Below are 144,179 nucleotides of genomic sequence, written 5' to 3'. Positions count from 1 at the left end.
AAGAACCAGGAGGTATAGGGTGAGTTCAGATCCCAGATCTTCAGGCTAGTGCTGGGATGTGAACTCAGATGTGAAGAATCCCATCCATGCTTCTTATGACCACCCTCCCCCCTAGGGAAGGGATGCAGATTTGACAAAGGTGGGAGGGCTCTAATATGTTCAGTAACAAAGGTACACACAGTGCAAATCAGCCGTCAGATCTTGAATAAGTTCTCATTTAAAGGCAAACAATCTAAATTTGTGACTAATAGCCTTAATGCTTGAGTTCTGCTCACCTTTCACTTTATCCGCATGAGACAAGTACTATTCAGTGGAGTGCAATTAAGCCCTGTACTAGATTTAAATGTTGAGGAAATCTCATAAATGAATTACTCCAATCAATGTAAATCAAACACTGTGGTTGGATTTTTTTCATGTCTCTGTTTTTGGTAACTTTGATTTATTATATCTGTACTTTTCTATCACTGCAGTGATGTGGCGAAGTCACAGAAGTATTCTGTGAAAACATGTCTGCAGACAATTATAATAATTTGTTTACAATTGTACACACACACACACACACACACACACACACACACACACACACACACACACAGACTGAGCTGCCCACACAACCACAGTAAGTTGTTGTGTTTTTAACATACCTATGTGAGAAAACATCCATAAAAGCTGTTAAAATTATTGCTCAAATTGATTTTCTTATCCAATTTGCTGGAGGCAACAATAGTCGCAATTAGGGGAAAAAATTGTTAAGTGCAAACAATTTGCCCGGAGAGAATATCAAACACATTTTTATGGTTTTGACATATTTGCACTTGCAGAATTGATGTGCAAGTGTTAGTACTGCATGTTTTCCATCCTCATCCTCAAGTCCTTTCTGTCTATTCTCTGTGTTATTTGACCACTGGTAAAACATTGTTTTGACTTGAACAACAGAGCATGCAGTTTGACTGTCAACTCATTCCTGTCACTGCTTTTAACAGCATGAGTATATTTCCTGTGACCCTGTCGTCCAGTCTCAGAGTATTTTGCATTGCCATTTTGCCCTGCTGAAGGTTACCTGACTATTCATTGCTTCCCTGCCCTGTCTCTGTTTGTCTCAGTGTGCGAATGAAAAGCATGGCAATCGATTGACTCAAATAGCCAGCCAGAAAGATGGGGACAACAGGCGTCTTTTCTTCACCAAAACATCTGGCAGCAAGTCTAAATTCGGTACTAGTGCTCCATTTTCTTTTGTAAGTCTGGGCTTAGGCATGACTGATCCTCTTCACGGTAGACCTCACACAAAAGGACGCATTGAAAGCACCAGGCATGGCTGAATACATTGAAGGATTCTCAGCAATGTGTCAAAGGTGCATGAAGAAGTTTTCTTTTCCAATTGCATTTTTAATATACTTTTTCCCGTAAAGCATCTGAACTAGCAGGCTGCATTACAGGCCAATCTGGCAGATTAACCTACAGAGAAATACCACTTTCAAATTAATTTATTTTAAAGGTCAGTTGTGATAGTGAATAAAAACTGCTGTCTCTCATAGCCACAATCTCCAGTCTGTACTTTAATACAACTTGTTACATCTAGAAACACCTAGGGATTACATACATGCACATATATTATAGTAAGAACCCAATTTCCTCTTCTGTGTCAGTTTTTGGATGATTTCTTGTTCAAAAATATTTATTTGCATTCGTGTCGCATTTGTACCTACCCACTCATGTTATCCATTGTTTTTATTATACATGATTTCATGCAAGTTTCTGTCTGAATGGATTTGAAGTAGCTCCTCTACAGCATCTACTCTGGTATCTGTACCAACTGAGCTTTTTCAGCAATTAAGAATGAGTCCACTTTTATTTCTGCCTGCTCAAGCTCTGCTGCATTCTGGTTGCAGTTCCTCCCATCTTATCAGTGACGTTAAAGGAGGAGAAAACAATGGCATTTATCAGGACTCCTGCTTGTAACTTCCACTTTCATTTTAGCATATCATGCAACAACCACCCACATTGACCTGAGAGACAAATTATGTGAAAGACATTGTTGGAAAAAAGTAGATAAAGTTTTTATGTGCCACAGTGGAAACGCTGTTGAATCCACTTTTCAGGCTCACAGCTTCACTTCAGGATTAGCTAGTGCTACAATCAAGTCTATAACTGCGAAAAATAAGGTTCTCCCCAGGGTTTATCCCTAAAGCTTTATTGTTTCGTTGTGAAAATGTATCATATTACGTTATATCTAAATTGATTATCTAAATGGATCTGTTCTCATTGTAAAATGCACAATTAGATTCATATGTTTTGTTTTGGTTAAGATTGGATTTGGGGGGTTTTTTTGGTCAATGATAATGAAAAAAAATCTATCAGTTAAGATTTGGTTTTTCATACTTGGATAAAAAATCATTTACAGTCTGTGACTGCAAAAATGTTGCATTTCCTCCCTTGAGATGTTCTGCCTGGCCTTTGCTGCTTGTTCTTGGTTCTTTCTCCCTCCAGGTTTGTCTTCAGTAACTGAAAGGCATGCTCTATTAGGTTGGGATCAGGTGACAGGCTTTGTCGTTGAAGAATACCCCATTTCTTTGAGAAAGCTCCTAGGCTGCCTGTGGAGGATGTTTTAGGTCAAAAGCCAAATGCTGCTAAAAATGTTCTATTTGTTTTGTAGCATTTGGCTGAATCTGAGCAGAAAGTAAAGCCCTGTTAACTTCAAGATTCATCCTACTATCAGTACTTCTATCAGCAGTCACATCATCAATAAACAGTAGTGGCCCAGTTCTGGTGGCAGCCATAGATGTGCATACGATGCTATAACTTTACTTCTACCAGATAAAGTGGTATGGTACTGCTGTTTCTCATCCTTGTGCATACTTTTCTATTCCTATCATTCCGGTAAAAGTTAATCTTGACTTCATCCAGAGACCTTTTTTTTGTCAGAAATGTGAAGGCTCTGTCAGAAGTGTCCAAGACACAGACGAATCTGGCCTTCATGTTCTTTACACCACATTGTAAACCTAGAATATTTATGTGTCTCTTGAAGTTTTAGACAACGATGCACCTACCTGCCTGATAGTGTTCTTGCTTGGCCAAATGTTGTAAAGGATTTTTCCTTAACAAAAAAAAGTGGACTTCGGTGCTGTTGAGCTGGTCAGTGCATTCCTTCATTTTAAGAATTTCAGAGCATGGCCACATCTAAAGATTTTGATCTGTCTAATAAGTAGAGGTCGGTGGATTGATGCAATATCAATAGTATTGGTATTGAATTGATGTTTGTTTCTAAACTCTAAGCTCAGCAGATTTTTTTTTTTTTTTTGGAAATGAAAAATATGCCTCAAACATGCACTATGAAAAATGCCTGAACATTTTTGTGTTGACTGTCACATCTATTTCATTTATAGCCTGTGGCACATTTAAACAACAGAAGATGACCTAAAGTGCTTTAGAGAATATCACATTTAAATTCCAGCTCTCTGAAAAAACCCAGTTTAAAAACACTTGAAATACTGAAAAGTTGGGATTTTTTTGTTGTTGTTGTTGTATTAACTAATTATTGTGGCAAGTAATCCCAATCATAGTAATCACAAATTTGTACAGAATATGCAAATTATTGATGATTCATTTTATAAATCATGATACACTGCTCTCCTCTACATAAGGCGCCTTTGCAGGTCAAAAGCATCAGTATTAGTATTCTTAGCTGCAATACTAGCCCAATTTACTTGGTATCAGATCAATACCAAAATTTGCAGTATCGCACAACACTACTAATGGCTTATTTTGGTTTTTCAGTCTAATGATGACCTTTACTTCTATTGGCATCTCTTTGCATGTCATATTGAGAATTCCAGTGGATAGATGCAAGTTTAACACTCAGAACAAACTCTTTAATCGGTTTAACTTGTCATGGAATAACGAGGGAACAGGCTTCACCTGGACTTGAAACTGCTTGTCCATCAACTGATTCAATCCTTTTGCACCTGGGGGACTACAGTGGGGGAAATATGTTTTGATGCTGTGCTGAATTTGTAAATTCCCTCACTTACAAAGAAAGGAACAGCCTATTTTACACAGTAGTTTCATTTTAATGGAGAGACAGAATATTGTCTAGAAAAAAACATAAATTATGTTATGAACTGATTTGCATGTCATTACTTGAAAGTACTTGAAGTAATTGATCCCCTAAACCCAGCCAGAATTTTGGCTCACAGATTGCCTGTGATCCCATAGATTACAGTCAATCAGGCAGTTTATCAGTTACAGATACTACCGATCTCAATACTTTATGTGTATAAAGCACATTGCAAGTTGTCCACAGAATCACTTAATTTTCTATCCACACAACAAATTTCTTTCAATCTAACATCTCCACCACTGTGAGCAAGACCAAAGAGCTGCCAAAGGATCTCAGGGACAAAACTGCAGACCAGAACAAGGCTAGCATGAAATACAAAACCATCTGCAAGAAGCTTGATGAGAAGGTGACAACTGCTGGTGCAGTTATTTGGAAATGGAAGAAATGTAAAATGGCCAACATCTGGAGCTTGTGCAAGATCTCGGCTCCTGGGGTGAAGATAATCATGAGAAAGATGATGGATCAGGCCAACACAGTAGGAGCTTCTTCATGATTTGAAGGCAGTTAGGACCACAGTAGCCAAGAACTCCATTGGTAACACACTGGTCCCATTGCTCAAGAAGGCACTTTTTTGTGTTTGCCAGTGAACATTTAAATGATTAAGAGAAGGCTTGGGAGAAAGTGCTGTGGTCAGATAAAACCAAAATCTAGCTATCTGGCATCAACTCGATCCACCGTGTTTGGAGGAAGAGAAATGCTGAGTATAAAGAAAAGAAGACCATCCCCATACAGACATTATGGGCCTTTGGGCCTGTTTTTCTGCTAAGGATACAGGATGACTTAAACATATTGAGGGACTAATGGACAGAATCATGGACCATGACTCAAAACATACAAGGCACACAAGGCTACAAAAGAGTGTCTAAGGAAGAAGTGCATCAGATTCATGGAGTCTCCAGACCTCAATCCTATTTAAAATCTGTGGTGAGTGAACCTGGTGACCAAGTACAAGAGATGTCTTACCCCTGTGCTTGCAGGGAAGGTTTATCCATCAAGTACTAAGTCATGTATTGTTTGGAGATTAAGCACTAATTTCACTCAATGACCTGGAAATCATTTTATAACCTCTTTTGTTTTTTTTCTGCATTATTGGTTAATATTCTGTCTCTCCATTAAAATGAAATCACCATAAACTCATTGAATTAAAGTAAGAAAATCTGCGCTTCAGTTGCATCCAGATATAAAATCCGCACTAGTGCTTTACAGAGGCAAAGTTAGAATAATGGTGTCGGTGTCCAAATAAATATGAACACAACTGCATACTGTACGCAAAGCAAGTAATTTACATAATTAATGACTTCAATGAGTGCGGTCAGATTAAGAGCATTCTTTTGTATGGCACTTAAATTGAGTTACAAAATCACTAAAACATGATAATGTCATAGTTTTCATTTTAGTAACCAAAATATTTATTTGAGCAAGAGAGAATTTTACTTCCTCTTATAATGTATATCATCATATTTTACTTTTTGTTTGTTTGTTTCTTTTCACTGGAATTCTACTCAAACAATTTTTATCCTGCGTGTTGTCTCTGGGTACTTGGAGACACAGTTCTGCATGTTAATTAGTGATTCTAAATATACTGTAGCTGTGGATGTGAACATAAATGGTTGTCTGCATCTCTTTGTTAGCTTTGTAATGGACTGTTTATTGTGCTCCTCACCCAGTGTCAGCTGGCAAAGGCTCGAGTCATCAGCAGCCCTAGTTAGATAAACAGTTTAAAACAAAGGATGGATAGATATCATGTCAGCTGGATTCTGTAGGCCTCATTAAATTTCAGTATGCGATGGTGCAAAGCTATATATTCACACAGGACAGCACAATGCCATGATGTATAAATAGATGCAAAACACTATAATATGGTGATCTTTTTTTCAAGATCTAAACACTTTTGGCAGTACACTATAGCTGAGTACATCTGCAGAAGCGCTGCCATGTTCCTGTTTTTATATTGACTCTGTATTTTGAATGTGGTTATCTGTGCCCACAAACTTGAGCATCAGTTTGGTTTTATATGCCAGATATGTCAGAAGTTTAGATCTTTGCTTGATGTCTTGGGACTTTCTTTCAAAAGCATCCCATCATTTATTTTTAGTCTGATCATTTGAGCTAGTTTGATAAGTTTATTCAAGGGGTTTTAACATTTTCTGGGCCATGTTTATGCGCCACATCCACGCATAATATTCATTTGGAATATTCTCTTCTAAACATTGTAATAAACCCATGGAATGTAGTTCATTATTGCAAACGAATCTCACTTTAATATCCCCAATGAAACATATTACCCAATATAATCTTGATTTAACCTAAGCTTCTTCTGTTGCCAGTGTTTTTGCATTTTTATTCAAGTCGTAAATGTGATGGACTACAGAGCTACATCGGCGTTAAATATTTAATCAGTCTTCTCATAGTAATATGTTAGAGATAAAGACTTTGTTATTTGTCATGATTTACAGCTTTATTCTTATATTGCAAATGCATATAAGAAATTAGTGATGATTTTCATCTACATTCATCAGAATTACAGCATATGTAATGCAAAGTTATCAGATGTTCTATCGTGAGGAGAGAAAGTTTAATAAGAGGAAGTAACATTTTAGATTTATTTATTTTGCATTGATTCAGAGAACTTTTTCTACATGGTCTTGGGAATACCTACAATCAGTAACTGGATTGTATTTATTTTGCACAGTTTCCCCTATATCTCTTAATGTGCATGCTGACTCCCATAAACTTCAATAAAAACAAAAGGAGTTTTGACACTTTGATTATGTGTCACTTAATGCGATCTGCCCAGAAGAGATGGTAAAAGTAACACATATACATCTTGAAATACCTTAGCCCTTTCACCTGTCTCTGCACAAAAACAAACTGTGGAGCCGCTGTTGTCGTGGCTATAAATCCATATATTTTGGGAACAAATGCAGCTCAGTTATTTGATGACACAGTTCCAAAGTACTACATTAATCATTTAAAGAAATCAGAAAAAAATGAATGACTTAAGCGCAGGCATGAACTGGTTAGCTTAGCATACTATAAAAAATGGAAAAAGTCCTTCCAAAGAAAATAAAACGTACCTATTATATTAACCTACACTGTAAATTTTCCATTGTATAGAGACATCCCATTAAGCAAACCCACACCAGTGGGAAAAACGATGTATAAATAGACAGCTGTGGATCTCCTTTTTTTAATGAATTAAAGTTAATTATATTTGCTGGAAAAAAGAAAAAAAATATTGCAAGTTGGAATGCAACACTTGACCAACAGGGTAAAGACCCATGAACTAATCGTTTAAAAGCTGCCACCACAGAGTTCACAGGAAATTCTGTGGTAGCATTTGTTATGAATTAAAATTATTGACTGCTGCAATAAGTGAAATTTTATCCTTCAAATGAATAAATCATGAAGATTAGAATCATAATGTGAAGCTTACTGTTTATGTTGCACTGGCTGCTGTCCACATAGATCAGCTTTCCCACCAAAAAAGTTAAGACCGCAAAAGGGGTTATCAAATATGAAATATTATTACTGTCTAAGCCCGACACCAAACTGCTGATACAGCAGTGCAGAGACACACTCAAAGGCTGTTTACTATGATGAGCAAAAAGAAAATATAATATGATGAACAGCTGACCTTTTGTGATTTGGAAACAGTTTGTATTTTTCCACTCCATGAAATTGCATTACAGTTCATTTTCCGGTCAAGAGACTTTGTAAAGATAGAGTCAAGTATGAGGCAGCTGCACAGGAAGCTGCATAGTAGCTACTGATTTACATGTTGCAGAGGTGGTGAGATAAGTCTCTGAACTGTTTCCTGAGGCAGGCCACAGCAGAATGCAGCAAACATTAAATATCATGAACATTACCTTATAGACTCCCTTAGTTATTTCTAGAGATTTTGTTGTAAGCCAGCAGTAGTATAGGCTGTTTTTGTTAAGGCAAAAGTACCCTAATAAAACTGGGGATGTGAATAATTTATTAACCTGTGTCTTTGTTTATCACAACACTTTTTTTTCACGCATCTGAAACTATTAAGAATGTGCATATGAGAAAAACACAAGCATGCATGGACATGCACACACACATACACACAAGGTGAAAGCTACTGAGTCATCTAACCCAGATTCCCTGTCTCTTTCCTCCTCTGCCCACAGCCGTCACCCTGTGAGTGGTGCCGCTGCGAACCAAATAATGAAGTGCATTGTGTGGTGTCCGATTGCGCCGTCCCAGAGTGTGTCAACCCTGTGTACGAGCCAGAGCAATGCTGCCCCATCTGTAAAAACGGTAAACACTCATCTCCTCTGGAGGTCAATTCAGATTCCTTAGAAGTCATTAAATTTTCATTAAACCAATGACAGCAAGTTTATCGGTGGTATCACCATTTGATGGCCGTGCCTTTAGATCAGGATGAGGATGTAATTGATGTTTTATGAATTAAAATTATTACCTTGGGCCCGTTGGACACTAATGAGCAGTACTAGTTTTAATTATAAATGACACACTAAGCAGAGTAAACATTAGCCCATTGATTAAAGGGATGGTAGGAGGGACTAATGGGTCCTCAGAGAGCCTTTTATTTCCCAGTGCCCTGGAGCCCTTGTCACACACAACCAATCCCTAAATTAGAATTATAGGATTCCAATGGTTCATTGACTATTTACAAGGCGAGGTGAGAGATTTCCCTTTGCCAGCACCAGTCCCGAGGGACAGATGGAGCTTTATGAGTAAAGTACAGTAAGTGCACTTTTGCAGTGTGAACCTGGCGTAATATCAAATTCAAAGTCTAAACTTGACGTTGCATTCACTAAACAAAATGTTTTTGCATTCTTGTTGAACTTAAATGACTAACTAATGAAAAAAGAAAGTGTATATGTAGATATGTATATATTTAACTGCTGCTTACCTACAGGTTAAAAGTAAAGGGAATAACTTAGTTGGAGGCAGTTGCTAAATGCCCGCAGTGGCACAACTACAAACATTTTCTTCCTTGTATTTTTTATTTCTCACCATTGCTTGTTTTCTTCTGTTTCAACACATAAACACACACACACACACACACACACACACACACACACACACACACACACACACACACAATAACAAGGCTACAGAAGCTGCTAGGAGAGAACTAATCCAGGCTGACAGGGCACAGTGACACCCTTGGCATTTCAGTGGTAGGCCTGCTGTTTCTAGGTTACCCAAGGGTTCCTCGTCAGGCTCTGGTACCAGATAAATCTTTACGGGAGTGGATAGCTGAGGGCTGCGAAGAGAGGACAATGAACGAACGCTATTTAGCTCTCATTTTTGGCCAAGGGACAATGAAAAGCAGACACCCAAATGTCCTCAGTTCAGTTACATATAGTCAGAGAGACAGATATTTGTGTTTTTCTTTACCCATTACAGGTTTTAGTTTTAAATAAAAATACAGTTATAGAAATCATTGCACTTCAAACAGGGGCAAAAATTGTGCAACTAGAATGTGCAGTTAGGTTCATCACAGTGGAATTTATTGAAGTGAAGTGCAAACTTTCAGCCTTAATTCAAGGGATTTTACATAAGTATTGCAATAACTGGTTAGGAATTACAGCCATTTTAATACATAATCAACCCCCCATTTTTAATTGGACAATTCACTAACCAGCAGTTTCATGGCCAGGTGAGTCCTGCCCCCTTGTTACTTCATGGCAGTTAAAGAATACTTATTATCTGAAGCTGATTTAAAGCATTTGATTTTAATTTTATAGCTTTTCCCCACTATATTTAAATACCAGCCCCAAATAAATATCAGTACAATTAAAGGAGGCTAACATTAGACTGAAAAACCAAAATAAACCTATCAGAGAAAGACAGAGATAGAAAGAGCAAAACCGTTAGGAGGGTCCAAATCACCAATCTGATAAATTATTAGACATAAATGAACTCACTGGCCAGCTCAGCAACACCAAAAGGCCTGAAAGACCACACAGAAGACATTTGTAGTGTATGATCACACAATTATTTATGTGGTTAAGAAAGAACAACACAACACAAGATCACAAGATCATTGTCAAGGTGTACAAGTTTAACTTATACTAAAATTATCGCAAGAGAAAAGCATGGAGAGAAACAGCTAATGATCTGAAGCCGACCACATCATCTGTCAAACGTGGTGGGGGGCAATGTTATGGCATGAACCCATATGGCTGCCATTAGAACCAGGAGACAAGCATTTATTGATAATGTCACTGCTGATTGAAGCACAATTAATTCTGAAGTGTACAGGACTATACTCTGCTCAGATAATAAATAATAATTGGACAAATAATAATTGGACAACACTTTATAGTACAAATGGATAATTATCCAAAGCAAACTGCAAAAGCAATCCAATCGTTTTCTCAAAGCAAAGGAGTCTGGTATTTTATCAGTAACGTGATCACATCCAATCAGTCACAATCCAATAGCCCATGTTATTCAGTTGTTAAATGCATAACTGAAAGAGACCTATAAACAAGTAGCATCTAAAAGCATTTGAGGTAAAAGTCCACAGCACAAAAAAACCCCACAGCACAAAACATCAAACGCACAGACTCTGTATCTTTATGTGGTTGGCATTTAAATCTAGCATTAAGCAGGGAGGTCTACAGGTCATCATAGTTCAACTGTAATCTGGTTTACCAAAGGTCGTATGTGATCATCATCTCTTTTACTTTGTAGCGCTGCTTGCTGACTTAGAATGCAAATTATATTTAAAGGATGCGTGAAGTAAATATCAGTGAGACTAAACTGTGATGATATGAGCCCATTCACAGCAACAGTTTGAACTCTCAGTTAGACATACTTTGAAGCAGCAGTAAGCAGAAAGCAGCATATTTAATAAGATGTTGACATCATCAGAATATATAATGTGCTGGGTCATAGAAGCAGGTCCTGACCTCATCTGATAGACATGTTATCCCAGCTGAAGCCACTTAGCTGTAACACTTTTAAGTTTAGATCAACAAGCCAGCTTTGTTTTAATTGAGTAGTTATTATAATTAGATAGTTGCTATGCTTATGGCTGTATGAAGTTCTAGGTATAATGTTTATCTATACAAGTTAGACTGGATGACAACCGGTCGTTGTGTAAACAAATGCTAATTACCACTAAAGACAAAGTACATCTGAGAACAATAGGTCATATGAACAGGACTAAAGCATGACTGCTGTGCCTGGAAGGCATTATTGTCTTCCAGCAAGCCATATAATTGTAAGCTGACTAATGGCTCTAGGATTTTGGACAGACAGGTCATGTTGACTGTAGGCAGGGCTGAATCTGATTACCTTGAAAGTTCCTTGGTTACTAAATACAGATCCCGTGGAATTGTAATAATATTAAATTGATCCACTGGAATATCACAAAAACATGATGTGACTCCAAAATGAAAAACTGGAAACACTGCATCTTTTTCTCTTTAAACATAAAGAATCAGTGTTAATAAAATGCATTTTGCAAGTTCAGCATTTGCTGTCAAATTACATTCCCTTTAGAAACATGTCTACAATATCCAGCTTTTTGTTGTGTTATTTATTTATTTATCTTTATTGCTGCTCTCTTTTTTCTTTAATCCAAACATTATGTAGAGGGCTTTGGTCTTATAATACAAAAAGGATTTTATCTTTTTTTATATAGGTTTACTTTATTGTGGCATAAATGATTAGGAGAGGCATAATTATAATATTTTATGAATGCAATCAATACTAAATAATACTCTTCTTAATAATCTGACAGTGTGAGATTTATATGGGAACCGCTTTAATCTCTATAAAAACAATCTTCTTACTGAACAAGCAAAACTCTCCAGGTAAATGCTTGTGTAAGTATACTACAGTAGCTTGTCATGGTAAAGCTTTGGGTTAACTTTGTGTATATAACCTGCACATCCTGCTAAAATACTTTAAAGGGAAGAAAGTCACAGAAAGCGCAGTGAGAACATTTTCTTTAAACTGTACTCAAATGCTTGAAAGTACTTGAAAACAATTCTCTCTGTTATCTATCAACATGTTTACATTCACCACTTTTTACCTCCCTCAGAGATTTAGAAGGTAAATGGAAATTAATACTGAACAGATATACATTTGAAAGGTTTATTTAAATTAATAATGTAATTACAATGTAACACTAAGGTTACATAAAAAACAAACCATCTCAACAGTCTCTGAAAATGAGTAATGCTTATTTCACAGATTACAAGACAACTGAATTTAATTAAAGGGCTTTATACAATTCCTAATACAATTTTGTGCCTAAAATGAGATGCCTAAATTACTAGTTTGAGTTCTGACTGTATCTCCATACACCACATTTACAATTCCAGCTCAGGTAAAAGGTCCAGATTAACTTATTCTAGTGAAAGAAAGCTTTTAGGGTTGCTTTGTAAACAGAATTGTGCAGCGATGACCTAATTGCCAGTGGCTAAAATGTTACTGAGGAATATTTGACTCATTTAGTCCAATTAGTCACTGACTCAGTGTCTTAACTATATTTCAGACTTTAAAAAAAGCAACTTTGAACTAAACTGATATGACCTTGATAACTGGATGTCTTTCAGCTCACAAATCAGCAAATCAGTGCTTATGGTTGCCAAACTTTTGTCAGAGCTTTCTATTATTAGGCTGTAGCTTTTCAGCTTGGCATCTTTTTGGTGTTCCTTCCTGAAAACACCAGCAGAGAGGAAGAGGCAGCACAATAGAATAGTAGGCCAGTGGCAGTGCTCATTTCTGAGCTCCGCATTCATTGAGCCCATCTGATTCAGCTCTAATCTTTATCATGAATTATATAGGCTACTGTAAATTAATCAGGGAATATGTAATTATGTAATTCTCAAAAAGAAATGAGTAGTATCCTGAAAATGGCTAATGGTTCCTCAGTATAACAAGATTAAACCAACTACAGATCTGCCACTCCTTATCTGTCAGAATGCCGTCATTGTGGTCTTTTAACAGACATATCATAGAGGAGCAGTGCCATGGAGCTGGATACGGTTCAGGAACATATTCGCTTTGACATATTCTCTCAACAAGCTGCAGTTTACATTGTAATCCTTAGGCAGTAGTCAGAGAAAGTATGATGTGCTGAGACAGTTTTGACACAGGACAAACATTTTCTGACTTCACCAGATTTTATTGGCCACGAATTGATCACATGCTCGGACGAGTGACCGCACGCCCTTCACATGGTGACAGGAAGCTCAGACTGTGTCCTTGCGTCTCCCTATCTATCGGGCTATAAACAATCACACTTGGCAGCAGCACGGGTCACCCTCCTCCCTCATCAACCTCTGCCGAGTTTGTCCCGTGACCTGTGCCAGCTGTCCAGAGGCAGATCGTTGCGAGTTAAGACTTGGCAAGTGCTCTCTACGTCTAAGATCAGATCCCATGCTCTTTTCCTTTTTTTTTCTCTTTCTTTCTTTCTTTTTTAAAATAGAGCATAGGACCCATCTATGCTAAGGCAAAGGATGGGGGTAGCAGGTAGCCAGCAGCTCCCTTTGTCAATGTCACGTGGAAATTTATGGCTTCCTGCATCTTTTATTTCTCGTACAAGCACTAGCTGGAATTAAACCTAATTCCTTCGATGCATAAAGCAAGAATTTGTAAAATATTGGGAGTTGTCCCTCTGTAGACCATTCCAGCATTTTTACCCTTGATTTAAGGTTAAACTCATGCTCTTGAAGATTTAAAAAGTCAGTGTTCCCTGTGCCATGCTGCGAGTCAGCGTGACGTTTTAAATATTTAACCACAATCCTGATCTTTAGCTAACCTTAATCTAATGCCCTGAGTTACTTTTCCATAAAGCATTAACAAGCCTTTTTTTAAAAAAATGGAAAACAGAGGTGTTACTAATAATATTACCGATGGCCACATTGTTCCTGAAAGCCGTGACAGTGAGACGATGAGCCAGCATGCACAAATGCAGGACCTTGAAATTGAAGCTGATAAATGAAATTCACTCTTTATTTATTTTATTACTGATACCTGTGCTTGTGTGTTAAAATGTAGGTGTGAAAAAGGCTCAAATTGTGTGACAGGTGAGAAATTCTACAGTGTACCAGAAATGTACCTCTGATCTTTAGGTTGACTATCTTGACACATTTACATTGCTATCATTAAGCTACCAGACCCTAAATCATATTCACAGGACACCAAGATGTTTCGTGAATATCAAGCGTGAAAGCTACTGTGTCTTCAAGAGTTATGGGACATATGAGTTTTTATGACTGCTCGTAGAGGAGTCTTGAATCTGGCAGGTTTTACCGAGCCGAACACTGAGAGCGATCCAAAGTCACCGTCACACCAATTGAGCTGCTGATTGCTTCATTTTAAATGATTAAAACTAGGATGAACTCATGGCACCTTCTGGCTCTCCTGTCTCTAGAGGTAGAGAAAGAGATGCACTACCTCCAATATCTCTGAGGCAAAGAGAAAAACAAATTAGATGTAATAATTTCAGGTGGTAATACAGATAAATCTTACAAATGTAATACCGTTCTTTGGCGTCCTGGAAAACAGATCCTAAAATTTACCCAGGATAATCTGTCTATCTGGTGAGATTATTAGAAACGCCGATGTAAGGTGTTCTAGTCGTACACAGCACGTTTTAGAATTAAAGGAATCCTATCAACATCCACACAAGTAAATCCTACAGTGTTTAACGGATAAATCAGATGTCAAAATTAATCTGAGTTCTTTATTGGTTTGACAGTCAGCGTGTGTGAATGCGTGGAATGAAACTGTGTAAGGAATTGCTAAGGAGTTCTGTGGCCTTTTCATACAGACCGAAGTGATTAACACCATCCTCCCTACTGCCTCTAAAAGCAGCTTTCTCTCTCTTCCTCTGTCTCTCTGTACTCCAGCCTCTCTGTACTGCCAAGCCAGCGCCTGGCAGGCTTCTCTGCTTGCGGCGCATTAGGATGCAAAGCGCTCCATGTCGAGGGAGAAGGAGAGACTAACAAAAGCGCTTTAGTGTTGCAAAAACAAGCCCATCGGTGCATGCCCGTGAAAAGATCTGTACGTCTGCTCTGACTCCCCTAACTCCCTGCAGCTCTCTGCATCACTCCACCACCCCACTGCAAAGAGAAGCTCTCAGGAGAGACACATCCATTTCTTGTCGTTCTCATTCCCTTTTCTTCTGTCTCTCTCTCCCCTTCCTTTCCTTCCCTCCCTTCCCATGCGGCAGGTCCAAATTGCTTTGCTGGAACGACGATCATCCCGGCTGGAATTGAAGTAAAGGTGGACGACTGCACCATCTGCCGCTGCCACAACGGAGACTGGTGGAAGCCGGCGCAGTGCTTGCGGCGAGAATGCCTCAACGGCCAGTCATTGTCATAGACGGACTCCTACGGGGATGGTAGAAAAGCTCAGGCAAGGCTCTGCCTACTGTGCCATTTTGTATGATTGACAGGGCAGGAGCACAATTCCTATAAATCCTGAGACAGCATACAGTAGGATCGAAGAGGTGATCTCGCAGGCTTCACACAAATGTAGCCAGCGAGAAGAAGATGGAACTTGTCTCAGTTGTTTCCACACTCTTGCTTGACTTGCTGCTCTCACACACACACACAAAAAAGTTTCTTAGCTCCCTGAACTCTTTCCTAACCATCGGCAATGTTGAATTGCTCAAATTGATTTCTGTACGTATGTCATCAGCTTGTTGTGCGTGCCAGTCACAATCACACAGGTGTTCCAGCAGAACAAACCGTAAGCACACTTAGCAGCGCTTCTTTTCGCATACAAGGATTAGCACTGATGAAAACACGGCAAAGATGTGCTTGAGTTACACGACTTCACTCTAAGAGCTTGTTTACAAGATGTGCATCACACATAAATGTCTGCCTCTTCATGAGACTTTATCGCTGCGGCAGGAGCTCGCTCCTAACATACATGATGCAACGTGCAACTGTCATATACCATTAACAGCTATGGAACCTCAAAGGCTGACTTTATTGATCAACACACCATGGTTTTGAGTCATGTCTCACAGGCAGGATAGGTTAGTACCACCTGGAGTGGGGGAATGAAATGTAGCTTTTCAAAGAAGAAAAAAAAACCTGCATCCCCAAGACGAGCCATGCTGCATCAATCCCCCCCCCAAAGAAAAAGAAACAACAACTTTGGGCAACCCTTTCCAGTTCAATTGGCTTTATTGTTTTCTCTCAGAGGTCCATATCCTCCAAAATATTCCCACTAAGTAACTGCTTGAACTTGTTATCAAAGCAATTTGCGAGCCAGTAGCAGCCTGCTTTAATTTTCCTTAATCAAGGACTATTCTGTGATAAATCATCCAGCTGGGTGCTTGGCGCTGCTGCAGCCTGCATGCTGGGCACATCCAGTGAGAACCAACAGACAAAAGGCGGGAACGTACATATGTCTAAGTGTTTTTAAGCAGCATTCACGAGCATATTGTTCATTTGAGTATGCACAAGCGCGGCAATCATAAACAAACTCGGGCATAGCATGATGCACACAGTTAAATTATATCGCTCGTTTAGCTCATGTAATCCATTTTCAGTTCCTACTCTTCTCGATATGTTGAAATGGCTCAGGCGGTGCGGTGGAGCCACAGCCATGGCGATAACATAAAGACAAGCTAATGTATTGCTTTGACATTTTTTTTCATATCAGAGTGGTCCTCAAGCAGTCCAGTCTGAAAGAAGAAAAACAAAAAGCACCCAAGCAGTGCCCAACACACGATGTTTTTGAAATGATAAATACAAGTCATTAATTCAAAGGTGAATTTCCGTAAGCTAATGCCATTCATCACTAGAATTTTTTCCATTTCCAGAAAATCCGTTCCCGTTAACCTTTTAGACCCTATTCCTGGGCGGTGATGGATGAGCTGCTTAATAGCAGCTCCCAGCACTCTGTAATGAGACAGAAATGAACATAGGATAAAGACCAATGACTAAAGAGGTGCATTGCCTTAAAAGGAACTAAAACTAATTTTAGAGGAATCTCATAGTCTGCAGAGTTGCTGGTTGCAGCATATGGGTGATGAAGAAATCTCAGAGTCGGAAGATCTGCAAGGCTCAGTCTTAGGTGGAACAAAGGAGCTTGGTTCATTTTTATCAGCAAGTTACAGTGATGTAGTATGTTTCAGACGACCTAATCTATCTGGTCTGAGGTCTGAAGGCTCATAAAACAAAAATGACATGAATGGTTTATCAGTCACAGCCTCAGTGCTCCACACATTTTAGAATTATTAAACGAGCTTCATTCATCTTAATTAAGTTAAATGCCACATCATTTTTCAGCCTATACATGCATCCCCCCAAAAATGAGAGTTGCTCGGATATTTTGGGTCGCAACAAAGAAAGACTAAAGTGAACGTGCCAGCTGACAAGGCTCAAAGGCATTGCTGCCACCACAGATGCCTTATTGCTACTGTTCCAGATAAGATTCACAAAGCATGGCCTTTGGCATCATACAGTATGAACAGCCGACTGCTTCAAGTGCTACTTTGTTTCACTTCTGTGTGCAGTGGTTACTGCTCTGTTTTACCCCAAACTGTGAGTGCAGTTCAATCACAGCTAAAAGTGCAGAACTGAACCCAGAGATGGCTCTAAAAATATACCGTCACTTGATAGTGGTAAAAAGAGAAGCTCAAGGAAGAAACTAAAGAAGGAACTAGATCTCTGTAGAAAAGTGACATTGTAAGTCATTGTACTGGTTGTTCTAATACGGATTCCTCCAATGCTTCTTATCAAACTAAACTGGGTGAGCAGCGGCTGCTCATTTTTATGATGTTTCAAGCTGCTTTCATCACCTGAGTTTGAAAGTTGGAACAAAGAGAGTGAAAGGGTTGTCAACAAAAAGCTGAAAAGTTAAAAGGTGTGATCCAGAGTGCTAGTGAAAAGAGGGCATGGGAGATATGACATCAAATAGAAAATCATGCATTCGAAGTTGGTCGTAAAGTTAAAGAAAAACCGTGAAAGAATTTAGTTTCACTGCACCAGAGCTCGCAAGCAGAAATGTGCTAGCGCATACTTTGCATTTTAAATAACAAGCACGATGGATTTGAAACCACACAGATCATCCCAAAATCTTGCCTATGTTGTCATTTGAAAGAATAGGCTGTCTGCTAAAAACACAAAGTGGTACTGTGGCACACATCCACTCTACACTGCACGTGAGAGTGGCATCCCAGGCAAACCAGACGAAATTACATTTCCCCTTCCAAACACATGAAGCTGCAAGGTTTCCAGGACAGATTAGCTGCACACTGTCTTTCTTCATCTCCTTGCCAAGAAACTTGAGTCTCTATGTATGTCTGTGAAGGTTTATTCAAATGACCCCAATGTCTCCTCCCTCTTGTCATTAAAACCCACAGGCTTGTACATGGGCATTTTTGTAAAGGTGCATCATTTGCTTTTTTCCATGAGACACCGACTTACTGTAGCTGGAAACAATGAAAGATTGTTTTATCTATAATTTTTTTCCCCATTTGTAATTTTTTTTCAGCAACAAAACTGTTACATGAAGTGTGCCTGAAAAACAACACAAAGTATCGGTAGAGAAAGAGAGAAACACTGTTATTATACAATCAACTGTATTATTTTTTTTGGTGCACCGAGGGTCTGTTCACGTGGGGCTCAAATATGGGATAGTACAATTTCTATAACAAATTGTAATTTTATGTTTAAATAAAGTTGATTGTATGTGAATTCATGCTCACTCGGGTTCACCCTAAACGGCAAAGCAAAGAGTCCAGTTTTCAAAAAGTCAAACAACCCTTGGTGCTCCACATGTTGTACATATGTAAATATCTTCAAACATAATTAATGTGTTTCCTCAAATCTGAGGTGGAGTTTAAAAAAAAAAAAAAAAAGGAAAATGACTCAAGAAATAAGAAATGTGTATTATTCATCAAGACGAAAATATTTTGTTAAATAGAATTCAAAAGAAGTGTTATTCGGCAAAAAGTGAGTGTGGATTTCTTCTTTCCTTAATCCTTTTTACATTCTTTGGAGACGTTTCTTGACACAAAATCACTTCGGATGGCATGAAAACACAACATGAACTTCTAAAAAAAAACAAAAAACAAATGTGCATTTATCCTCTGCAAAAAGCACAGCATTTTTTGGTTCTTAAATCAATGACAGGTGCAAATTCAATATAAGCCAAGAGGATGCTGCAGGACAAGTCTGTTTAAATTCAGGTACATGCGCTTAAAAAGAGGGACACAGATAAACTCTTAGTAATGGTGTATATAAACAGAGCATTTCAGAATAAATGCTAGCACAATATTTTCCTGGCTCGTGGTCATGTGAGGGGTAGAATAAGAAGATACTGGTGCTTAATGGTTTTGTAATGCTCCCCAAGTTCAAGGGCATTACTGACAGGTTTATTCCTCCATTCCATTTCATTACAAGTCAGTCTGGGCTTCTATCTCGTCCGCACTGCTAATTGCCTTCTCCCACCTCCCACCGTGGACAAGAAAAGGGAAGCAATTTTATGCAGCACATAGCAATCAATAGCAATTAGGTGCATCCCTGACTAATCCTGTTGAAAATGGCATCTTGGGAGATGGCCAGCAGAAGAACTCTTAAAGCACACATACCTGCAAAAGTTTTCCTTTTTCTTCACAGCAAGTGCCAGCACTGTGACGGAACAATTAATTGCTTTGTTTTCCCGTTCTACACTTAGTATTGAATTTCCATCAATCTTTCTCTAGGAGCACAGTCTGCTATTGTATCAAACAGATATCTTCAATTAGATAATTGTCTCTTCCTGGTAAAGCCCTACATATTACGGAATGCATTTCCACTCTAAAAAAGAAGGCAGAAGATAACCAAATGATTTCAGTTCGACACAATAGGAAAAAAAGAACGCCACAATCTGAACTCGAATGGTGTGAAAAAGATTAAAAAGGCTTACAATGAGGTTGTTGCATCTGCAGTGATGTCTATGTTGCACTGGAGTGTTGTTGTGAAGAGGGAGCAAATTACAATCTAATTCAATCTAATTTCAGTCAATCTATATTCCAACATCACTTATTTGGATTCTGGGCTCATTCTTTTAGATTGGGTGAGAAGTCTGGAGAAGAACTGCTGCTCCTTCACATTAAAAGGTCAGTCAGTAAAGGAGTTTTGTGGCATCTCATTAGGATTATTCCTGGACGCCTCCCTGTGGAGGTTTTCAAGGCAAGGCAGACTTGATGAGAATGCTTGTGTAGGGCCAGTACACTTTGGAGGGATTATATATTACAATGTAGTCCAGAGATGCCTTTGAGTTTCCCCGGGAAGAGCTTATGGACATCAAAGAGGTGTGAGGCATCGGAGCTACCTTACTGAACCTGCAATGAAGGTGAAAAACCTCCACTGCAATTCAGTAGGCTGACGCAATCAGACGTGTCAAGTAGCCTAGTTATCATTTCTGAACAGTTACTGTATTTTATGCAAACTACATGGACTGAAGCTGTAAAGGGCCATGCCATATCTTACCAGCTACAATACTAATATAAATTTTGACACAATAAACAAGTGATGCATTGTGTTTACTTCCCATAGTACACACAATGACACAAGAACAGATACACCATATTGCCAAAAAAAGATTTGTTCATCTGCCTTCACACACATTTGAACTTGAGTGACATTCCATTCTTAATCCATACTTTTAATATGATGTCGGCCCACCCGTTGCAGCTACAACAGCTTCAACTCCTCTAGGAAGGCAGGTTTAGGAGTGTGTTTATGAGAATTTTTGACTATTCCTTTAGACACTGATGTTGGACGAGAAGGCCTGGCTACAGTCTCCATTCTAATTCATCCCAAAGGTGTTTTGTTGGGTTGAGGTTAGGACTCTGTGTAGGCCACTCACTCATGTTGGAAAAGGAAAGAACCATCACCAAACTGTTCTCATAAAGTTTTGAGCACAAAATTGTCCAACATGTCTTGGTATGCTGAAGCGTTCCTTCCACTGGGACCAAGCCCAACCAATGAAAAGCAACCCCACCAAACTTTATACTTGGCACAATGCAGTCAGTACCCAGACTTGTACAGTAGCAATGTGCTTTACACCACTTCATCCGATGCTTTACATTGCACTTAGAGATGTAAGGCTTGGATTCAGCTGCTTGGCCATGGAAACCCATTCGATGAAGCTCTCTGTAAACTGTTCTTGAGTTAATCTGAAGGGCACATGACGTTTGGAGGTTTGTAGCGATCGACTCTGCAGAAAGTTGGTGACCTCTGCACACACTATGCAGCTCAGCATCTGCTGACCTCACTCCATGACTTTACGTAGCCCATCACTTCAAGATTCCGCCATTCTCAGTGACTTCTGCTTTGCTAGAATACCACTAACAGTTGACTGTGGAATATTTAGAAGTGAGGAAATTTCACCACTGGACTTGTTGCACAGGTGGCATCCTATCACGGTACCACACTGGAATTAACTGAGCTCATGGGAGTGACCCATTCTTTCACAAATGTTCTTAGAAGCAGTATGCATGCTGGGGTGCTTGATTTTATACACCTGTGGCCATGGAAGTCATTGGAACACCTGAATGCAATGATTTGGATGGGTGAGGGAATACTTTTAGCAATATAGTGTCTGAGAGTGGGGTTAGATGGTGTTTGATGACTGAACAAAGAACAGTACTTTGCAAAATATGTAAGTAAAATGTTCCTGCTAAAGGTGAAAACAACAAACTTGTTTTATAACCTGAGGCAAAAACACAGTGAAGACACATGAGGAGAAGATACAAGCAGCCGGTGATGTGTGACCCGAATGTAAACAAATGAGTTGACCAAGCATCACTGGAGCACTCACTCCATATGACAAGAAAAGCCAAATGTAGATGGAAATTACTGATGTGTTTATCAGTTACATGCTTCAAGCAACTAGTTAAGCTTGACCTGAAGATAAGTCCCAGATAGAAACTTATACTTTTAATTTCAATTTTAGGGGCCTTCAGGTGTTACAGATTTGTTTCATTTTCTGTTAAACTAAAGTATAAATCAGTTATTTTACACTTTTACTTTAAATCTCCAGGGATAATACCTGTACCTAGTCTACTTTTGTGCTTACATTTGACTTATGCTGTGTATACAATTGGACTACAGTGCTGTCTACTCATTTCAGGAATAGATTCATACTCCAGATCAGGTAGTCTGTCATCAGTGACAGTAGGTCAATGGAACATTTCCTTGAAATATTGACTTTGAGGCTGTATCACTGACCCCAATCTGTAAATCCAGACTCTGTTTGATTCATATATACAGCTCCCAAGCTTTTTATCTTTTAAATGCTGGTAAATAATGCTTGCCACTTGGATAAAGGAAAGAAATAATGTCATCAACAACTTTTAATAACAAAATTTCAAGAGTTTTTGTTTTTTGTTTTTTTAAATACAGCATTATAACCAGCAATAACTGTTAATTACATCAAAAAGCAAACAAAGAAAAACAGTTATGTTAAAATGGCTATGTCCATGTTTTCTAATATAACCTCTTTCCCTCCCTTTTTATTTTTTTATTTTTTTTTATTTGTGTGCAACACAACTTTGTTTCCTCACTTTTTTTGCATCAATTAGTGTCAAATCTTCTATTGTAAAGTTCAATCATACTGTATATAAGTCAGATTCTCAGACTTGTGAAAAAACAATCTATATCTATCCATCTATCTCTAGACAGATTTGTACTTTATTTTTACATTGTAAGTATGGACCATTAAAATTAGCAACATTATTGTTTTATTATTCTGTATATGACTCACTATGTCCACTAAATCTGCATAGATTAAACAACAACAACAACAACAACAAGACATACATACACATTATGGACATACTTATGGGTAAGTTGTTTAGTGCAAACATAATTATTTAACAAATTTAGACCAATAGTTCAGGGTCTGGTACAGGGAGGAGGCTGAAGGCAGTGATGCAATTGATGACCCAGGTGGTGGGAGCTGACCACACCTTGCCTCGTCTCACTACTGACGGCTTGTGAGGGGCTTGAGGGTCATAGATGATGTAATGTGTGCAAAGGGCCTGGTCGGACCCTGGCAGGGCATGATAGGCTGTGGCATTCACAGTTTGAGTCACATCACTGTCTGGCTTGGGTTGCCGGTTCAGTAGCTGAGCTCCTCCCTCCCGGAGTAGTTTTGTGAGCTCATCTTTGGTAGGCGTCTTAAAAGAGCCAAGAAGGAAGAAGAAACATCCATCGAACAGTGGTGGAAGCTGTGAAATACGACGGGAACAGACATTAGTGAAAACTTTGAAGACCGCCTCATCCCTTGAAGAGTCCAAGGCTCGTCCAAACTAAAACTGTCTTGCTGAGAAAACGTCTCTATTATCATCCGTCATTAAAAATTGAAAACAAACGAGCTTAGTGGCAGAATGAGTAAAGTCTTCTCTTTTGTTTATGGTGAAGATAAATGGTAAATAATTGTCTTTGCTACTAAATCTAGGCAAGCGCCTGTGTGGATGCTTTGTGTTCTTTGCTGCAGCGCCAGAAGACATTTTTATAAGCACTGTTCTCCAGACAAGCTCTGAACCACTTGGCATTACGGTTTAAAGCAGCAGTGAATTAGGCCACTGGAGACTGTTCTATTCACAGCATCAAGGAACTCAGCTGTTTCGCGTTGTAAATTAGCACTCTCAGGTCTTTAGAGTAGAAAGATTACTTTATTATACGTTGGCAGGGCTTTACTTTTGCTTCTGCATGTCCTTTATTTAGGATTTTGATTGATGGTTTTTACCGTTTTTCAAGAATGAACATTTATTTTGCATCAGAGGGGGGAAAAGAAAAAAGAAAAGAGTTATAAAAGAGTGGGGGAACATGTGTCTCCTTGTGGTTATGACCAGAACATGCTGAAAATACCTTGAGAATTCCTCAAGGTAACAGGTAAACACTTTATCAGGTACATACACAGTGCATAGAATTTTGTTTTTGCACAAATGAATCTGAACAAAGCAGACTAAAGCACCTTTAGAAGCAAATGCAGCTTCTAAAGAGTCTTTTGCCAGTATTAGCTTTGACAATGCAGTGCCCCCATTCTCTAAAAACAGCACAAGCTCCATCGGGTTTCATGCTGATTGGTTGGGGAAAGCTATTTTCAAGCCCTGCCAAAATATCTTCTTTAAACTGAGGTCATGACAGACTTGGCCACTGTAAGTCATTCATGTTGTGTTAGAAACAATGTCAGTGTAATTTTGGCTTTGTGGTAAGCTGCTGTCTTTCAGAAACGGTTGGCTGCAAAATCAAACATGTGGGTGAGAGAACAAAAAATTTTGAATACTTAGCTTAATTAAGACTAATTTGAATTGAAGAGATTAAAAATTTAATTATATTTATATTGATTTGTGTCTAAAATAAGCAAATATGTTATGATTCATGACAGAAAACAGATTTATACAAAAAAAAAAAAAAAAAAAAAAAAAAAAAATCAACTATCACCATATGCCACTGCCTGGAAAAACAAATTTTTCCCAAGGAGAGAGAGCTTAAACAACGCGTATTCATCAATTTCATATCTTTGTTTTTGTGCTTCTCGCTTACCAAGCTGCATCTGTTGATGCGACTTCGCTGGGGGCCTTCTCCTGCTTCATGCTCAGCTTCAGGCACCCACTTCCCCGCCTGGAGACATGCCTCCACCCCTGGCATCAAAGAGAGAGAACAAAGAAAATTAAAGCTACAGCTAATTATGTTGACTTTGAGGGAATGTGACAAGGCTGTGTTGCACACCAAGGATGACAGTCTGTTTTATCACAAGTTGGAAGATTTCATGTATTGGCATAGCTGCCGTTGTTGACAGAGAAAGATGCCCACAGCATGATGGAGTTAATGATGCAACCCCCGTTTAAAGTATTAAGCAGAATTCGAGCGTCATCTCTTTCTGTCTCTTGAGGTTTTACGGAGTCAAAATAAAACCGTGTGACAGTCAGCATCCAGGCATTTTTTGTGTTAGAGATATAGCTTTTGTTAAAAATCCTTAGGAAGAAAATCTTAAAAAGGCAGAAAACTTTTTAAAAGTAAAGGCAGATAAAGGGGGAGGGAAAAAAACACAAAAACATGCACATTTTAATGACCCCTCACTGTCACAGATAAAAATGCTTCTGAAGATGTCACAGATCAAACTGCTGCTGTTCTCAGTAAGTGTTCTATTACTGAGCATTATTTTTGGGATATATTAAAAGAAACCCCAAATCCACAGTTTATAAGTGGCATATCTAAACATTAAAGCTAGATTAGGTTGGAAATATGACACTTTGCTGTGGCGGGGTGGGAAGATAGGAAATACACCTGAGCATACGCATTGGCTCGAATAACGTTTTTCATTACAAACACACTGAGTTTTCTCATTACGCTTCTAACTGTTAGAGATGCAAACTATTCCACAGACACATTTGCAAGGTATATACGCAACACTTTGCCTCAAGTTCTCTCTTACAAACATTCCACCTTCCAAATATGTGAGTAAGATGACAGGAACAGATCAGTGTGTGTACACCGTGACAGCACCATTAGAAGGGGTGAGGAGTAGTAACATTTCTTCACCCCCCTTAATTACAGACTTCTTTCAGGAGGACCCCGCTAAAGAGTTGGGCAGAAATACAGGGGTTAATCTCTCTCTGGACGATAGCACTTAGTTTCTTAGAGTCATTAGCATATTTGTTAATCATACTCCGAAAGAGAGCATAAAACATCTCAATCCCCATCCTTACTGAGTGAGCAGTAAGATGAACCAGCCCTCTTGACTAACCGTGAGACCAAACTGTTACTGCGATCTCATTATAAAGACAAAAGCTGACGAAAACTTGTCCTCTTATAATGAGACAAGAAGAATTGTATTGGCATTTCGAATGGATAAGAAGTTCTAAAGGCCAATACAGACGCTTTAGGAGTGAGACAGGATACAACATTGCACTCATGGTCATTATACCAAAAGTCAGTATGAAGCCATACTAATCAAAATTGAAAATTTCTCCTCTTCAGAAACACCTCCACATCCACAACTCCTAGGAAAAAATAGCACAAGTCCTGAATTTCCTCCATTGTTATGTAATTTATCGTTATGATGAACACCAGTACCTACAGAAATGCTCTTGTGGCCTATGCTAGTTTTGTGCACCTATCTAACTTCTGTAAAAGTTCTTGTGATCAAAGAATGACCTGCCAACCAGTCTTTCTTGAGAACAGACTGTAAGCAACCAGACTTTGTAGGCTTTTATTGACACTAACAGGCAACTGTGCATCCTACACTTCCAATCTCATATCTTTAAGTAGAAAAGCTGACCCCAAGAAGTTTTCTGAGACCTGCAATGAGAGTTGTACTTTTTTCAGGCTGCACTGATTGCTTAGAGCATTCAGTAACGTTAAGAAAAGTAAAACTGCATGTGCTTTATTAGTTTAGCTTTTCTGTGTAAATGCAGTCACTTATGTATAGGTGAACTCTTAGTCTTCCTATGACTAGGGACTGTGCATTGAAATGTCTTCATTAAATACGCAATGGAAAAATGTTATAATGTTAATGTTTAAACACATAAGATGAAAAAACAAAAACAATAAGTGGACATTTTCTAGCTATAGGTTGCCAGACACAGCTGGTAGATGCAAGATTTAAAAAAAGGTTTACAAGCGAGCTAATTGAGATTAGATTGAGGTAAATAATAGTCTCATTTTACTGTAGCAAAAACATTAGTGTGTTTCCCCCATGCTGGTCAAAACCATTTCAACTGTTCTGAACATGTCTTTTAGTTTTAAGTGAAACCCTAATAAAAGGCTTTTAGTTGGAATATAACCTTGTTAGGCACACAGAGACTGTGCATTTCAATCAAAATGCAATGCACTGAAACAAGTCTGATAAAGAAGTAAGCCGGGGCTCGGCTTAGCGGACAGGTATGGCATACAAAGTCAGGTGACAATGAAAATGCAGCTCCTTGTGTGTGCTCACATACACAAGGAAAAGAAACAGATAGGATGCCACAGTGACTGTCACAAGGGAGACAAGAAGTGTCAAGTGCTCAGCCCGCGTGGAGAAAAGAAAAGGGGAGGGGGGGATAAATATGGTCCAAACACTCAAAATGTTACAGTGACACAACTACACACATTCAACATTGAACTGGTTTACTGGCAGAGACAGAAACAGGAATGCACGGCACTGTACTGTAACACTCACACATTCCCACACATACAACAGTCAAGGGCATGCCAAGGTGCCAGAAAACTCTTTGACTGCAAGTCTCTTTCTGCTTCCTGTGAAGCTGATTGTCTCTGAACATATGCTTGCTGACTTGGTCCAAGGATACCAGAGAGACTAGCCAAGATTAGGAAATTTTTTGCAAGGTATTTATCTTGGTAAAAAGGCAAAAGAGTTGACCAACTTTTTATCACTAGTCATATTTGGCCTTGTGATATTGATTCCCACCTACTTCACTTGGCCGTCAGACATAAGGAGTTGTGTGCACACAGAGCAACAGGCACAAACAATCTGATATGAAAACTGCTTGTTGCTAAATGTTCTTTAAATCTTCCCATAGAGATCGGATGTTGTGCATGAAAAAAAATCCTGTATATTTTATTTGGACTTTTCCCAAAAACCCACAAAACAGAATAATTCACTTAAAAGGTTCCAAAATGAGAGAAATTAACACCATAATATTGTAGCACCAAGTAACACATCAGCAATTTTAATGGTTTACATGTCCCTTAATGTAGCCGCATAAAAATATTATCTAAAACAGTCCTATGGAAAATCACAAACAGCCCACTGTTTGAAACAAAGACGGCTGTTAAAATGTTCTGTGGGACTGAGCAGGAGGCTAATCTGTTATCTCAAATTGTTTTGTTTTGTTTTTTTCTCTGTAGAAGCATCTTCCTTGGAAATGTTAAGAAAGGGCAGGCAATTAAAAAAAAATACTCAGCAGGTGACTAGATGAATCATGCTTGTAGCAGTGACCTTACTGCTGCAGGCTTATAGGTTAAAGCCGATTAGAATGGATTCCCTTGCAATCAGCAACCTCAGTATTTCTGCTGTCTTGTAAGGTAAGCAGAGGCCGTGCTACCAACATTTGTGCTGTACTTTTGGGAGATAAATGACTAAGCTGAGCAACTACAAGAAACATAACTTCTATGTAAATGGAAATACTGTTTCTATATCTAGAAACTCTCTGAAAGACTTTAATGACTTTTCTGTGACAAATGTATATATATATTTATCAGGTACGGTATAGAAATATTTACGTGTAATTTTGCCACTCAGCACAAATAGCCATCTGGCACTTACTTCTGGATGAAAGGTATTTAAGTATATTGCAAACAAAACTTACAATGTACAAATGTAACGGTGCAGCATGTGAGGAAACACGTGATAGTAGCAAATTAAAGTTCTTTCTATTTTTGGGCAAGAAGCCCAGTCAATACTGAACTTTATTCAAAGCAATATATAACAGGACAGATTTAGTAACTGTAATTACATTGCTTTTGCTAAATTATAATGATACTACTCTAAATGTCCAAGACTTTTCAACATATTAAATTCTAATGCTATTAGAGCTGTCGGAGCTAGAAGATCACAGAACAATTTATTCATTTATGTTTTATACAGAGTCATGACATCAGTAAATCTAAAAATATTTAATTCACAATTCTGGATACATTTTCCAACAGTGACACTTACACATTAAATGAATTAATGTGAATTAAGGAATTAAAGACTGTTAAAGTTTACAGCCTTCTCTGTACTTACATTTGTATCTAACAATCCAGCAGCCAGCAAGAAGACCCATGAGGGTGGAGTAGGTGGTGGGCATTTGCCCTTCCGGTACCACAATGTGACTCACTGGAAAAAGAAAACAGACACACACCAGTCCATACAGGTCCACATTTTGCCTGTGACACAAATTTTGGTAATTTTGCACCAATGTATCTGAAAGGATGCAGTCAGTGTGTCGTTTAATTCGGGGGCTTTGCAATAGTGAAATTCTAAATGTTTGTCAATTCGGCCTTTCATACATGTTTATATATCCATTATGTCCATGACATAACACAGCTTCCACCATGTTTGACAGATAACACGTTACGCTTCAGATCACAAGCTCTCATTTTCTCTCTCCATACTTTACTCTTCCAATCAATTTAGAACAAGATTATGTTGGTTTTATCTGTGCAGTGAATCTCACTCTCTGCATGGTCCGGTTATTTTTTAAGGTACAAGGTTCTTTATTCGTCAAATGCATAGTTATACAAGTATAACACACAGTGAAATGTAACCTGACACACTCCTCGAGGGGGTGAGAGAAAGAAAGAACATTATCTATTATATACACATTAGGTGAATGTGCAGTAGTAGCATTGTATGCTGCACCACAGCTTTTGTTTGTGCCAAATTCTAAGCTGACCATTCTGTTTTTGCATATTGGTCCATTGGTAAAAAAAACAACAAAAAAAAAAAACAACAACAACAAACAAACAAAAAACACTTTAATAATCCAATCCCTGTCTATAATAGGTCTAAAAAATAAAAAATAAAAAATAAGCGAATATTTTTGACGGATTTTTTGACACATCTAAAGAGACAAACAAAATATAACTACAGAGAGTTTATCTTAAACAGTATAGTGTTTTTCATCTCAGCTCAAGTTTATCTCTAAACTTTTTGTTTTTTTGCTTTTTTGACACATTTATTATGTCAGTTTTCATGAGTTCAGCACTACCTTTAAGGGAAAAAATATCTGAAAATGTGAACAATTATTAACATCTGTCCCCTCTCCACTTTCTTTTTGACAGTGTGTTTTTCCACTTTGCCTTCCAGCATTTCCTACCCAAACAGTATTATAGATTATACAATAAATTTTATACTACATGTAGGCATGTTATGCATTTTATGAGACAGAGCCATTTACATGTGAATCTTTTATGAAATCATTTGTAAAAGGGTAAACCAATGTAATTATGCATTAAAGGAAAAAAAATCTGTGATTTTGATTTAGCAACGCAAACCCAACTGGATGAAATAGTTTTTATTCCAGGTTAGTCACTGCCCAACACTTCCCTAATGTCCCTTACTTTGAGTGGGTGAAAAGTAAGCTTACTGAAAACCTGTCAAACACTTCATGGCAACACAATAGGCCAAGTGTTAGTTTATTAGGGGTGGGGGAAAAAATCGATACTGTGTAGTATAGTGATATTTTGTTTGCTAATAATGTATCGATACAGGGACAGCAGAAATCGATATTTTGTTACAAACAATTTTTTCGTGGACTGGAACATGCTCTGACTTCAGAGCATGTTGATCAGCTCCTTTTTCTGAGCAAGAATGCTGACATTCCTTCACTGTCCAAATGTGTTTAACTTTTTTTTTGACAGCAATAAACATGACAGTTTACTTATTTTAATTTAAGACATATTTTATTTTTATTAAGTTTAAAACTTTTTTTATTTAATGTAAAATTATATTTTGTTTTAATTTACTTTCAAATTCTTCAGTTGCTGAATGGGCTGCATAGTTTTCATAAATTGCATAGTTCAGAATAGCTATAATTGTACCAGATGGTTGCATTCAGTTAAATTGGACTAGACTGTAATACAAACCGTTCAGTTTGTCAACAATAAAACTGACTGAAATGAGAGACTGAGTGTGAGACTTTGATATTAGATAAAACGAATATTGATAAAGTTTACCTTTATGTACAGAATCTGAATATCGCAAAATATTGTAAAAAATTGCAATAATATCGTATGGTGCGTTAAGTATTGTGATAATATCGTATCGTGAGTTGTATGGTGATTCCCACCTCTATAGTTTATTGTGTAAAAGAAAGGGACACATAATTATGGTTAATTAAAAATTAAATACAAGCTTATTGCCTCTTCAATCAACAATTAAGCACAGTTGAAAAATTCAAAATGAACATAATTATATCTCCAGGGTGAAACCTTTTTACATTGTGCATTGACCATGAATTTGGTGGATTTGCAGGCTTCAGTTCAAAATGTGAGAAATGTTCATTGGAAGCTCCTACTCTCAGCCCTCAGGCCAGATGAGGGAGAATCGTGAGACACACTTGTGTTTTTCATTAGTGAGTATTCATCACTCTGACAGTACCTCCAAACATTTTATGAGGAATGATTTCAATTACTTTTGTTCTCTTGTGTTCTTTCAGCTATAAACTATGCAGCAGTGAAGGAGCTGCTGTATCACAATGATGTATACAGCTCTAAAAGTGTTTGTTAGTTACTGTTGAACCTTCACGAGTGATAATGCTCAAGCACCTGACGTTGGCTTTTACAATAAAATGGATTTGTGTTAGACAGTAAAGCCTATGAAGCTTGGCTCAGTAGCAAAAGGACCATTTGGGATTGTGAACCATCTCTAAGGTTGATGAAGTAGCCGCATTATGTAATCTTTAGTAAATGTTTGGATGAGGCCAAGAGACAACCTTTTAGTTACTGAATAACTCAGGAGGTTCAGCCTGGAATTTATCCTTCAGATATATATTTTGACTGCACGTAGAAGTGCTTGGCAGTTAAACAAGCTTCTGTACAAGCAGTTCGCTGGCAGTTGCATTTAATTCATGATGCTGTTAAGAGCCCATTACCAATAACGCTGAAAGCAGTCATGCAGCTAGTATTGTAAGGGGCTTGGACTGGAACGTTGATCCCCTGGAGTACAAACAAACAATACCTGAGCCAGAAAATGTGTCAGCCATCCTCCCTCCCAGTAGCTGTCCCAGTTTGACCAGTTGATGCCGTTCAGCTGGCGAGAGCTTGCTGGACAAAAGCACTATGGTTTGTTCCCTCCTCACACAGTCATTTACCTACAACAAGCAGAAATTTAGAGGTTTTGAGGCTTTTAATGCAAGAATATGTATTATGGTTCACTAAATCTAATCTGAAAATGAAAACCAACTGTAGGAAAAAGATAAGTTTCCAGAAAAAAATGACTGGAAATATCTCTGCCTTTAGTATCTGTTAATTTTGTTCAATTAATCAACACAGCCAGCTTCAGGAGGCACTGGTCATTGCCATGTTCCATTTTTGTATTGTTCTGAACTTCTTAAATCTTGACCCTGACAATCACCAACCATTACATAATACAGACAAATTTCAACTAACACTGATAAAAACTAAACTGAAATGAGAAAACCACTGTGGAAACTAACTGAAATGAAGATGAATCAAAAACATTCTAAGCAATATGAGTAAACATAGTCATTATAATAACTCTGCTCCAGAGTTGATCATTTCAAGGCAAAAAGGGCTATTCACATCATGGCGACATACCACGGAGAGACTGGCTGAGGGGCTATGAGATATACGAGCATTTGCATATTGAGTTCCTTCTGAGGCTTCTTGGAAAATCTCCAGCATCTCCAGACTCGCTGCATAATCTGCAGGCCGCTTTCCATACAGATTTCTATGAAGAGGAACAAAGATAAAAGGTGTAAGTATCTAACAATATGCACACACTTATATATTTATTCACTTGCAGTGCTGCAGACCATCTGGTGACCACCAGGAAGGTCAGACACATTAACACTGAAAAATATGTCAACACACAAAATCTAAATCCCAGGAAACACCACCAACAACAAGATATTTTGCTGTGTAATCCTGCATCTCTTGTGGGTTATTTAGTCATGATGGATCAGTGCAAGCATTAAATAGACCGTTGTTTTTCACAGGAACATTGCTCGGGATCCAAGGAAGTGAAGTGCTGAGTCTGAAGTCATTTGGATGAGTGGTTCAGCTTGCACTTTAATCAGTCATGTTGTTTGTATAAGCTCATCTTGAGTAAGCTGTAAGTCATGATATACCTTTACAGTCACATTTTGAATGAGCAATGCACTAGTAAATTTCCATTAGGAAACAAAAAACAGCCCAAGAATATATATTACATGCAATATTGTAAACACATATTATTATAAAAATGATTCAGACTCAGCTGGCTGCACTTCCTTAGCCAGGAGCTCTAGAGTCTTGGGAACCTGCTCTGAAGGCTCCATCCACAGTGTCGTACCTTTGAAAGGATCCTTTTAATACTTGTTTTAGTTTAAGTTTTTAAGGAGATCATGTTTTCAAATCAGATCATCGCCCCATTTCATCATTTAGTCCCAATCTGTGCAAATTCAGTTTCAAATATTTGCTAAAAATAAATAAATAAATTGGCAATGCCACATCCTGCTTGCTCTGTGAACTCTGTGCAACAGTGTGTGTCAATCACTCGCTAGTGCGTAACAGTTCGATATAAGGTTAAGCTGAAGTCTGTCCTATACTTCAAGCATAGGTCACATCATAACACTCACTAAATGCAAAGCAATTAATATCAAAAGGCTGCATACTGAATGTGTTTTAATTTTGATACATGGTAACCTTCTAGAACAGCGTGTCTAATGGAGGCTTTGCATCTCAAAAAGCACTATTATGTGCAGAGACTCAAAGACGATGAAACAGCCTCCCTTGGTTACAAAGCGGACAGCTTTAAAGTATGCGTCTTTACGTTTGAGGAAATCTGCATGAAACAAGACTTGGGTCACCTTGATGAAAAGGGGGGCGGAGAAAGGAATCACGAAAGGCACAGGAGGAGGAAAGGAGACAAAGAAGAACCAAGCCCAGCAGGTCGTCTCTAAAAGATTAGGCGTCAGCAAAGATAACACCTGGGGGACAATTAATAGGTCCACTGGTCCATAAAATATTTCATTTGGATTCATACCCCCAGCTCCATATGCACACAAATACAAACAAACATAAAATGTCCCTGACACTTAAACATACGCACACACACAAGCTGGTTTAAGCAGCAGCACGTGAGAAGAATATCTACAAATAAAACAAAAAGTAGAGAAGGAGGTAAAGTCACAAATACTCTTCCACAGGCCTCTGCTCAAGCACACAAGTGGGTGGAAGGTGAGGGTGGTTCTAGTAGGCGTCCACTATACCTGTGACTATCTAATATAGTCACAGGTATAGTGGTAGGTTATCCTAGAAAGTTTTAAGTTATAGTGGATCTTTTTGACCACAGCAAGCAGATTTCAGTTATGCGCTCATTACATAAAATGTGTTGCATGCTACAAATGGTTCATCCCTGACATTCTGAGCCTTTCTACCAAATACATTTTTCATTCCTAACTCCACTTTGTTAAAACAACACAAACACTGATAAAAGCTTTTTAACCCATTTACTTCTTGATATAAACCTTAAAAGACTGTTGCCTTACTTGGTATCTACAGTTTCTATACAGTTTAAACCATTTCTGCCCAAAATCACATTAGCAGCAAGTATGAAGAGTGAAATGAAGAGGCAGTATTTTTTCTTCAAATCAAAGACAATTAGTTAAATTTCCATCTTTTGAAATTTGTTCTGATCACCTTACAGCCAACACTGCTATGTTAGACTTCCCAAACACTTTCACTTAACTTTTTAAAAGTACCGCACTGTGATTTTATTTTATTTTTTGCAAATGCCCTTCATTAACACCAAACCATAATCACAAATAATGTTGAGTACAGCTTTAAGAGTTCTTTTGATGCTTTTAGCTACACCCTTCTTCAAACTGCTAACAATATTTCAAACTTTGTGACTGCACAAAAACGATAGTCCAGTGCATAAAAGCCAAAACAGGATCGGAGCAATGCACTTTGTTATGACAAGAGAATGCAACTGAAAAGACGGTATGCATTATGGAGTACATTTCAAAGAGCAAGAAAATGACATCCATTAACTGGAAGTTGTCATGTCAAAGGTGCCCTCTGAGGTCTTCTTGTAAACAAGCAAAGCTTCTTTTCACACTTAGGTCAACTCACCAAAACAGACTGTCTCCTTGAGGGCTAACAAAAATGATGAATTACCTTCCATTCCATTAAAACGGCTGAAAAGCTATTTTTGGAACACTGTGACCTGCATTCTTTACATTGTTTGCCATCTTCCTGACTTTTCTGATTGGTGTATTACTGTAGTCCTTAATGTTTTATAACCACCAGTTTTTGGCTTGCCGATACTATCATCATCATACTTGTGCACCTGCATCATAATTTCAGTGCAAAATATCTAAACAACATCCCTAGAGTTATGATTAATTTTAATTAACTTTAATTTAGCTATATTAAAATCACTAAAATCTGTATAAAACCAAAAAAAGTCAGTATATAAACTGTATGGATACATACATACATACATACATACATACATACATACATACACACACACACACACACATATATATATATACTATGTCCTATACTAGTAAGAGTAAAGAGTGACAAAGAGTGATGTAATGACCAATTACTAGCATTTGATGAATGTCATTGCGAGTTTGTCGTACCCCTGTGTATTTAATTATACCCAATGGCATGTTAGTACAAGGCTTCCAGGTGATGTTAATTAATGTCTGTATGGATTCAGTGCTTCCGGCTTAATGTGGTCATTACGACTTAGTCAATTTAAATATATCGGGTACCTTGTTGCCCATGTCTCATTAGTACAAATTTATTTTCACACTGCATTGACCTAAACATAAACAGTGAAATCTAAAAGCTTATTGTATGCTAAGCAAAATTCTTCAGGCCTCCTCTTAAGTTTACAGATGTCCTGCCCTGGTATACATTTAGAAGCTCATACTTTAAAGCGGTCTCAGAAAATACATGTTGTGACAAAGCAGATATCGCTTAAATATATTAAAAGGTACTCAATTGATAGTTTGTCTCTTTTAAGACTTCCTTCAGTATTTCAGACTTCAGTCAGATTAATCAAAAGTTGAGCTAGATATAAAGTGGACTCTGGCACCAAGTGATTTATAGAACTGTGACTAAACAACAACAAAATGCAGCTGAATCATTCAAGCTCTACTTGCACACAAACATCAACGGAGGAAAAACGAAGATCTGCAAAATCTGTGCCTCTAAACCCCGAGCTGTGTGCCAGTCAGTCCATTAGGGACTGCACTGGCAGATGTCTTAGCTTGTGTCCTCTGTGCATGTGTGTGATTCTGCATGGTAAGGAAGAGAAGCTAGGACAGGAACTATATTGATCTCGGATCCTGAATAGGAATGAATATTGATAAGTTTCTGGATGCCAATGCCCACATGGCTTCATGGATTCACTTATCGTCTAATGTAGGCCTGCATTATTATTTCACACTGAAGTGCCTATTTTATTACATTGCAATACAGAGATCAGACCAGTAGAACGAAGGCTTGCATTTTCTCTGTCCGAGAAGTCCGAACATCTTGAGGTTGTAAACTATTATATCAATTTAAAAAAAAAAACCAACTCTTAAATAAAACCTTTCAACTTACAGTCTTTATTTAAAGAACCAATCAGGGATCACAGAAACTCTCGTACTAAAGTTAATGACATGTAGATTAACAGTGACTCAGAGTTTCTTTCTTAGTCTTGCTTGATCTTACAGCTGCCTACGACGCTGGTAATCGTGACATTTTAATTCTGGTTTTATGATTCAGTTGGTTACTCAGAGGCCTTCCAGGTAAGAGGAAAATTGACCATATTACCCCAGTACTGAATTCACTTCACTGGCTCACAGTACAATAAAGGAATACTCTTAAAATCCTTTTATTAGTTCACAAAGCTTTCGACGGTTTGCCCCCCAGCACATCTGTGAATGGCTCACTGTTTATAACCCAATCACACCTCTCCGGTCATCAGGTGCAGATCTTTTAAATGTTCCTAGAATTACAGTCAAGTATGCTGAGGGTGCTTTCAGTTATTGTGGTAACCTGCTTGTTGACCTGAAAACAATTACATCTGTACTGACATTCAAAAAAATAAACCTAAAACCTCACAGAATATCCCTGCCCGTTTTCCTTGCAGACAAGTAATAAGGCAAAAAAGAACAAATGTAAATCAAAGTTATGAAACAAACACAAGACAAAAACAAACAAAGTATGATAGGTATTCATTGATTATAAGACTGTAAAAGAGCTGATCATCTGATCAAAGTACCAAGTCTGATTAATTAGTCATCATAAGGATTAGTCAGTTCCCGTCCTCATTATTGACAATGTACTTCCACAAGCCGGAAGAGCTCATATGGCATCAACTGATTAACAAACAATCAGCACTGAATTTTACATCTGTCCACCTATGTACTATGTAACTCCCAAAAAGCTGAATGTCTTGTATGATGACTGAGAAACAAGTCTTTGAAAATTTATTGAGGAAGTGGGGGAGAAAAAAAAAAAAAGCAGTGGTCCAGTAGGACAGAAACACCACTATGATGTAATGCCAGGAAACACAATAGGCATGCAGTAAATATTAACTTGGTGTAAATGTTCTGTTTCTTTTTAGATTTATGCTTCAGGTGTGTGTGTGTGTGTGTGTGTGTGTGTGTGTGTGTGTGTGTGTGTGTGTGTGTGTCCAATAAGAGATCATATCATCAAAAGATAACGTCTCTTTCCAGGAACACTATATAGCTGTGATTTAATTTGTCAAAGGCATTGATTCTCTAACTTTTTTCTTTATCCATTCACACACACACAAAAAAAAAAAAAGCATATCGAAAAGAATATTTGCCTAAATTGTTTTAGTCATCATCAACAATTAAATTAGGACTGTAGTTCACTTTTAGCAAAATGAATGTCATCACAAGCGCTTGAGCAAGCTACACTGCTCAAAAAGTTTTTTACGCTTAAAAAAAAGACTTGATTGTCACAGTTTAACACAAAGTTAGTTCAACTTCTTCTGTCCAGTTAGGATGCATTAATCACTGTGAATCCATATGATCGGCTTTGGTGCAAATGAACACAACAAGGGATGCACAGGAGAGGCGAGAAGGGAAAAAGGGAATGATTTTGCAGGTTGTGGCATAAATCATTGCTCTTCTCTTATCCCTCCTGACTGACTTTTCTCTAGTTTTGCTTTTTGCTAGTGTTCTTTCACTAGTGGTAGCATTAGATGGTACCTGCAGCCCATTCATGTTGCACAGGAACTCTACCTGCTTCAAGATGGCACATCCACATGAGCCATCCCAAGAAGGTCTGCTGTGTCTGCCAGCATATTCTCAAGTGTATGGAGGAGATCTGGGCCATTACATGAGGAGAGCTGGAAAAGACTACTGTGAGGCACAAATCAGCAGTCATATGAGTATCTGCTCCTTTGTGCAATGAGGAAAATGAGGAGCAATGCCACAGTTCTGCAAAATAACCTCCAGCTGGCTACTTTTATACATGTTTCTGACCAAACTGTCAAAAAACAGACTGCATAAACATGGAATGAAGTGCTGACGTCCTTTAGTGGGACCTGTGCTCACAACCCAGGACCGTGCTACTCAACTGGCATTCACCAAGGATATGCCTTCCCAGAGCATTACTGATCCACTGCCAAACTGGTCATGCCAGATGATGCTACAGGCAGCAAAATATCTAAATATTCACCACTGCAATGACATCTCCACACTCTTAATGCTTCCTAACTTGATTAAGATGAATTGCTCTGAAGTTTAACCAACTTTAGGTTATACTATGGATAATTGAGTGCTCCTTTTTTAAGAGCAGTGTATTTTTTTTATTTTAATATTAATTCAACTTAATTTTATTACATACCTTCAACAGGTAACACACACTGTGCACTGGCTCTACAATACATTAGGAGGGACCTGCCATACAGTTTCACAACTACTCTAGAGGACACTGCTGCCAATAAGAGTTTAAAAAAAGAACTTCCATCTTGTTGTAAATGCAGTTAAAAAGTGGCCAAAATGTGTTTAAATACTAGGTTAAAAGTTTGGCTTTGAAGACAAGACTAGAAACTCTTGTTTTCATGTCAAACCTTCGGGCCACTGAAAAAGAATTCAACAAAAAATAAACAGCCCTCACAACTGTGGGGCTTTAGTTTTCACTCATTCATGGCACTTAAATAAAAGTGAGATTTTGAGCTCCACTGCTCTTCACTGGGCCTTTAGGTCAGAACTTAAAACACTGTTACGAAACACCAACGTCGCACAGAATAAAGTCAATGTAGCAATGGACACCCAAATGAAAACGCAGTATTGTGAAACACTTAAAGCAACTTACAATACGTTCTGTGAGGCGCCAAGCTGCAATAGTAGCTTTACAATAGATGAATGTCCATTCCTGACAGCATCGTGTAGTGGGGAGTCGTTCTCATACCCAGGCGTGTTCAAGAGGGCTCCCATTGAGACCAGTAGTTCCACAACTGCCAGATGACCCAGGTTACATGCTTCATGCTGAAACAAAGTAGTAAAGCTCAAAAGTTATACTGCTTCTTTTCGATCTGACAATATGCCTCAGATCTTACAGTGTAATAAAGCATTTTTTAAAACTGATACGAAATAAGTTTTGCTGAGTAATAACATCTGGGAAGTATGCATAAATATGTCCTGCCCCAGTTTTCTGCTTTCTAAAATTAAGAAGATGGGTGCCTTAATGTTCGTCTGTTTTTAAGTCTTCGCCTTTGCAAAGGATTAATTTGACAAAGTTAAAGTTCAGCCTGAGAATTTCACCAGAAATGCAATTAAGACACACTCAAACAACTGCAGAGTGATTAAACACAGCATTATGCTTTAAATAACTTGAGCAGCTAATGCATTTATTAAGAAACTGGCTTTTTGTTCCAGTTTATTTTTATTTGGGTCAGGTAGTCTAAGCTATTAAGCCAAGGGCTGTGCAGTTATTTCTCCTCAATGACTGTAAAAATGATTTGCCACCTGAATGAGCAAATATTAAGAAGAATATGCCTCATCTATCATCATTTTAATCATCATCATCATCATCATCATCATCATCATCATCATCATCAGGGACTAGAAATGAAAACATGCCTCTTATTTGTGACAACTGTTTCATGTATTGCTGGGACACTTCCAAGTTTTTTGTAGTACTGGCCATCTGGACAAATGTTTATTTTACACCCAGTTTGGAACCAAATCCATGGATTCATAAAGTGCATGCTGAAATTGGCTTCATTTTGTTTGTTCTAAACTTCACAAATACAGAGAGAAACATGTAACAAGCTGAAATGCTCTGGCTCTACAATTGGCTAGGTTAAAAACTACAATGGTGCTAACAGAGGTTTGGAAAAACACAATGGTAATGTCATAGTGGCTGTAGCATATCAAGGCTTATAGCTACCAACCTTCCCACATATATACAAATACACACATTTGAATAGTTCTAGCATTAAGCTTACTGGTAGCAATTTGAATGATCAGCTGAGAACTGTCAAAACTCAAATTGAAAACTCAAGTTTGAGTGGAACATCTTGACATAAAGTGCTGCAATAAAGACGCAAACACACACTCAGTCTCGAGCAGCTGTCGAGGCGTTTCCAGCTTATCATGTGGCAGCAACTTGAGGTTAAACTGATAAAATAACATGCCTGTGATTGTTGCTGAGGAGGTACCACCACAAAAATAGCCCCTTGTGTCATCAGAACATATTACTTTTCAAAGAACTATATTCCTCTATCTTGAAGGATGAAAAAGTCAACCCTGGTAGAGGAACTAATGCAATATTGGCAGCAACAAAAGGTCTGCCACCCTGCCATTTGGAAGCTGGACCTATTCCTGAAGTCATGCAGGGCTTTACTTTCAAGTGTCGCATAGCTTCATCTCATATGCACACTAAAAACAAAAGAAATCTTCAGGTTAATGATATTTAAATTTCCAATTTAGTGACTGCACAATGTTTCACCAGATTTCAGAGTTTGACATAAAAAAAATAATAAAAATGAAACTTCTGCAAAAGTGCCTCCCCCCTTATTTAATCTTAATCAGAGTTTTGTTCCAGAGGCTGGTTGTTGTCATGTTTGTGACTTTTGCAACCACATTCTCCTTACACTGGGCTGGTGTTTCCTGAAAGAAACAAATCCATAGAAGCTAAAAACTTTTCTTGTATTATGTTTGATTCAATTAACAAGCTATGCTTGTGCTGTTACTAGATTACTTGTAACCTTATCAGGTCTGCTTGTTTGTGACCGCATGCCAATTTGCACTGCTCTTGGTAGACTTCCGATCATTATTATTATAATGAACTCACTGTGCTTTTGATCATAAATTTATGCATTGTTTAACATCACCATCTGAAATTTCCTCTCCTATCTGTGCTTTTCTCTGATTGCAAACTAGTGCCAATTTGCCCTGCTTAGTCAATCTGGCCCTTATTATGCCAGTCACACAAACAGTGCAGATGCTTACATTTTAAAAACAAACAGAAAATAGGGATAGCAAAAGAGGGACATTCATATAGTAGAAATATGAGTAACCAAGGAGGAAGAAATCCAAATATTTAGCTTTAATAACAATAATAATAAGTAGCAAACATTATAGAAGTAAAGTTAAAGTCTATACGAAAACCTATGTGGAAAAAGTCACTGTAGTGACGCCAATTATTTGTCATCAAAATAAGTTAAAAAAAAACAAAACACGATTGTGTGTAAACAAATGCTACATTGCTGAAGAAACAGTGTAACAACAAATGAGACTAACAAATTCATCACCTACCAGAGGTGTCCACCCCGCATTATCTTTTAGATTGGGGTCAGCCCCCTGATCCAGAAGATCCTTGACAGCCTCTACATCTCCCTGCAAAGACCAAAAGATAATAACAAACCTGGGGTCAGAACTACAGACCTGTAAATGCAAACCTTTAAACACAGCAGCTGATCTCAGTAAACCAAAGCTCTCTGGTTTATCAATCACTCAACAGTGGGCCATTGATTGCTTTGTCTGGGATCCAGGGAAGGATTACAGCTATGTTTACAAGGATTACTATCAGACAGTTTAGTCTCAATAGAGTGGAATATGGCTGCCTGATCTAATACAGCCAAATATACTCAACTCCACAGTAAGGGAGAATATTTAATTACATATCTGTAATTTTTTTTTAAAGAAGAAAAAAGAATAAACAGGAAATGCCAGGTTTGCTCCTTGCACTCACTAATTTTCATGATTTTTATTTCTGCAAAATGTCCTAACCCAAGAACAGCATTACTGAGCTAAAATGAGTGAAATTATAATTGTTTACCATTTTAATATCTCATTTTTTTTAGGAACACTGTGCACAGATTTTATTCTTGCAGTCTCCTGCAGTTATTTTCACACCTAGAATATAACAGAAAATTGAGTAAATAAAGTGAATCATGCCAACACTTTATGACCTTGATTGCAGCTAGATGAAGCAGGGTCTCTCCCTTGTGGTTCCTCTTCATAACTGCAGGGCTTCCTGGACTGGACCGTCCAACAGATGCACCATTAAAACAGGAAGATCTCCTGTAACTTTCTGTGGAGGGGCTGGCTTGAACAGAGGGGCTGTCTCTGCCCTCTTTTCTGGACTTTTTGGTGCTCTTAGGGGTAGTCAGAGATGGAGGATTTAGCACAACTGGAGAGATCGGACTCAATGATTTTCTCCCCCTTCTGCCTGGAGAAGGTCTTGGTCTTTTTGGAGTGTTGTCCAAAGTGCTGTTTCTGTCTTCGGTCCTAGATCTTTTTGAGGAATGCTCGGAAGGAGACACGTTCTTGTGATTTTTGGGGTTATCATTTGGTTTGGGTACATCTGCAGACAGCTGGTCATGCTGAAAGGCACTTTCCGGCAAGGGTTGAACAAGTTCAGTTTGGCAATTCAGTACAGTCTCGCTGCCTTGTGAGAGACTCTCTCTCACTGTGCTCCTGGCAGGACTGAGTTTATCAGTGCTCCGCTGTGCCATCTCAGGCTGAGGCCCATCAGAAGTGACAACAGGGCTTAGGAATGAAACCCTTTTACTGGACCTTCTTGCTCCATCAGCACACACCTGCTCATTTTCAGAGAGATGAGCCTCTTCTGAGATGCCCCATTGCTGGTTTATGGCTTCCAACCTTTTCTTCTTCAGATTTTGCTTCGTCTGTTTTCGTGTGGTTCTGGTGGCTCCTTGCACCAGCACATTCCTGCTGGTAGCATTTTTCTTAGTTGACCTCTTCTTCCTGTCGTTTTTTGTTTCACCGTTGCATCTTTGAGAAGAAGAGGAGCCGGAGTCTTGGGAGGACGAGGTGAAATTGAAAACTGACAGGTCCTGGCATTGAGCAGTGAGGGTGTCTTGCTGTGCTGCAGATGTTTCTCCAGGAGACCTGTTGTCCGGTACGGTGATCTCTGCAGCCTTTTCGACTGTGCAGCGTACCTTGCGGCTGCGGGGACTGAACCAGATTTTAAAATTCTTCTTGTTGTTTTTAGGTACAGGGCCATCAGGCTGAATCTCAGCCACAGATGAGTCTACAATGAAGTATGAAAAGAAAAAAAAAACAAAGAAATATATGTGAAAACACAGTGCTAACAAAAATTATCACATGGAACTATTCAAGCTAATTAAGAATAATTTATATACTGAAATCTTGAAAGTTTAACATCGATCTTTGAGGAACTGTTCTTAATGTATAATTTGGGGTGGTTTGATGGTGACCTTTTTTCCATGCTTTCTTTTAATTGAACTTCAGTATTAGTTGCATTTCAAGGCTGGTCGTTTAGTGTGTTACAGTGGTTACATACGAGTACATAAACATACACATATTAATGAATAAAAGGCTCAAGGTAAAATAGCAAACACTAACGCTACTGCTAATGGGATCCTAATAAAACGCAAGAAAGCAAAAGAAAAAAAAAATAGCAGAAAAAAAATCCCTCATAAACAGAAACTGCACAGCTTATTAGGTGTAGTGAAATAATAATGCTAACATATGAAAGACGTATTGGAGCACCTCGTTTGCTTTCTACATCTTTAGTTGTTTTCGTGAACACTGACAACAACGTGTAGATTTGTTCCCATATTAACTACATGGCTTTGAAAGCCCTTCTGAAATTCTTCTTCAAAGCTGAGATCTACTTGCAAAATAAACACTAACATGGATAATTGCACTGCATAATTAGTGCAATTACGTGGGTGCCAGATGGGCAATAAATATAATAAACCAAAGAAACAAGCCACTAACCCTGTCAATCACAGACCAGATTAGTGGAGAAAAATGTTTGAACATTTCAGTCAACAAGTGATAGAGGAGGGTGTGGAAGGATGAGCGTGGTGAACCGAACGAACCAAAACACATGGATTTCGAAAGATAAATTGTCAATTATGCTTCTAGCCTGCTATATTTTTATATATAGCTTCCCTCTACCTGGATTTTTAATAGGAGTGAGCAGGGACTCTAAGCCACAGAAGAGTTCTATGATGCTGCTGAGCTGCCTGTTGATTTGGATGTCCTTCACCCAGGCAGGGCTGTGACATACCACACAGCCATCTCCTGCACGTGGCCCAGCACAGGACCTGAGGAATAAATATACCCCATATTAGGAGTCCACACTACAGCTCAGTAAGAAGAATTACAGAATGGTTATTCCTTCACTTTTAAAGAACATCCAGTCATAAAAAGAAGAATCAAAATTCGGGCTGTTGTTTAAGCATGCAGACATTAATTCACTCAGTAGCCACTTTCACACATCCGCTCCAGACAATTTCAGGGGAATTAGGTTGGGATACTGTCAACATTTCAACTTCCAACATGTACCACACAGAAAAAAAAATTCCTGTTTGAGATGGACTGAAACTACTTGAAATACTTTTTGTGTTAGCATGAAGGAGGGAACACATTATGCCCACTCACTAGCAATAAAGGCACCAGACTACTACCTGCATTGTTCGCACAGTGGCATAAACCATCATCGCATAGGTTTTTGTATTGGGCACCTGCCAGGTTAAAATGTGGAAAATCCAGCTGCTTTGGATATATGTGTTTTCTCCACTAACTCTAATAACTGATGTCTAAAACTTCAAGGCTACAGTGAATGTGTGAAAAGCACTATAGTATCTGAGAGGGGAGGCAAGACTATGCTCACATTGTAATCTGTGATGAAGGCAAAACATACTGCAGGTGTTAAAAATCATTTAGGTGTACCAAATGAAATTGACCCATTAGTCTTATTAGCTAAAGCTGTCTATTGGTGTCCTATTGGTGTTTAATTGGTTAGAATACACTTAAGTTCATACATTACCTGCACAGCATATGCTCACATAAACCTAAGCAAACAGGTTCCTTCATCAAATCTGAACTGGGGGGAAAAAAAGAGAACAAAACAGACAAAAAAAGAGGTTAGTTGGCCAACGGTTGTATACCCCCAAGACCCACAAATTAATTTAAAGTAGGATTAAAAAAAAGGTAAGGCAAATTTGCATAAGTGCCTTTACAATAGCCTTATTAGGAATACAGGGTGCTGCAATACTTTTTGAGCCAAATGTGTAAAATCTGAACTTTACAAGACCCTGAAACCCTTAACACAAAGTGCATTACCATCATAAAAACAAAAGCACATAGTCCTGGATGTTTAGCAACTTACACTCTGGGGCAGTCCGGGACCTTGCGATATGCAAAAATAATCACCCGAACTCCATCACAGCTACAAGCACAGTCAAATACAATTTTAAGCAGCACATCACTCTCTGTTTTTACTACGCTTTGTGCTGTTGTCTCTCACTTATTCGGCGCCAGATCGCTTAGCAAAACATGCCAGAGTGTTCATTGGCAGGTGCTGCAGGCGTTATCGCCGCTATACCGTAATTTGCTGTGCCCGAGTTACAGGTTTATTATCTGTGGTTTATTGTGATGGCACTGTTTACCAGGTTATATTTTGGAAGCTTTCATCGTTGAAGTGCAGGCTGCGTGGTGTTTTCTCATTGCTGCACAGAGGTCTTCAACATTTCATGGCATTGCCGCACGTGTGTTAATTAAGGATGAATTGAAAGTGAGGTTTCAAATGAAAAGTTAACGATAATGGACAAGACTAGGGGCACGGTTAAGTTTCTTCCATGTTGCTTTGCATTTCTCTATAAGCATCAGGCCACTGTTCGACTAAACAAACATACCAAACTAACATTTACATATTTGTAAATGTTTACATATTTGTACCACTTTAAGTGTAAGACAACACTTCGTTACTTTTGCTGCTACCTAAACACATAAAAAACCCAGTTTAGCCTGACTTCCAGTACTCGTAGACGACGCAGGGTTAGCTTGCCACTCTGTACTGCACTTAAAGTTTACTTACCATTTGGAACAAAGTAGCAACCGTCGGAAGTTTGCCGCCGCCTCCTTAGTCTTCTTCCAGTCCACTGTTTGCACGGAACTGTGCTCATCCATTCTTAGAATAGGAGTGTTGCTCTTTTGTTGTTGTTTTATTAATCAAACAGCAAAAACAAGTACAACTTCCTGTCTTACTTCTTACATCTCCCGCCAAATATTTACGGAAGCGAGCAAAGCGCATTGCCACAGTGGATTGGTCGACGGGCACCGGTGATGACGTAAACCCTGACGTAGGGGTTTTTGTTGTTTTTTTGAGAATCGGACGTGTGAAGTGGACAGTGAGAAATGAATACCAATAAATATGTTAAGACTGAACATTATTTTGTGGTATATCTATGGATAATATCTTATATACAGTGGATGATCTAAACTTCCCTATTTTGTTAGAGTGACAGTCCAACTTCTTTAATTTCTTCCTTCGGCTGCTTCCTTGTGGATCATCTGCCCCATCTCACCCTATGTGTACTACTTTCCTGTCACACCGAGCCTCTGTAAGTCCTCTTTCACAACATCCATGAATCTTTTCTCTGGTCTTTGTGTTTTCCTCCTGCCTGGCAGCTCTATATTCAACATCTTTTGTGCGATATATTCACATTCTCTACACATGTTCTGCCTTGCCTCTCTGACTTTTCTTCAACCTGCTGAACCTGAGCTGTCCCTCTGAAATACTCGTTTCTAATATTGTCCCTCCTGCTCACTCCCAATGAATACCTTAAACTCTGCAACCTCCACCTCTGCCTCTTGTCTTTTCATTAAAGCCACTATCCCCAAACCATACATCACTTTTACTATTTTGTCAAACTTCCCTGTCATTCTTGTTTTTTGTCTTCGGTAACAAATCACCCCTGACACTCATCTCCACCTACTCCACCCTTCTTACACTCTCTTCTATACCTCTCTTGTGCATTGCCTATCACTTTGGATGGTTGATTCCAGGTATTTACACTCCCCTCACTACCTCTGTTCCTTGCAACTTCACCTCTACACCTGGGTTTCTCTCATTCACACCCATGTATTCTGTCTCAGTTCTACTGACTCTCATTCCTCTTTTCTTCAAAGTATACCTCCACCTCACTAGGCTCTCTTTCACCTGCTCCCTACTCTCACTATAGATCACATTGTCATGTGCAAACATTATTGTCCACAAAGAGTCCTGCCTCACCTCATCTGTCGACCTGTCCATCACCACTGCAGACAAGAAGGGTCTCAAGGGTGATCCCTGATGTAATCCCATCCCCACCTTTAACTCATCTCTCACTCCTACCACACACCTCACCACTGTGTCTCTGTCCTCATACATGTCCTTCACAACTTTCACATACGCAATCTCTTCTACGCTTCTATACTTCTCTATCGACACTCTCAAAGCAAACATTGCATCTGTAGTGCTCTTTTTCGGCATGAAGGTGTACTGCTGCTCTTAACAGCTCGTTTGCATAGCTTCATGGTATGGCTCATCAACTTTATCCCTCTGTAGTTACTACAGCTCTGCACATCACTCTTGTTCTTGAAAATTGATACCAGTACACTTCCCTGTTCCTCTCTCCTACACATATATGTATGTATGTATGTATGTATGTATGTATATATATATATATGTATATACATATATATGTATATATATACATATATATATATATACATATATATATACATATATACATATATATATATATATATATATATATGTATATATGTATATATATATGTATATATATATATATGTATATGTATATATATACATATATATATATATATATATATATATATATATATATATATATACTGACTGGCATGTTAAACAGATCTTTAGGAATGATTTTTCTTCTGCAGATATGCTCAAAAAACACCAAGTCCTTGCAATTGTTATATCTGGGCTGGATTACTGTAATTCCTTATGATAGACTTTTCTTTTCCTAAAAGGTCCCAGAAGAGGCTTCAATTGATCCAAAACACTGCCACTAATGTGCCATCTAAGACTAGGATGAGGAAAAAAACCTGATTCATCCTGATTTGTATTTAAAATCTTTCTCCTCAGCACGAAGCCCTGAATGATCAGACTTTATATAGACCTCATTTACCACAGGACCACCATATTATTCCAACAGAGCACTTCATTCTCAAACTGCAGGCTTATTTGTGATTTGTAGTTTATGTAAGTAGAATGGGAGAAAGAGCCTTCAGATATCTGGCCCCTCTACTGTGGAACCAGATCCTAGTTCGGGCTTGGAAGACATTAACTCTTTCCGCTTATAAGATTAGCCTTTAACGTTTGCTATTATAGGTGCAAGGTACTTGAGAGACTTTGTTTGATGCACCAAGTACATCTCCCCCACTCCCCTTTTTTTCAGTCCGTGTGCATTTATATACCAGTACTGCATGTTATTAACTTTTGTCAAATTTTTCCTGAAACCTTTTTTTGTTGTTTCTGGTCTCCCCTTTCCCCTCACCAGCCACTGCAGTATGCTACCTCTTTCAACCCTTCCTTAGGTTTCTTCCTGTAAAAAGGACGGTCTTCCCCAGTGTCGCAAAGTGTTTGCTCATAGGGCATTATATGAATGTTAGGGTGTTTACCTTACAGCACAAAATAGCTGGTTATATGAAAATAATATATGAAAATATATGAAAATAAATGGATAGAACTGAACTGAATTAATTAGTAGAAATGCAATAATACATCTGCAATGTTTTTATAACTTATATTGACCACTGAAGCAAAATCAAAGATCTTAAATAGTCCCTGTGCAGAAAAATAGTAGAAGCATAAACAGTAGGCAAATGAACAGCAGCTGCACTTGAAAAATAGCTTTATTAAATTATAAAAAAATAGGCTTGATGCAGTTAATACCACATGGAGCAGGTCCATAGGCAAAAAAGTCTATTAAATATTCAGTACAGTCATTCCAGAAGTTACATATACCCTTGGAGAAAGTGTTAATGAGTGAGGGGAAAGTGCATATTAAGCTCTCAGTGTCAATATTTTCTTTTGTCAAATTTAAAATAGAATAGAATAGAATTCAACTTTATTGTCATTGCACATGCACAGGTACAGGGCAAAATTTCATCTCAGGAGCAGAATTATATATAGTTCACATAAAAAAATACATTACTTTTTGTTTGTGTTATATATTTATTAAATGAGTATGTTATGATGTTGTATAGTGATGGTTTGCCACCAATGACCTTAATTAAAAATCATTCTAAATATTTTATTAGCTATGGTCTAATATTCTAGGTAAAGGTAGGTAGGTAAAAAGAACCCTAGCCACAGAGAGAAATTAACAGACTACATAATTAAAGTAAACGTCATATATAATGTTACCTGAATGATTCAAAGTGAACATGCAAACAGTGTTATGTAGAAGAGTAATTATTCACTTCATCTACTCGTGTATGCAGACTGGCCATGTATTCTTATGCTTTTCATCAACAGCTTGATTTGGTAAGAAAAAAAGTGTAATTTAACCTTCATATTCACAGTCAAGTGACTAAAAAATAATATTCCTAAAAAGAACCCACAAACATTTAAGTCACATTTTCTACTATATTAAGGTCAGATTTAGTGTGAATGGACACACACTAAAGATGGCAGTCAGCTCTATGCTTGTACTTCATCTTCATCTTCGGCGTCAATTGGTATGGTTTCCATGCCGATCTTTCCCATGGCGAAATTGATGAAGACCTGTGAAGGTTCAGCAATAATGTAAGAGCCATGTCAATATGAAAGGCAATTATTTTTCTCTGACCTGCTTAATTTTGGCTGGTCCGTTTCCCAACCCCCCCACCCCTCCTGTCCTGTCTTCTGCCTATAGTATGTTCCAATCCCCAAGCCTCAAAGGGGTAAAGTGGTTGAAGAATATCAGCACTGGCTGCATATAAAGCTCTTGGATTCTCACCCTAACTCATATTCCATTTATTTTCCCTCAGGCCTCCCCTCTGTCAGTTTCCCTCTGCCTCTTTTAAACTTTCTCTTTCTCTGTCTTTCACTCCCACTCAGCTTTCTTGTGTCCCTGCTTCTTTTCCCACCTCTCTTCTTCTCTCACTCCCCGTCGCTTTTTTCTGTCCCTTGCCACCATCAACCCACACCTACAAAAACCTCACACTAGTTCTTCCCCTCTCTCAGTTTATGTTGTCTCTTTTTTTTCTCACCTCATCCAGTGTGGTCTGGCTCACAGAGAAGTGCTTGATCTGCAGAGCAGTCTTGTTGGACTCCAGCTGGTCGAAGATGTCAGCCAAACCTCCAGGAGCAAATGGGACGTGGTACTCCACCACAGCCGAGTGCTGGTCCTGTGTGTTGGAAAAGGATGCCAAATGTGAGGTAAAAAGTTAAAAGAAAGTGCTCGTTCTTCTTTAACTATAATTTGATTCTTGCACTTGTATGAAGAAAATAAAATCCTTCTTAATCTTACAATGCTGCAAACATTATTTTGGGGGTAGAAAATCTACTTTTTTTTTTAAATACTGTATACGCACTGTACTTTTGGTAAGGGCTCTGGGCACAGCAGGTTCTTATATAATGAGTTTCCTTCTATTCTTAGCTGAGCAAGTCAGCATTATAATGAAGAAAAGTCCACATGGGCAGCGAGGTATCAGACAAAGTTCATTTTTTATAGATTCTTTAATGGTGCACTGATCATTATTATCATATTAACACTGATTCAAACGTGTACAGGGAACACGGTTAATCACAGTGACAAATACACAAAATGATCACCCAGCTCGGAAGGTAACCCCATGCTTAAATGACTGATTTAGCGCTTTCACGGGCAACAACTTTGCTATTTTGGTTCACTCCCACATTCCCTCAGGAGTTGGTGAAGAGTGAGGCAGATAGAAACATGACACCAAATTAGTGCTTATGCTGATTCATGTCTGCTGGATGTGTAAATAAGCAACTGTTTGCTAACACGTTTGCCTTAAACACTGACAAATATAGCCATATTTATATATCCATCTGTTATATATAATTATATACCAGAAACATAAACGATCTAAAAGACCTTGGAATACTGCCAGGATTTGTCACAATCACTGCATCTGTGGATTTATTATATTAGTTTGTTAGGCAAATAATAAAGGATGGAAATAATACCCAAAAAAGGCTCATAATTTAAGAGTATCTTGCCTTATTAATTATCAGTTGATCATTAATGCCTCGTGTACTTTAGAGTTTATAGTGTATATTTAAAAATATGCACAGAAAGTAGTCAAGAGTCCTTTTTTTACCAAGTACTCTTGACTGCTCTGGATAACTCACCTTGAGATAAGTGCTGGGGAATCTGCGCTGCATGAAGCTAGTGATTTTCCCTACGTCACAAGAGGCCTCAGCCAAGTACATCTTCACAGTGAACCCATTGCCAAACCTGCACAAGGGAGATTTTATGAACAAAGCAGAGTTCTTACATGTCTGAGGCATGGGGCTCTGGTGGTGGAGTGAGAGAGAGTGTGTGTGTGTGCGTGCGTGTGTGTGTGTGGTGGAGGGCACTGTTCTTACAAATTAAATTGAGCATTCAACTGCACAAAGGACCATGGGGGGCAAGAAAGAGAGGCAGTGGAGACAGGGTGTGGAGAGCAGTAATGGCAGGGTTGTAGGATGAGGAGAGGTCACTAACCTGTTCTTAATGTGCTGCAGGGAGCCCAGGCATCGGAACTGACCTTTCACCATGATGGCAAGACGACTGCACAGTGCCTCACATTCCTCCATGCTGAGATTTGGAGACAAGGAGGGAAAGATAAAAGGTCATACAAAGGTCCATTAGGATAAAAGTAATTACCCATGCCAGCTGTCACACAGAAATATATGTATGTATATATATATATACATATATATATATACATATATATATATATATATATATATATATATATATATATATATATATATATATATATATACATACACATATATATGTTATTACATTTGTTATCAAGAGTATGCTGTGGGAAAAAGATTGAATGGCTTTGTCCTAGAATGCTAATCATCTCTGCACAAATCTCTCCTTTGTGCTGAGGTCATATAATGGGTGCATGATATCTTCTAACCTGTGGGATGTGAGAACCACAGCACACTTTCCTTTCACTTCCTCAGAGATGATTTTCCATAGGTGACGCTTAGTACGAGGGTCCATGCCAGAGCTTGGCTCATCCTGTGGATAACGGAGGAATGAGACAAGAATAGAGGAATGGTCAAAACAGCATAAAGGCATCAAATGAAAACATGGAAGGCAGCATGTAGCAAACACAGCGTAGTGCATACAGTAGAGGGAAGGGCACAGCAAAGAAGAGAGAGTAAACACATATATAAATGCAAAATAGGAATGGGGATGGGAGGTCCAGTGTTGCATGCAGAGCAAACAACAGAGAAATGAAGACAAATCAAACAAGGGAGCACTGGTTACTGAAGAAAACACGGGGAGGAAAAGGGAATAGCTGAAGACAAAAAGGGATGGAAAAAGAGAGAGAGGATTTGATGGAGACATAGGCACAAACAAACTTAAAAGCTACAGGCAAGACCCCTCGGGTAAGCTTGGGTAAGCAGACTAATTAACTATATGCGATCTGTCAAGTCTAAGTGATCGATATCTGCTTTCCTTCAAAGACCATTTCAGGAAGAACGGTGCAGAGTTAGTTTAATATTTGTTGTCTGGTGACTTGTTAGGAAATTAAATGTGCAGCTACAGCAGTGTGAACAGGTGTGTTCTCACCAGGAGAAGGATTTGTGGATTCCCGATGAGAGCCAGCGCTGTAGAGAGCTTCCTTCGGGTGCCACAACTGTAACCGTCGGTAATGATGTTTCTGTGGTAGTTGAGCTGCAGCCTCTTCAGTAGGTAGTTCACCAGCTACAGAGGAAACATGCAGGGGATTACAAAGTGGATGGACAAAATAACAAACAGCACACGTGAGAGGACTCTAGTTTGGCATTCACTAATCCCAGCCAGAATGTGACTACACAGATAGGTTACATTGTAATAATTTTTAATTAGCAGTCTGTTTTCTTTTTTAATTGGTGGTGCAGTACCAGTGGTCAAAGCAAATCATTTATTTATTACTGCATGGACTACCACCTGTAATCTTCTTTTTAGACACTTTACATGCTAAGTGATAAGCACGAGATTAATGATAGAAAACAACAATAATTAAAGGTAATAAAATTTGCTTTGCCTTTTTCCATCCATGTTTATATCAGAAGCAGAATACTTTATTAATCCCTAAAGAAATTATGTTATGTATGCTCTTTATGTATTATATATATCTGAATGTAGATCATGGAAATGTCCAAACACCGTCTGTTGTAAACTGCTAATCATTGCAGGGGATGTGTAATGGTCTTTCAGTGATGTAACAGGAGTCGATAGGTCTAATGATTGCTCCTCGTGGCTGTTTGACCCCCTGCCTTCACCCCAAAGCAAAATGAGACAGTGTTATAGACTACCATGCTGCTCCTAGCTTCAGCCACATGATAAAGCTTCAAACAGTTGCTGTTCCTTAACAGCCAAATCACAACTGCAGTCACTTCAAGACGCTTTATATTGTAAGGTAGAGACTCTAAGATAATGCAAAGAACTCAACTGGAGACCCTCAGTGGAGATCTAATATATAACTACACATACTTGTTTTCACAACAGGAAAATATAGATTTACATGATAAAAGGTAAAGGTGGATACTATTTCTTACTGCCAATTTTATATTCCTGTTACACGTGTAACCGCTTTCTCCCATTTCGTCCAGTACAGCCACACAACAAATAACTAAGGTATCTATCTATTCCACTTCCATGAATATTTAATTATGTTTGTACAGCAGTGATGACTTTACACTGTGACTTTATTCTATCTAAACTCTATGCAGTCCCGGGGCTGCAGAAGCTGATGCAGTATAATCCATTTGGTGCATGGCAGTTGATCCTGTGTGTTAAACCCAGCAGGGATCAAAAACCCTTAATGACTTATAAACATTTCAGTCACTTAAAACTCTTCAAGGCTTCCCTGTTAATCAAATAAAATAGTGTGCTGTAAATACAACTACATTTTCAAATAGCTTAAAGTGATTTCCCATTGGTAGGCTTTAGTCTTTTTCCCATTAGTTGGCAAATTTGGAAACCAGATCGATGAAGCAAGTTAATGCAATAGATACCTTCACATAGAGTCTCTGCTGTTTCTCTGTAAGACAATTCGCCTTTTGTCTAGAGTTTTCATTACCATTCACTGTTTTTAAAAGTTTTATACTAGACAATTTCATACTAGACAAATACACAGTATTTTGTTATGTGAATGATAAAGACTGGTAACATAGACTATTCCTCATGCAGCAGGTTCAAATCAAAATATGATGTTTTTATGTTCTCTCATAAAAGCTGCTTTCTATCACCTTTGATGTTACAGCTCATTAAGCCAACAAAACCATGTCAATGAAAAATGACCCCATTAAGGCCTGTCTCATTATGCACAGCTAGGGGACTGTCAGTAGGAGACAACATAAGAGGAACTCTATATATAACCTCAGCTTTGAGAATTAGCCTGATGCTGCTGCAGTTGCCATTATAACCATTGTTGTCAGTATACCGACCGGAGAGGAGGGGCTGTAACAACAGCAGTGAGGGTGATTAGTGTCAGACAGATCCATTTCTGTGCTTTACTGTCTGTGTAAGCATGTGTATCTATGTGCAGCACTCTTGGTAATGTGCGTGCTCAATTCTGTTGGTAAAATGCCTGAGACTGTCAGAGACAATGTTTTTGTTGTTCTTCATTCTGACCTCAAAATGGTGCAAAGAAAGAGAAAAAAGCAGACAGCGCTTACAGCTTGTCATGATATTTTCCACAATTTTTCACACTCCTAAGAGCTGCTTATTTTTGTTCTTCTCTGTCTTTCAAAAAAGAAATATTGATGGGATATTGATATTGAGCACACATCACGTGCTGATTGGTTGCTCTGCAGAGTCCTCTAATAAGCAGACACACTCAGCAATCACCACAGAAGCAAGATTGATTAGGTCTCAGGAATGATAAATGAGAAGATTGAGGCTTTAGTGGCATGTCAAATAAGATTCTCCCGTCATAAAAGCAGAATTTAAATATACATTTTTCCGCAGTAATGCATACTACATCAGCTCAATTCTGATGTTTGGACTGCGCAAGCTGACAACAAAAGCTTTTTCATTTCGCTACAGATTCTACAGCTTTCATCACACATCATTCATTGCTGCACACTTTCTGATTCAGTATGCATAGGAGCAGCATCAGCTTCTAGTCCTGCGCTGGAAGTGCACCTTTGAATTTATATCAGATCCCGTGTCACTTTTTGAATGCTATTGTCACTTGGCAAAGTGACAATAGGCACCACTGCGTCTGCAGCTCTTCCTTACCCGGTCTGTCTCCCACTTTGAGATGCCACGTATGCGAGCATAGAAGTACAAATGCTCTTCTCCAGTGAGCAAATCATCCAGTGCATCCACTTGAGGACAGTAGCCGATGTTAATTCCTTGTTTCTGGCACTCCATGATGTCTACCAAATGTCTGGGGGGAAAACACACACAAAGAAAGATTTTCTTAAGCAGCATTCACCACATGATGTGGGACAGGCATGTAGGGTGTTTCAGAGGATCTGCTGTCTGTGGGGTGCTATCTAGCTTGCTAATATCCACTTTATATACTGACAACACAGCAGGACTGTACATTGCTACTTGTATGAAAGCTCTTCAGATACATCTTTAAGATAAAATTGCTAGTTTCTAAATCCCAAAACTATCATATTCAAATTTTCCCCAATAAAAAAATAATAACATCCCTCATATGTGAATGATTGCATTACGTAATTAAATTTTGGAATTACCTATGCACCTGTACCAATAAAATGAAATTCTTTCTTGTAAATGTTTAATTCTATAAGTCATCTTTATTTTGCTGGAATGTGTACATACTTATCCTGACATCTCTGCATCACTTTAGTGTGCAGCTAAAATGCAAGAGTGGTCATAAAAACACAACTATTCCCGCTAAGTTAATCCAGCGGTGGAAGAAGGGGGTAATAAAGAAAAACAGATTAAATACAAACATGCACTAGGCAACATTCACATGTTACATAAAGCTTACCCATCCCAGTCCTTGATCTGTGCAGTGCCATCAGTGGGGCTAACGTCTCCAGTCAACATCTTGAAGGTGGTAGTTTTTCCTGCTCCGTTCACTCCCAGCAAGCCAAAGCACTAAAAATAAACACTAGTTTCTTAGTAACTTCAAGCATTTTGCTATTATGCAGTATTGTGACGTAAAGCTGGGCTCTTTAAAGATTAGCCAGGTCAGTATTTAGTGCTGCAAAACTATGTAAAAAAGAAGTGTGTCCAAAGAAAACTTTTTCATACAACCAGACATCTGAAGTAATAGAATAAAAATGACTCGGATCAAAGACTGGACTGAAATTGGTCAAAATAAAATAAAGGCTTTGAGAGTAAATTAAAACGACAGCTTAAAATGATCACTTTTTACTGACTGCAGAAGAATATGAAAATGCTGGCCCGTCTTTTTAGTCCATATTAAAATGTACAATATTGTACATGCTTGTTATAGCCGCCAACAGTGGCTCCAAATCCTCAGCTGTGTTAATAACAGTAGGCTGTTGGTATTTTAAATTAATTGCAATCTTTGACGAGTCCATTGCACACAGCGACTAGTACCACCGTACAGCTCTTCAGAAATAACAAAACAGAGGCTGTGTGATTTCTGGGTAATTATAGAGTTATGCTGCTGCCATAAGAGATTAGACATTATTACACAATACCCTCTTGCCTTAGAACAGCTTTACTATATTAGTATTCTGTGCTCCTGCCTCTGAGGCTTACCTCTCCTGCAGGGATGCCCACAGACAGATTCTTGACAGCGTGGACCTTCTTACTGAGGTGTTGATAGATCTTTGTGAGCCGGTTGACTTGCAGTATGTCTGAGCTAGCTGCTCCACTGGCCACTCTGAGATGCTCAGATACCACATCCTCATCCTGATCATCATCATAAGCTGCCTGAGGCACAGTCTTGATGTAGCAAATTAGACGCCTATAATACAGAAAGGTTGATGTTTTGTTTTTAAATAAGTGCAAGGCATTCTAGTTAATATAAATGCTTTATCACCCCCCGTCCCTGCCACAAAAAAATAAAAATAAATAAAATCACCAAAATCTTGGCCCACTTAGAATAAAAAAAATCTAATTTTACTTGCAATTGTCTTCTCTAATTACTTAATGTTGCTCTGTTGCATATTTAACCACCCGGTTGCATATTATCTGCATTTATTACATCTCATTTTCAGATTTTTGGCTACAAGAAGACTGCTTTATCAGTGTTAGCAGAAAACACATCTTGTGCATTTGCAAGTCCATCCTACCTTTAAAGAAAGCAAATGAAACTGATCTCAGTTAAAGATTCTGTGAATGTATATTCTCCTTTATATTATTTCTGTGTTTCTCACCTGACTTTGCGCATTAGAGATTTGTTGATCAAAAGACGCAGCGTGAAGAAGACCAGGCCCTGGATGATGGAGGAGATGAACATCCATCCCAGAGCTTCTGTGGAGAATGGGTTCTTATAGGCATCGACTCCATAGCCACTGAGAATCTGGACCTCTATGTCACCTCTGGCCAGTTCCATCAGCCCATTCCCAAAGCTGAACTGGGGGAAGATGAGGAAGGCGTAGCTCAGCTTCTGGAAGATTTTCTGGATTGCCTACAGGAGAGAAGCACAGAAGAGGGGACAAGATCTGAGGATGTGAAACTGAGTTTAACTGAGCTCATCTTGAATTCTTCACTCTCCTGTCAATGGACAAGCAAGGTATGTTTTCTAAGTTTCCCCCTGATTCTTACAGTTAATCTTACCTCAGGATTATGCATTGATATTTGACCCAGAAAGTAGAGGATGCAGGTGGTCAAGATGGTGTTGACACTGATGAAGAGGTTGATGCACACGTAGATGATAAAGGCCATCTCTGCATCCCTGAAGATCCCGGCAAACAGATACATCCATGGGAAGGTGGAAAACCTGAGATGACAGAATAATCGCATTTTAAACTTAAAAAAATAACTCCACAGATGCACTTCAAAGCTGCGGTAACATGGTTGGGTTGGTTTGAAATACAGAAAACAGAAGGTTATAACATAAAATTAATAGAGAAAGTGTGCAGTTTTGCTTACAAATGCACCTTCTAAAATATAGGCTTGTCTGAAGAGAGCCAGACAGAGTAGCTATGAGCCTTAAGAAAAAGAAGCCAGCAAAGAATACTGAAAAGAGAAGGTGGAATATACCATGCTACAATGAGGGTAAACATTCAGTCATGAAGCCAAAATAGAGGAAGATAAATGACTTCTCCCTATATTCCCTCGCATAATCTGTTTGTCCATTTGATTGGTAAGTCTGGGTCAGCAATACAGAGAGTAAGAGAAGGAAGGGAGAAAGAAATGAAAAAAAAAAAAAGAGCAGTGTGGGAAATGAAACAGACAGACACAAACAGATAGAGACAGACAGAGACAAAGCATCTGCATGCTTTGCCCAAAAAAAGTGCTTGGTAGGCAAGTGTGGGTGCCAAGCCATGACAAGGAACAGAAGCAAGAAGGCTGAACACCAGACCAGGTGGGTGCAGCCTGACAGATGGAGCACTGTGATTACTCATTGCTTGGGAAGGAGACATCTGTCTGATAAATGAGAAGCAGAGTCCTGACTTGGCTTTCTAAAATCTAGGGCTCAGGACTAGGCCTCCAAACAACAACGGCAAACACAAGAGTGTAAACCTCAGCAGCAGCTCGGGGATTGATGTAAATAATCCCAGTAATTCAGATGAGGCGAAACATGACACATCAGGGGTTTTGATACCATCCCCAAATCTAAATCTCTTTGTCAGACTGAACTGAAACCTTTGTATTTCGAGATTATAGCTAACCTCTGTCTCATACTAAGTCATTCTGTTATTGCCATAAGCCCTGTTGCTTCCTGATTCCCCCCTTTCTCCCTCTCTGGTGTCTTTGCCTTGAATGGGATAAACACGTTAGTAGTGATTTTCCATTAGCATTGCAGTCCTACTGCCATCTGTCTTAGCAAGAAATTCACAATAAACTTTTTTGCAGCATTTGCTCGTCCTTATGCTCTGCGCTGTAAATCCAACCTACTGGCACAGAATTGCAGTGCATGTGTGGAGATAGGCTTTTGAAAATGTATAAACCTTTCAATGATTGCTTGACTTTGGAAAGTCCTCTGCAAGAAATGTATTGTGCATTTGAATGAATCAGTATTTTCCCTGTTTGACTCCTTGGATGAGCTGGGTTCATGTTGAGGGTGATGGGCCTGCTGCAAGCATAAAGCACCATTCAATGAATAGGTTTGGTTTAGAGCAGTGCAGATGCTTCTGGAAACTTCACACACTTCCTGCTGTTGTCTCAGCAGGGCAACAGCCAGAACAACACATTCACCATCTCTATGACAGATTTGATGCGGTTCCCTTAAAACATTTTTTATAAACATGTCCATCATTCAGTGTGGTTCAGGTTGAAAATAAACTCAGAGGTAAGTAAAAATAGTTACAGTACTGTGCAAAAGTTTTAGGCAGGTGTGAAAAAATGCTGGAAACAAAGAATGTTTTCAGAAATATAAATGATTGTTTACTGGCCACAAATGTATCCTGCAGCAGGACGATGACCCCATTTAGAAATCATTAAGAACTATCTTCAGCACAAAGAAGAACAAGAAGTACTGGAAGTGATGGTATGGTCCCCGCAGTGCTCTGATCTCAACATCATCAAATATGTCTGGGAGTACATGAAGATACAGAAAGATGTGAGGACGCCTACATCCACAGAAGATCTCTGTTTAGTTCCCCAAGATGTTTGGAACAACCAACCAGCCGAGATCCTTCAAAAACTGTGTGCAAGTGTACCTAGAAGAATTGATGCTATTTTGAAGGCAAAGGGTGGTCACACCAGATATAGATTTGACTTAGATTTCTCTTGTCCATTCACTGCATTTTGTTGATTGATGAAAATAAAAGATTATTAAACTTCCATTTTTGAAAGCCTTCTTTGTTTACAGCATTTTTTCCTGCACAATACTGTATATTGCAACTAAAAGTGGCATAAGCAGTCATTACAGTACAGACCATTATCCAAGTGAACATTTAGGCCATTAGAAGTCTCTTTAATTTCCCTCTTTATGAAGTGGTAGCAAATATTACCTGCACTAAACCTTTCAATCTGACTGCTTGTCTAACTGCTACTTTGCTATTGTGTTGCATCCATATTTTGTGACACTATCATGTGCTCTGACTTTAGCCATTAGTAAGTATTAAAATATTATATGACAGAATGATACCCAAATTAAGTTAAAATAAAATAAATGTTTGCTTTCATAATGGAAAACAATCAAGTAGTATAGCTACTGTAGAGAGAACAATCTCTAAAAGATTGTCCTTCAAAATTTTCAGCCACACGAAGGACTGGTTCATTATCAAATACATTTTTGTCAACAATATACACTCCAGTACAACTACAATGTGACTACAATTAGTGAATCTACTTTTTTTCAAAGTTACTGACCCAAAGAGCACCAGGAGGAGAGTGACGGCACCCAAATTTTGGCGTTCTGTAAATGCTGGAATCTGGAAGGCAGCAATCACAACAACGGTCGCAGCTACGGGGACCAAATAGATGACCTATGGAAAAAGGTGGGGCACAATGCAGCAACAGAAAGTCACTTCGTTTAATAACTTTTGAAAAAGATATATGGATGAAATTAAGTTGAACACATGGTTTTCAATATTGTAACCAATTAAAGAAATACGACGTTACCATGTCATAGATGAAGTTTACAATCCAGTAGAAGGACTCGCTGATGCCAGCAATGTGCTGAAGCCTCTTGGACCCTTTTTGGTGCTCAGTGACTTCATAGAGGGCAAAACTGGCTGTTGTAATTGAGAAGCCTGTGAGCACGCACAGAGCCACAAGGATGTGAAGCACTCCCTGGACACTGTGAAGAAAAGATCATCCAGGTGATGTGATTAAATACCATTAACCATTGAGTTATCATGAATAATGCACTTATCATGTTACTGGGCCATGTATTTATTGTGTTGTGTTTTTATTTTTTTGTTCTGTTCTTTTGAATTAAAACTACTACAATAGCAACAACAAACGGTGCAGAAGAGTGAATATAAACTGGCGTTCAACCAGGTGTATGTATTTTCTGAAAATACTAGCTCATTTTAACCAGAATTATCATATTATTCCCTACTGGGACGTGACTCATTTGAACTACTGAGGAATCTCACAATGAATGGAATCCCATTAATAACAAACAGCTTTGTGAAAGAAAAAGAGATGCTTGCGAATCATCTTTGACAAGATAACAGCAAGAGAAACAGATCACTTCACGCAGAGAACAACTTCACACTGTACAGTCAGCATGCCAAGGGTGTTTCTGTGAGACTGCAGAGCCTATTGTCCAGATTAGACCCCAGAAATCCAGTTGAAGCTTTGATCCCCTCAGTTCGTCTTCTACTCAGCGTGTTCATTTAAACTTTCTTGATGCCAAGCCAGTACCTGTTCGTCTCCAGTGCTCTTTCGCCTACCCTGCACGCAACTGAACTACTTTTACCACTCCCCTCTGGCTGGGGCACAACACCTCAAACTAAACACAATGAACTGCACGAAGCTGAAAAGAGGATGAAGATGAAGCTGGCAGAGTGTCTGAGTGAGAAGGAGTGAGAACAACAGAAAGGGACATGTGGTGGGCGTTTCAGGGCAGCACTAACTACAGAGGATAGTCAGGAGCGACAGCTACAGAGCAGGCTTATTATCAAGACAGCCAGCATAGCCTTAGATTTTCTCTCATGGGCAAAGCTACTATATTGTGAGAATCAAGACATTTAGAGTAATAAGTCTGCTGTATCTTTAACACAGCTCAGGGCAAATCAATACATCTAGTAAGGAAGCCTAATATCACCCATTCAGCTGCTACAGCATCTCAGCAGACTACACCTATTAAAGTTTTACACAGACACTGAACATAAATGTGACATATGTGGAAAAACTGACCAATAACTCTAAAATTGCCAGTAAGATGCTTAGTAGTAATAAGGCTCTAGAGAGAACACAAGGTCAGTCCAATCCACTCTCAAAATGATGTATTTGATTTGCTCCTCTGGAACATGTGCACACATCCATTTAAACTAAATCTCTTTTCCACCTTTACCGAAATATTCATTCCAAAACATTCATTAAATTGGGACTCTGATCAATACTGTAAGCTTAAGGAAATCAATTTAGAAAATCAAATATGTATAAATAATTTTGTCATGTACATCTTTGCCCTGAATCCATCTTGAATTAGATGTAAAAAAACAAAACAAAAAACCCCCCAAACACATAAACACATGATTAATTAGGGAACATTTTCACAGATTAAGATGCAAATACAGATCTATTTTTCTAAGATTATTTGTCTAGTAATGCACTAGCAGTCAATTCTGCAGAAGAATTTTAAGCATGACCCTTACACTATATCTTCATCATCCGCCCGTCCAAAATAGGGTTGGCTGTAAACTGAAATGGCTGTAACAGAAAGAAACAGAGTACTGTGTTAGCAAAAGAAAAACAACAGCATGCAAGCTATTTTTCAGCACAGGAAGCAAATGAGCAATGATATTCTCTTAGCCTAGGACACAGTCAATTGAAAAATATAGCGGAAGATGGTTTCATTTGCCAGTGCGCACAAAGGAAATTGAATTTTCTTTATCATTTTTCTGGGTCTTTGAGATGCTCAGAGACATGAACTGTAGCCCTACATATTTTGCATTTCCTGAAATAGGACTGTGAGTTCACCTACAGCACAGAAGCCCCAAAGCAGGCTGCGGGATTAGCATTACTCAAGACAACTTTGATGAAATTGATTAGTACCACTGCCTAAAACATCTGTAATTACTGATACTACAAGACGACTGCACTGAATTCAAATGTTCCCATACCTGGTTTGTGCATTTGCAATGATAATTAGGAAGAGTTTTACTAATAAGTATATTTATATGCAGAGATATTATTTATGTTGTCATAGTGGTTTGAAAATGGGCAAATACCCCCATTTTAGAGAACCTGAGCCTTTGAATTTGTGCCATTTCTTTTCTAAAAGAAGTCCCAAAACCTAAAAAGCAACTGTTCATGTTTGACGTGTAGTTCAACCGGCTAAACTAAAGAAATTGATTATCTATACTATGTTTAGTTCTAAGAGACTCAAGCTGAGCATGTGTTTTCAAATCAAATCTTCTAAAGGTGGACTATTAGGCAGGTGAGAAAATCAATGATTTCTGGGGGATGGGTGAGGAAAAACTTGAAATAAACAACACAGTTGCAGGTAAGAGTAATCTGAGTTTATAATCTGGACAGTAGTGTTTTTGTACAAATGCACCAGTGGGTAATTGTAGTCAGAAATCCTGCAAGAGTGAGTTGAAAAATTGGTTTGATGCAAACATCCAATGGGGCCCAACCCCAAAATTAAACTGTAGTACACAATGCAAAGGCTAGGATATAATTTTTAACAGATAAAGCAGTCACCTTGAAAAGCAATCTCCCTGGATCTCCACCCCGGACAACCCCTGCCACCGCTTTGAGTTTGCAGGTAACATTTAAATGGTTACACTTTACCCTCAAGCACTTTTATCATCCACTGGGGAATAAATGTGTGTGTGTGCCCGTTCTGCTATTCATACATGTTTTTATGAACAATTCTATATATGCATTTGTGTATGAGTGCATGACTGTGTACTCCTGCCTGCAGGCAGATGGTCAGGATAATACTCAGAAGCTGAAACAGTACTGAAAACGTGGGCCAGCCTCGTTTCTCTTTAGCAGATCTCCCCAGTGAGTGGCACTCATCGGTATTCACCATGCATAGTGATGTGAGCGTAAGGACACACAGCACCCCCTGGCTTTAATCCAGTGAAATGAACCATGAGTAAACACACTGTTTACAGCTTTCTTTACTGTATGTTTAGTATACAAAATGCACCGGGCTATCAGTGAGGGGCAGCTTTCTAATACTGATGTGCCTCTCTCCTGTGCAGTCATGTCTTTTTCAATCTCTGCCTTACCCTATCTTTGCAATAACCAGTGTTTTGTGCCTGAAGGCATAACATAACATAACATACATATACGGTACATTTTCTAAAACTCACTTTAATCACATTACAAATAAGAGTAAGCTGTGGCCAAAATCCATTTCAGTATTCCAAAAGTTAGATAAAACTGATGTTTGTTATTAATGCATTTCTTTGTACAGAATCCCCCATCAGTTGAAGTGACATCTCAAACATGTGTACTAAGACTTTTACTTTTTTTTCTTCACCAATTCTAGCTTACCATATTTGCGTGGATCCTTGTCTGCTGGCAGATTGGAGCGTAGGATGAAGTTGTTGAGGCTGTTTAAGTATGCTGGCATTGTGTGGTGACCCTCAGGGTTGAACCAGACCTACACAAGCAAAAACACAGACATGCATAAAAACGAACAACATTCACAACACTAGAGATCAGGAAATGTAGGTATACTATATATTAAAACAACAAAAACACTTTAATAACACAAAGAAGGCAGACGTCTTCATCTACGCTGGCACAATTCCTGCAGTAAAGCATATTTATGATGAAAATGATGGTGTAACAATTCAGCTCCATTTCCATGCACTGAGTAAACACGTTTGGTTAAGACATCAGGTTTTAACTCTTGACAACTAATCAGTACGGCAATTAATCTGATAATAAGAAAAGGGGCAGGGAAGCAGTGGGAGAACGTTACCTTAGACAGCGTACGGTTTTTGGGCACTGTTGTGATGTCCATTTTTAAGTCCGCTGGGAGTGGCATGCCAAAAGCAAAACCACCGTACCTGGAAAAACAAAACATTGACTAAAACAAGGAGCTTTGCTTGATAGTGAGAAACTCGATGTAACGCACTGTGATTTTCACTTGGTTGTTTTGCTTTTAATCAAGAGTAAATTTTCAACATATGCAGATGAGAGAACCATTTCAGGGTAAAAGCACCCAAGCCCAAATTATAAGTATGATTACCATTATCAACAAGGTGCTAGAAACCAATTTGTGTCAAGCTGAGAAATCAGGAAAACTATACTTTTAGGCACTTACTAACTAGTTTTCATAATTAATTAGATTTCTGCACATCTTTCTTTGGTAAAACACCAGTCATTCCATGCAACTGAATACTGTGAAGAGCATTTAAAGCCTCCCAGATGACTAACAAACTTTATTTCAGAGACTGCTTGCAGAATTCTGGAATTTCATTTAGGTCAATCGTCTCCTCTGAATTAATAAAAAAAATGAAATGAACGAAAAGATTTGCAAACGATTCCTAACTATCGTAGCTCATTTTAATGATGTAATGTTATGAAATATGATTTAAAATTCTGAGCAATATGCCACAGTATGCTGAAATTTGAATGTACTTGGACATTGCTTAATTCGGCTCATTTAATCAGAGAATACTTTGACTGCAACACAGGGTACAGTAAATTATCAGTGAGGCATGTATAAAAGTCTCACTGTGGCTTCATTAACCACATGGATATATTGGCTCCATTCACCTGTTCCTTATGAAGTCATTGGCTGTAGCCACTAGGTAGTTCTCCACATTGATGCCATTCAGATCATAAACAATCTGAGATGAAGGGATCTCCGTATGGGGGGGCTGGTAGTTGTCTTTGTCACAAATCTGCAGTGCAAAGAAAAGATAAATAAATATCTTCCCTTTTTCAAAAAAACATGAGCACAGGAAACACGTTTATGTGCTGACACACACACACACAAACACACAAGTGAGAACACAGAGAATCACTCAATCGCACTGTTCTCGGTGACCTAGTCTCACCTGTTCTTTCCGAGTGCATTTGCAGATGTTGAATCCTTTCGTGGTGTTTCCACTGGAGCTCCACTTGTTTGTGTTTCTTGTGCAGTCACTGAAAAAGTTTCACCAAGTGAAATGAAGTGAGTTTGCAGTGAGCGGTACATACCACAACACTCTCCCTAGACACACCCCAGAAAATATTTTGAAAGTGAGGAGATATGATGGCCCGCTAAAAGAAAGAAAACTGTAAAATCTAAAACCGTTTATGAAGTAGCTGTAGGCTTACATGATTTTTGTGAGATCAGGATCTAAATCTTTCCTTTGATAACAGTTTTCAAAGCTGTTAATGTGTGCTGTAATATCATATTGTGTGAAATTTCTGTTTGTGTGGGCTGATGTTCAACTCCCACGCATTTTGCTCTCTGCCAAATGCTTTCAGGGACGCTCTGTGCAGATCAAAAACAGGTTGCAGCAATATTATTTGCATACACACCTGTTACTTTAGATTTCTAACACACACAAGTAACAATGATCATAATCAGAGGATGATGCAATATATTTTCTATATACCGGTATGTAAAAAAAAAATGTAAATACAGTAATCAGTCATTGTCCTGCTGTAATTACTGGACATGATGAGCAGACATGCAGCCTCTTTTTCCATGACAGGGTCTCTCTCTCTCTCGCTCTCTCTGTCCCTTCTCTTTCTCTCACTCTCTTTTTTTATTTTCCTGAGAATTTTAAAATGCCTCTGAGGTCTGGTTCATGAGTGCCAACATTGATTTGAGTGCCTGCAAGGGGAAAATCTTCCCTATAAACACGGGGTGTTTACGGAATACAGATGATGCTCTCACATCGCAGAGTCCTGCTGCAGGCTTTCAGCCACATGCACTGAGCAGAGCAGCAGAGAAATTAAGAGTGGAGGGACAGGAGAGAGACCAGAGACAGCGACAGGAATTGCAGAGAGGAAAGCCTTGTAAAATAAAGATGGAAAGAGACTTGGATGAAGTGAAATATAAAAACGCTGTACATTTGACAAAGGCTTAAATACATAGAGAAAGCAAGTACAGGAATCAGCATGTCACTGATAAAAACAAACAAAAAAGATGTCATTAGTAGTATAATTACTTACAGGTTATCAGGCTTGTCAAGACAGGTGGTGTCCATCCCAGGGAATGACATCATGGTGTCTGCCAGACGCTGTGAGTTGGGATTCTGGTTGCTGTAGAATCAGAAAAGTGTTAGCCTTGACTCGGGAACGCCAGATATGTTACAATAAGAGGATATAACAGACACAAAGGTTTATTTCATGAGCATCCACTAAGCAGACTGCTAAAACTGATAGCCAGCCAGCCAGATTTTACCTAATTTATGTGATGATTTGAGGGCTAAGGATCAACAGCATTTAACTAATGGTTACTAATGTAACCATTAGAATGGCTTCTCTGAGCAACTAGAGAAAGAATGAGGACATTTGACTTGTCACTTTAAATTTAAGTAGATTTGTTTTATTTACCATTCCTTGCCTTAAAACGCACACAAGTAGCCTCATAAATAAAAATCATATTACATTTGCATCACTCTTAGAAAAAACTAAGAAAACACAGTGTTCCGGGAAAGTTCCAAAAATGTTGAAACGCTGAAGCATCTCTGACCCTAAACTACCTATAACCTTCTTCTGCACTGCGAAAAAAACACTGTTTCTGAGATGAATAATTAATTATCATTTTCAATCCCTTTTGTATAGCAAACTAAAGAGGACTGGGAGGAGCATCCATACGGTCTCTGATACAGTTTGGCACCTCAGCATTTTCTCTCTTGCTACATATCTCCTTGATCAAACAACAGCAGATCGGGAGGATGAAGACATCTTGCAATCTCCTGGCACTCCTAATCTCTCTTCCTTTGATCTCACATTGTAGCCGTCTTCATCGCAAACATCTCTTACCCTCACATAGTCTCTTGTGCTCTCGCATTTTAAGGTCCACATGCCCTTCAACAAACTACAGAATCAAATCAAAATCCTTTTATAACAAGTGTGGCATGCCTCCTGCAAATGATGCAGACCCCAGTGAACCCGTCGAGTAAGGTGGTGTATCAACCATTCAGTTCAGGAAGTGATTACCAACATCTGTTATGATGATAGTTGTCTGTAGCCCTGTGGCTTATGTGATTTATATGGTTCCCCAGATACAATGTCCAAAAGTGTGGGCTTGTTTTATATTGCTACTTTGGCAAATCATAAAACTACTTTCCTCTTTTCCAGTAGAATTTTCACTCTTCTGTGTTTATTTGTTGCTAACTCAAAAACTAACTTCCTGAGATATTCTCAAATATTTCAAACATGTTACATAGAAGCACACTTATTTGCCTAATTAACTTCTGTTTTGTCTCTTTTTATGGTTTATCTGTATTTTCACTTCTGCAGGTACTGACCTGAAGAAGGAGTAGCTTGGTCCGATCTTGTAGAGCGCAGGGCTGAGCTGTAGCTCAGGATAGTGCTGCACGTCGCTTTTGATAGACCCCAGGCTCATAGCAAACACTACAAACAGAACAGGAAGCAGGATTTGGGAAATCAGGCCCTTCCAGTCTCTGCGGCTGTGGTGGAATCTCTTGATCAGGATGGCTGACATTTGCTGCCAGGCCAGAGCCATGCCGGTCACTGTGGATGAACTGGTAAGGTCTGAAACACACAAAAGGAGAGCAGAGCGAGGAGAGAATGATTTTGGGGCAAATTCACTTGCTATCTCAGTACTTTTATGAAGCCTTCGTTGTCTTTTAAAGACAGTAAAGCTAAAGGCTACCATGCAGACACAAAAAATGACAGTACAATCCATCAAGAAGACTGCTCCAGTTGTAGAAGTTGTAGAACAAGCTTAGCAGAGTATTGGCAAAATATTTTAGGTTGTCTATGAAAACGTCAAATTTAAAATAACGAGCTCGGGTAAAAACGCAATGTTTTGAAAAGCAGAGACTCTGACAGGCATTGCTCCATATGTGGCCACCTTTAAGAAATCAATCCAGTTAATTTGTGAGAATTTGTCTTGTTGGAGCTGGTGGTGTTTATATTTAAAGTGTAACCAAAGCTTTTATAGTAATCTCTTATTTCACTTTAATACATGCATGACTGCTGGAAGTGACAAGTGTTAACTCTGAGGTCTAAAGGTGTGTGATGCTGAATAAATGTTATGTTAATTATAAAGTTCAACCATCTATTCTCTTTGTATTTTCAGTCTCTTGTTTTCTTCTGTATGATTAAAGATACTGTTGAATATTAACAGAATTTAACTTTTTTGACTATAAAACTTCTGTCATTTAATTTTCCTTGTCTTGACGTTGTAGTATGTACTGTTTTTTATCAGTGTTTTTTTGTTTCGTTGTTTTTTGTCAGAGGTATCAGTTTAGCGGCTTTTTTTTTTTTACAAAAAGAAGATGACAGCAATTGGTTAACAAAAACAAACAAACCAACAACAGCAACAAAAACAAACAAACAGTGAACTCACTGATCCTGTCGCTGAAGCTTGTGCTGCTGTCACTGTCGTCTAAAGACAAGCTGTCGATGGATATATTGTCGGAAACCGTCTCTGATACAGATGGGAGGCCATCCTCAGCTTTAGCTTCTGTCTGTCCATGAGTCAGTTGGAGGAACACCTGCAAATATATATAAAAAAACATATATAGTATCTGTATATGATAACCCTATTTTTTTTTAGGGTTTATGATATGCTGGCAGATATGTTAGTATGATTAAGTTTAAATGTAACTCGGCATCAGTGTGAGAGCTTACCTCCTCTAGTGTGGTGTCAGAGATACCATAACCCCCCAACTGTAGAGCATCCAGGTTGGAGTCCAGTGCAGTAAGCAGAGAGCGGTATGAGGAGGCGTTGGATGAGTTGAAGGGTGGCAGTGAGTAGACCAAATCATTGCCCTGGGCTTCTTTCAGTTGTGCTTCAGGTACATGGGCTTGGACAAAGGCTTTAACTTCAGCGCTGTCAATCTGTTTATTTTCTGTGTTTTGCACCTGCAAGTAGAAAAGATTAGGAAAGTGAAATCTTACTTACCTACACTACACTATCTAACATATAACACACTGTTCCTGCTTTTCAGGGTTTTTTTTACATAAGTTACAAGTGATATGACTAAGCAAAGCTGAGATAAACTTGGAAAAAATCACTTTTTTTCCTCACACTGTCTGATGGTTTCTGCTTTAGATTGCTGAAATGGCTGACTATCATCGTAGAGGACACTTTTCTTAAGGTACAGAATACTGACAGAAACATCAGGTTTGATCAAAATATACAAAATCAGATCGTTATTTATCCATGAGAAGGCATCATTTCTGTGTGTCTTAACATAGTTCATGTGGCCCCTTTTTAATATATCTGATACAAATTGACCTATCGCAACATGTCATCTGGGAAAAGATAAAACCCTGGGTTTGGTTTTACACAAACAGTCCAGCTCCTTCATAAAAGCTTTTGGTGAAATGTTACGCCTGTGATGACCATTTACTTTGCAAGATGCCACTCTGCTAAGAAACATTCTGAGTAAAATGCATCAGAGGAAAGCTGCTGTTCTCTCATTTTTAGAACCAGTTGTCTGCTGGAAAAGCATATTTCACTAAAAAATAAATAAGTGGAAGTAGATTTTCATTAAAATTTCATGTTGTGGAAAAAAGCTGCTGTAAGCATGAGTCTTTATTGCTTCGACTGACAGGGCGATTAAATGATTACCTTTTTGGTGAGGGTAAGTTTGTAGCCTTGGCCTAGCTTTTCTTTCAAGTAGAATGGAGATCCACAGCATTTTAATCCTCCATTCTCCAGGAAGGCGATGCGGTCACTCAGCACTTCTGCTTCGTCCAGGTGGTGGGTGGACATGATGATTGTGCGGTCTGAGAGGGCACACATATAAAAAAAAAATTACACATGCAATATTACACTCTTCTTTAACAGGTAAATCTTACACAAATGTAAAATGGAGGTGAAAATTACGAAACAGAATCTGTAAGATTATATTTACCAACTAAGCTAGTCTGTAAAGCTTTGTCTTACTTTTATGGCTTCAGCAACTCCAAATAAACAAGCTAAAAAGCAAATATTGCAAAGACAAATCCAAACGCAAGCTCTATCATGCAAACACATCATAGAAACGGGCACAGAAACAGCAAGAGATGTGGAAGATTTATTTTGAAACAGATTTTTCTGGCACTAAAATCTCCCAAACGTCTGAGATGACGCCAATTACATGATATTTTCCAGAAACATCTGCTAAGAGAGCCTAAAAATACCTCCTCATTTATATTAAAATTATGCTTCGCTAAAGTCCATTCACAAAACAAAGCAGAGAAAAGTCCTGCAGTGAGCTGCAACCTGCAGGTTCACAGCTTGTTGCCCACCGTGTTTCTTAGAAAACAGATAGGAGGGTGCGTGTTCAGAGGAAAAACCCTAGTGTGAGACTTTCGGTTGTCTGTACATTTTTAATACTAACAATGCACAAATGCAGTGCAATTATTTTTTTATGTACTACAGAGATTTTACATTGGACTGTAAGGGTAGTTTTAAAAAGGTATGAGCTACACACATACGTACTGTGTTAGAAAATAGAGCTACAATGTGCTTCAAACGAGTATGGCTTTCTGGTGTTTCCCTCAAAGACTAGGATAGACAAATACAACAGATTTAAAAAAAAGAAAAGAAAAAAATACATAAATAAATAAATAAATAAATAAATATATATATATATATATATATATATATATATATATATACACAATTTAGTATATGAGTTATTTAAGGGTACACAGGTGGGTATTAAAGGGCTTTAAAAGCAATCAACCAGTTCTTAAATTGTATTCAAAAACAAACTGAGTCAGTGTAACTCAGACAAGTGAGATATTTTCACTGCACCTGCCGTTTGTCACCATCCAGGAAGGAGAAATGAGGATGCGCATTAATAAAACTACAAAAACCAGCGATTTATACAGACATGTCAAGTTAGAGTTGGCCAACCGAGACTGCATATGTGCAGGTCTCAGATTTCCTGTGATAAAAAAATCTTCATGGGGATGTTATTTCAGCGTTCAGTGTTTGAGTGTGCCTGTCAGACTTACTTTTCTTGTGCTGGATTACAATGTCCCAGATGTTGCGCCTGGAGCAGGGATCGACTCCTGTAGTGGGTTCATCCAGAACCACCACGCGAGAGCCCCCTATTAAGGCGATGGAGATTGACAGCTTGCGCTTCATGCCGCCTGATAGGGTGCCCACCCGCTTGTGTCTGTGAGCATACATCCCCGTGTCCTCTAGGATCCTGGGAGCAAAGTCGATGAAAAGCATTTAGGATGGAGCACATGCTAACTTTTTTTTTTCAATGCATTACAACCCAGTTTGTGGGTTGTAGTTCAATCACTTCTATCAGTTACTCAGCAGGGGTTTCAGATTTCCTGAAACCAGGAGAGAGAAACTGTTCTTGCCTTTAAATTCACTACTATTCTGCTCATATAAGACCATCTAGAAAAAGTCACATGAAGCGACTTAAAACTCAGAGTTTTATGGTATTCTGCTCATGTTTTCCTGCAGATGCACATGGTATATTTGACAGCTCTAAAACACTAAAATAAGAGCGCAATTCAACGACAACAGGGATGCAATTTTTTTTTTTTTACTGCAGACTTGGAAATACACTATATAGCCATTACTGATTTTCAAATTACCCCTGTATAACCTTTCACTCGTGTGAAGCACTGGCAATTATTTCTTATGAAAGTCTCGTAACCTCTGCACATATTTTCTTTTTATTTGAGGGCCATGCCTTTAACTGAGCAAAGGACGGAGTTTAATGATGTACATATAAAACAGCTTGCAAAGAGAATCCTTGTAACAGGTAAAATATATCACCAAGGTATCATCCTTAAAACAGAGCGTCCTTTTATACACTGAGCATATCAAGCTTCCTGCTCTGGTCACTCACGTGCGGACTTGTTCATGCAGTTCTCTGTCTGACCAGTGTGGGGCCTTGATCTGTCCATACAGCAGCAGGTGCTCCTTGGTGGTCATGTGATCAAACAGGACGTCATACTGCATGCAGACTCCTAGCTCCCTGCGAACGTTCTCAATGTTTGTCTGCATGTCTCTGCCGTAAACCTCTATGGTTCCCGAAGACGGGGCAAAAAGCCCAGTAAGGAGAGACCTACACAAAGAATACATGCATTTGTTAACAAAATTCACAATAATGAATAAACAAATTCGATTTTTATTACTCAGATCAAGTTATAAATGACAGAACATGCTCAAAAGACTTTTCATATACTAGGTGGCACTTGAAAAGCTGAAAATGCCTTTTCCTTTTGTCCTATCTGCTAGTTTTCGTATTTTCTCCCAGGCAGTTTCTTCTTAAATGATGACTTATTGTTCTCAAAAATATCATAGGGCATAAAATCCCTTCTTGGTTTTTGGTTTTTTCAGTGGTGTTAAATCTCATTCTGCCACTGCACTCCTTGTATGTTGCCCTTGATAAGAGCGTCAGCAAAATGAGTCGCATTTAAAATGTAAATGTAAGTGCTCTAGTTGATGAGACCCGTCAGGCGAATCGCTACCACAGTTGCTGTGCCAGATTTGGACAAAACAATCTCCCTGTCAGCATCCGAGCCTTGGAATGATTAAAGGGATGCACAAAATCTCATTTTAAATTGGATCATTTTGCTGCCACGGAGGGTGTATACAAGGTGGTCAAATGCATACTGGTATTTAAAAAGGAAAGGAAAAAAAACTGCCGCACTTACATGGTGGTAGTCTTTCCAGCTCCATTGTGACCGAGCAGTGAGGTGACGTGGCCCTCATAGAAAGAAACATTAAGGTTTTCAATAGCCACTTGGTCACCATAGGTCTTGGTGAGACCATGGAGAGCAACGCCAACTGGGAGCTCTGAGAAGTATTCCCCAGTCTTGGTGGAAAGAGCGCTCTTTCCTGTGAGAGACACAGAGAAGACAAACTGTAAATTAAACTAACAGCAGACAAGAATTCCTTGTTCCTGTGTGTGCCACATTATAATTTGACGCACCTTTTCCCTTGTCATTGGAGAAGGCAAGCTGGTCATTCTGCATGATGTTTGTGAAGAGAAGTCCTTTGGCCGTATTCTTCTGTGGTCGAACACCGCACAGGTCAGCCCAGAAGGAGAGTTTGAATGGGAAGTACCACGGAGAAGGAATGCCATATTTTCCTAATGGGTAAAATAACTGCAAATAAATCTCACATACACAATATATTTATATTTACATACCTATTTACAGCTGGGACTACTAAACAAAGTAACCAAACTAAACCAACCTGCATTTTCTTCAACTAGAAACTGATTAGTGTACACTTCACTTGATATTTTAAGGCAACGCTTACACATTCGCCTATAAGTGAATTCTAACCTGTGTTATTCTAATTCTATTACTTTCTTTAAGAATAGGATGTATATAAAAGATGGACACAGCCACTGTTATCCATTGGTTGCACAGTGCTATCTTTTTAAGGCTTGAGCTTAAAATTTTTGCTGTCACCATCTTTTTGAAACCAAGCATGCAAGCTTGGATCCCACTATGGAAGCCAGGGAAACTCATACAGAAGCAACCTATCAAACACTAGGAAACAGATGGACGCCACAATTTACAAAATGAACATCATGCTAAATCCAGAACACAAACTCATGCATCAAGGGAGGAGAGAGCTGTTTTCCCATAGACGTCTATGCAACCAGCCCCCTGCTGGCCATGAAGAAGAATGCACTCTTCAATTTAATTCAATTTTATTTGTATAGCGCCAAATCACAACAACAGTCGCCTCAAGGCGCTTTATATTGTACGGTAGATCGTACAATAATAGATTCAGAGAAAACCCAACAATCTTCCACTTTTCTCATCACTTTTATGATTGACAGACTACACTTGTATTTTAGTGTGTATATCAGCTGACCTGACAAAAAAGACTAGCAAACAAAAACTCTAAAACATAAATAAATAATAATGATCGGCTTGACAAACTATGTCTGATGTACTAAAATGGCCACAGGACATCAGCATCAATAGCTGAGTGAAAGATGTAATAAATTTGTTCTTTTGTTTTTTTTGTGCCCCAATTTACCTGGAAACACTGTGCGAATGTAAGCCCCAATGGTGAAGTAGAGGATAGAGTCGAAGAGCATCAGCCAGCACAGCCAACCGAACGAGGCTGTGTCTCCAGCAATGGGCGAGGAGTATGAGTTGCTCCATTGAATTCCTAAAGAGGTTAACATAATGAAAGTTTTATGCTGCCTTTCACTGATTCACTTAGCTCACATATCAAAGAGATCTTGATGGTAGTCAGATGTCTACATGCTTGTACCTTCTCCTTGGGCCTCGTAGCGAGACATGTACTGACTGGCGTAACTGAAACAGGTCGGGGAAAACAATCCCTGTCAAAAAGACAGAGGGAAATCAGACAGGATGCAAAACGACAAGCAAGAAAAAGGAGCAGCAAAAATATATATACACACACACACGTATATATGCATATATATATGTGTGTGTGTCTGTTTATGCAGATAGCTCCATATTGGGGGTGACTTTTTTGAGACAATCCAAACAAAAAATCATTCATTTTGTAAAAACAAAAAAAACACGTGTTCTAAAATGGATAGAATAAACAACATTTTCAAATGAAACTAACTGTCACTATATCTTCTTCTACATTATTTATCTTTCCAAACCAAATTACATTACTTGGTATTTAAATTATTACACGGTATACAAATGAGTTTCATATTCTTTAATGATGACAAATGAGGTTCACAGGAGCCTTACCAAGGCACCCTTCTGGATGAGCGTTAGACTGCCCTCCAGTGCGGTGACGATGATGAAGGGGAAGAAGCAGAGGATGTAAAGCAGGCTGCCACTCAGGCCGGCGATGTAGGTTTTGTCAAAGAAGGAGCTGACAAGATAACTGAAGGCTAAGATGCTCAAGCCATAGTCACACAGGTACAGGAAAATGAGGAAACCGTTACTGTTGGGCAGGATTTTGCCGTGCTTCAGCACCAGTGTCATGATGATGATAGTCACCAGCAGGTAGATAAAACACTCCACGAACCAGGCAAAGAAGTGACTGAGTGTGTTGACTCCCATCATTTTCATGTACTGTGAGAAAAACATGAAGAGAAAAAAACTTATGAAACTGTCAAAACACATCCTGTGCCTGTTTTGCCAGTGGTGCCTGTCAATAAATATGGAATGGAATTTTTGAAAGTGAAAAAACAAAATAAGGAACTACATGACTAAGACAATAAAATTACGTTTTTCTTTTTAACTTATCACGCTGTCTGTTTACCAGAAATAATTTGTATTTACAAATGACTGTGGGTGACTAATTACTTTTTGGAAAGAAAAGCAAACTTTTTTCTTTCAGGGAAAAAAACAACATTACCTCATGCAGCCTCAGTTCTCTCTCATGCACAAGTTTCTTCACGAAATCAGCAATAAACAACACCCAGGCTACCATCAGCATGATAGGGAAGACAAAAGAGATGGCCTCCAGGTACCTGGGGAATACAGAGATGGCAATTGTCAATCAAATTCCTTGAAAACGTCCAATCATTGTCAGCAGCAGCAGAAGAAAACGCCTATCATTCAGTCACTGACTTGACAGATAGCGGAAGAGCAACACTGGGGTAGTTTGCAGATTCTGCCAGGAATCTTCCGATCCTTGTATTATTTACACAAATAAATGCCTTTCTACTGTATTTTTATTTTATTGACAGTCATATCTGGAGCCTCATAGACAGGCTTTTAGTACTTGCCATTGTACAGATTTAATATCCATATTTCACAGCTATCATATCAGAAATTGTGCAACTGAGTAATAAATCAGAATGAGGGAAAAGCAACGATCACTACATCTTATAGCTGGTCACAAGGCAGCCAGCTGAGTTTGTGGCCTGCTCATTCTTCTTGTAAGAGATATCAGGAGTATCTTATGTCACACTTGAAGGCAAGTGCAAGCATACATATTAGGTTTGAGCATGATCTATTGGACAAAATGTGGCATATTGATGCCAAAAAAACTTTGGACTAGATACATACATATATCTATCTACCAAATTTTATGTGAAAATTAATGCATGATTTATGGAACTCACTCATCCCGGTGATAGCACGGATATGGGAATGGCTGCAGCTGCACGGCTGTCTCTTTGGCTTTCTGTCCCGTCTGTGTCTCAATGATAGCTCGGTCAATGCTCTCCTGTAGGTAGATGAATCCCCGGTTGTAGCGCATTGTGTTTCTGGCTGAGATGTACGACTCCTTGACAAAAAACGGGTTCCGGGCTCTGTCAGTCCGCATTACATTGTCCATATGCATGCGGATAGTGTAGCTGACTTCGGGAGGCAGAGAGGTTGTGGCCTCACGCTTGTTTCTGGATGAGTCTGCATCTTTGGGAAGCTTGAAGATCACACCTGAAGGGCAGATTGTACAACCTCACTGTTAGGTTACCCAACTAACTTCGTAATTCATTACCCTAAATACAAAGTTGCAGGGTCACATCCCTTGTATCTATCTCATCTTAATACATTATCAACAGCCTTTAGAGAAAGCACTAGTGTCTAACCCAGAAACTATTTGAGAAAAGGCCGTGAAAGGCACAATAACAACCTGAGTGGCTGTAAAAGTGAGCTGTAGTCATTTGGTATTCTGAGCCTAATGGGTGACTCATTGGAATTTCCCCTATTATTAAGGTGATATCACAGTTCTTTTCTACAGCATTACACTGTTCTAGGTCAGTTGTGTTCTCATACACATAATTTCATCTGTTAAGGAATTTTAGATCAACTGAAATTAACTTTCACTCAAGCAGATTAGAAACCACTGCTGGTCCTAGATACACGTGACATAGTCTGGTAGATCTCATCCTTTCACACAGAGATTCAACTCATTTTTACTCACTTGCATAGAGATCACGGTTTTTGGCAAGTTCCTGCGCTGCACTGTTGAGCTCGTCGGCAGAGTCAAAGCCACGGTATCGGTCAAACTTGATACAGGAAGAGATGTCAACCATCAAGGTGGATAAGGTGTTGATGTGATCCACTATCTCTTTGTTCGTCTCCAGCATCAGCGTCATGTTAGCTTTGAAAAGAATGAGATTTAGAAGTTTAGTGACAGGATTAAAACTCCAGGTGCAGTTTTATCTTTGATGGCAATAGAGTGCACCACTTTACATCGCAGCTCAGAAATAATGTGGTAATTGTGGAGTACATTTGATAATAAAGGTGGAATAATTTATTCGTACCATGTAATTATCAAAGTGGTGGGTTATAACACATTGGCTGTAACAATGCACTAACATTAATAAAAATTTTATGCCAGCCAACAGAAGCAACTATTTGCCTCTTCCAGGCAATGCTCTGCCTTATTATATGGTAACTCAAAAAGACACAGTCTGACAATACAAGTGATCAAATTAAGTGTACATGTATGTGAATGTCACACCTGGGAAAAAATGAGTGACTCAAGAAGAAACAGCTTAAGAAATCCACGCAGAAATAAATCGAATGCTTCCTGTAAAGTCTCATCTTTCACCTCTTCTATGGAAGTGTGGATATTTTACCAGTAATAAGCGAGATGGGAATGTAAAGGTAAACGTGGTATATGCAGCTTACAAAAGTAAGACCTTCAAATGCTCACTTACAGAAGCTGCTGAGTGTCTCCTGCATTCTGTCTACATTGATGCCTGTCTGCATCTGAATGAAGTTCTTCACAAAGGGATTGCCAAGGGAATTCTGCAGAAGGTAGAGAGAGTGGAAAAGACGAAATCAAGATTCAGCTGCAGAAACTCGTTGAAGACCACTGCATAGTTTATCTCTATATTTTCATATGACAGCAAGCCAGCTAGAATAATCAGATACAAGGACGACGTTTTTGAGTTTTCATACCTCCAGCATTGGCAAAGTCTTTTTGAGTGTGTTCGCAGACGTAACGAGGTACTTGGAGGATTTTATCCAGTCTTCTGAATATTGCCTTGCATTTGCAAAATCTTGCAAGGTGGCATTGGCCTGAGCAGTGATAGGACAGACAAGAACATGTAAAATAGTTGGTTATGTGTATGAAGCTGTGAAGGTAGCAGTGTACAAAAAAACAAAGTCAAACTCGCTCAAAACAGAACTACAGCTGGAGATGGCGATGCCTACAAATAAGTGTGTATCTTGTCAAATTTAAATATTTCTTGTTTGCTACATGCAACTGGGGGTGAATGAATATTAAAAAATTAAAATCAACTAAATAAAAAAATATCTAGAAATAGCAGTGATAATAACTCTAGTTAAAAAAAAGGCCTCAGATGAGGGATTTTGAAGGATTAGAACATAAACTTCGTGAAGGTCACGGAGTCGCTAATCCCCAGTTAAAATGTTTGAAGTGAAAAACAAGGACAACGGATCAGAAAAGAAAGTGGAGATGACTATACACAGGGCCAGCCATGATCTCGCAGCTGCTGGCAGGTGAGTACATAATTAGTTTAAACAGCAAAGCAGCACAATACTGTCAGTCAGCAAGGTTCCCACTAAACTCAATCCGTCAGTCTATTGTTGTGTGCATGGAGCACAAGAGCTGACTTTAGATGCATTTGTTCTTTTATATTATATACCTTCTCTATTATGGCTCGTGTGCTGGGTGTATCGGGTGTGTACAGGATTTGTCCCATCAGCATTGGCTTGAGGAAGGCCCAGGCAATAGCTCCTCCTGTGGTGTTGACCATGTCCAGGTACATGTTCATACAGAAGGGAGCTACACAAAGACACAAAAGAGGAGCAGATCAAATATACAGCATTCTAAAGTGGAGGAGGCTTTTTTTGCCCGACATGCAAAGTCACAGGAGCTCCAAATTTTATAACAGCTTTTCAACAACTGGCTAGAATTGCTCTCCACTTGTTGAAAAGTATCACAGTTACTGAAATTGTGCACTTTAGCGAGATATCCTTGTTTTAAACTAAAAAAAAAAAAAAATTGTAATGGAACTGTGTGAATCAAGAGCAAATATGCATGAATGCAGAGGTGACAGAGTTCCATTTTAAAATCTATTCCCTTCAGAACATACTGGCATTCCGTGGTATCTTGAACCTCTCAATCATCTCCTCCCTCTGTGGGTTGTTGGTAAAGGAAGGGTCCGAATCTGAGACGAGGGGCAGCTTGGAGATTCCAAAAAGAACCTTGATGCCATGGCTGCACAGCGCTCGAGAAAGGGTAACGAATGATCCTGCGCTGGAAGTGGTGGACCTCCGCTCCCTCACTGGATGTGGCTAAAAAACAAACCATGATGCTGTTACTTACTATCTGATTCAGTACTGTGAATGCAGCAGAGAACTGAATCATTCACATTGTTTGCTTGGGCTAGGTGTAAGTTTGAGTGATCTCACAAACATGAATATATTATTGATAAAGAGCAGTAAAGGTGGAGCAGTTAAAAGAACTCACTTGGCTAAAATGGTTGTTGGCTGTCAGGTTGAGGTTTTTGATGTTGTTCAGGTAGATTTGCAGTTGGTTAATGGCAGGAAGCATCTTGTCCATCATGTCTGTTATAGCCTCAGTCACCCAAACCATGATTCCCACCACGGCCTGTATGTCGTCAGACAAAACCATCTGAAAGAAAAAAAACATTTAAACACACTTTAATCACTGTTACACTTTTTTGCCTCTCTTGTCTTTAATAATTTACAGGGTTTTGAAAACATCGGTCTACCACTACAGTATAACACCCAACAAATAACTCATTTCGGTGATTGGCTACTATCGTGCCACCAAAACCCACAGGGGAAAGTTTCATGTAAGCCGAGGTTGTGCATCTTTAACAAGTTTTATATCAGGAGTAAAAGACACAATCAAAAATTAGATATCATGAAATAAAACAAATTTTGTAAGTAACTAAAATGAGCTTTCATGGTCAAACAGATAAAATGCTGCATTTAACCTTTACTGGCCTACACTTTGTTGAGCCTTGTATGAGTTTTCTGCCATGGGTGTGTATTGGGGAAAAAGGGTTTGTCTAGTAAACAAACATTTTCTTGTACAAAGGCCTTTTTTCTGGCTCACGTTGCTCAAACAAACACACCCTGGAAAAACGTGTTTTGTGACTGCCCAACAAAAACAATTTCTTTGTTGAAGACACATTTATGTGCCGTGACAGAACTCCCACATTTTTTTGTGTGTGTATCCGTGTCTGTGTGTCCCTGTGTGAGTTTGTGGTTTTTTACATAACAATTATTAACAATAGACTTAAAGCCTTACTTTGTATAACACTTGTTCAACGTTTAGATGTCGAGTCATCAGCAGTGACAATGTGTACCACTGTTCAACAGACAGAGAGCAGAAGGTCTTCATCAGATCAGCCTCTTCCATGTTTGCGAGTGGTGTGGAGGGGCAGTGACGCAGGTTCACCAGCCAGGACAGGATCTGTTCCAAAAAACATGAAGAGAGTTAAAGAACCAGCCTATATGACCAACAGGGGAGCAGAAGGAAGGAGGCATGTCATGCACAAAAATACAGGCCTTATAGCACATATATATCATCAATAACAAATTTGCATTTCCACACTGTTTAACTGAGGTCTCTGTGGGCAGCCGACTTTCAAATCCCTGTACTGGTGAGGCATTTGGAAACATAGTGGGTGTGAGTTCTGTCCCATTTAGTAAAAATAAATGAATAAAAAAGACACTGTCTAGCATACTTATTAACATTAGTTTTGTATAGAGAAAAAATACTATGAGGCTTCATGAAGGTGAAAGCCTGAAAGATGCTTAAACCGCACTAAAGATGTTCACAATCATGGAAATGAGTTTGCTCCAATTCAAAGGATGAGCAAGTCACAAATGTCACTGGCAGCCACTTAGTAGTCTATTTTGTCAGTTTACTCACCTATGTATGCGCAGACAGGCATGTTTTGCCTCCTGCTGGCTAAACTCCATTTAAGTGATTTCTTTGTAGTTTTTTTTTTTTTACATAATCTGCATTACACAGTCAAAGACATTAAGAAAGCAGCCTTTTATTCTGCTCTGCTGTACGTCTGCTTGAGAGAAACCTTCTAAATACAGTGACCAGTCACTGAGTAATTTTCATTAGGCTTGCAATGTTCCCTACAACATTAAAGATACAACCTGTTTTTAAGCTTTGTTGTAAATGTACTGTATAAAATAATTAAAAAGCAAAGCTATATTAAAGCTGTGGTATTTTGAAGCAGTCTTACCGACTCTGGATTTTTTTATAGACTCAATGTTGTGTGTATTCAAATTTACTGAAAAGTGACACAAGCTGTCTTTGCTTACCACTAGATTGTTGTTTGAGAGCGTGCTGTTCATTAGGAGGTCAAGAGTTGCTGGATCCAAATCCATGTACTGCTGCACGTCCAGAACAAAAGCTGTTTTATTCTTCAGAATCTCACCAAATGTCATCACTCCTGTGAAAAAATGTCAAGTGAAAACAGATCAATTATTGCCAGTTGATTCCTTCTGTTTCTGTATATGTTTCTAAGAGTTAAAATTACAAATAGATTTTGAAAGTTACAAATTGTTCATTAAAATTTATTTTACATTATTTGATTTGCCTCTAAAATATGCTTATCTATAAACAATGAATCTAAAATACTCAAAGGCCCAGAATGTCACGCACACATTTATATGGTGATTTTATTGAATGTCTTTAAGCCCATTTTACTAACAATCACATGCAATTTGAGAAATATGCAGCTTGAGGATCTTGCCCAAAGACCCTTTGACAGACTGGGGAAGCCAGGGGTTGAACTCCAACTATTTCTGACTGGCAGACAACCGACTCTACATCCAGAGGAACACAGGCACTGTCTAATCAATGCAGGAGCCTCACAATTCCTCGTAGATGTTTTTAAATATTTTGAAAAAACATGTTTAAAAATATAGACCTGGTTTCAAGCCAGTCACACTCAGTGAGATGGTGGGTTTGATGTTTACACGAGCAACAAATACGAACAGTGGAAAAATTGGTCAACGGAAAGACAAAGTGGTGGCATCAGATGGAAATGAGCGAAGGGTGAGCTAAAATTAGTATTTTGTTTAATATCTACAACAAGGAAGAAACAAATAATAATACATGACTAAAAGTTTACATTTTTAATTCTGACAGTTCGAAATATACTTCTCGGTCACAATACGCCTAATTTAGGACAAAATGTATATATAATTTTACTTAGAAACTTTCCTTCTTCCATATAAAAAATTTTAAGGTGCAAAATTCTTAAACTATTGCAACATAAAGAAATATCTCACTTGAGGAAGTGCCGTTAATGTTGAGAGAGCTCACGCTGCTGATGTTAAAGCCCAGATTTTGGCTCAGCACACTAGACCTGTTATCACAAACAGAAAACAGACAAACCCAATTTGAGCAATAAATGAAAATATACAAATATATATATATAAATGTAATTTTCCAGACCTCAATACTATCCAAACAGAGCTTGGACAATTCAGTGATACAACGTATTTTGGAAATTAAATGGTAGATAAACCACTAGTCAATTGCAAAAGCAGCTTTCTTTGAAGAAAGTGCTACTCTCTGCTAGGAAAACCATTGAAATAAAAACTTAGAAGTATGATGACATCTTTGTACCAGTCTGTGTGGACATTGTAGCTCCTGGGGTCCCCAATTACAGTTTGATAGAAGATATCAACCAGAGATGTTGTGTTCATCACCAGACCCTCAATTATGACCTCTAGGCTGGGCAAGAAAGTGTGACAAAGCTGACCGGACTCTATGTTGAGGCTCTGCATCAGGAGGTGTACAGTCTCTGTATCCTCTAACAAACACACCTGTAAGAAATCAGTCACATTATGAAGTGCAATGACGAGTTTGATTTTCATGTCTGTTTAAACCCTTTAGTATGATTATTTTCATGTTTGCTTGAAAAAAAAAAAACTCCCTCTGCTTTACTGCAACTTCTGCATACGTGTACATTTCACACTTTGGAGAGGCAAGTGTGAAATGTACATGGTGGACAGGCGTGTCTATTACCCGTTTTGCTGTGATATTCATTTGAGATAGCTTCACTATTAGCCTTAAAAAAACAGGGCTTGTTCAAAGTGTTTCAGTGCTATTTTTGTGGAATACTGATGTCAATGCTGTGGCTTCTTATTAAACTCAGCAGTTTAATAAGTTTGCACAGGTCTCTCTGGGAAGGTAGGCTTCAGCTAAATAAAGAATCAAATTAAAAACTATATTTCCATAGGTATATACAGCGCAAGTGAGACTATATGTGTGAGGTCTGCAATAACAAAAGGATATACATTTTAAGTAGTTCTAATTAAATCATCTGTTAGTAAAATATATAAAAACCCACACAGTGTTTTCCATGGAAACACACTGCTTCCACCTCATCTTCGGGATGTAACAGCATGTATAATTATGACTTACCTCATAATTACCTTTTAGTTAGTGTAATTAGGATTCTCAACCAGGTTTTGAATTACAAGCTATCACATAACCAGGGTTAGCTAATGGAACGTGCAGCAGGAACAAATTTGGCATGCCAAGTTTTCCAAGCAAATAAAAATTATTAATTGGTAGCACACAATGCAACCTATTATATTCAAGTATTTTCCACAATGTAAAAGGAATAAAACCCTGGGAATCTCAAGTATAGTAACAACTTTTTAATCGTGTTACCAATTTCTCACATACGATCTTAATCTCTAAATTATAAGAAAGAACCTAGACACTTGTTTTGCTTTTTGAAGCAGCGAGCATCTGTAATTTTCAGTTGTGAGTTATTATTTTACATTTTGTTTTAATGATAAATGTGTGCAATCAGAGTAATTAAGTCACAAACCAGGTATCTCAGGAGGTCTAGATTTTCTTTAAACTGTGGGTCTGTTGGGAGGGTCTGGAAAAGCTGACTAGCTGTTTTGATGATCTGCTGCACGAGCATCAGGTTCTCTGTGAACAGTGAGTGAGAGAGAGAAAGCAAGAAAGGGAAGGGGAAAATGAAAGTGAGAGGGATGCTATTAGAGTTTGTAGTCTTAGGGAGTAAGGTCTGTAAGGTGACAGAATAACATGACATCCCACTGGGCTTCATTACAACTTGCACCATTACGGGGCATCGTCATCAGGCAGCAAGCAGCAAATGATGTGCTTAAAGTGAAACCCTGTACTAGACTGATGGGGCCAGAAGGGCCAGCAGTACTAGATGCTGTCGTGCATTAAAACACATCTGACAAGCCCTAAGAAAGGCACCACCTCAGGCAGCAAGATATGATGACAGAATATTTAATTAGTCCAAAATTAGACAATGTTGATGTTTAATCTCAGGCTGCTAAACATCTACAGGCCTTTGCAATTACAACAGTGCACTGTGTGTGAGTGCATCTGTGTGTGTGTGTGTGTGTGTGTGTGTATGAGTAAATATGAGTAGGGCTGCAGAGAAGTGAAGCTGCTGCTGCTTACAAAGTGATTCTATGCACTAAAAACATTATCACACAAGCACAGATGCAAATTAAAAGGAGGTCATAGATGTCCACTTGTGCGAGTGCGAGGGGAGACGTTTAGCGAGGGCGGACAGGATAAGTGATTGAATTCTACTTTGCTAATGAGATTTAAAAAGGTGCTGAGTGGCTTTCTGCTGGAGAATGGCCATATGGCCTTGGGCTCTTTGGGAGCTCAAGCTAAGCTGGTGTGAAGTCTTATTCCTCATATCTCCAGAATTAATTTTGCAATACTTTAATCATGTATACAATAGCAACAGCATTGGCAAAATATATTCTCGTCTTGCTGTGGTCTCGCAAAAGCTATAAAAGCTGAAGAAAAGGGTGGCATTGCTCTAAATAGCAGATTGTTGCTTATATGTACATACCTTCCCAGCAGGTATGTAAATACAAGCTGAAGCATCAGCGTGAGCTTGACAGCATGGCAACAATTAGACTTAGCATGGATAAAAGGAGATTCACTCTGGAGTCAGAATTGTAAAGTCACTTTAGTTTAACTAATAAATGTGCATTTCTCATCATAATGCTCCTCTTGGACAAAGAAGACTGTAAATGTCCAGATTGGGTCAAAAAGAACTGAGCCCTTGAGTTACCTTGAGATTCATTGGCTAGTGCTCTGGTGAAACTTTTAATCACAGCGGAGTATGGTAAGGCATCGGGAAGCATATCCACCACATTCTTGAGGAGATCCATTGACGACCTACAGGAAATAGGAAGGACTGTTTGTTAAACAGAGGCTTTTAAAATAGTTGACTATAAGGCAAACAAACTAAATTGAAAGTTTCTAGAAGCTAGAACAAATATAGATCTCACCATACATAGTGCACAAGATACATTCTTTTTTGTCACACCTTAAGCTGTAATGAAGGACATAAAAATAACACTTACTTTTCAAAGACGTCAGGGAGAGTGAGGAAGGAGAGTACCCCAAGTGCAGCATCAATGGTCTCTTCTCGAGAGGCATTCAAGCCCCACTGCATGCCACTTGTAGCTCCCTTCATCACAACGCTCAAATCGGGATTGGCAAAGAACACATGGGCTGTTTCCATAATTTCTGGTGTTGTAGGAGGGACAGCCAGAGCTTTGAACATGGTTGGGTAGTCAATGTAGAACAGGTCTATGAAGTCATTCATCGGGTCTGTTGTCATCATTAATGAGGCATCACGTCTGCGTCTGACCAAATGTGTGTGGTAACCGTCTGTCATTTCTGAGTCACTCAAATGTTGGACCATTGGGTCTGGAACATTACCGGTGCTTACCAACTGCCTAAACATAGCAATAACGTTTCCTACTAAGTCTTCCAGGAGCTCTACCGTTGCTTGCATGTCTGTGTTCATCTTGGCCAGGGCAGACAAGACAGGCCTTACGATGTCATAGGATCTGAACAGAGCCTCACTCAGCAGGTCTAGCCCAGATGCTTCGGTGGAGTGTAACCACATAGACAACTCGGCCACCTTCTCTGCTATCAATTTTGTGTCATTGGATCTCAAAAATTCCTCCAAGACTTGGTAAATCATAGGATCATCACCAAATACCTTAATGTTAATCATCAGTCTGATAACTTCTGTTGTCAAGTCGTAAAGAGATGCAGTTGTGTTCCCTGCTGGGATGGAGAAGATATCATAAGAGGAGATGTTTGCAGAGGAAAGGAAGCGCATTGCTGCTTCTTTGAGGAGCTCCTCGGCTGATGTGCTCTGTTGAAGTAGTTGATAGTTGTCCAGGATGTAGCCTGTAGCGTTCACAAGAGCTTCCATGTAGGGCTGCAAGGCGGGGGCCACATTATGCAATTCATCTGAGAGCATTTTGATGGAAGACAAACTGTAGAATAAAGAATTTGGCTGAATGTCAGGTTAAGCAGCACAGTACATCAAACATGGTCTATGTGACTGTGACTCTGTAAGCTGTCTCATGTAAAAAATATAAACATGAGTTCAAAATCTGGAGATTATTGGAAAGCCAAAATACTCACTGAATATAATGAAACGGATTTTTGAATTGGTCTTTTCAATACTATGATTAGATATAACATTCAGATTTAGAAAGAAGACATATTTCCTCTTCATCAGCCTTTTCCCATTTCATCTTTGATGAAAAAGACTGTAGAGTGTTTCCACTGTGATCACTGATCTATGACTTATGTAGTAAGACCTGACTGATTCCCTGCGATATGCAAAATGTGATCCTTATCACCACGCTGGTCTCATTATAGCAGCTGGCATATACTGTAAATGGAAATCAATTTTAAGAGGATGTCTCGGCTAGCTGAATTGTAGTTAAGCCGCTATCTGTGCAAGCCTGCCAGTTTTCAGGCAGGCTTGCATTAAATTAATCAAGTTCAATGCAAATGTGATCACTTCACATCCTTGTGTAATTACGTATGAATCAAATTGGTTTGACTGGAGCATCGTGGATAATGCTGTTATACCAAATGGAGTGGCAAGTTCATGGTGAGTTCATGTATACTATAGGTGAGTCATTTTCTGTGGTTCTTTATAAAAATTAAATTGACTGTTAACAGAATTTAGTGGGAATGTAAAGAACATTTCCACATTCAGATACCATGTTCAGGGGGTTTCTAACGTGGCTGTACGACATTTTGTTATGATTGTATCTTGCGATTGTGATCTACTGAAAGCTTGGATTACTCTTAAAACTATGACACGATTCTCATTCCTCATACTTGCTGTGGTCATAAAAACAGTTTGCTCCTCAAGTAAGTTTTGAAAGTCTAAATGCAGCTAGATGTGATGTCTCATCAACAGTCACTTAGTGATTCGATGGATTGACCATTTTGACCATAAAAAACATTTCCTCTAAAACATAGCAAACCATGGTCACTGCACATAGCAGTGAAATTATCTGACTGTAGCTCACCTGTTTTGCAACTGCATGTCTTGGAGCTGGTTTTGCCAGTAAAGCTGTTCCTCAGGACTCATAGACTGCTCTACCAGCATTGAGATGTGGTTGGAGAAATTCATGACAAACTGATTTATCACAATTACGTTGTTAATGTTGACTTGGTAGAGTGACTTTACAGTTTCTACAATCCTAGCAGCTGTGTCGCTCACATTGGTTGGTCCCATCATCTGCTTTAAAGACAACATAGAGCAGAGAGGGACCATTAGCAATCAACAACTTTCTCCGTGCGTCAACACTGACCCCAAGTGGTAAAACTGTTAATTGTACTTGCAAGTGTGAATGCGGTATATATTTTACTATCAAGTGAAATTAAGTAGTACTTAATTTGACATTTTTACACTTACACTCATGTTCATTTGGGAGTAGAGATTCTGTGCGGAAGCATAGGCCTCCAAAACAGGCTTCAGGCTGATGTTGCACCACACAGCCATGGTGTTAGGGCTTAACCCTGCAGCCTCACTGACTGTCTCCCACACTTTGAGAACTTCACTGCACTCCAAGGTGCCATTAGCCTATAACAAAACAAAAACATGTGTCACGTGTTTCATAAGCACTGGAAAAAACCTGTTCAGTTACTAAGACGAAGAAATGAGGAAAAGGTCAGAAGTCTCACACAGATATTTTCACTTTTAATAGACTGGTACACACCCACAAGCAAGCTGCTCTTTAAAAAAAAATGTATTTACAAAGCAGCAACTGTTTCTGTCACGTCAAAAGTCTATTACAGGGATTAATGTTAAGGTAGGCTATAATAACAAATCTAACAGTAGCATTTTCAGGAATTAACATGATATGAATACATAAATATGCACTGATGCCAGGAAAGCATTAACAACACACCAATACTTGTTTCTGTACAGTCAATAAGTCAGCAGCAGATGTGCTTAATATAATCTTGTGATTTTATGGTTTGTAATTTATGTCAATTTGTGAGCTTTTGAGATGTTACCTATGGATAAAGGTATCCTCTCTCCTTGTTAGCTGTTTTCAAGTTACATTAAGTTAAACTACCCCTTTAGCTTATTTTAGTCTACTAATTTAAGTAAGCTTACAGAGCTGCTAGAAATGCTATATCAACATATTAACTCAATAGATATTTAAGTGATATCAGTATATACATACAGCTTTCAAAAGGCAAGTCATTACTGCCACACCAGTTTAAGAGAGCAGCACATTGCAAACAAGCGCAACAGTAGTTGTCCTGCAATGAATAAAGTTATGTGTTTCAAATATCTCTCAGTCAAGGCTGAAAAAACATTTTAAAAAAGACCAATTCTGATACAGGTATCTTGGATTAGGCAAAATATGTTGATATTATCAACTGGCCAGTATATACTATAAGACTTAGAAGTCGAGTTTGGGGGTCATACGCTGACAAGTTGTTATTGTGTGTGTTATTTTGTGGTTCAGCAAGACTATATAATGCCTACCTGGCATAAATAACAAAAGAAAAAATATCAAAGCTTATATATAGTCAACAACTCTACCCTGATGTTAGCCATAGCTAAATGTTTTCTGCGTCATCGCATCAGAATCTTGTCTGTCTACATCTGTCTAACTCTGACGAAAGTTAAATAACTCAACAAATTCTGATGCAGAGAAGCGGAACAGAGAAGAAGCGAGAGAGAGAGAAAAACCTCACAGCCTCACTGTTTTAACTTCTGTCAAGGATGAAGGAAGGAAGACAGACATTGCTGTGTGCAATTACGCACACACATACACATGCAAACATTTCCATAAATGAGATACCGGCAGATGACTAGGGAGACACTTGCACGAATGATACAGCAAGTCTAAAAAGCATTCTTTCAAGAACACTGACCTGCTGAGCCGCCCGCACTGTGCTTTCAATGGCAACCTGAAATTTTTCCAGGACTTCAGAAAAATTGTAATGAGTGTTGTTCAAAGACTGTGCAGCTTCTCTCATCAGGTTCAGGATGGGAATTTGAAGGCTTTGTATCATCACTGAAAAGAAGAAGACAAAATGGCTTGACCCACAAGTTTTGAAAAAACAAAACAAAACAAAACAGCAGCAATACAGCACATTAGTAAAAGTGGCAGACATATCAGGAAATGACTATCTCTTACTTGGCATGTGCTGCATTAGTCATAAGTTGTGTCTAAAGAACAAGTAAATAAAAGTAAAGCTGGCACTATATGTTCTTCCTTAACATTCTCACCATTTCCAGCTTGGATGTTCTCCACTAAAGTTCCAACCATTTTTTCAAACTGTGGGATAACAGACATTAAATTGTCCAATAACTCTGTTCCTTCAAGGGTGGACAACAGGGTTCCCAGCATCTGTTGAAGCCTGTAACAAATTAGTAACATATTAGGTATGGTTTAGGGTAATCACAGAACAGAGCGGCAGTCTTTACTGTGAAGCAAGTTACAATTACTGTCAAATTATCGTGGGCATCAGGGTAATTTGGGGCTTTTAACGATTTCTTTGAACTGTTACATATATAAACAAGTGCAGATTCAAAGATCAATCTGGAAACCCCCAATACTCAAGGCTGCCATGAACTGGAAACCACATCACTATCCACAGTGAAGCCAGATTTATATTGCCATGGACTGACACATCTTGAAATCTGTTGCTGCCCAAATGAAAAAGTCAAATGCCTTCTAAAGAAATGTTTTATGGTCACACAAGCTATTTGGACACCCCAACATTAAATGGGTTTGGAGTAGTAAAAGAAAGGTTTTCTAACCTAAGAAATCTTTATCAGCTTTCAAGCATATTGGTGATAGGATCATGGGGGTTTTGCTACTGATACATTAAACAAAACAGATGGAATAATGAAGAAGGAGGACTACCTTCAAAATCTTTGATGCTCCAAAAGTTGAATGATGCCAAACAAAAAAATTGTTTTTGGAATGAATAAAACAGGATAACATTAGGCTGCTGCCATCAATTTGAATGAACTCTGCCAATTCTGCCAAGATAGGTGGTTAAATATCCAGCCAGAATTATGACCAGAAGCTTATTGATTGCTACTAAAATTTGGTTGAGGTGCAACTTCCCAAGGCACATTTAACAAAAATATTACTGGGGTTAAATGGACAATAGAAATAAATATATATTTATTCAATCTTGTGCACCCAGTTCCTGTTTTTCAAAGTTAATCAAAGATTCTTATCAAAAGGATAAGAATGTACACAGTACAATCGTTACACTCTGGAAAAACAACAGTTCAAAGAAATTATTAAAAGCCATGAAAGTGCCATGAAATTTATGCCCATGATGAGTGTATGTAAACTGTAAAACAAAATTACTTCCTACACACATCAGGTATGCAATTTAATATCAAACTGCTGTATAACAACAAGCCATTTGGATTGTTACCATTACACTGATAATTACACTTACTTGTTCCATGTGTCTTGGTCTGCATTCCCAGTTAATATGGTCTCCAGGACTGGAACAAGTTGAGTAAAAGCCTCCAGGGATGGAGCAGTCATATGTGAGCCAGTGCCTTCCGCAACCAGTGGCCAAAACATGCTCACAAGTTTGCCCAACTAATAATAAAAAGTGTCAACAATAAGTGTGCAGTCCCGTGAGATGTTTTTATTATTAATAAAATTATTATTAATTAAATGTCATTTTTAAATTGAACACTTTTAGATGTTATGTTTTCAATATATAAATGTACGTTAAACTAATTTTACCGGACATATAATAAAATAAAAATAAAAGTGCAGACATTTTACCTGCTGAATGATTTGTTGTGCTGATGCATTTTCAAAGCCTGCCCAGAGGTTCATGTTACCTGAAATCATTAAAAAAAAAATGTGCTCACACATCAGGCCTCGTGGATGTGGAACTGCAAGCAGAACGACCAACTCTTACAACATATATCAGAAGCATTGTGGTACTTTGATCTACTCTTGTTCTTAGGCTTTTTGGCATAAATGCCGGAATGATGAAGTGCACAATATGACCTCCACTCAATCAGATTTCATCAGGATTTAACATGCAGTCCACCTACAGTGGTATTAAGAAGCTGACTTGCCTTGGCCATACTCCAAGATAACCTGAGTGATGTTAATGAGGGCAGAAATGTAGGGCTGGACTGGGGATTGCTGTGACAGGAGGCTCTGCAGCGTCTTCATTTCATTGAAAATTCTTAGGAAACAAAGCAAATCAAGATTTCAGATCTTAACAAGTCTTATCAAATGTTCTTTGTGTTCTCTAATGATTGCATAGAATAGAACTGCATGCATGCAATCATTCTGTTAATTTATTTATTTTTATCTCAGAGCATTAATAAGGATTAGAAGTACATGTAAAATCCCTAGTACCTGAAATAACCTTTTTATTTGACAAAAATAAAAATAAAATATAAGAGAGAACTTTTGGACAAGATCTAAACTACAATTAGACCTATAAATTTTCCTTAGAAAAATTAAACATCAGATTTGTTAAATTTCACAGAGAACTGCAATAGGTTGAAAGCAGAGTATTACTACAGACTACTTTTGTAGAGTAAAAATAGACTAAAACATCTGTTGCAGCTAAAAATATATTAAGAACTTTAATTTGAAGCAATTTTGGGTGCTGGAAAAGCAAAGTGATACTTACTGCACTTGTTTATTTTTTATAGTAAATCAAAAGCATGCTTTTAGTTCATCTAATGCATAGGTGTCAAACTCTGGCCCGCGGGCCAAATTTGGCCCGCAGCCTAATTACATTTGGCCCGCGAAGCCATACCAAATTATTATTAGAGCTGGCCTACTGGTATTATACAGCTAATATATATATTGTTTAGTATTAAGCTTTGCTTGTCCCATATTCAGTTTTCCAGCAGAACTTATTTAAGTCCATAAGAAAAGATTCCTTCTTATATCTGGAGGAAGTTTTTTTTTCAATAAATATTAACGTTAGCCCGCAACTTTGTTCCAGTCTTGAATTTTGGCCCACTGTGTATTTGAGTTTGACACCCCTGATCTAATGCTTTATTACATTTAATACATCATATATTAGTTTTTGTGAGGCATTATTTTAAAGCAATCCATATTCTTAAAGCTATTTTGAAATGATTCATATTTGTTAAAGAGTACTCATTCGAGCCCCTTCTGTTACAAAATTATGGTAATTGTGTACAGTAAAGTAGCGAAACTCACATCTGATTCAGGCTGTCTTGTCCATTGGCTTCAGAGATGGTCTCAAAATATGTTTTTACAAACTTGAGTGAGCCAAGCATGTATTCTGCAACCATTTCTGGTACAGTTTGTTGGATGATTCTCTCAACTTTCTCCAGGATGACGATGGAGATGTTTTTAGCTGAAGCGAAGCTCATGTTTCGTTGGACAATGAGATTTACTGACTCTTGGACAATTTCCAGAAAATCTTGCTGTGACAGTGGGATAACAGTAATGTTTGGGATCTGTATAACATGTTGCACTACTTCTACAATGGCAGCTATGAAGCTTTCATCCTGTAGGCCTTGTTGCTCTGCCACCATCACAGCTTTGCTTAGAGACTCTGTGATATTGTTTATTATGGAAAGGTAGGCCAGCTGATCATCACTGAGAAAATTTTCCACTGTCTGCAGGATGTATTGGAGATCTGTCACAGGGGTGGCAATGGTGGAGTTTTTCCATTGGATCATACTGCTAAGGAGCAATGCGACATCGGGCTCTGTCATCCACTTCTCAATGAGACCAAGGTACTGCTTAATTTGGAGCGCCATGGAATGCAGAATGGTTGCATCGAAGTGCTGTTCAGAGCCTTCAGTGTTATTCCATGACTCAAGGTTGACCTCTATTAAGTCCAACAGATGCTGAAGAATCTCAATTGCTGTCTGGCCAGTTTCAGTCACAACGGTGCCATCTATTGGGCCTTGGAGGCTGTTTATTAGGAACTGGACCTTGTCACTAACAAACAAAGAGAAATTTGTCTGTGCTAGCTGTAATGCCACTTGCATTTGTGTGATGGAAAAGAAAGGATGAAGGAGCTCTGCGGTTGCACTATCGCTGGTGATGTTTTCCAGCCGTTTCAAGTACCATTCTATAAGCTTTAGATATACTGTCTGGACTTGCACAGGGTCCGTCATTTGGGAGGTGTTTACTGGCTGCATGTCGGCAATCAACTGTATCAGACCCTCTACCACTTCTATTTCATTCATGATCTCTGGAGTGTTTAGGTGGCTCTGGTCTAGGCTCATCTTGATATTAGTTAGGGTGAGATTCAAGCTGTCTACAAGAACCATGTTAGGACCGGAGTTGAAGTTAACTTGGGTGAAGTCATTGATAGTCTTATTGACAATTACAGGGATGAGGGAGAGGATGTCTGTGTTGTTATGGAGAGAAGGTACCTGTGTCAGAAAGCTGCTGAACATATCTATGAGTCCCGTAACACACTTGGTTGTTACCATGATGTCATTCTGGGGTTCAAAACAGCTCTCAACATTTGCAATCCCGATTATATTTGACATGAGTTTATTTATGTTGGAAGCTCCAGCTAGCTCGGCAATAGCATTTAGGTCCTCAATGGTTAGGTTTGTCTGTGTAAGGGCATTCTGGACATCGGACACGGTAACATTTGGTGTATTCATGACCACTTTGATGAATTGGAGGGTCTGCTTGAATGTTTCCAGAGCGGCAGTATCATTTGGTGACAGGAGCAATGAGAAAACCAACGAAGCTATGTTTTCATATTCTTTATCCCCCAAACCAAATGGACCAATTTTGATGGTGACAGTCCCATTGGCTGTGAACATCATGTCTAATATCTGATCCAGAAATTTAGAGATTTCTGAAAATCCAGCCAGACAGTCCTCGCCTGCTGCGCATTTGGTTATATTACTCTGCAGAGCCTTGAAATCCTGAAGAAACTGAGCAGCATCACTTTGGATTTCCTTTGGCAGGAATGCTACAAATTTCTGGATAACAATGTCCTGGGCAGCATCTGGTCCAGCCTGAGTGAGGTTCTGCAGGCTCTCAGGTGTGAGGAGGTTGAGAAAGTCCATGGAAAGCAAGTGGAGGTCAGTGACTTGAGCCGTGCTGTACTGGCCATTTGGTAACACGACATGTTCAATTTTTCGTAGCCTATAGAGGGAAACCACAAACTCTTGAATCTGACGGACGTACCCAAGAATGATCTCAGTTGGGTCACCATTTGGAGAGTCCATCACTGTCTTGAACTGCTCCACAGCACTGATGATGGCTTTTACAAAACCCACTGAGGTCTGGTTGGTGAAAGGCTCAATTGCTTTTATGAGACTGTCCACTTCATCAGAATGGAAGTAATCAGAATAGGTAAGCAGAGTGTGTCCCATGATGTTTGGGAGATACAATGTGAGGTTACCCTCCAAAGAGAGGAACTCCCTTATCAGCTTTTCCAGTTCAGGCAAGGTTGGGTCTGTTTCATTGAAGGTAAAAATATGCTGGTTTAACCTGCCGAGTTTGGAGGCTACAGCAAGGATTGTGGAGGCATTAAGTGGAGACTCTTGGCTGAGCAGAGGAACAAGTGATGACAAACCCGTGGACTCTAACAGGGCATGAATGTTTAGAGTCATGGTAGCTGGGTTAGTGATGTTTTGATTGGGAAGCTTGGAGATTGTACTGAGGAATTCATCCAGGTTATACATCAGATTAATCAGGTAATCAGAGAGGGCATCACCTCCTTTGATTTCCTGTTTCAAATATACAGCTGTCTCATTTGTATATATTTCACCATACACATGTTGCAGTAGATTCACAGATCCTTTGAGCCAGCTACAGAGAAACAGAAGAGTAAAACAGAACATGCCAACTTTATAAAGTCCTGAAAGCAATGCATGTGTAACATTAAAAATAACAGAGAGAATTGAGCGTTTCTATTTAACTGTAATACGAAATGTTGTTGTCACTACAAAAAACATGGTAATCAAACTAAAGTGCTGACAAACATGTTATGCTAGCACGCATTAAGAAAACATTTTTTGTAGGCTACTAGTTACAAAAAGGCAGTGCGACAGCAATTCCTATTGGCTTGTTAAACAGGCAGCTCACTGTAGCTACTTATTTAACAAACATACGGTAACAGAACAGCGTAAATCTCTTTATCTACACTGATTATTATGTTTTTAAAAAGCAGAAGACATGCTTCAATTCTAAAGCATAAAATTTCCATGTATATTTCAATCAAAACTAAAAAATCTTTGTCACTTACTTCACAAGGGCATCACTTGGTGACATCAGAGCCTGAGTCATTGCTTGAACAAAGTGTGGCCAGTTGAAACCAGTGTCACAATGAAGGGCTAAGTTCTTGTTCAAAGAACCTACAAAGCAACACATGCTAGGAATTAGCTGCATTGACTGGAACAAACCGGATTAACAGGCTTTTACACGTATACTAAATAAATATATTTTGTAACTGAGCTCCTTTGATTTGTAGAATTATAATAAAATACAACTTTAATCCTTTCTTTTGTTGAACACAGTTTAGTAGTCACATATTGTCTAAAAATATGTCTGTGAAGGTTCTCAGTCATCCAGGTCATCGTAGTCAAAGGAGCTTGCAAAGAAAAGCGTCTGGACTTCTTTAAGTTGCTTGAAGACGTTTCACCTCTCATCTGAGAAGCTTCTTCACTTTGAACTGAAGAAGCTTCAGTTCAAGCTTCTTCAGTATTTAGATATATTTGTATGATATTTGTATATTGTTAGTTTTCAGTTCAGTTCAGTTCAGTTCAGTTCAGTTCAGTTCAGTTCAGTTCAGTTCAGTTCAGTTCAGAGAAGAGAAGAGAAGAGAAGAGAAGAGAAGAGAAGAGAAGAGAAGAGAAGAGAAGAGAAGAGGAACTCACAGTTTGCTGGCTGAGTGGTGACATCAGGGTGGTAGTTCAAAATCCAGTAAGCAATGTGGAAGTAGTCCTTTACCGGTGGCCACTGATCACTATTTTCAATTCTTTCACCAAGACTGATCATAAACCACACAAGACTATAAGCAAAGAAAAATCACAACATGTCTGAGTCAGTAAAGTAATAACACACACCTTGTAAAGCATTGTGCACATTATCTGAAATCTGTTTTCTTCTATTACATTTACTAAAGTGGGAAAATCTGCACAGTCTTATCAAACTTAAATCTAGTTACCAAAAGAACCCCCGTATGTTAGGCCTGTTTCTTATGTGCTAAGTTTGTTATGCTATGTTGTTATCCAAGTAGAAAATGAACACTTTGTCAAGACCTGTTTTGAAGAGCTCCAGAAACAAACTGGGTGTTGTTGTCGGGTATCCAGTTCATCCAGTATTCTTCATCCAGCTTTTCTGTCATTTCGGTCAAAATCTCAGCAAACTCCAAGCTCTCCTCATACAGCTCGTGCCACTCAGACAGAATCATGGGAAGTGTTATGTTGAAATCTGCTTCGCCTGTTAGGATGGAGTACAGATCTTGTCCCTGGGGATTATAATATGAACAATATAAGAAATTGTTTCTTTAAACAGTTAAAGCAAAATAAATTAATAAATCCTTAAAAAAAACATATTTATACTTTTTAATTTATAGAATTAAGCCTTCCTTGTTAAGAATCTGTTGCTTTTCACTTGAGTAAGTTTATTTTTTATAATGTAGTAAAAAATTATTACATAATATAGCATTTTTTTAGACCACAAGTTGCACATAAAATATATTTTTACCTTTTTAATCAAGTCCTCCCAGTCCATCAGCAAAGCTTGTTGCAGATTCCCGTTGTTGGGGCAGATCAGTGCTGTCCATACTTCAGTTTTTATGCTATTGATGGATAACAGCCAGTCCAAGGAAGCCAGAACTTCTTCACATTTTACATCCTCAGTCGACATCACCTGGTAAAACAGAACAACACATCATCTGATTTACTGCGGAAGCCTTGAGGGAGATACTTAATGTATGAAGTGACAATAAAAAGCTCAACTGACAGCGGAGATCACATGTGTAAGATGCCAGATTTTGACACAGAACCTGTTCACAGGCTAAAAGTTAAGGTCAGTCAACATAAATCCTACATACCTTCATAACTACTTCCATCACACTGTTGAGGACACGGTCCATCAAAGCGCGTGACTCGGACTGGTTTGTCAGCAACGTATGATAAATCATTTGGAGGTCATTAGCATCTTCCAGGACATTCTCTAGAATGTCTGCAAGACAGAAACAAACCAAACTCAACTTAGTGAGAAAATTGGTTTTTGGATTAGGCCATAAAATCAGTAACTTTTCCTAGTTTAGACACTTTGTTAAGTTACAAAAGACACACATATCACTTCAGTACAAGTGTTGTTTTGTCCAGTTTTGCTTGTTTTGTTGTTTTGTGTGTGTGTGTACTTTCCCACAGGCTAACTAATCTTATTGGGTTCAACATTTCATCTTTCATCAGTCCCATGAGAAAGGGTGTGAACTTTTTCCATTCATGTCTTTGGTATGTATTGTGTAACGCAACTGATGATAAAGCAAAATGTCCGCTGAGTGCACAAGCTTCTCTATTTCTCAAATGCTGCTCTCTTTATAAACCTGACATTCTTACAGCCCATGTCTTTTATTTTTATTTTAGTTTATGTTTCCCTGTTGGATGTATAAGAATCACCAATAATGATTGGAAAGCCATTTTAATAGTGCTGGAAATAAAAGTGAAACATTCACCGTAATGTTAATTTTCAAATAAATGCTCTCACAGGTGAGACCTCACTATGGACATGATGCTTTGTTGTCATACCTTTTAGCATGTCAATGGTCTCTGATGCTAGCTTCATGGACTGATAACCAGTTCTGAGGATGCCCTGGACAACCGTATTCACCTCAGGCACATTTTGTACAAGCTCCAATGCTGCCTGACCGATGTTCAGAAACCTAACAAAGCAAATGATAAGACTCAGCTTAAAGCACAAGACATCAAAATTACAAGAATCACAGGAGAACTAGCAGAACAAATAAGTAATACGAAAGTTTTATCAGCTTCAGATCAAAGGTAAGAAGAACAGTCATTTTAGCTTCAATTGATTTTCTACTAGTATTATTTAAATTGGAGAAAACACTGTACTCACAGCTCTTCCTCTGCGTTTTGTGGTTCTGTATCTGAGCTGCGCCTGGTCCTTGTGATGTTGGAGGCTTCAGATTCTCCTGAAGAGAAATATCCAGTCAGATTGTAGACCAGTCCTCTGGCAAAGAGCACGTCATGTTTAGCAACCTCCTTAATCCAGGCCAGGAAAACCTGGGAACGAAACATGAATCTCATCAAAACATCAATATTGTAAAGCCACTGCCAACTGAATACCGTTGAGGTTTCTGTGCAGGTGTGGATTGGAAGATGTGGTTGCTTCTTACTATCACGAAAGCATTTCGAATGTCATCAAATAATTATTTGGCATGCTCTTAATCGTAAGTCGCATTGGGAAAGCAAGTTGGGAGCATATGGAACAATTTTAAAAAACAATCAAAACAATGGAAAAGGAATTAAAAGAAAATTTTATTTCTTATATATGTGATTCTCTCTGTTAATGCTAATAACATTAGCCTACCTGTCTTGCCACCTTTTCTGTGCTGATCATGCTTAGAACCTTGTCCACAATTCCTGAGCTGCATGCTGTTGCTGACCACAAGATGTTGCTGCTGTTATCACACAGATAAGAACGCACCAGATCTTTGTCCAACATCAGGCCGAAAGCCTACAATGGTCATGGAGAGATGATAGTGTTAACCAAAAAAGTAAATATATATGTTAGCTTTAAGTGGGTTCTTTAACTGGAATATGCTTTAGACAATTTTAACTTAGCTAATGTTAGGCAGTATCCTTAATAGTTGCATATTCTGTCTATAGTATGGTCTGATAGAGAGTAATATCACTTTAAGGAGCAAAAACAAATACAGTCACTATATTACTTATCAAAATGTTTATTTGCTCTACATGCAAATTTTATGTCTCTGTTTTCCCTCATTTGAATCTTGTTTTCTAATTCCCATTGTGAAATTCAGTTTCCAGGAAATGTTTTGTGAGCACTTTGGAACAACCAGACTTTCAGCTAAAAATAAAGCCAGAAATTCAAATTACTAAGAGAAAAACAGTTGTACTTCATATGTGTTTGTAAAAGTGAGTGGACAACTACTCCCTGCAAGCTTCTTAACTGTGTTAAAATATTTTGTTGTTGGTTTAAATATGTGGTTTGAATAAATGACTTTCCTGAACTTGGATTTGTACCATTGCTCTGACATTCTCACGTAAAATCTCTTCATATGAGTTACCACTGTTCAGTAAAGACAAGAAAGTAAAAGTTTAACAGGATGTGTCTGTGTAAATGTGTAAATGAATCGTACACAACCCTCACAACCCTCTTTGTGGAACTGTTGTTGTTGCATAAATAACTTCCTTATTAGAATTAAAATCCCTAAGACCAGCTTAATGACCCTGAAGAAAGAGATGATGACTTTTTTTAACCTTATAACTAGAAATATTTAATGTGCAATGTATTGAAAGGCACATGTAGAACTCTTTTGCTATTACCTTTTTTCACATGAAAGGAACTGCCTTCTGTGGCATTGCTATTTCTTTGCATAGTACTGTTTACTGAACTGTTGCGTGATAATGCATACCTTATCCAGTGGTATCTCATAATCCAAAACATTTTCTACGAGGAATTTCACCGTTGTTCCTAGTGAGTCATTTGTGACCAGTTTTCCAAGGGGAATGGTGACATCTATGAAGAATTCAAGCACACTGTCAGATATTAGCAGACATGGGTGATACATAGAGTATTTACAGTAAAGCAAATGGTCCATAGTTACTTTTGCCAGGCCAATGATTGATATAGGTGATCACTCTGATGGCTTCAGCAAGAAATGAATCATACTTGGAGAGCGGGCCACTGGTCTCAGGGAAATCTTCCTCCATGGTATATGCATCACTAAAGAGACAATTTCAGAAGCATTAAATCTTCAAGTCCAAAATATAGTATGGACTGGAAATATAGTTTAAAAAAGTGAAAGGCAATATCAAGAGTACTTCTAAGCTGAATTCACCAGTTTTCAAGCTTTTATTGACCACTAATAGGTACTGATATGTTATTTTTTACTAAATATGGTTTGATTTTGCTATTCCATTCTTTAAAATAATCTGACATACTACGTTAACCCCTTACTTCCGCTACCTTCATTTATTTTTTAAAAACTGTTTCATCACTGAAAATACTTTACCCCTGTAGGTGCTTGAGTATGTCTTCCAGTGTTCTCAGCATTTGGTCAACAGAACCATCTGAAAAGAGCTGAGGAAGAGCTAGAAGACGGTCCCATAGCAAGCTGTCATTTTGCAGCTGATTGAGGAATGTCACTGTCACCCATGCCACCTCCATCAATTCCTCTGGTTGGGTCAGCATCCATTCTTCAAGTATCTGACAACCAGACAGAGAAAGTATCTAAGCCTCCTAAAGCAAGATTCAATTACAAAAAATACTAAACACAAAACAAATAGAAAAGAATACATTTGGTTAGTGTCATTGCAGTGTGCTGACTAAAGCCGACCTAACATACATGGGCCTATATTTCACAAAATGTATAGGATCAAGTGCAAACACAAAAATATACCTGATTGACTGTATAGAGTGAGACTTCGAACACTGTGTTATTGGTCTTGCAGAAAGTGAACACAGCATTGGTGAAAACATCTAGCGAGCTTTCGTTCAGCATGGGCAGAGTCACAGTGCAAATGGCCCTCTTTAACAGGTTGGCTGACTCAAGCATGTTATCCAGGTTCTCCTGCAAGAAATGCAGTTTAGGTGAATGCATGTTGTTGTTATTATTACTAGCAAATATACAACTGGTCTGCTAACACAACATTATTAGAAATTGTAAATGCAATATCTCCAAATTTAGTCAGTAACAGCAGCATGGTTGTAGGGGAAACTGAATATTTTTGACACATAAATTTATCCATCTATCTAGTTATCTTTCAAATCTTGGACTGGGTATACGTTTAGTAACAACATAAATAAGTATAAGTGTGCTTAGTAAATAAATGCAGTACATGTTTTGTAGCCATTGCTGCAATGCAACCTTGAGGTTTGACTATGATCTACAGGACCTACAGGATCATTTTCAAACTTGACTGAAGATGCTATCAATCAGCTCTTAATACAAACTGTACTAGTACTGAGAACCCTTGTATCTTCTTTTATTTCTCCACAATACCCACCTGATCTTTGGTACTGTTGAAGAAAGTCGTTACAGGAGCATTTTTAGGACTTCCATGGTGAGATGTGCCTTTAAAAAGCAAAAAGATATTGTGAAAAACTGCAGGACTTTGATAAATACTAGATAACCATTTAGATCAAAGTGATTATGTTAGTTGAGCAACGTACCCAAATTGTCCAGCAGTTTAAACAGTTCTGCATGATCATTGGTGAAGTTGTTGGAAAGAAAATCCCCCACTTGACCAAGACTCTCCAGTGGAGAACTCTCTGTCACAGACCTGTGGTACAGGTATAACAGGGCAGGTGAGGTAGTAAATATATTCTATTAGATGCATTTAGGACCCTTTTAGTGCTAAAGGTTTCATCTTTCTGTCTTAAATTAAAAATACCTTTTGTTTCTGTGTTTAAGGCGCTTGATTTTGACCATGCATTACAGTAATCATATTTATAATACTGCAATTCACTGAAATAGAACCTAACTCTACAATACTTTGGTTCATTAAAATGAAGCTTAACTCGATGACACTTTGAGTCCCTGAAAAGAAACCTAACCGAACAATATTCTTGTTCCCTGAAATGAAGCCTAAGTAAAATGTACTGGTAGATAAGAAGTAGACAAACAGGTTCTTCTAGCAGCCATTGACATTCCAATTCAGGGAATTTAAATCAAAGAAGCTTCCAGATAATGGCATTTGTTAGCACGTGTAATGTGATAGGTAAGGGTTAAGATCCTTCCCTTCCTCCACAGGGAAAAGTCTGTTGTTGCCAAATTTTCATGATCACACACTGACTAATCATGTCACGTGATGCTGTGATCCTAATGTGATTTAAAGTCAGCAGAGTTCAAAATGTAGTTTTAAACAATAATATATGAAGGGTTATTGACTTAAATCATAGTTGCAGTAAATATGCAATTTGTAAATATGTTTTAGCACTTAGATTGCAGATTATATACATTGACTGTATATACACTGAGTATACTGACGAAGAAGGTACCTTGCTTTCCTCGACTTTGATGTTGTTGGTTCTACCAGGCGAGATGTGTTATGGCAACTGCTATCTGTGTTGCACATGAGGGTCTGGAGGAAAGGAAATAAGCCTGTGCTGGGGAGGTTTCGGGGACCCACATAACCTAGAGGAGATATGATAAAGGTTTTGCTGTAGTGATGAAACTGGAAAATGTCATATTCATTAAGAATTGTTTCTAGGTACGTAATTGCATGCATTTGGCAAATGCAGATAGTTCAGAAGCTTTAAAAATGACATCAATTCAAGATAATAATGTGAACGACAATAGGATATCTGATACTGAGAAACAGTTGTACAAACACTCTGTCTGAGAAGTTCCTGGAATAGTTAGAAGCATCTACAGCATTACTGTACATGGGTTTCATGACCGGTGCGCAACCTCTGCCTTCTTTGTTAGAAAACAATCTGAGCTATTGTATCGGACAAAAAAGAGAGATCCAAAGATTAACTCAGAATGACCTGTGTTTAATCAGGTAATTTTTGATTGATTGCCATGACGTGCAAGTTTTGAAAGCTAGAACATACTGCATAGGTGCATTTTTCCTTCAGAACTAAAAGATATTCCGTATACCGCTAGTTCTATAGGAACAATATAACATATGGAGTAACTTTACTTAAAAAATATGGAACATGTAGCAGTTAAAACTAAAAATGAGAACTGCTTTGCTGTCTCCAAAAACGTTTATACACCAGTCAGATTTTGGCGCATTCTGACTCTGTGTCTCTTTCAACCAGGTATAAAATAAAATACCCACTAAACGGTATCTCAGGGGCAAGAAGAGGTCCTATTGGTTTGACTGTTTTACTAAAAAGTTTGAACACTGGGTTATTAAAGTTCAAGTGAATTCACATATCTTTCAAATCCAATCTGCCAATCAAACCTGAACCACCAAATGTGACAGGATCAACTAGTCATCTAAAAGTGTTGTTTCCCATGGTGAACATTACCATGAGAAAGAAGGTTATTCCTGTGGTTTTTTAAGGATTTTATTGAAATTTAGATATACCAATTCTTAATGTTGCTGTGATTACATGTGGGGGGTTTTTAGGCTGAAAGCTGTTTGAGAACCTGGCTCTCTGTTAACCATTAACCTTGTTATTTAAAAAAGGCTGTAGGTGGCAAAACAAAGGTATCTCAAAAGCCTCTCCTTTTAAAGTTTCACACAAATCTAAAGCAGAGTAAATGTGATGTCAGTAGGCATTAAATGATAAAGCAGAACAAACACCATGTCAATAGTGATGGGATAGGCTCAAATCTGAAGGACCATTGATGTTTGCATTTAGTTGTCCATTTGTTTACTTTGGTTGCAAAACTAGAATGTCTCCAAGTATTTACCTGCTGACCTTTAAGATGACAAACAAAAGAATGCGGTCCAATCGAGTTAATATTGTGTCATTACTTACATAACTATCAGAAAGGTAAGTTTCAAGAGTACCCTTTAAAACTAATAAAAGTTAAATAAAAAAACCCAACAAAAACAAAACACCAGTAATGCAAAATGTAAGTTAATATTTCCAAACAAAGCTTCTACTCATTAAAAAAATATTTTTGATTGTTGTAAGGGACGCTTACAGTGGAATAGGCAGGTTGTGCATTTTCAATATGAGGTTAAAAAAAGGCTTGATTTTGTTTGCAGAATTAGCAGCAATTGATTTTTTTACACTTACATGTTTCCCTCACAACAGCAGGGAACTGGTGGCGGGTCACAGCAAGGATGATGAAGATGATCAAAGGCCAGGCGATCAGAGTCAGGGACCATACCTGAAAAAACACAACATATTTTAAAGCTTTGTAATAATATTCATTTCAGGGATGTGCAGAATGCCATTTTTTCATTCTTAGGTAATTAACTAGATATTTTGGACTCTTTGAATCTCACTCACTGGCCGTCTAATTACAGCCAGTCCATTCTTCCAGAGAAGAAGTTGAAGTTGGCGAAAGAAGGCCATCACTGGTGGAAGAGGCTAAAATAAGGAAAAAAAGGAAACAAAGTTAAAAATGATATTTTTCATTCCATTAAATTATGAGATATAGAGATATACTGGGATTCCATGATCCCAGTATATCTCTATCTATCTATCTATCTATCTTAAATATATATATATATATATATATATATATATATATATATATATATATATATATATATATATATATATATATATATATATATATATATATATAAAGTGAGAGAGAGAGAGGGAGAGAGAGTGACAAAATTCACATTGACATTTTAGGATAGGTGCGAAAAAAAGCTATTATATAACTTGGTGAGAGTGTATTCATTAAGTAGCTCACATATAGGTTACTTAAATCATATGACAGTTTTTTTTTTCTTCTTTTCTACAAGTCTCATCAACTGTAGCTAACGTCTATAGCGCAAACTTGCGGAAATAAACGGTAGGTTTAAACTAATAATAAATAACAGAAATGTAAATTACATCAATGTTGTAATTGAGTTTAGCTCATTTAAGATAGGCACTCAAAAAAATAGTCCACTGCGCACTCACCTCGCAGCCGCTTTCCTTTTAATAGCTCAAATTATTTGTTATGTGAGTGTCGCTCGCAGATTTGCCAGGGAGGGCATGGCTCCTAGCAGGAAGCCCTTTCCATCAGTTGTTCACCGGAGTAAGACAGAAGAAGACCACGCTCAAACGTAGGAAAAAACCCTCTCTGAATGCCACCGCGGTTAGTGTAAAAGCAACAACAATACTGACAACCTCAACCTCTCTGTCGCTTGTCTTGTGCTTGCGTGTATGAAAAGGAAAATCTGGAATGAAAAAGGGCGTGTTCTCCTGTTGCACCTGTGCCCACAACAACAAAAATGGGCCGCATCTCTTAGAACAAGAAATCGCATACACTGGTACAAGAAAGGGCGTTACTTGAGGACGCTTTATCTTTATATTTATCTTACTACAATATTTAAGTAGATTCTTGTTACCTCAGATAATCACAGCTGATAGATTTAGAGAAAAACCAGAGCTGCTTAGAGAAGCATGTGACGGAATTAGAACTGGTATTTTTTCTTTTTAATGTTTCTGTATTTTGCCCTAAATGATAAATAGAAAACCTAAATTTAAAGGTTGCATTGACCTTAAATGCCTTCTTTTCGTTTCTATAACCAGTGAAAGTTAAACCTCTTATTAAATCTACAAGGTATGAAATTACACACCTAATTATCTAGTGTTGTCAAGGAGCTACTGTATAAGTCTCCACAGAGAACAGTCACAATGATATGTGTGAGGGATCCATTGGGAAAAGTTAGCACTCACACACAATACTGTTTCCACATAATGTTGAGAGGGAATACGATCCGCCCAATTAAATGATATCGAATCACCAATTGTAATAAATTACATATGAATAAAAATTATCTTACACATTCATATTTCATTTGTGTTCTTGTATTTTCAAAAAGAATAATATGACTGAAGCTTTCTTTCAAATGTACAAACATCCTGTACAGACCTTGTGAGAAAAATAAATGTTGACATTGACATTGTTGCATTATGGTGAATTCTCCAAAAGTTGATTCTGTTCATCTGGACGTAGCTTTTTCAGTGGGAGAAACGTTTCGTCACTCATCCAAGTGACTTCTTCAATCTCAGCTGACTGCAGGTTTCCCCAGTCTTATAAACTTACAAACATATAGTGTACGCTGTTAAGTGCCAGGAGGATTGCCAGGATTTATACATCAGGGAAATCAAACAACATCTGGCAAAGCGGATGGCACAACACAGAAGAGCTACCTCGTCAGGCCAGGACTCTGCAGTCCTTTTACACCTACAGGCCAGTGGACACTCTTTCAATGATGAGGATGTACACATCCTGGACAGGGAGGAATGCTGGTTTGAGCGCGGAGTCAAGGAGGCCATTTACGTGAAAAGGGAAAGACCATCTCTGAATTGAGGAGGGGGCCTAAGGGTGCATCTTTCGTCATCGTACAATGCTGTGATTGCAGCCATTCTCCAACTCTTTGTGAATGGTGCTCATGGCCATTGACCATGACTATTCTATTCTATGATGAAGGAAGTGGGATGAGATGAGTGACGAAATGTTTCTGCCTCTGAAAACGCTACGTCCAGATGAACAGAATCAACTTTGGAGATTTCCTTACCTGGATGATTGAGCATGCATCAAGAAGATTATGGTGCATTCCATTATCTTTAACTCAGAGTATGAGCAGAAATTTACTGTCACCCAGTCTTTCTTTTATGGTACTAACATTTGTTATGCAGGCTGAGTATGTAATACTCAGCCTGATTGTTTGATAAAAACAACAACTGCGAAACAATGGACAGCAAGAATAGGGTTGGGCCATTTCACCTATGCCCAGCAAGGCCATAGGTGACATATGACTAGCAATACTGGTTTGTGATCTTGCAGTGTGCTGGAAAAAAAATGTCAGCTGTTTTATGCAGTGTACTGTCTTACCGCAGGAAGCTTATTCGACTAGCTACTGGAATCCAGTGATGTATAATACACTCTTGTTTTTGACTTTGCTCTATATAAAGTTAGTTTTCATGACAATGTTGTGTGAAAGTCATGAGCAAGCCATTGTTTTATATTTTTCCTTCAAGGACACAGACTTTATCGTAATAAAGTGTCTGGAACAATAGTTCTTCAGTCATTTTAAAGATCTTTCAAAGGTTTTCTTTGGATATTGGCTGCTTTGTCTCTTGTTTTCAGTCCAGTTTTTGTACCTGACCGTTTTCAGAGGAATGTCTTTTGTTTAAGTCACTTAACACTGACCTATTAGATCGGGAGAGAAGTACGACTGTAAGAGTCTTGACTTTCAATCTCAACAGAATGGTATAATAAGGGGTTTTTTTTGTTTTGGTTTTTTTTCTTTATAAACTAAATGTTTACACATATTTTAAAAAGACAATACATCTTTTTTTTCATTTTCCCAAAAAGTGAGGGGTGGCAACACTTTTTGTTTCTTTGAAACAACAGAACAATTACAGAAAAAAATCAATTTGTAGGTAATTCGGTAAACTAGCTTGATTAAACATCTCCATTTACATATGTACCGGGGAAACTTAATTATAGTTGAAGAGAATTGGAATTATGTGGTGGTATTAATCAGATTCTGAAATAACAAAATATTTTATTTTAGTTTTAGTAGGTTTCTGGCAGGGTGGAAGGTAATAGGTAAAAGTGCCTTGAAAAAAACATGCAAGTCTTTTGTACAGTACCAGTTTGATGGCAAGTTATGTGTGACTTCTTTGTGTTATGCCAATACCACTCCCTGTAGTACTTTAAATTAGGATTGCATCGTGTATGCTTGGAAACAGTTTGCGGTTTAAAAATCAGGCTGGAAAAATTAGGCATTGTAACGTCTTCATCATGGTGGTATTTACAAAGTAAAATGCTTGACTTCTGTTTTTTAATTTCCTACCGTTCCAATACTGACAATATTATGAAAGGGCAGATACTGTATAAAAAAAGTGAAACGTTTTTGTGTTTCTAAAATCATAATTGATTGTGCTTCTTGATAAGACACTTCACAAAAGCAAGTTTTCTTAATCTAATTCACAGTATAACCTTTGATTACCAATTTGTAGAAAAAAAAACAACAAAAAACTCCCCTCAAAAACCCCACTGGATTTAAAATGAGAATACACCGTCTAATACTCTTTGTTCCATTACAAGATAATCTGTTCACCATTGCCATGAATACAAATAAAAATGAAAAATACAGTTAAAAAACAAAACAAAAAATAGCACGTATACAATCTAAAAAACTAAAATGTAAGCAGCTTTATTTTTTGAAAATTTAATTAATACTGTTTACATGTTTGGAAGTCCTCTCCTTTGCCTATTTAGCATAAAGTCCAAAAGAGCGGTCTTTTCAAACCTGGCAGCACAACACTGAAACCATGAAACGTAAATAAAAATGAACAACAAAATTATTAAAATATCTTGAAGATTCCAAACACTGCATTTGGCCTTTGTCTAACCAAACTCTTAATGGTCACATCAATAAACAATTTTCCAGTGCGTGGGCTGTTCACATTCTTTCTCAGTGTCCCCACAGAAACGGTTGTATGTAGTTTTGGGGTCAAAGCCCAGAATTTCCCTCTCTTCGTGGATCCGGAAAGAGAAAGTGGAAACTGATGTTCCAATAAAAAATCTGGAAAGACACGTAGAAAAATATAAATTCAAAGAAAGATGGTGTCCATGAAAACTATGCAATACGGTGAGAACAGCATGAGTCACCGTGAGTAGTTTTTCAAGTTGAAATATTTTCCATGGGCAGGAACAAGTGATAAAGCTATCGAAATATCTAAGCTATTTTCTGTTGGGCATAGGTTAAAGAACTAGTATTTCCACAATAATCAAACAAACATTTTTAAACTGACGCACATTAATGTGCCTTTATGTCTAATTTAAAGGGAAAAAAGTTTGGGATATTTTTACATTTAGCTTAAATTAGTTTACTGGCAAAATCATAAAGAACAGCCGTACACAACAATAATGGGAACTTTGAACTACACAACACCTTTACCATAAGTTACAAGCTAATGTGCAGTCAAAGGCGCTTGCAAAGAAAAGCGTCTGGACTTCTTTAAGTTGCTTGAAGACGTTTCACCTCTCATCCGAGAAGCTTCTTCAGTTCTAAGGTCAAATGGTGGAGAGTCCCAGATATAAACCTAGTGGGAGTAACCCCCCACAGAGGGACAAAAGGACCCCCTGATGATCCTCTAATCGCCTGAGCCAAGGTGTGAAACTGGGTGTGGGTCCCAATCAGCCAGAGTTTCGGGTGAGTTCATTGTGAAACCTGGCCCCACCTTATCATGCGAATTCCTGAGATCAGATGGCCCAGGATGTGAGTGGGCGTTAAGGCGTCTGGGAAGGGATCTCAAAACTGGATTATAGATGGCCTTAATGCCATTTGACCTTAGAACTGAAGAAGCTTCTCGGATGAGAGGTGAAACGTCTTCAAGTAACTTAAAGAAGTCCAGACGCTTTTCTTTGCAAGCTCCTTTGACTACGATGACCTGGATGACTGAGAACCTTCACAGACAAGCTAATGTGCATTACATTCAAGGATAAAGGTGTTTGGCCACTATGTGACAGCATTTACCTTTTAGTATAGGTAATGGCTGAATGACATTTCCCCCTTGAAACTTACCATTAGCTGTATGTGCTTGCTGCTGAGGCTGCTCGGTTTAGAAAGACATGCAACACCACAAATTTGAAAACTCAAAATGTATCATCTATTTATATTTTCTCACTCAATACTCCTCTACAGAGCTAAAATAACACTACCGTAATGTTATATTAATGTTAAAAATTGTAATGACTGGAATGACAAATTAACCAATTTTCATGTCATATATGTGTAATTTTATATTTTTTGAAATAAATAACCTGCCTTATTACTACTACTATCACAAATGTTATCAAATAATGCATTAAATACTGAATGTATTAAAACCGTGAAACTAAATATACCTTGCATGGGCACATATCCACTGGTCAATTATGGCAACTCCTCCATCTTTAAAGAGTTCGAGGTCCTCTGTGGATGGCTCAAAGCGCACTATGTCTGGCAACAACTTTTTCAGCTCCTTTATTTCTGCAAATTTTACAGATTAACAAGTATAATAAAATCATATAAGTATACTATCTATTAGATAAACTACTACTAAATGTTCGCACTGTTCTTTAAATATTTATTGAAAACTCACAGAAATACTCAGAAATTTAAACCACAGAGTATTACTGGACAATATTACAATATATATATATATACAGTGGGGCAAAAAAGTATTTAGTCAGCCACCGATTGTGCAAGTTCCCCCACCTAAAATGATGACAGAGGTCAGTAATTTGCACCAGAGGTACACTTCAACTGTGAGAGACAGAATGTGAAAAAAAAATCCATGAATCCACATGGTAGGATTTGTAAAGAATTTATTCGTAAATCAGGGTGGAAAATAAGTATTTGGTCAATAACAAAAATACAACTCAATACTTTGTAACATAACCTTTGTTGGCAATAACAGAGGTCAAACGTTTACTATAGGTCTTTACCAGGTTTGCACACACAGTAGCTGGTATTTTGGCCCATTCCTCCATGCAGATCTTCTCGAGAGCAGTGATGTTTTGGGGCTGTCGCCGAGCAACACGGACTTTCAACTCCCGCCACAGATTTTCTATGGGGTTGAGGTCTGGAGACTGGCTAGGCCACTCCAGGACTTTCAAATGCTTCTTACGGAGCCACTCCTTTGTTGCCCGGGCGGTGTGTTTTGGATCATTGTCATGTTGGAAGACCCAGCCTCGTTTCATCTTCAAAGTTCTCACTGATGGAAGGAGGTTTCGGCTCAAAATCTCACGATACATGGCCCCATTCATTCTGTCCTTAACACGGATCAGTCGTCCTGTCCCCTTGGCAGAAAAACAGCCCCATAGCATGATGTTTCCACCCCCATGCTTCACAGTAGGTATGGTGTTCTTGGGATGCAACTCAGTATTCTTCTTCCTCCAAACACGACGAGTTGAGTTTATACCAAAAAGTTCTACTTTGGTTTCATCTGACCACATGACATTCTCCCAATCCTCTGCTGTATCATCCATGTGCTCTCTGGCAAACTTCAGACGGGCCTGGACATGCACTGGCTTCAGCAGCGGAACACGTCTGGCACTGCGGGATTTGATTCCCTGCCGTTGTAGTGTGTTACTGATGGTGACCTTTGTTACTTTGGTCCCAGCTCTCTGCAGGTCATTCACCAGGTCCCCCCGTGTGGTTCTGGGATCTTTGCTCACCGTTCTCATGATCATTTTGACCCCACGGGATGAGATCTTGCGTGGAGCCCCAGATCGAGGGAGATTATCAGTGGTCTTGTATGTCTTCCATTTTCTGATGATTGCTCCCACAGTTGATTTTTTCACACCAAGCTGCTTGCCTATTGTAGATTCACTCTTCCCAGTCTGGTGCAGGTCTACAATACTTTTCCTGGTGTCCTTCAAAAGCTCTTTGGTCTTGGCCATGGCGGAGTTTGGAGTCTGACTGTTTGAGGCTGTGGACAGGTGTCTTTTATACAGATGATGAGTTCAAACAGGTGCCATTCATACAGGTAACGAGTGGGGGACAGAAAAGCGTCTCACAGAAGACGTTACAGGTCTGTGAGAGCCAGAGATTTTCCTTGTTTGAGGTGACCAAATACTTATTTTCCACCCTAATTTACGAATAAATTCTTTACAAATCCTACCATGTGAATTCATGGATTTTTTTTTCACATTCTGTCTCTCACAGTTGAAGTGTACCTCTGGTGCAAATTACTGACCTCTGTCATCATTTTAGGTGGGGGAACTTGCACAATCGGTGGCTGACTAAATACTTTTTTGCCCCACTGTATTTATACATTTTGTAAATCAAGTTACCACACAGGGTCCCTCGTCCGACAAAGAGTTAAAGGAATTATTAGCTGATTGTATTTTATTATAAGTATTAGCTAGAAAATAGTGTTCTAAAACTTGACTTAATATGCAAATCACTGAAGCTTCAATGCATTACAAGTATAATTTCTCTATCTTTAAAAATGTGTGTGTGTCACTACCTTCATCATCTGCATCTGTCGCAACAAAAACTTTATCAAGTTTATGTTTTTTCATCAAGCTGCGTATTTTTTTGACAGCTCCCTTAAGACTTGGCACATCTTCTCTGTGACCCCAGATAAAGTCTTTCCGGCGCAGGTGGACGCCCAGATATGAACCACCTTTAGCTGAGCCAGGCTTGGCCTGAGGAGTGATCAAAAAATAGCACATCACTTTTTAAAATGCTGCTCAACATGGAAAATGGTCACACCCATAACTAGTACAATCCCATAAATATACTATTATAAGTCACTGTCAAACCTTCATACGAGTCCAGTCCTCGCTGTATGGCGTATGGTCTGTTTCATCTGTAGAGTTTAGATGTCTTGATCTGAAGTTATCCCCTATGAGACGCAGGTGCTTTGCAAAAACCATGCTGCGTCGTGTCTAGAATAGACACAGACCACAGTTTACAGACAGCAAAATTTCCCAGAATCCCATTGTTTTTGAAAATGCAAAAGATACATAATGTAACTTATTATCAGTAACAATACAGTGATGCCACAGTAATGCTGCAGTATACTACACATAGAAAAAGTCTAGGAAGAATAACACTGCCTATGATGACCTAACCTAACCTGAAACATAAGACGTGACGTATCACGAACTGAAAATTCTATAGTTCTTGACTTACATTCCAGTAGTCCTTCCCAGCATAGTGATCATGAAGGAGCGTCTCTGCTCGGTCGAGCATAACAGATCTGCAGAAACAACAGCATGCAAACAAGATTACCACTGTAGGTGTCATAAAATCTGACAGAGCTATGAGTAATGGCAGAGCTGAATAATAATGAAGCGAGATCATCTTTCAGACATGTTCCAAAAAAAAGAAGATCATATGATCATCATTTTTTTAAAATGATGATCATATGATCAGCTTTATGTTGAGACAATGTCACCCTGTTATTATGCATACTTTTTTATATTAACTTGTATTCTGAATTACACACCAGGAATAGAAATGTCTAATTGTAATGCCTATACTGAAATGGTACACCAAGTTGAACTAATGTAATGTTTTAAAGTTCTTTAGAGTTTTAAGTCATTTCAATTTAAGGTGGAAATAGTGACTTTTAATGAAGACATGTTACATTAAATCCAAACGTTTTACCAGCATCACTCAACAGCTTTTACCGTTTGACTGATGCCAGATAACAAATAACAATAACGTATGGTTGGTGACTTTTTTATTAGCATGTTCCTTTGTAGACTCACGTCGCTGTAATGTTTTTCTGAAGAACCGGTGCTATGACGGATGCATGGCCTTGTGCTGATAAACACGTTACATTTCGAGCTCTCGTCTCTTCGTATCCCCAAAACCAGCCCCTAAAAAACAGACAAGATACATGTGGCAAGTAGTGGGCACAGATAGACACAGAACTGTGAATATGTGCTATCTACAGTATTGTGCAAAGATCTCGAACCACACCTCATTTCTTTATGTTTTTCTAGAAATGTCAGTAATATGTCCCAGGAAGACTGAAAGTCAATATTTTATAATCTAATAGATCATTTTATTCTGTGTGCACTTCTTCTTTTGTTCTCCAATTGTCCAGTTTCCTCGGACTTTTTAAGGACACACTGCACCATGCCAAAACACAGTGGGGGGAAATAACTGCTGAATGTGTAAGTTTGCTTATTTACAAAGAAATGAACAGTCTCTAATTTTTGTTGTTTCAGTTTAATGCCGACAGATAGAATATCAACCAAAAATCCAGAAATAAAGGCACATTAAATTAAAATTATAAATTGATGCATGTCATTGAGTTAAATAAGTATTTGATCCCCAAGCCCCAATTTAAAATAAGTTCTTTGCTAAGTTATCTGTTATGTGTAGCCACAAAACTACTTCATCCCATCAGTCAGGTGCTTTTTATGCTTTAATGATTCATGGGTCAAGTGGTATCTAGTGGTTTAACAAACATAAAATATTTTTCTGAAAATGGCCAGGTGGAAAGACCAGACTTTAAAACCCTGAAACAACTTGAAAAGGTTTGGAAACCTATTTCTCAAGACCACTTCTGGCTCCTTGGAAGAAAATTTCACAGAAATGAGGGGTGAATCAAAACTTTTGCAAAGTACTGTAGACATGAAGTAGGTTTGTGTATTTTCTTGTGTAATTACATCTTTGTTACTAAAAAACAAATATATTCATCACACTAATACCCACATCTTTACTTCTGACCCCTGTCATGATACAGATAATGGCATCTAGTTGTTGTGTGTAACAAAATGTATGAGTGGTATTGTATTCGTAATGCAATGTTTTATAAATGTTGCTGGTTTTCTGCATTGTTTAATCACCTGTAGTAGCCATGTTTATCTTTGGAGTACATCAACTTCTCGATGCATGGCCGCTCGTCAACCTTTTCCTCCCATTTTCCGTCAGTCCATCCTTCCGCATAGTTTTGCAGTACCAGAACATGGTCTATAAACGGGCCTCCATTTTCTACACCAAGGAGAGTTCAGTTTGCCATAAACAAATAATTGTGTTGGAAAAGGTTTTAATTTATATATTTTAATTTATTGAGCTTGAAACTCCCTTTCAAGCTCGGGTCCAGAGGCCTGGGAGCTTAAGGGTCCTGCGCACTATCTTAACTGTTCCTAGGACAAGGTAGGCGAGTGGCTCCAGCAGATCCCAGGAACAACATCCGAGATCTCTGTCCAGAAGAGCGCAGGACCCTCAAGCTCCCAGAGGACCTGAGCGTGAAGGATAGACCGCCAGCAGGGGCAGGAAGGGAATTTTTTTATATATATTACCGTAGATATATCTCTTTCAAAAAAATGAAAATGAAACCTAGTCTGCATCACCCATCCAAATGCTCACCAGCAATGAATTCTTCATACTCAATAACAGGTACGTTGGCCTGAAGGCTAGTAAGGCTGAAGAACTCCCCCCATGGAATGCGGATTTGATGGAGGTTAGGGCTCTGCCAGTGGTAAAGGCGACCCCATGGGGGAAGCACCAACACCCAGTCATCTCCTTCTTTCCTCAATGTCTTGACCAGAGAAGCCATGCGAATATAGACATCTCTGCGCAGATTGAAACCCTCTGGAGGGTTTACATCATACAAAAGGTACCTGTGGTGACAAGACAAAGGCATAACACATTATTTGTATACTGTAGCTAATACTTTCCAAAATTGAGGTACCACCTTAAAACTTTAGAAAGCCTTACTCACTGTTGCAAATTTAGCTTTTAGTGACCCAGGCAGTTGTTTTCTCTCTTTTTTTTGTTACAGCAGGCTGTTTAACAATTCTGGAAGTTACAGTCTGATCAAACAAATAAGCATGGGTACAAATAACTTATACATATCACCTAACTACAGAAAGCAATAATACACATACAATAACCAGAACACTAAATTCTGCATTAAAGGTAAACACAAATGAAATCATGTTGTTTCAGAACTCCACTATAGAACAAAAATGTTCTGGCTGTTCTGGATTTGTGGTAATTTTATGGAAGAAGGCATTAAATTGTAAATTTTTTTAATAGATTAAGATGACGTTTGACATAGTCAAAGCTGGCACGATATCAATATAGACTTAAAAGGCCAAAAAGAAAAAAAACCCGACGTGTTAACTACAAAGAAACACTGCCTGTACGGTTAAATGAACAGCTGCTTCCAAATTTACGTTAGCATTGCTGGTTAGCCCACCGTTACGCTATAAACTTACCGCAAATCCCTGGCGGCAGCGACGGGTGCAGTAACCGTCTGGCTTGCGCTAAATACATTATCACTATTTCCTTCATCGAATACGGAAAGGGCGACGAAAACTGACAGCAAGAACGAACTGAAAGAACACGCTGAAGCAAATAACATCAGTAGTCTATTCAGTACGCTCTGCGCCATATTGACTCTGAGCCACGCACTTCCGGAAGCGTCTGCATGGTTGCCGGGCAACCAGCAATCGCAGACGCAGACGACAAAAACGAGGCCAGAGTGCAAAAGATTTGTTGTTCTTGTTTTGTTTATCTATGTAGATAACTTACATTTTTAAAATATAAATATCTAGTTGACTGCTACATACTTCCTTTCTGTGCAGGCAGTGCTGTGCTGCCATATTCACAATCAGACTTTTTTTAAGTAGATATTTCACAAGTTATATGGCTAATTTCCAACCCCTAGACAGGATAAAGCTAGTGTCAAAGGTAGAATTAGGTGAGTGAATCTAATCAAAATATTACCTTAAAGTAAAATACTTGATAACATATAAAATACTTGATATATGCTATCTTTGATTTAACTTAACACTGCACCATCAGAGTATGCCTGGACTAAACTGCGTTTTTTCATACAGCCAAAAGTGTTGAATGTATAAGCGGGTTGTGGCATGTAATTATTTTGTTATGATTGAGAGAGAATCTCCATGCTGTCACTGCAAGGATCGCCAGGTTGCAGGACAGGAAAAATTAACTAATTAAACACTAGCTTGCCTATCAAGATCAAAAGTCTTCAATAAATGAAGTGACACCTTCCCACTTTAATCCCTGCTTACAGTGTTGAAGAGTAAATATTTTACTTAAATTTGAGTTTGAGAATAATTTGAAAACATTAATATAAAGTTTGATTTCTTGAAAAAGAAAAAAAGAAATGACAGATCACTCAAGCATTTTATATAGTACTGTATTTTGGAAGCAATTTTTTGAGCAACAACAGTTCAAAACAGTTTATTTTACTTTTTATCATAGTGCTACAAACTAAACAACCTACAGAGTCTGTAGGTATCGAGAGTAAATAAAAGTAAATTGATTAGAATTTAACGTTTTAATCTCACTTCTACAAATAATAAATAACCAATATTAGTTTTATCCCAGAAAATAACAAATAAGATATAATGCATTTTAATATTCATCATCATCTTCAAATGAATTGATACCTGCCACCTCTTCATAATCCTTCTCCAGAGTAGCCATATCTTCTCTGGCCTCTAAGAACTCTCCTTCCTCCATGCCCTCCCCAACATACCAGTGAACAAATGCTTTCTTGGCGTACATCAGGTCAAACTTGTGGTCCAGTCGGGCCCAGGCCTCAGCGATGGCTGTGGTGTTGCTTAGCATGCAGACAGCCCTCTGCACCTTGGCCAGGTCTCCACCAGGAACCACAGTTGGAGGCTGGTAGTTGATGCCCATCTTGAAATTTGTGGGCAACCAATCCACAAACTGAATGGTGCGTTTGGTCTTGATTGCACTGATAGCAGAGTTGATATCTCTGGACACCACATTACCACGATACAGCAGACAACAGAGCATGTATTTACCATGACGAGTATCACATTTTAGCATCTGGTTTGAGGGTTCAAAGCACTCATTGGAGATTTCAGCCACAGACAGCTGCTCATGGTAGGCTTTCTCAGCAGAGATGACCGGGGCGTAGGCGGCCAGAGAAAAATGGATACGAGGGTAGGGCACCAAGTTGGTTTGGAAGTCTGTCAGGTCAACATTCAGGGCTCCATCAAAACGAAGTGATGCTGTAATGGATGAGACTATTTGGCTAATAAGCCGGTTGATGTTGGTGTAGGAAGGACGTTCAATATTAAGGTTTCTTCGATAAATGTCATAAATGGCTTCATTGTCCACCATGAACACACAGTCAGAGTTCTCCAGGGTGGTGTGGGCAGTCAGGATGGAATTGTAAGGTTCCACCACTGCTGTGGAAACATGAGGGGCAGGGGAAACAGCCAGTTGAAGCTTTGACTTTTTGCGAAACTCAACAGAGATTCTCTCCATCAGCAGGGAGGTGAAGCCAGATCCAGTTCCTCCACCAAAGGAGTGAAAGACCAAAAATCCTTGAAGACCATTGCACTGATCAGCCTGTAGATATGGAGAAAAAAAACAAACACTAAGACTGGTGGTTGATTAGGCTTGATTGCAAGTTCTTGTCTCTCTAATGGCTACTCGCCTACCAGTTTGCGGATCCTGTCAAGGACAGAGTCAATGATCTCTCTCCCAATGGTGTAGTGTCCACGGGCATAGTTGTTAGCTGCATCCTCCTTTCCTGAGATCAGCTGTTTAGAGTGAAATAGCTGACGATATGTTCCTGTTCGAACTTCATCTGGAAAATTAAAAGAGAACACAAACTCGTCTGTTATAGGAAGTGTTTTTAGTTAAAAGCTTTTAGTTCAATTAAGCTCAGATTCAGAGCACTACTTACCTATGACAGTGGGCTCCAGGTCAACAAAGATTGCTCTGGGGACATACTTCCCAGCCTCTGTTTCACTGAATAAAGCACTAGAGCAATGATTGTTGCCACCTATAGGCTTGTCACTAGGCATTTGGCCATCTGGCTGGATTCCATGCTCTAGACAGTAAAGCTCCCAACAGGTGTTTCCTATCTGAACACCAGCCTGGCCTACATGAATGGAGATGCATTCGGGCTGCAAAAGACAAAACAATCCCCCCATGCCCCAAAACAAAACAGTATATGTTTATGAAAAGAAAACACCAAAATACCACATTTGGACATTGTACACATGCTGAACAATTCTAGGAAGCAATTTGGAAATTTTGCCACTAGATGGAAGCAAAGAGATATTTAAGAAAGAAAAAAACAAGCAAAATGGCAGCTGTCACTAGATGTTATTTATGTACCTGCAAAGATCAGTCAGGAGCTCAAAAACAAACAAACAATGGCAGTCAAATTCTGCACTTATTCTGCACAAAATATATTTTTATTTATCTGTCATAAGCTAGAGAAAAAAATATAAAGCTTTGGGGTTTATTCTTTTATGTCTTGGCTAGTACACCACAAAGAGCCAAACTGCTTTCTACCAGTGTTTTTTTAGACTTTGTTTTAACAGCTCATGGATCATGTAGACAATATCTACCGGAATTTAAGGTCAGGATGACATAAAAATAAACAAAAAGGTGGCTGTTGTTTAGTCCACATGAGGTAACATGACACTGAGGTAATGGTAAACAAGAGTCATGGTGGCTGTGTGGCAGGCAGGCAGGAGTGGTGGACCCAAAACGCAGGACTCTTTGGAGACGAGATTTAAACTGAAAACGCAGCTTTATTGCTGGACAACCTTCTACATAAAATAAGACTCACAAAAGCAAAACAAAATTCTAAGCTGAGGTGCTGGCGGACTGGAAATCATGAACACATAACAAGTTGAAGGTACAACATGACAGGGAGCACAGGAAAACACAGGGCTTATATACACAGGGGAGTAATCAGGGAATGGGCAACAGGAGGGAGACACAGCTGGGAGAAATCAGGCTAACGAGACAGGGGAGAGGTAAAACTGAACGCACTGACATGAGACATGAACTTTCAAAGTAAAACAGGAAACCAGAAACCATCACACACAGACTCAACACTGAGAGGCAGACAGAAAATAACACATGGAACCCAAACTATACATGAGGCAACAAATCCTTAAACACGGATAAACAGAAATCTAGAATTCCAATAACAATCAAAGCACAAGCGTATCAAAGGGCAGCCCATAGTGCCAAAATAAACCAAGACATCAGAAACTCAAAATGCTGGGTCAAACCGACCCAGAACCGTGACAACAAGTTGAACTGCAAGGATTGTAAGAAATTATGTATCTATGTAGCAATGGGTGACAAAATAAAGTCTAATTGATCTGCGAGTGCTAAATAAATAATCTCAAACCATGCAGAAGATTTAAAAAAGAAGAAGCAAAACCTCAGTTCGCCATATGACAATCTGTTGAGAAACTTGACCTGATTCTCCAAAGGGAAATGTGATGCATCCCTGCAGTAACCCACCACTTTAGTGTCTTCAGAATGTGTGGCCCCCAGAGCCTTATGGATTGAGTGGAAGATAGGGGTACATCTTCAGTTATGCTACAGGGGACCTCTGTCTGAGCCAGCTTGATAAGGGTGAGACTTTAGGAGAAAGGTGCTTTGTGGCCCTAATGACTCCTAAGTATTAGCCTTGCCCATGAGGAGGTGAAGCCTTTTGCAGTAAAAGAAGAGAGGCGGTGCCTATGGCTGTGTCCAAGACTGCATTTCTGGAAAGAAGATAGTTTTCAGTGCTGTTTGGAATTTGAAAACAAGTGATTCTCGGAGTGTTTTACGTTTAATCTCACAATGAGAATCTGACTTGTTATTAAGTGAAATATCTCAACAACTGTTGTTTAGATTTCTTTCTTGTTAAGGAGTTTCTGACTGATACATATTAAAGTCTGTCTCAGGATAAACTATAATAACTCTAAATCATGTGGCTGGACGTCAGACTTTGCTTTGACTGTTTCGCCAGTGCCTGCATTGCAGTGCCATCTAGAGGTATTTGGGTCAATTGGGTTATGAACACACACACATACCACCTGGTAAACCTGCAATGTTATTATCAAGCCAATAGGATATTTTTTTTTGTTGTTTTTCAATTCCACTTCTCTGATTTTATAATTTTGATGTCTTGTCTCGTCTTACTGAGCAGAAAACTGTATTTTCCCCCCTCAATCATCTACCCAGCACTGTCATCAGTTTGAATAGGAGCTCTCAGTGGAAGAACCCATTTTACAGATCTGGCATTGTTGTAAATGTATATAATTCAGACTGCACACAGCCATAATTTCTACAGAGAATCAATGTATGTGTAACAGACTAACCTTTTCACTGTTTTACAAAAATATGAGCAGGATATTATGTTGTACATACAGAAAAATGCCATTTTAACTATTTTAGTATGATCGGAACACCAGGCACCCTTTAACAAATGTAATTATTTTATTCTGTTTTTGCAGCTGTCCATACATCAATACTGTATTTAACAAAGTGTAGCCCAATATTTTCATTTTTTCAATCAATTTCTTTATTTAATAAAATATTTCTTTCCAGATCTATTTTTCATGATGAAAGATAACATGATGAAAAATACCAAGACAAAACATGAACAATAGCATAACAAATCTTGGGAAATCCTGCCTCTGGACTATCCCTAAAACCACATGTAGCTCAAAGGCGAAGCAATATCTGTTCATTTATGTTTGCACAGACAGAGATCCACATTATATGTTTGTTAACCAATTGCTTGTGTATGTTTATACTCTGCAACAAACATCTTTTTGCTACCAAAAAAGGAAGATATTTAATACCAGAAAATTGGCAGTGTTCGTTTGAACATAGTGCTTTTAGTGGGTGAAATGTTTCATCATTCATCCAAGTGACTTTTTTGGGTGTATGCAAATGCAAAGCATTCATAAAAAAAACAGAAAGGAGAAAAAAAGTGGAGGTGTAGTCCAGGACGGTATATGTGTTTGAAAATGTGACAAATGATACCCACAGTGTCTCTGACTAAGGTAGTTCCTTGACTGAATTAAACAAATGTTGTATACATTTTCTTTGGCTGGAAATTAATTCCTATTCTGTAGTTGTTTTCTTTTTTCTTTTTTGTTCTCCACAAACATGACAGTAGCAGACATTGTGTGCATTGTGTTTCTGCACCACTTAAATTTAAGAAGTCCTTTTGCCAGGCCCTCTAATTGAAAAGCACTAATTGCTTTGCATATCCTTTGGAAAATATTTGGGACTATAGACCTAATAAGCCCTATGACATTTGTATTTGAAATCGCAAAGCTGCACCAGGTTCTTTTATGCAACAGTTGATAGCAGCCAGGAAATAATATTTAGCTGATGAACTGATAAATCAACTAAACACTTTTCATAAGTATTATTCAGACAATGAAGTCTCTTACTTTGAGATTCAAGTTAGTAAGAACTGCAATAACAGTATGCATATATGTAGTGTTATTGAAAAGCTACTGTTTTAATGACTCTAGCATTCACAGTTAACAGTAAAAATACAACACAAGACTTGTTATTATCCACTCTCTTGATTCCAGCATACTTACCAAAAGACAGGAGAGACAATGTAAAGCAAGTTACTGCTGTTTTGTGTGTGTGTGTGTGTGTGTGTGTGTGTGTGTGTGTGTGTGTGTGTGTGTGTGTGTGTTTAGATTTAAAAATGCAGGATGATGATGGTAATGAAAAGAAATAAACGAGTTCATCAGTGCCAGATGAGACATTTTTTTGGATGTTTTTCTAAAAATCTATTTGGCTTTTTGTTTGTTACCATGACCATAACAATTAAAAAATTCCTGCCTGCTATAGTATTGGCAAAATATTGGTTAGAAACATATCCGGTATATCACTGAAAACCCCTTTTCTTGTGACCTTTAGACTTCCAGTTTATTTGGTTTACCATTATGTCACCATTAGGTGCGTTGACTACACATTATTTTTTACACATAATGACCTTGAGCTGTCAAAACAAAGTTTAAAGAAAAGGGACTTGTATCATTTTATGAACTTTAGCACAGAAAATATTTATGTATCATTTATCAGCCAAGTTATCAGAGTGATTTTATAGAAAATATACTTGCATATATTTACTGTTGCATTTGTCACGTAGTCATTTTCCTTGCAGATTTATCAGTTAGCAAAGCTTTGTGTAGTATTTATTTTAGGTTTCTCATGTTAACCTATCACCAAGCTGTGAGTGGTTGCTGTTCCAATAAACACCGACTGTTGATCATCAAAACAGTGGTCCTTGTCAGGTAAACCTTTGCAGCAAATCTGTAAAAAGTGTGTGTTACCTTGATTTTACTATTTGTAAACTGAGAGATTTTGATAACTGCAAGTATGATAATTAACTATTATTTAGGGATTGTCAAAGACAAATGCCTCTCTAACTGTCTCTGTTTTTTTTTTAAAATTAATTTTCAAACATGCGTGTACAAAACTACAAACATGTCTGACTTGATATTCCAGTTTTTGTTGGCAACAGAAAAATGCAGGTTGAAATGAATACTCACAAATCTACCAGAAACAGATTACAAGGAAGAACAAGCAAAATAAAGTCAACAGTAAACTTCCGCTTCAGGAAGTGTTGGCTTGCTTATTTCTTGTCACAGTAAGACCTGGAAGATGTACATAATGAATTTAAAATATGAGAAGATGAGAAATAATGATTCACTGCCAAATGTTTTGTTGTTTTTGACCTTAACATGCATTTGACAACATCTTGTATGTTTGAGTGTTATTTGAATCTTTTGTAATAATCATTTACTTCTTTTTCGTTAGGTCACTATAGTTTTGCATGTAGAATAACCGTAGTCAGGACCATCATGCTTATCCTGACTGTATCTGTGCTTTCCAATTCTATGAATCAAGCAATTCTCTTTGCAGTCACAACCGACAGTCTAAGAGTTTAAACTTTGTAACTAATATAGTTTAGCATGAATCAAATGCATTACTTTGTGGATATTCACAGTTTTATGTTGAGTGTTTCTCATCCAGACCATGCAGGGGATGTTTCTCCTGTTATACAGTGGGATGCAAAAGTTTGGACATCCTTGTTAATAGTCATTATTTTCCTGTATAAATCGTTGGTTGTTACAATAAAAAAAATGTCAGTTAAATATATCATATAGGAGACACACGCAGTGATATTTGAGAAGTGAAATTAAATGTATTGGATTTACAGAAAATGTGCAATAATTGTTCAAACAAAATCAGGCAGGTGCATAAATTTGGGCACTGTTGTCATTTTATTGATTCCAAAACCTGTACATTAATTATTGGCACTCAAATTGGCTTGGTAAGCTCAGTGAACCCTGACCTACATACACAGGTGAATCCAATAATGAGAAAGAGTATTTAAGGGGGTCAATTGTAAGTTTCCCTCCTCGTTTAAGTTTCTCTGAAGAGTAGCAACATGGGGGTCTCAAAACAACTCTCAAATGACCTGAAGACAAAGATTGTTCACCCTCATGGTTTAGGGGAAGGATACAGAAAGCTGTCTCAGAGATTTAAGCTGTCTGTTTCCACAGTTAAGAATATATTGAGAAAATGGAAGACCACAGGCTCAGTTCAAGTTAAGGCTCAAAGTGGCAGACCAAGAATAATCTCGGATAGACAGAAGCGACGAATGGTGAGAACAGTCAGAGTCAACCCACAGACCAGCACCAAAGACCTACAACATCATCTTGCAGCAGATGGAGTCACTGTGCATCGTTCAACCATTCGGCGGAATTTACACAAGGAGATGCTGTATGCGAGAGTGATTCAGAGGAAGCCTTTTCTCCGCCCACAGCACAAACAGAGCCGCTTGAGGTATGCTAAAGCACATTTGGACAAGCCAGCTTCATTCTGGAATAAGGTGCTGTGGGGCTGTGTGGCCAGTGCAGGGACTGGGAATCTTGTCAGGGGAGGGACACATGGATTCCACTCAGTATCAGCAGATTCTGGAGACCAGCGTCCAGGAATCTGTGACAAAGCTGACACTGCGCTGGGGTTGAACCTTTCAACAAGACAATGACCAGAAACACTGCTCAAAATCCACTAAGGAAGGGGTATGGAACATTGGTCCTCGAGAGTCTGTCTTTCAGGTTTTAGATCTCACCTGAATCAGATGATTAGTTCATTACCAGGCCTCTGTAGAACTTCAAGACATGTTGAAGAGGTAGTTTAGCATTTAAATCAGCTGTGTTGGATCAAGGACACATCTAAAACCTGCAGGACACCGGCTCTCGAGGCCTGGAGTTCCCTACCTCTGCACTAAGGCATTCATGCAGAGGAACAAATACAACATTCTGGAATGGCCATTTCAGTCCCCAGATCTGAATATTATTAAAAATCTGTGGTGTGAGTTAAAGAGAGCTGTCCATGTTCGGAAGCCATCAAACCTGAATGAACTAGAGAATTTTTGTAAAGAGGAATTGTCCAAAATACCTTCAACCACAATCCCGACACTCATTGGAACCCACAGGAAGCGTTTGGAGGCTGTAATTTCTGCAAAACGTGGATCTACTAAATATTGATTTAATTTTTTTTTTTTTTTTTTTTTTTTTTTGGTTGTCGTGCCCAAATTTATGCAACTGCCTGATTTTGTTTAAACTATTATTGCACACTTTCTGTAAATCCAATAAACTTCATTTTGTTTCTTAAAAATATCACTGTTTGTCCCTTTCTTTTTTTTTTTTTAAATTGTAACAACCAACGATTTATACAGGAAAATGACTATTAACAAGGTTGCCCAAACTTTTGCATCCCACTATAACTCTTTGGATAAAATCTACCCTTCAAAATATAAGGTTATAGGTTGATGGTGGCATCAAAGATTCATGTCATTTCAGATTAGAACTACTGTTGCACACAGTTTTAACTACCTTTCAGCACACTTGGCATGTAAGGAATCTTTTTAATTTACTCTCAGAACATATTTTTGTGTATCTCTGTGACCTTTTCTTTAAACACAGTGCAATATTTACACCGAATATATTTCACAAGGAATGGCATATTTATGAATTTATAATGCAATTTTAACAGCACAAATGAGCAGAAGTTTCTGACAGTGAAATATGTGACTAAAAATGCAGTGCATCAGCAGCCATTTGTAGAAGCTGCAAGGTCATGTCTCAGCATGCTTGATTATTAAGAGTAATTCTAAAACTTTAAAAAAAATGTATTAACCAGGCCATTAATTTAATCTGCAAATGCTGTACATACCTGCATGTTTAACAGGGCTACTTGAATTTTAAAGGAAAAATGTTTCCTGTTCTGCAGGTTGATAGATGTAAAAGATACACTTACATTCCACACTGACTTAAAGGCTATGGTTTTAATCACCACACGTTGTAACAAACAATTATTAGCTTTTTATTTCTTTAGTTATTAGTATTATAGGCTACAAGATCATGTCTCTTTCAGGTAGGAGGTATTTGTGCCATTTGATTAGTAACATGTGATCTTTGTAATGTTTTAAACTTTGGTTATAGAAAGTAACCAGGTCATAGATGAAAGTGATTTGTTTGTATTTTTTATTAGTATCCTTAATTGCTATTTGAAAGAACCAAAAAATGTCCTTAAATTTGAAAAACACTATAGACCTAATAAAAAGATTTTCTTTCTTTCTTTAATATCTACATTAAATCTCCATTGTAATTTTAATGGTCATCTCTTGATGAGTTGAAAGTGTCTAATCATCAAAACTGCTTATCCAGGACAGCAGTCAGCTCAGCTTGACTGCCAGTCATTGAGCTAAAAATCTATTTCTGCTGCAGGAGGCCACACGGGGAGCAGTAGCAAGAATCCCTGCATCACCCACTTTAAATCTGGAGCATTTAAATAGATCTACTGAACATTCGTTGACACATATTGCAGAAATGCACCTCTAAGGAAACATTTCATAGAAGATAAACCTTTCTAAAGTTTGAAGAAGAAATTTCTTCACAGTCTACTGACAGAATTATGCTTACCATTGTTGATTGTTGGTAGATTGGCCCTCAATGAAGAGCGAGTCCCAACTGGTTTCAGCTTCTATGTAACTTGTTACAGTGGCTGTCACTGCAGCTTGACAGAGTAATATCAGGAGATCGAGGAGCTGGTATTTGTGGCTGGAAACAACTCCCAGCAAATTCTAAAACACACCCACTTTTCTAAAGAAATCAACAAGTCTAAACAATCATGTGTTTCGTATTTCAAAGAAACTGAGAAGTTACCCAATTGACGAGACAACTTTGTGTCCTGAAAGGTGAATAACTTCCAATAGATGGCAGTATCATGCTGATTTTAACAGGTTACAAGAACACACACACACACACACACACACACACACACACACACACACACTAAAATACTTCTTGAGATGCATTGGGTTAAAAAAAAGAAAAGAATCTATATCTTGGGAGAGATTTATTGAGCCACAATAGTTCAAAAAATAAAGATTCACTCACTTATTATATTAACAGAACCTAACAAACATAAAAGCTATTGGCAAAACAGATATAGATTTTAGGTAGACTTTTCTGTTTTAAAGTGTAAATAAAAAGTTACATTTCTGGATTAAAATCCAAAATATTATCTCCCCCCCCTCCAATAAATAACTACTACCACGATTAATTTCCCCCTGAAAACAGTAAATTACAGCTGACCCTGTTTAATATTCCTCTCCCTCCTCATCTTCTTCAAATGAATCAATCCCCACCTCTTCATAATCCTTCTCCAGAGCAGCCATATCTTCTCTGGCCTCTGAGAACTCTCCTTCCTCCATGCCCTCCCCAACATACCAGTGAACAAAGGCTCTCTTGGCGTACATCAGGTCAAACTTGTGGTCCAGTCGGGCCCAGGCCTCAGCGATGGCTGTGGTGTTGCTTAGCATGCAGACAGCCCTCTGCACCTTGGCCAGGTCTCCACCAGGAACCACAGTTGGAGGCTGGTAGTTGATACCCACCTTGAAGCCAGTGGGGCACCAGTCCACAAACTGGATGGTGCGTTTGGTCTTGATTGCCGCAATGGCCACATTGACATCTTTGGGCACCACATCACCACGATACAGCAGACAGCAGGCCATGTATTTACCATGACGAGGATCACACTTCACCATTTGATTAGCTGGTTCAAAGCAGGCATTGGTTATCTCAGCCACTGACAGCTGCTCGTGGTAGGCTTTCTCAGCAGAGATGACCGGAGCATAGGTGGCCAGAGGGAAGTGGATACGAGGGTAGGGCACCAAGTTGGTCTGGAACTCTGTCAGGTCAACATTCAGAGCTCCATCGAAACGAAGTGAGGCTGTAATAGACGAGACAATTTGGCTAATAAGGCGGTTGAGATTGGTGTAGGAAGGACGTTCAATATCAAGGTTTCTGCGGCAGATGTCATAAATGGCCTCATTGTCCACCATGAAGGCACAGTCGGAGTGCTCCAGGGTGGTGTGGGTGGTCAGGATAGAGTTGTAAGGCTCCACCACTGCTGTGGAAACCTGGGGGGCTGGGTAGATGGCAAACTCAAGCTTTGATTTTTTGCCAAAGTCAACAGAGAGCCTCTCCATCAGCAGGGAGGTGAAACCAGAGCCAGTGCCTCCACCAAAGGAATGAAAGACCAAGAATCCTTGAAGACCAGTGCACTGATCTGCCTGTGTGGAGAAAATATCACAAAGTTTGCTATTTGTGCAGAGTGGGGTTTGAATGTCAGATTTTGTGCAGTTGAGGGCAACATTAATTAAAACATGGGGATTCCCTTTAATCAATTACCAGTTTACGGATCCTGTCAAGGACAGAGTCAATGATCTCTCGCCCAATGGTGTAGTGTCCACGGGCATAGTTGTTAGCTGCATCCTCCTTTCCTGAGATCAGCTGTTCAGGGTGAAAGAGCTGACGATATGTTCCTGTTCGAACTTCATCTGGGAAATCAAAAGAGCAAGCGCTAAGAATACAAATTCATCTATTATAGGAAGTGCTTTTTATTAGTTAAATTAAGGTCAAATTCAGAGCCCTACTTACCTATGACAGTGGGCTCCAGGTCAACAAAGATTGCTCTGGGGACATACTTTCCAGCCCCAGTTTCACTGAAGAAGGTGGTAAAGGAATCATCATGGCCACCGATGGGCTTGTCACTAGGCATCTGGCCGTCTGGCTGGATTCCATGCTCTAGACAGTAGAGCTCCCAGCAGGTGTTCCCCATCTGGACACCAGCCTGGCCTACATGGACAGAGATGCATTCACGCTGCAAGACAGAAAAATGAGCAAGATAACATAAATTCAGTGTATATATTCACACATATATACATACAGGAGAAAAGGAAACACAGATTACACTAAAATACCACAAATTTGGGCATAATTATATTTTACAATTGCTGTCAGAATTCAAGGAACCAATCTGGAAACTCAGCCACTAGATGGAAGCAAAGATGCGAGAGAAAGAAGATTAACAAGCAAAACACATTTTTGCTGCAGCTGTCACTGGATGTCATGCATTTGCTATGAGCAGTCAGGAGCTGGAATGGAAGCCGAGTCCAGAGAGCAACTAAGCATTTGTTATACTTTAAACATGACCTAAATTTAAAAAAATCAACAGTCCACTGGCAATCAAAGCCTGCACTGTGTTTTCCTCAGTATTTTTATGCATGTGAAGCCTAAAATAAATTTAAAAAATGGTTTAACTATTCATTATACAGAGAACAAAAGAAGGCTTTTTGCTGTATCACTTTACATGTCTTGGGTATTAGATCACACAGAGACAGACTGCTTTGTGGTAAAATTTGATTTTTCTACCAGTGAGATTATTAGTCTGACATGCCGTTTAAATGTTGAAAATATTCATTTTTTGAGTTACTGGGATGATGTCTCGCATTTTTATGTTAACGCTATGTTTTCCAATAATAGTAATGCCAGAGAACAAACCTAGTCTTTGAACTTCAAGATCCAGCTCATAAAACTTTAAACTGAATGCTAGCCTCTTGCTGGGAATTTTGTGTAAACTCTGACCTAACCATCTTTGTTTGGGGCATACATGAAAAATAAGTCTACCCAGTTTGTATTTCAACAACTTGTCACATGTGGTACGCTGCATTTCCACACTAGTTTATGTCAGGCAGCTATTTTTACATGTCCCCAATTTTCTCTTTCTCTGTGAACAGATGGTGACTCAGAGTATGGTATTGGTGGTGTAAGTGGTCTAGAGACCATATTTCATTTATTGAAGCAAATATATTTGGATATATTCACTATTGTAAGTCTTATAATTCACATAGCCATTTTTCTTGCGGACTTCTCGGTGATGACCCTCATACTTGCCTGGGCTTCTAGGTTAGCAGAGCTTTGTGGAACAGTTATTTTTGGTTCCTCGTGCTAACCTGACACCTAGCTGTGAGGGCTGGCTATTCCTGTAAACACTGACTGCTAGTCCCCAAAACAGTAGACCTTTTGTAACTTATCTGTTGAAAGTGTGTGTTAGAATGATTTTGCTGTTTGGAAGCTGAGATATTTTTATGTCTTTAAGTATAACGAGTACAGTAAGTTGTAGGTATTTAGGGCTTTGTCATAGATAAATCTCTCTCCAACTGTCAAACTAAATTTTTATTCAGACTGTCAGGGTGTGTCGAGAGAAAAACAAACATCTCTGAGGTGTCTCAACACTTACTTGACATTCCAGTTTTGTCAGTGATTAAAAAGCCTGCGTTGGAAATAACTAGTCGCAAGCTTGACACATACGGAGTGTAAGAAAGGAACATATAAAGACATAATAAGTTTGTAAAAGATTTTTTAGGTCAGGAAGCATGAAAATTGATTTCTTAACGCCCACTCTCACAGTACACGTTTGGAAAAAAAGAGATCAAGAATCAACAGATGAATTATATGTCATGTATTTTGTTCATATTGTTTTAGAGTCCTCCAAGAGATATGCCATATAAATGGTCATCTTGTATATTTGAATGTTGGTTGAACATTTGGTTATTACCATTTAGTTGCATTTCTTTGTGCCAGTACTTCTGCCTGTATATAAACCTTGGTCAGGTCCAACATGTAAGACACATTTTGCCAGTCTGACATTCATTAGTTTTGAGCCACATGCACTGTATAATACCACACTTGCCCCAGAATCTGCTTTATCTAACCTAAAACCTACTTAATGGATATTCATAGTTTCTAGTTAATTGTTTCTCATCAAGACCATCCTGGGATGTTGCTCCTGATATAAACCAAAGCATGTTTCTGGGGATGGTTCAACATTGGATTCTGATAAATAATTAATATGTCTAACTTATGATATTTTTAAAATAAATCAAAGTTGCTGACCTATTTGAAAAGCTGCATGGTGAGGATGCAATACTAGCCAAGCAGGTTGATGGCACCATCAACAATTCACGTAACACGGTTTTAACTGTCACCTTTCAGCACATTTGCGCTGCAGATTTTGGATCAAAGGAAAGCCTCTCTTTTGAACTTAGCACTCCCAGAACATGTTTAGGTGTGCCTGAACTTGTCGTTAAGTGTAATACTTAGCCTGATTATGGAATATATATTGCTTAAGGAAAGGTAAAGTTTGTGAATTTATGTAAAGTGCTCTGTCTGTGTAGATGTATTAATTTGTTTCTTTAGTGTTATATATACACTAAAGAAACAAAAGAATCCTACAGTTGCTATACAGGAACTAAATGTTATGCATTAGGTCAATTTAATCAAGCTGGGTATACTGTAGTGTACACAGTGATACCATTTGGTTTAAGCAGTACTGACAGTGCTAACAAGCTGTGTTTACACTACACAGAGCAAACAGAGGTAAAAGGTCAGGTATGTGTGTGTTAGCTGAATTTCCTGACAGTGAAATATGCCACTAAAAATTCAACATAACACAGTAATCACACATCAGAGCTAATAATTGAGGGTCCAAGATCATATCCATCTCAGGTGGGAAAGGTTTGTTTCATTTGATTATGAACAGGTGATTTCTATTTTTAAAAAATGATATTTTAAATTTTTAATTTTGAAAAAGTAGAAAATAGGCCATGAATTTAATCTATGCCATTGTTTGTTTAACATGACAAATAGGAAAATATTTCCTGCTCTGCAGAACTACACACTGAGACTTACTTTGGACTTGATGATAGATATGAGACATGCCACACTTGCAAACGGGCTATGGTTGTAATCAACGCACGCCTTAATAGCAAAGAAGTATTTTTATTTATTCGTATTCTCAAAGCTATTTGAAAGAACCAAACAGTTCCCTAATTTGAAAACCACTAGACTGTTAATACAACAAATCCCCCCCGTTTTTATCTGAGTTAAATCTGCTTTGTATAGCTTCTCTCTGGTGAGGTGAAAGTGTCTAATCATCACCACTGCTTATCCAGGACAGCAGTCAGCTCAGCTTTACTGCCAATCATTGAGCTAAAAATCTATTTCTGCTGCAGGAGGCCACACGGGGAGCAGTAACAAGAATCCCTGCATCACCCACTTTAAATCTGGATCATATAGATTCGCTGGCGCATACTGTGGAAATGCACCTGCTTAGGAAATATTTCATAGATGATAAACCTTTACTAAACTTTGGAGAGGAAATATTTTTACAGTCTACTGACTACTGACAGAGTTATGCTTACCATGGTTGATTGTTAGTAGATTGGCCCGTCAAAGAAAAAAAAAAACACGAGTTGTAGCTGGCTTCAGGTTATGTGTAACCTCTCACAACGGCCGTCAATGTGGTCCGAGTGAGTAAGTAATGTCAGGTGGGCGCGGAGCTGTTACGGTATATTAGGCTGCAAGCCACTCCCACTTGTCTCTGACGTGGACGCGCGTTTGGAATGTGCAGGGTGATGTAGCACGGACATAGCTGAATATATATATAACTCTGAGCAAGATGCGCGAGAAACGGAAGAAAACCCTGAACTTGATCCTTTATGTAGTAGAAGTGAAGACGCTAACTATTTGTACTGTTTTTGAAAAAAGGTGGCCATAAAAGTTCATGTTGTCAGCGAGTCATTTTTGTTGTTGTTGTTGTTGTTGTTACAAGACCTTGTTGGATTATTTTTGGTTACAGCACCATCAGCAGAAAATACTGTACATTATTAGCTCTAAAAATGCCTGAAAATGGGTGGAGATGTGCAGTCATGCTGTCATTCAACATTTTGAAAGCTAGAGGTCGTAGTAGTTTCATTATGGCCCACTGAGTAAGTAAATGTGTGACAACCGATGTCATGTAGTCTTTGTTTTTCCCTCTCCCGTATTGGAACCTGCAATTTTTTCATTACCTCTGTCAAGGAGGTCATGTTTTTGGTAGCATCTCCATGTCATCTTGTTTGAAAAGACGATAGCTTGAAAGGTTTTGAATGAATTCTGATTAAAATGTGTCAGGGTTTAGAGCACAGGTGTCGAACTCCAGGCCTCGAGTTGGTAATGAACTAATCATTTGATTCAGATGTGTTCACCTGGGGTCTTATCTAAAACCTGCAGGACACTGGCCCTCAAGGCCTGGAGTTTGACACCCCTGGTTTAGAGGGAGTTGATGATATCCACCCATTAAAATGTGGCTTACATCCACCAAGGCCCTCAAGGTCAACTTAATGATTTACTGATCAAAAACTGACAAAAAGTTTTATAACTTAGTAACTATGATTACAAGTTTGAACTTTTACCTTGTCTTCAGTGTCAATAAAGTGATCTGAAGGTCAAAGTGTAATATAGACCTATTCTTACTGCCATTGTTTGTTTTGGCAAGATATGTGCATATAGGGAATGGCAAGATTAAGTTTGTTTGAACTGCCTTTGCAAAGTCAGATTAGGTCAAATGTTCACAAAATGTATTTTATCTTTAAAACTATGCTTAAAATTCTGCTACCTTTGTTAGTATATGGCAAGATTTTGGAAGTGATACTTCCACTTGTCCTTGTAGGGTAAGGGGGTGCTATTGCGGCTACCAAGGCAGACCTTGGACAGGTTGCCAGTCTGCCACAGGGCTAACTAACAGAGGCTGAGAACCAGTTGCACCTATGAGCAATTTGGAATCACCAATTCACCTAACTCCATGAGTGGCATGTCTTTGGATTGTGCTTTTCTTTGTCTCACCCCCAATGGCTGTCCTCTGGCCCTCCTCTCTGAACCTGGTTCTGCCAGAGGTCCTTTCCTGTTAAAAGAGAGTTTTTCCTTTCCAATTTTGCTAAGTGCTTACTCATAGGGGGTTGTTTCATTGTTGTTGTTGTTTTTTCTATATTATTGTAGGGTCTTTACCTTACAATATAAGTTCCTAGAGGAAACTATTGTTATGATTTGGCGATATGTAAACACAACTAAATTGAAATGTAACTGATCCCAAAATGTATTAACTTTAAGAATGACCTGCCGAGTTAGTTAGAAATATCCTGTAGTATAATGTTACACAATAAGCTATTCATGCCCAATGATTTATTTATTTATTTTTTAGCTTTATACCACTAATGCTATGCTTGTTTTCCTTTTTAAATTATACTGTAATCTTCTAAGGAATCAGTATACAGTTAATTTATGCTGACTTTTACTTTGTTTTTTACACATATAAAGACCTCACAGAAACATAGAAATTATTTAAATCCTTTTCTGTCATTCTGCTTTGTTCTAGGTCGCAAAGGTCATCTCATTTTTTCCCAGCCCTAACACTGTTATGACCCACTAGTCTAAAAACTAATTATATGACATTGGAGAACTATACTCTCAAATAATAGAAGTGGGTCACAGCTTTATACAACACCCTTGATGACAAATCACATAACAGGATGTGTGTTTTTCCAGTGAAATCCCTGCTTGTGGAGGAATAGCATTAAATGCTCAGAATTTTTTACATTCAATATGTTTTACTGTACTAAAATGTAATGTAAGACTGCTTTAATTATAAAATTATATAAACTATACCATTGTGTCTAAAAGACATTAAAACACATAGCATATAGTACAATAGAGTTTAATATGATATAGCACTGAGCATTGTTAACACAAAAGAGCTTTGTTGTGTGATTGATATAAAAGAATATGACAAAAACGTCATTTACTCCTTTGGTAAGTGAGTCTCACTCCCTCAGGAGGGGAACTGAGCTCAAAATGAATAGTGCAGTTTAGACTACGGTATCACTCTTACTTCAGGTTAATAGTTATTACAATTATTTTCAAGACAAAAAATAATTACACAGCATGGTTTATATGAAAGTGCAGAGACCTTCCACTAAGTGCATTTAGTACATTAGTAACTATTTAACTTTTTAAAAATATTGTCAGTTTCTCTCCTGAGAATAATTATTCAATTCTATGTAGAATTTGTGAATAATACAACCACAGGTTGCTTTAATGTTTTATTACAAAACACTGAAAGTAATGAATCAACACTTCCATGTGTTTTGCGTTCAGCTCTTACTGTGGGCACCTGCGGCTCCAGAAAGTGGTTTAACTTGTTTAACATATCACAGAACTGAACAATATACAGTATATGTTGACTGATGTTTGTTATCCATACAGTGAAACAACTAGAACAGTAAGTTATGTTAGCACCTTGTTGAAGAATCAGCAAGAACATAGGAGCATGTATCATGCATACTTTATTTAGAAAGAACTCTTTCAGCAATCAACATAAATTTTAATAAGTTATAAAAACAACAAATTAGCCTCACAAGCCCAGATCCTATAAATGTTGGGACGCTAGTCAAAGCAAATAGTAAAGACAGAAAAAGATATTTGTCCATTATAATGTTAGTGGTTTAAAACATGAAAATCAAAACTGTGATATTATAACTTGCCAATATGGCAATGGAAAGTCAGTAATAGTGAAAAAACAGTTATTTGCACCATACTTCATATTCAGTAAAATAAACTTCACAGGTTTTGACAGGAGCATTTTCTCAGTCTTTGTGTTTATCTCTGACTGAATATTTATATTAATATAAAAAAAACAATTTCAAAGCATAATGTTTTTTTTATTTTATTTTAAAAAATGCTAAATCGCATAAGCTGCCACTGCAAACACTACAATGATAATTGCCAGCTGAAACTATAGGTTACCTTCCCCTCATCTGGAGTTTCCTTCTGCTTTGTGAAACATACACACCTGTACAATCCACTCAAAGACTAACACAATGAATAGGGTGTTGACCTCCTTTTGCATTGTCTGTCAAGTATATGATATTATCTTGGTCTCATCAGTAGGTCTGATTACAGTTCATATCAAATCACTATACACCTTAAGCCACAGGTATATAAAGCAGAGTATCACAGCTGCCTCGGGAACGACATCCTGTTACCGATACTTGGACACTTTGAAGAGAAAAAGTATGGTAAGATATGATTAGCTAGTGTAAAACTTATTGTAAGAACATGCTACTATATTCTGAATAGCTGTGAGACATTGAATATTCTTCAGGATTAAGCTGAATTGTCATGACAATCTGTTTCCTAATCTTGCTTAACCTTGTTGTTGTTTTTTTTATCTGAAGCCAACAATAAGTGTACTATATGATAGCTTAAATTGGGTTTGATAATTTGTTTCATAACACTCATGTAGACATGTGGGAAGTAAAGCAGTTTCACTCTCTGCAGCGTGAATGTATCTCAATTCATGTGGGCCAAGCTGGGGCTCAGATTGGTAATGCATGCTGGGAACTGTACTGCCTGGAACATGGGATCCAGCCAGACGGACAGATGCCCACGGACAAAATTGTCGGAGGAGGCGATGACTCCTTCAGCACATTCTTCAGTGAGACACGAGCAGGAAAGCACGTTCCCAGAGCAATCTATGTTGACCTGGAACCAACTGTCATAGGTCAGCACCAGTATTATTTGATATTTTACATAGGCTAGATAGTTTTTAATGTTCTATATTGATGTTTTTAAACAGAGCTATATATTTGTTTACTGTTTTTTTGCATTTCTATTTGTAGAATTTCAATTCATTAAACAACACCATCATATTCTTATTCCTCAAAAAGGTTTCTTGTACCAAAGTAGAAATAGTAAATGTTTTGATTTCTCATCCAGTAAATATCTATCAATGTTTTGTTGTACAGATGAGGTGCGTGCAGGAACCTATCGTCAGCTTTTCCACCCTGAGCAGCTGATTACAGGAAAGGAGGACGCTGCCAACAACTATGCCCGTGGCCACTACACCATCGGCAAAGAGATCATAGATCTGGTCCTGGACAGGACACGTAAACTGGTGAGACTTTGACAGTGTCAAAGCTATAGATTTGGAGTGTATTAAACATTTTGCTCAACTAAATGACTTAAGGGTTTTAATAATAATGAACTAATACATTTTCAGGCTGATCAGTGCACTGGCCTGCAGGGATTTCTCATCTTCCACTCTTTTGGTGGAGGCACTGGCTCTGGTTTCACCTCCCTCCTGATGGAGAGGCTCTCTGTTGATTATGGGAAAAAATCAAAACTCGAATTTGCTGTTTACCCAGCCCCCCAGGTTTCCACGGCAGTGGTGGAGCCGTACAACTCCATCCTGACCACCCACACCACCCTGCAGCACTCCGACTGTGCCTTTATGGTGGACAATGAGGCCATCTATGACATCTGCCGCAGGAACCTTGACATTGAAAGACCCACCTACACCAACCTTAACAGGCTGATTGGCCAGATTGTGTCCTCAATTACAGCCTCACTTCGTTTCGATGGAGCTCTGAATGTTGACCTGACAGAGTTCCAGACCAACTTGGTGCCCTACCCCCGTATCCACTTCCCTCTGGCCACCTATGCCCCTGTCATCTCTGCTGAGAAAGCCTACCACGAGCAGCTGTCAGTAGCTGACATCACCACCACCTGTTTTGAACCAGCTAATCAAATGGTGAAGTGTGATCCTCGTCATGGTAAATACATGGCCTGCTGTCTGCTGTATCGTGGTGATGTGGTGCCCAAAGATGTCAACTCTGCTATCGCAGCCATCAAGACCAAACGCACCATCCAGTTTGTGGACTGGTGCCCCACTGGCTTCAAGGTGGGTATCAACTACCAGCCTCCAACTGTGGTTCCTGGTGGAGACCTGGCCAAGGTGCAGAGGGCTGTCTGCATGCTAAGCAACACCACAGCCATCGCTGAGGCCTGGGCCCGACTGGACCACAAGTTTGACCTGATGTATGCCAAGAGAGCCTTTGTTCACTGGTATGTTGGGGAGGGCATGGAGGAAGGAGAGTTCTCAGAGGCCAGAGAAGATATGGCTGCTCTGGAGAAGGATTATGAAGAGGTGGGTGCTGACTATGTGGGGGAGGATGAAGAGGGAGAAGAGTACTGATTTTAATCCAGAGTAAATTTTTTTCTTCTGGTTTTCAAAATGTGGCTTTTTGCTTTTTTTGAAGTGAAAATAAATGTATCAGAAATATGACTACACTAACAATGTTACAATTTGTGTGACCAAATTGTGAACAATTTTAATACTCCATATTTCACAAAAACAGACCAAAATAACATATCTTTCACTGTGTGCTGAGTACCATGGCAAATTTACAAATCAAACCAAATCTAAAACCTTAGTTGAACATGTAAACATTTCAAAAACGTTTTTACATTTCTCTTATCACAGTGCCATTTAAAAAAGTGTTTATATTCATAGCAAAAGAGTACAATGTGCTTTTGGTGTTTTAAGATAGTTTCTTTCTCTGGTTTCTGCCTGCTTTAAACACGCTCTCTCTCTCTCTCTCTCTCTTGCACCTCCCCCCACTATCCTCTCCCATGAGGAATGCAAGCTATGAAAGGGCTCCTATGTCAATTTCTTTAAACCATTCAGCTGTGACTCTGAGAATGAACGCAAGAGAAAAAAAAAAAAAAACGACGGACTCTGGCTGGTGTTGCTTGTGTAGCTCATACTCAGACCATAGCCTGCAGCAACAATAGAATTCCAGTTCCATTTTGTATGAATCACTGCACTATGATTCAAACAGAGTGGCTGAAAAGCTGCATTAAAACTGAGCTCTACATTTCTTGGAAACTCTCTTTTTTAATCTTTTCACAATCTGTGATACATTATTGTAATCACCACACTGAAGTTTCTTTGTGTTCCATATTATTATATTTGATGAACTTTGGATTATCTTACTTGATTGTTTGTATGAATGTTTACTTATCATCACTTTTTTTGTTACCATTAAAGCATTTTCCTTTTACATATAATAACCCAAATAAACATGTCAGTCTTTCCATTTTGCTAGAGTAATCTCGCATGATTATTTATTTAGTGGTTCAACACAGACAAGTCTTTGTGTGTGTGTGTGGGTGCAGATGACTGCATAAAGTAGCATTATCAATCTCCTTGTCTACTGATTTTGTTATAGTGTATATGTATGTTAAGAAATGTGTGGGGGTGGAGTATTTGCATGCTGCAATATAATCAGCTCATTTAAGTTATGTGTTAAAAAAAAATCTAACTAATTTTGAAACTCTAAATGGTGCCATTGCAAACAGACACAAGCACACTGAGAAAAAGAAGTAGGTGGAAAATTGTCTTTAAAAAAAAAAAAAAAAAAAAAAAAAAGAAGAAGAAGCAGCAGCAAAGAATGTAGACAGGCTGGTGATGGTGTCTGAAGGAGAGCTGTTGAGGGAAGCTTTTCTGGCTTAGATGAGTGGACAGATCCAGAGAAAAGAGATATGAGTTAGAACAAAACAAAGAAGTAATTAGTGAAGAAAGCTAAACTAAACTAGAACAAAATATGTGGGATACTATATCTACTAGAAAGCTCTGACAGCGAATGACTCTTATAGATAGTCAACAGACAGACTGCTGGTTAGTGGACTGATGGGATCAAAGGTGTGCACAATGATTACAGAGGATCTGGGAAACGTAACGAGCCACACCTGCTACACACACAGACAGAGACGTGACATGCAGAGAAAACAAACGGGGGAAAGGAAAGAGAACACAGGAAAGTCAGAAGGGGAGTGAGGTGTATATAACAGTGAGGAAAAAAATGTTTTTCATAATGATCTTGTGTAGATAAATGTAAGGAGATATACCATTAAAATACGTATTGGGGACTTCCCTCTTCCCCCCCCAACTGCTGTTCCCTCCCACAAATGAGCTATGCAGCTGCCTGCTGTCATTTCCTGCCTGCCCCCTCCACATCCTTCTCTATATAAACTCCGAGTCTCCCTTTTTTCTGCACTTCTGCCTTGTGTCTGAATCCTCAACGTCGGTCGAAGGACAAGCAGACAAAATGGTGAGTAACTGTCTGGCTGATGACGTAGCCTTGAAATTTTCATTCTCTCTCCCCTCCTTACTCCTTTGTTTCTGTTGCATGGGTTAAATATCCAGGCTTTTTTTTTTTTAAATGCTTCAAGTCTTCAGTGTTGTGTGGGAGTTTACTTAAAATCAGATTATATTAAGTGATCATACTTTTGAGCTAAATTTATACAGAATTTTTTTTTTTTTTTTTTTTTTTTTTTTTTTAGGGCTTGTCTGAGAATTCGGTGAGAACAATGCACTAGTGTACTTGCATTTGACTAAAGGAGAAGTCATTTTTGTACTCTTGGGAAATCTAGGTCAGATCAGACAATGAGTTGAACTGTTGTCCTTTTCAAACCTCAATGCAGAGCTTTTAGTATAAAAAGAGAAAATATATAAAGTCTTTAGTTCCTAAACAAGCACAGGATACTGTTTTCACAACTACAAAGTAGTGAGCAGGGTAATCGTGGCAGTGGGGGATGGATTAAAATGAACAGGGAAAAAGAGGAGTGGTCTGGCCTACAAGTGAGAGTTAGTTCGCTGCCATTTTGCAGCTGTTAAGAATTTTAGGGTTGAAGGATGTGGAGAGAAAGAGAGGGTGAGACAGTCATCCCTTCCCGTTACACGGCGCTATGGAGCCGGACAGGATAGGGGAGGGGAGACACAAAATGGGGAGGGATGAGGAAAGGGAGGAGATTCAGGATTAAGAGGTGGGGGGTAAGGTTTTCTTCTTGATGCATGACCTTCCTGTTTGCCATACAGGATTGTATGTGGCCTTTTTTCCCTCCCCCAAGTTATAAAACTATCTTTTAGGCAAATGAGGAGCTTGCAGTTATTAACTGTATATCCTGTCCATTCAACTGTTAAAAACCCAGAGTTCAGACACTGCGTTGCTTGTATTATATGCACCACTGAAAGCTTAAACATTAGTGTTCTGATACACTTTTCAGTAAGCAAGCTTTCTCTCCTTACTGAGGTATTTCCTTTTCACAAATTGAACATTGTCTTGTAAATTAATGGGGGGTAGACTAAGGATCTCTAACAGTATACACTCCTATAAGTCCCCCTGCCCACCCACCCCCATTAGTACTCATTAAATAAGTGCCCCAGATATTGCTGTGCCTTTCAGCAGTCATAGCTAGTTCAAAATATGATAACTGGTGTCAGGCAGTTCATGTGTACATAAACTTGCTTTGTCTAATTTTTTTTCCCCCTCCCCCAGCGTGAGTGTATTTCTATGCACGTTGGCCAAGCTGGAGCCCAGATGGGCAATGCATGCTGGGAGCTGTACTGCCTGGAACATGGGATCCAGCCAGATGGACAGATGCCCTCTGACAAAACTCTCGGGGGAGGTGATGACTCCTTCAACACCTTCTTCAGTGAGACTGGGGCAGGAAAGCATGTCCCCAGAGCAATCTTTGTTGACCTGGAACCAACTGTCATAGGTCAGTAACGTGCAAATAAACAAGTACTTGCATATATTGTCATGGCTAATCTGAAAACTGATAAGATGGATGTAAACAAACAAAAATGACTCCAGATGTTTGGGTTAAATTTCATTTTCTTGCAAATTGTCATTGTGTTTTGTTTTTGTTATTATTTCTAAACTGTCACTGTCTGCAAAATAAAGGGACTCCTCTTAATTTGATGCAAGAATACAGGACACTAGCTCGTGCACTCCTAACGTTGTTTTTTTTTTTTTTTTTTTTTTTTTCTGTTTCTTGCAGATGAGGTGCGTACAGGAACCTACCGTCAGCTTTTCCACCCTGAGCAGCTGATTACAGGAAAGGAGGATGCTGCCAACAACTATGCCCGTGGCCACTACACCATCGGCAAAGAGATCATAGATCTGGTCCTGGACAGGACACGTAAACTGGTGAGACGTTGACAGTGTCAAAGCTATAGATTTGGAGTGTATTAAACATTTTGCTCAACTAAATGACTTAAGGGTTTTAATAATAATGAACTAATACATTTTCAGGCTGATCAGTGCACTGGCCTGCAGGGATTTCTCATCTTCCACTCTTTTGGTGGAGGCACTGGCTCTGGTTTCACCTCCCTCCTGATGGAGAGGCTCTCTGTTGATTATGGGAAAAAATCAAAACTCGAATTTGCTGTTTACCCAGCCCCCCAGGTTTCCACGGCAGTGGTGGAGCCGTACAACTCAATCCTGACCACCCACACCACCCTGGAGCACTCTGACTGTGCCTTCATGGTGGACAATGAGGCCATCTATGACATCTGCCGCAGGAACCTTGACATTGAAAGACCCACCTACACCAACCTTAACAGGCTGATTGGCCAGATTGTGTCCTCAATTACAGCCTCACTTCGTTTCGATGGAGCTCTGAATGTTGACCTGACAGAGTTCCAGACCAACTTGGTGCCCTACCCCCGTATCCACTTCCCTCTGGCCACCTATGCCCCTGTCATCTCTGCTGAGAAAGCCTACCATGAGCAGCTGTCAGTAGCTGACATCACCAATGCCTGCTTTGAACCAGCTAATCAAATGGTGAAGTGTGATCCTCGTCATGGTAAATACATGGCCTGCTGTCTGCTGTATCGTGGTGATGTGGTGCCCAAAGATGTCAACTCTGCTATCGCAGCCATCAAGACCAAACGCACCATCCAGTTTGTGGACTGGTGCCCCACTGGCTTCAAGGTGGGTATCAACTACCAGCCTCCAACTGTGGTTCCTGGTGGAGACCTGGCCAAGGTGCAGAGGGCTGTCTGCATGCTAAGCAACACCACAGCCATCGCTGAGGCCTGGGCCCGACTGGACCACAAGTTTGACCTGATGTATGCCAAGAGAGCCTTTGTTCACTGGTATGTTGGGGAGGGCATGGAGGAAGGAGAGTTCTCAGAGGCCAGAGAAGATATGGCTGCTCTGGAGAAGGATTATGAAGAGGTGGGCACTGACAGCGTGGGAGAGGAGGATGAAGAGGGAGAAGAGTACTGAAGAATCAAACATCATCACGCATTCCAAATGTTGTGAAAGTAACACATTCCCACCAAAATCCACACATGTGGTGATTCGTCAGTATTGTCAATAAAAGTTCTCATAAAAGTGTCGTGTGAAGTTGTGGACATTCTTGATCTGCTTAACCAGGCTATGTTAGCAACTGTATAACTTAAGTGTGTAATACTGCAATAGTTGAGTACTTTTCTAGTTCAAATGCTAATAATTGAAGTTATCAATTATACATATTTATTTTTAACAAGTTTCGGGCTTTCAAAGTGGAAGAAGATATTTTATCAGCATTATGGTGAGAGGTAGTATTAGCAAATCCAGAGACATCTGAAACACTGTTTTGACACATTACATAATTTATCATATACTTCTTTTTAAACTTGATATACACAATCCTGCTTTTGTTTTTCTTCCCATGTTTCTGGGCAGCTCCACTTCACTTTTAGAAAAGAAATTCCAGGCTCTGTTCAGTTTCCTGCTTCTCTTCATGCCAAGCTGAGTGACCAGTAGGCGTTTACGATTTACTCCTGCTTCCTGTACTTTTTCCTTAGGCCAGCAGGTG

General features: G+C 38.6%; 8 protein-coding genes across 16 annotated transcripts in view; 3 read left to right on the top strand and 5 right to left on the bottom strand.

The window, feature by feature from the left end:
• vwc2l (von Willebrand factor C domain containing 2 like) overlaps positions 1-20,382 on the top strand; it is a 26,867-nt gene extending 6,485 nt beyond the window's left edge. For 3 of the 4 annotated variants that reach the window (XM_086266099.1, XM_086266098.1, XM_086266097.1), the window contains exons 3-5: positions 1-19; positions 8,275-8,404; positions 15,315-20,382. The exon at positions 1-19 is cut by the window's left edge and continues 80 nt beyond it. In XM_086266099.1, the coding sequence (XP_086122225.1) occupies positions 1-19; positions 8,275-8,404; positions 15,315-15,466 (301 nt within the window). In that variant the 3' untranslated portion in view covers positions 15,467-20,382. The remainder of the gene's footprint in view (positions 20-8,274; positions 8,405-15,314) is intronic. The other variant, XM_086266100.1, reaches the window with a different exon arrangement.
• A 2,050-nt stretch (positions 20,383-22,432) lies between these two features.
• bard1 (BRCA1 associated RING domain 1) lies at positions 22,433-46,343 on the bottom strand. Of its 2 annotated transcripts, none has more exons than XM_086266095.1 (11): positions 46,120-46,343; positions 45,070-45,126; positions 44,196-44,344; positions 42,215-43,299; positions 41,559-41,639; positions 39,112-39,284; positions 32,368-32,500; positions 31,769-31,901; positions 28,832-28,924; positions 24,643-24,740; positions 22,433-23,321 (listed from the first exon to the last, which is right to left on the bottom strand). In XM_086266095.1, the coding sequence occupies exons 1-11, from the start codon at positions 46,209-46,211 to the stop codon at positions 22,974-22,976; spliced, it is 2,442 nt and encodes an 813-aa protein (XP_086122221.1). In that variant the 5' UTR covers positions 46,212-46,343; the 3' UTR covers positions 22,433-22,973. The 2 variants fall into 2 exon arrangements, with proteins under 2 accessions (XP_086122221.1, XP_086122222.1); XM_086266096.1 differs by lacking the exon at positions 46,120-46,343 and adding an exon at positions 45,692-45,952.
• A 2,601-nt stretch (positions 46,344-48,944) lies between these two features.
• Positions 48,945-106,298, bottom strand: abca12 (ATP-binding cassette, sub-family A (ABC1), member 12). Of its 2 annotated transcripts, none has more exons than XM_086265909.1 (71): positions 106,115-106,298; positions 105,488-105,568; positions 105,272-105,365; positions 103,571-103,706; positions 102,743-102,852; positions 102,577-102,644; positions 101,970-102,140; positions 101,583-101,776; positions 101,175-101,293; positions 100,983-101,086; positions 99,914-100,060; positions 99,440-99,606; positions 99,112-99,245; positions 98,409-98,539; positions 98,060-98,224; positions 97,612-97,820; positions 97,228-97,361; positions 96,597-96,705; positions 93,566-96,160; positions 92,455-92,567; positions 92,153-92,211; positions 91,812-91,960; positions 90,619-90,749; positions 90,261-90,403; positions 88,783-88,950; positions 88,394-88,608; positions 86,408-87,337; positions 86,113-86,219; positions 84,868-84,974; positions 83,652-83,851; positions 83,312-83,388; positions 82,337-82,467; positions 81,303-81,467; positions 80,493-80,657; positions 80,116-80,317; positions 79,666-79,805; positions 78,956-79,075; positions 78,712-78,802; positions 77,970-78,149; positions 77,167-77,482; positions 76,455-76,569; positions 75,839-76,168; positions 75,381-75,450; positions 75,141-75,275; positions 74,074-74,232; positions 73,796-73,979; positions 72,985-73,203; positions 72,128-72,324; positions 70,752-70,909; positions 69,806-70,039; positions 69,522-69,669; positions 68,455-68,701; positions 67,151-67,240; positions 66,043-66,130; positions 65,759-65,886; positions 64,959-65,046; positions 64,526-64,634; positions 62,671-62,725; positions 60,965-61,142; positions 60,713-60,828; positions 58,010-58,172; positions 57,607-57,860; positions 56,987-57,194; positions 56,244-56,353; positions 55,517-55,667; positions 52,859-52,993; positions 52,197-52,300; positions 51,767-51,859; positions 51,412-51,517; positions 50,304-50,441; positions 48,945-49,836 (listed from the first exon to the last, which is right to left on the bottom strand). In XM_086265909.1, exons 2-71 carry the CDS (start codon positions 105,551-105,553, stop codon positions 49,753-49,755), a joined length of 13,356 nt encoding a protein of 4,451 aa, XP_086122035.1. In that variant the 5' UTR covers positions 105,554-105,568; positions 106,115-106,298; the 3' UTR covers positions 48,945-49,752. The 2 variants fall into 2 exon arrangements, with proteins under 2 accessions (XP_086122035.1, XP_086122036.1); XM_086265910.1 differs by having other exon boundaries at positions 88,394-88,605.
• A 3,046-nt stretch (positions 106,299-109,344) lies between these two features.
• Positions 109,345-117,121, bottom strand: pofut2 (protein O-fucosyltransferase 2). Of its 3 annotated transcripts, none has more exons than XM_086267241.1 (10): positions 116,892-117,121; positions 116,038-116,291; positions 115,515-115,659; positions 114,426-114,536; positions 113,845-113,911; positions 113,472-113,597; positions 113,174-113,354; positions 111,066-111,189; positions 110,743-110,770; positions 109,345-109,740 (listed from the first exon to the last, which is right to left on the bottom strand). In XM_086267241.1, the coding sequence occupies exons 1-10, from the start codon at positions 117,065-117,067 to the stop codon at positions 109,669-109,671; spliced, it is 1,284 nt and encodes a 427-aa protein (XP_086123367.1). In that variant the 5' UTR covers positions 117,068-117,121; the 3' UTR covers positions 109,345-109,668. The 3 variants fall into 3 exon arrangements, with proteins under 3 accessions (XP_086123367.1, XP_086123368.1, XP_086123366.1); XM_086267242.1 differs by lacking the exon at positions 110,743-110,770 and adding an exon at positions 116,393-116,483 and having other exon boundaries at positions 116,892-117,029; XM_086267240.1 differs by lacking the exon at positions 110,743-110,770 and having other exon boundaries at positions 116,892-117,119.
• Positions 117,122-117,816: 695 nt separating this feature from the next.
• Positions 117,817-127,784, bottom strand: LOC147311754 (tubulin alpha chain-like). Of its 2 annotated transcripts, XM_086267447.1 has the most exons (4): positions 127,449-127,784; positions 119,369-119,591; positions 119,121-119,269; positions 117,817-119,028 (listed from the first exon to the last, which is right to left on the bottom strand). In XM_086267447.1, the coding sequence occupies exons 1-4, from the start codon at positions 127,449-127,451 to the stop codon at positions 118,060-118,062; spliced, it is 1,344 nt and encodes a 447-aa protein (XP_086123573.1). In that variant the 5' UTR covers positions 127,452-127,784; the 3' UTR covers positions 117,817-118,059. The 2 variants fall into 2 exon arrangements, with proteins under 2 accessions (XP_086123573.1, XP_086123572.1); XM_086267446.1 differs by lacking the exon at positions 127,449-127,784 and having other exon boundaries at positions 119,369-119,618.
• An 81-nt stretch (positions 127,785-127,865) lies between these two features.
• Positions 127,866-133,213, bottom strand: LOC147311753 (tubulin alpha chain-like). Its single transcript, XM_086267449.1, has 4 exons — positions 133,076-133,213; positions 129,471-129,693; positions 129,222-129,370; positions 127,866-129,103 (listed from the first exon to the last, which is right to left on the bottom strand). Exons 1-4 carry the CDS (start codon positions 133,076-133,078, stop codon positions 128,129-128,131), a joined length of 1,350 nt encoding a protein of 449 aa, XP_086123575.1. The 5' UTR covers positions 133,079-133,213; the 3' UTR covers positions 127,866-128,128.
• A 3,781-nt stretch (positions 133,214-136,994) lies between these two features.
• On the top strand, positions 136,995-138,738 carry LOC147311752 (tubulin alpha chain-like). Its single transcript, XM_086266197.1, has 3 exons — positions 136,995-137,250; positions 137,495-137,643; positions 137,749-138,738. The coding sequence occupies exons 1-3, from the start codon at positions 136,995-136,997 to the stop codon at positions 138,721-138,723; spliced, it is 1,380 nt and encodes a 459-aa protein (XP_086122323.1). The 3' UTR covers positions 138,724-138,738.
• Positions 138,739-140,506: 1,768 nt separating this feature from the next.
• LOC147311751 (tubulin alpha chain) lies at positions 140,507-143,714 on the top strand. The gene is made up of 4 exons (XM_086265897.1): positions 140,507-140,641; positions 141,869-142,091; positions 142,374-142,522; positions 142,628-143,714. The coding sequence occupies exons 1-4, from the start codon at positions 140,639-140,641 to the stop codon at positions 143,603-143,605; spliced, it is 1,353 nt and encodes a 450-aa protein (XP_086122023.1). The 5' UTR covers positions 140,507-140,638; the 3' UTR covers positions 143,606-143,714.
• Positions 143,715-144,179: the final 465 nt, after the last annotated feature.

This window comes from Aulonocara sp. 'chitande type north' Nkhata Bay, linkage group LG16, assembly GCF_057382095.1.
Source record: "Aulonocara sp. 'chitande type north' Nkhata Bay isolate Kocher_YH1m ecotype deep benthic linkage group LG16, A_spYH_male_GT1.1, whole genome shotgun sequence".
Lineage (NCBI taxonomy): Eukaryota > Metazoa > Chordata > Actinopteri > Cichliformes > Cichlidae > Aulonocara > Aulonocara sp. 'chitande type north' Nkhata Bay.
The sequence above is the reverse complement of the archived record's forward strand: the minus strand, read 5'-3'. Positions and strand labels throughout refer to the sequence as shown.

Bases quoted from the DNA above. Each gene is read 5' to 3' on its own strand.
- bard1 (XM_086266095.1), bottom strand. From the start codon at position 46,211: ATGGATGAGCACAGTTCCGTGCAAACAGTGGACTGGAAGAAGACTAAG. The intron at 43,300-44,195 runs GTAGAGGGAAGC...ACTTCATTGTAG, and splicing joins CACTCCTATTAAAAATCCAG to ACTCATCTGTGGCTGAGATT. The intron at 39,285-41,558 runs GTAGGTGATGAA...ACTTTGTTTCAG, and splicing joins ATGCGGGGTGGACACCTCTG to CATGAAGCATGTAACCTGGG.
- abca12 (XM_086265909.1), bottom strand. From the start codon at position 105,553: ATGGCCTTCTTTCGCCAACTTCAACTTCTTCTCTGGAAGAATGGACTG. The intron at 98,225-98,408 runs GTATGTAGGATT...CTGTTTTACCAG, and splicing joins TGATGGAAGTAGTTATGAAG to GTGATGTCGACTGAGGATGT. The intron at 55,668-56,243 runs GTAAGCTTTATG...TTTTCCCCCCAG, and splicing joins CAGATCAAGGACTGGGATGG to ACATTTGGTAGACATCATGG.
- pofut2 (XM_086267240.1), bottom strand. From the start codon at position 117,067: ATGGCGCAGAGCGTACTGAATAGACTACTGATGTTATTTGCTTCAGCG. The intron at 114,537-115,514 runs GTGATTAAACAA...TCTGTTTTTTAG, and splicing joins GATAAACATGGCTACTACAG to GGGCTGGTTTTGGGGATACG. The intron at 111,190-113,173 runs GTAGTGACACAC...TAAAATTTGCAG, and splicing joins GACAGATGCAGATGATGAAG to AAATAAAGGAGCTGAAAAAG.
- LOC147311754 (XM_086267446.1), bottom strand. From the start codon at position 119,618: ATGGGGGGATTGTTTTGTCTTTTGCAGCCCGAATGCATCTCCATTCAT. The intron at 119,270-119,368 runs GTAAGTAGTGCT...TTAATTTTCCAG, and splicing joins CCTGGAGCCCACTGTCATAG to ATGAAGTTCGAACAGGAACA. The intron at 119,029-119,120 runs GTAGGCGAGTAG...CCATATCTACAG, and splicing joins TTGACAGGATCCGCAAACTG to GCTGATCAGTGCAATGGTCT.
- LOC147311753 (XM_086267449.1), bottom strand. The intron at 129,371-129,470 runs GTAAGTAGGGCT...TTGATTTCCCAG, and splicing joins CCTGGAGCCCACTGTCATAG to ATGAAGTTCGAACAGGAACA. The intron at 129,104-129,221 runs GTAATTGATTAA...TTCTCCACACAG, and splicing joins TTGACAGGATCCGTAAACTG to GCAGATCAGTGCACTGGTCT.
- LOC147311752 (XM_086266197.1), top strand. From the start codon at position 136,995: ATGTGGGAAGTAAAGCAGTTTCACTCTCTGCAGCGTGAATGTATCTCA. The intron at 137,251-137,494 runs GTCAGCACCAGT...TTTGTTGTACAG, and splicing joins CCTGGAACCAACTGTCATAG to ATGAGGTGCGTGCAGGAACC. The intron at 137,644-137,748 runs GTGAGACTTTGA...ATACATTTTCAG, and splicing joins TGGACAGGACACGTAAACTG to GCTGATCAGTGCACTGGCCT.
- LOC147311751 (XM_086265897.1), top strand. The intron at 142,092-142,373 runs GTCAGTAACGTG...TGTTTCTTGCAG, and splicing joins CCTGGAACCAACTGTCATAG to ATGAGGTGCGTACAGGAACC. The intron at 142,523-142,627 runs GTGAGACGTTGA...ATACATTTTCAG, and splicing joins TGGACAGGACACGTAAACTG to GCTGATCAGTGCACTGGCCT.